The 144,179-nt window shown below is 35.7% G+C and overlaps 5 protein-coding genes and 1 long non-coding RNA gene across 11 annotated transcripts; 3 read left to right on the forward strand and 3 right to left on the reverse strand.

The window, feature by feature from the left end:
• Nucleotides 1-10,219: 10,219 nt before the first annotated feature.
• On the reverse strand, nucleotides 10,220-36,628 carry ATP6V1H (ATPase H+ transporting V1 subunit H). Its single transcript, XM_039351371.1, has 14 exons — nucleotides 36,479-36,628; nucleotides 33,972-34,094; nucleotides 32,190-32,292; nucleotides 26,901-26,990; nucleotides 25,655-25,768; nucleotides 25,459-25,563; nucleotides 24,455-24,496; nucleotides 22,376-22,473; nucleotides 21,587-21,779; nucleotides 20,431-20,609; nucleotides 19,011-19,136; nucleotides 15,240-15,341; nucleotides 14,767-14,880; nucleotides 10,220-10,551 (listed from the first exon to the last, which is right to left on the reverse strand). Exons 2-14 carry the CDS (start codon nucleotides 34,073-34,075, stop codon nucleotides 10,491-10,493), a joined length of 1,431 nt encoding a protein of 476 aa, XP_039207305.1. The 5' UTR covers nucleotides 34,076-34,094; nucleotides 36,479-36,628; the 3' UTR covers nucleotides 10,220-10,490.
• Nucleotides 36,629-48,290: 11,662 nt separating this feature from the next.
• Nucleotides 48,291-60,610, forward strand: RGS20 (regulator of G protein signaling 20). Its single transcript, XM_039351384.1, has 5 exons — nucleotides 48,291-48,317; nucleotides 51,831-51,979; nucleotides 56,935-57,012; nucleotides 57,647-57,881; nucleotides 59,465-60,610. Exons 2-5 carry the CDS (start codon nucleotides 51,834-51,836, stop codon nucleotides 59,651-59,653), a joined length of 648 nt encoding a protein of 215 aa, XP_039207318.1. The 5' UTR covers nucleotides 48,291-48,317; nucleotides 51,831-51,833; the 3' UTR covers nucleotides 59,654-60,610.
• Nucleotides 60,611-66,529: 5,919 nt separating this feature from the next.
• TCEA1 (transcription elongation factor A1) lies at nucleotides 66,530-88,701 on the reverse strand. 5 transcript variants are annotated; one of them, XM_039351379.1, is made up of 11 exons: nucleotides 88,173-88,412; nucleotides 86,739-86,817; nucleotides 82,471-82,533; nucleotides 79,939-80,044; nucleotides 78,370-78,457; nucleotides 77,424-77,572; nucleotides 76,249-76,305; nucleotides 75,545-75,699; nucleotides 74,072-74,218; nucleotides 72,607-72,678; nucleotides 66,530-67,391 (listed from the first exon to the last, which is right to left on the reverse strand). In XM_039351379.1, exons 2-11 carry the CDS (start codon nucleotides 86,787-86,789, stop codon nucleotides 67,383-67,385), a joined length of 897 nt encoding a protein of 298 aa, XP_039207313.1. In that variant the 5' UTR covers nucleotides 86,790-86,817; nucleotides 88,173-88,412; the 3' UTR covers nucleotides 66,530-67,382. The 5 variants fall into 5 exon arrangements, with proteins under 5 accessions (XP_039207313.1, XP_039207314.1, XP_039207309.1 ...); XM_039351380.1 differs by lacking the exon at nucleotides 88,173-88,412 and adding an exon at nucleotides 88,428-88,701 and having other exon boundaries at nucleotides 66,596-67,391; nucleotides 77,424-77,485; XM_039351375.1 differs by lacking the exon at nucleotides 88,173-88,412 and adding an exon at nucleotides 88,428-88,697 and having other exon boundaries at nucleotides 66,596-67,391.
• Nucleotides 88,702-91,675: 2,974 nt separating this feature from the next.
• LYPLA1 (lysophospholipase 1) lies at nucleotides 91,676-113,462 on the reverse strand. Of its 2 annotated transcripts, XM_039351382.1 has the most exons (9): nucleotides 113,081-113,462; nucleotides 107,968-107,999; nucleotides 105,280-105,345; nucleotides 102,283-102,330; nucleotides 99,571-99,641; nucleotides 97,495-97,568; nucleotides 96,381-96,482; nucleotides 95,620-95,796; nucleotides 91,676-95,075 (listed from the first exon to the last, which is right to left on the reverse strand). In XM_039351382.1, the coding sequence occupies exons 1-9, from the start codon at nucleotides 113,147-113,149 to the stop codon at nucleotides 95,022-95,024; spliced, it is 693 nt and encodes a 230-aa protein (XP_039207316.1). In that variant the 5' UTR covers nucleotides 113,150-113,462; the 3' UTR covers nucleotides 91,676-95,021. The 2 variants fall into 2 exon arrangements, with proteins under 2 accessions (XP_039207316.1, XP_039207317.1); XM_039351383.1 differs by lacking the exon at nucleotides 107,968-107,999 and having other exon boundaries at nucleotides 113,081-113,172.
• Nucleotides 109,900-112,916, forward strand: LOC120311656. The gene is made up of 2 exons (XR_005557689.1): nucleotides 109,900-111,808; nucleotides 112,774-112,916. It is a non-coding gene; the product is annotated as an uncharacterized LOC120311656 (long non-coding RNA).
• Nucleotides 113,463-114,677: 1,215 nt separating the features above from the next.
• Nucleotides 114,678-119,221, forward strand: MRPL15 (mitochondrial ribosomal protein L15). Its single transcript, XM_039351381.1, has 5 exons — nucleotides 114,678-114,880; nucleotides 115,388-115,536; nucleotides 116,637-116,802; nucleotides 117,805-117,928; nucleotides 118,264-119,221. Exons 1-5 carry the CDS (start codon nucleotides 114,764-114,766, stop codon nucleotides 118,599-118,601), a joined length of 894 nt encoding a protein of 297 aa, XP_039207315.1. The 5' UTR covers nucleotides 114,678-114,763; the 3' UTR covers nucleotides 118,602-119,221.
• Nucleotides 119,222-144,179: the final 24,958 nt, after the last annotated feature.

Consider the following 144,179-nt stretch of genomic DNA (forward strand, 5'->3'; position numbering starts at 1 on the left):
ACCATGTTCAATAACAAGTTCACATTAAGTGATTCATCACTATTTACAAACTGTGATGGTCATTCATGGAATGAACTAGACCATAATGTGGCTCATTGAGCTTTGGGTTTGCATGTTATCCTAATCTATGAAACATGTAAATCCAGTCTATGCAATTCATCGCTGCAGATGACCCAAAGAGGCCTAAGCTGCTTTTTAAATTATTTTAACCTAAATACATTAAGAAAATTATCCTGCATAGTACCAAGAGGAAACTAACTCTCTTACACATACTCAGGTTATTTGGAAAAGGAGATGAATCTTCTGTGTAGTTAGAACTAACGGAAACTTACCTTTTCAGATGTATAGCACCAATGGGGCAGGTTTCCATAGGAACTGCAGAAAGGAAAGGAAAGTTAATGGATATCCACATGCCACTCTGCACTTACGGTAATAAAACATTTTTAAAAAACCTTGGTAACCAGATACGCAATTCAGTCACTAGATACAAGAGAGCAAATTCAGGCAAGTTTTCTATTCTTGCAGTCAGTAGAACTCTTCTTGGAAGAAACAACCTGTTCTTTGCTTGTCCACAGTCTTGTACTATATTTTACCAATTACAGTACATTTTACTTGATTTATGAATATAAGAAGTTTCTAGCCTGCTATGGGGGAAAAAGATATTTCTGTGGCCACACTGTAGAAACAAGCTGAAAAAAATCTCAAACACCTGTTTTTTAAAAAAAGGAAAACAGAATACAAAAACAATTCAGTAATCTGTAATTACATTTAAAGTCAAATTTCTGTAAGGTAACAAATGAAAAAATATTTCATAAACTCGACAAGTGTTGCCACAAGCAACATAACGGTAAGGATGAAAGAGAAAATCCAAATTAATATTTTTAATTAATAATTACATCCTGCAAAAATATCTGTAATACCGCTAAATATCCACATCTCCCCATCCCAGGGCCTTAGGAAATACTCAAGAGGCCGACAAACATGCCAAAGTTTGAACATCTGGCTGGCTGTGCAATGAACCAATATAATATATTAATATTACATAATCCATTGATCCTGCATTAATAATAGACTTTTGAAATTAATGAAACAAATAAGCTAATCATAATTCTTAGAATTTTTTGTAATTCTAGATGTATCAGTGAAATAATGTTAAGGGGAACTGAACTCTTCTTTAATACATTATGATGGATTCCAGCTATCTGTTCTCACATAATCTTCCTTAGATCCCAGGAATAATATGAACCTTGGAGATATTGCGGGTTTGTTCTGGATCACCACAATAAAGCAACTAAAGCAAGTCACACGAGTGTTTTTGTTTCCCAGTGCATATAAAAATTATATTTGTACTATATTGTATCTATTAAGTGTAAAATATCATTTTGACTTAATTAAAAATAATTTGTTGCTAAAAATGCTAGTCAACTTCTGATTAATAATAATTAAGAAATTTGAAATATTGCAAGAATTATCAAATGGGACAAAGAGACACAAAGTGAGCAAATATTGGGGAAATGGTGCTGATAGACTTGCACAATGCAGGGTTGCCACAACTTTCCATTTGTAAAAAAAGAAAACACAATATCTGAGAAGCACAATAAAGTCAAAGGCAGTGAAATGAGATACTGTATGCCTTTACACACCTTTGTAGTGGCTTTAAAATCTGCCAATCTTCTGATTTCTGCACTTTCTAGTGAAGTAGCATACAGCATTTAATCAGAACTGCTTAGGCTAGGCAGAAATTAAATTCACATGACATTTCCTTCTAAGATCTGATTTATACTTAATGTGAGGTAAGGATAAAATGCTTACTAATCTAAATATTTCTTAGACCATCATGTTTTAAAGCTGTTGTCATATCTACCAACATTTTTGGATACACAATTCATGTACCAATGATCAGCAAATAAGGATTGCTAACAAACGTAGACAAAAGGCTTAAGTGTAAACTAATTAGATTTAAACATATCAGGATATATGTAAATGCTTTCCCTGTGATTACATAATGTATATAAATCAGATATGTCAAACTCGTGATGTCACGTGACATCGCGCAACGTATCAGGACCGTTTTGCCATTGCCAGCAATGGTTTGGGCGCGACTTCTGCATGACACATCAGCCTGCAGGCCGGCAGTTTGACACCCCTGATATAGATTATGAATAGTAGGGTGTGCAATATTTCATTTTTCATACCAAAATGGTATTACAGAGTGCATAATATTAGGAATACACAATCCCTTATCTGCTACTCAAGACCAGCAACTGATTATACAGAACACTGGAATGCATAGTTATGGACTGTTGGCCTAATTTCCAGCCTTAGATTACAATACTGTGGCATAAAGTGTCATTCAAACTCTACCCTGTTTTATTCCTGGTCTCTGACCTTTCAAAGGCTTTAGGCTGATTTCCTTTTAATAACACAGTTAACAGCAAATATATGTTCAATGCCCATAAGATTTCTCTCAAAGTTCATTCTGCTGTATGATTGTACTGGGAAAAGGGCAGAATAACATCACTTCCAATGTTTCCTTCATCCTTTCTTCATTTGTAGTGTCTTGTTGTTTCTGAACATTTGCTTTGCCTCCCTTGTAACATCTAAACCTGAGCTTCAGTTAGCAACCCCCAGAATTCTACCTGACAAAATCCAAGGCTGGGTTTCCCATATGATCAATTGTGGAAGTGAAAATTGTGGGTTTTTATGTTCTGTTCCTTAACAATGGAGTTTTCCCCAACACCAACACCATTTTTACCCCAAATTATAGGAAGGAAGACAACGCAAAAAAAATCATATTTATATTTCAGAATAAATTTTCAGATTATGAAGGAGTTAAGATTTGTTTTAAAATAAACTGGATATTTAAATATGAAATATATTAAGGCAATTAGTCCATACTATAACTTATAGCAAAGACTGACTTTTTTTTCCAAAAAGAACTCTAAAGTTTACCTTGCAGTATTTTTGGATCGAGAAAACTATTCATGGATCTACTATTGAATGCATAGGTCAATAGCATCAGAAAGATCATGATGTCTATTTATATATGTTTTCAGCCTTTTGCCCCTTCTATTAAGAATCAGTTATTTCATCTTTCGAAATCCTTTTGGTGGGAAAACAATATACTTCCCAGAAACTTCTTCTTGTTTCCAATCAATAGCAATAGCATTTAAACTTATATACTGTCCCATAGTGCTTTACAGCACTCTCTGGTGGTTTACAGAGTCAGTATATTGCCCCCAATAATCTGGATCCTCATTTTACTGACCTCAGAAGGATGGAAAGCTGAGTCAACCTTTATCCCTATCAGGACTGAATTCCAGACTGAGGGCAGAATTTGCCTGCAATACTGCATTCTAACACTGCACCACCAGAGCTCCACCAGATGCTCCGTTTGCTCTTCTTGAACATTGTACATGCAAAGAAGCACAACTGTTAAGTTAAAATAGAGTAGGTAATTATTTGTCTTTCACAGGTCAACTGATACAGTACAGGTTTCTTCTATTTTTGGTTCCCAATCATCCTAAAACTTTTCTATGTTCAGTGTATGCTATTCCAGCATAGTTTCAATTGAAATTAATGTGCAATATCACTTTTATATGTTTGTTTTTACAAAATAAAACATTTTCCTAACCCTTACAGGGAGAGATAAACCATGTTTCCAAGATCCAATGCTTTTGTGTTTGTCCTGAGTTGAATCGATTCAACCAAGCATGGTTTTAAAAAGACCCCATGACAGGTCCAATACTATGGTCAGCTAAGTGCTTGATCTTTCTTCTTCCTACACTAGCAGTAAGGAAGACTTTGGTTTATTGAGCCTTTCTTAGACCACAATCTGTGCATATCTGATTATTGTAATTCAGACAAGTAATAAAACATTGAAATAAAATGTTGCATGCTTTCAGGGCCAGGCTGATAGGGTAGTTGATGGGTATCACCAAATGTCATGGTGAGACAGACACTCATTTCCCTTAGAAGTCTTTGATGAACAAAATGTCATCATCATAATTAAAAAGAATTCATAGTTGGTGCCAATATAGATTGCCAATGTAGGCATTTTCAGAGGCCCTTGCATTAAACTTTTCTCAGCCTGGCACAACATTGTTTTGTTTTGTTTTAATCAACCACACAGCTGTGATTTTTATCTCCAGGAGGCTGAAGTTGAATTAGGCTGCTTTGTATTTGAACTTCATAGCTTTTGAAACTTCAGTGAACGTAATGTTAGGGAACAGAATAAGCTGTGAAAACTAGATTAATTGAAAATAAGAGTAGATCTGCATTTTTACCTTACTATTTGCAATAGAATTAATAGTAGCAATCTTTGAATCAAATCTTCCATCCAGAAAATACACAAAACATACAGAACACAAATTGACCTGCAGACTATGTATAATGATCAATGAGAATAATGCCACTGGCACAGCAGTAGCATCTGACAACATTTCTTTACAAAAATAGGGGAACAACCAGCAGTGTGTACAGATTTTTAAAAAGACTTTAGTACTGAAGATTGACAAAGTAAAATGGTTTACAATAATAGACTCCCACCCAAAAGGAAGCGACTCAATGCTATACTTGTTTTTGCACCACTGTGCCATGCCCCAAAGGAACAATGCAGTAGACGAAGCTTTTCTATTCCTGAAAAAAACTGTATTTACGTGGAAGCAATAGAATTTTTTGAAAAAGAAATAATGTGGAACTGTATCTACCTACATTATTGCTGCTTTACTCAGATTTAATTGTTGATTTCCGTCATGTTTTAACAATGTGCATCTTGCATAGTAATGTGTAATTTAAGTGCAGCTTGTCCTGATGAAAAACATATTGATCAGTGTTTTAAACAATATGTGCATTTTTTTTCACATCTGTCCCTATTTCATCATGCTTAAATGAATGCTAAAGACATTCCTGGCCTTCAAACTCAGCTTACTCTGCATAAAAACAAATGAGATTTAATACCCAACCTTATGTCCACTTACTCAGGTTTCTATGTAGTTTATATCCCCAAGTGTTAAATATCCAGACTGTTTACTTGAAGAAATGAAAGCCATAAAATGTGAACCTACTCCTCTGTTTTAGGAAACAAGTTGTACTAAAATTGGGAAGGTTAATTTCAGCTAAGTATTTCTTAAGAGACTTAGAGCCAGCTTGGATCCTGTTTCAATAATGAGCATGAAGAGATAAAATCTTTGAATGAAAAGCGTCAAAACATGTAAAATGTAAGTTAAGCTCTCATCTTATTTGCATGTAGGATACGTGCAAAAGAGAAAAGCAACCCCTGCTAATTGTAGTTGTATAGTACAGGTGTCAAACTCACCACTTCACGTGTTGTGATGTACTGCGACTTTTTTTTTGCATTGCCAGAGCTGGGTGGGAATTTGAGAAATTTAAGTGCCAAAAGAGATACCTGGAAGATACACTTAATGATTCATTTAATAACTGTGGCAAGAAAGAAAGGTCATAAAATGGGGGAAAATACTTAACAACTGTCTCAGTTAGCAACATAAATTTTGGGCTCAATTGTGGTCTTTAAGTCAAGGATTACCTGTATAAAATTTTCAAATTCAGCTAGTAACCTGAATATTCTCCATATGTTACTTATTTGAATATATTGAAACCAGTCAGGTGGACTGCATCATTGTAAATAAGGCTCAGAATAATTTAACTTCATTCAATTATTAAATGTTTAAGTCTAAATGAAGTATTATTTCTGCAGTGAGCAAATTTTTAGTGCTTTCTTCTTCATAAAAATAAAATTCAATAGTGAAATGAGGGGGATATGGGCTTATTATCTTGCTCACTTCGATATGGTGTATTATTTCCTATTATCTTTGTTTTTTGTTCTTTATAAATACTCTGTATTCATATGAAAAAAAATTAAGGCTACTATTCATGTTTTTCAGAGATGGTATATTCCAAAGCCATTCCAAGTTGTCAAAGGCTTTTTCTGCATTTTATAGTTCCTGAATGATATTGATTGCTCACTGAATTTGACTGGAACATTTCTCTTGCTGACTTAGTTGAAGCAGTTACAGCATTAAAGGAACCTGGTCAGCCAGAACTGTATATATATATTAAAAAAAAGTAAAGAGGAGTTTCAGCAAGTATTAACCCTTCAGAGCAGACCAGATCATTGGAAGACAAGAACTATATTGATATAGACTGCAATAACAAAATCTTACAAGTCTGATTGGGCTGTCTCTCTCATTCTTCTTATAACCTAGTGAATCAGGGAGGAACCTGCTTCCAAATAGCAACTTGCTTTCTAGAACATATTTTCCTAGAACGTATGAGTTGGGATGGCACAGTGGTTAGAATGCAGTATGGCAGGCCAATTCTTCTGACTGCCAGCAGTTCGATTCTCACCAACTCAGAGTTGACTCAGCTTTTCATCCTTCTGAGGTCGGTAAAATGAGGACCCAGATTGTTGGGGGCAATATGCTGACTATGTAAACTGCTTAGAGAGGGCTGTAAAGCACTGTGAAGTGGTATATAAATCTAAGTGCTAAGTGCTATTGCTAGAACTAATATCTCAGTTTGCTTTGCTTATATAATGGATCTTGCTTTTTTCCTTTCAAATCTCCCCAATTCTCTGCAGCAGGGGAGGACAATTGGGAAAACCTCTTCCTCTCATAGTTGAAGTTCATGAAAATGGAGGGAGATGCTTTTGTCATCTGCATGAGGGGGTGGGATTGCAGTTTGTTTTCCTCCTTTAAATTAGCAAGAACACCAATACTGACATGTCAGTGCAGGATAACTGCCCTCCTGAAAGAAGAAACAAACATACATGCCATTATAGTCCAAGACCAAATAGACATATACACAAGGACAATGACACTACAGCAATCAAAGATGAGCCTCCTCATATGATGATATTCAACTGAGGAAGGGCAGAGGTCAAATATGAATCGCACTGATGTTTATGATATGGCATGACTAAAGTTGAAAACATGATCAATTAGATCCGTTGCTCAGAAGATCAAAGACAAAAGGGAAGTTCAGGCTGCAGAGATATACCTGTATAAACCATTATTAAATGGAATGCCAGAACCATGAAAAAAGGCAACTAATATAATTAGAATGATAATGTCAACATTAAAATTGATCTTCTGGGAATCAGTAAACACAGAAATAACTTTTATTGGTTACTTTATACTGGAGAAGCATTGCATTTTTTATTTCCAATAACTTAAAATTAAGCAAATAAAATAGCTCAAAAGGCAAAAAGGGAGACTTCAAATATATATGGAAAAAATACACACACGTGCGCGCGCGCACACACACACACACACACACACACACAAGCAGAAATACTGGACTTCACATGACTAACATTTGAGAAAAATGGAGAAGTTCAACTGTTTCCAAAAAGCCATCTGTTTTTGCTTTTTTGAAAATGCAAAAGGTTTTCCTATATAGGCTACTACAAAATATGGATATCCCTTAAAAATATCAGTGTTCCTGATAACTTTCCTAGCAATAGAGCCTTCTCCAGATAACTAGGTTCTTGCATAATGTGCCCAAAGCAGGATAATTTAAGCCTGGTCATTTGTGCCTCAAGTGAGAACTGGGTTGATTTGTTTGATGATCCATTGACTGCAGAATTCGCAAGAGTCTTCTCCAACAACAAAATTCAAAAGCTTCAATACTCTTCCTAGCCTACCTTGCTTCCAAAGAGTATCACAGAGAATATTATGGCTTGCACAGTTCTGATCTTTGTAGGTCTAAGCATGTTATGATATTTAAATATAGTTTCCTTTATAAGTGCTCTTATCAAGTGCTAATCTGAGGGGTATTTCTTGACTGCTTGTTCCTTTACTGTTGGTTGATCCTAAAAGCCAGAAGCTATCTACCACTTTGATATCTTCATTGCCATGTCTAATGCTTATTGTTTTACATGTGGTTATTAGTCTTCTTTTTATATAATTTTGGTGCAGTTTTTACTGTGCTCCTTGATTTTTATTACTAGAGGGTACAGAACATTTGCATTCTACCAGAATACTATCCTCAGCATAGTGAATGTTACTGATGTTTCTTCCTTCCATTTTAAAACCATGGTCATCCAATCCACATTCTCCAAAAAAGGGGAGAGTATATACTTTTGTTGCACTCCTTTGCCAACCTGGAGTCTCTTTCATCATGTTCTGTCCATACCGTGGTTTCCTGGTCTGTAGATATATATATTTCTCACAAGGACAATGAAATATTCTGGGATTCCTATTTTTCTGAGCACTTTTCACAGCTTGACTTGATTGAAGCACTTTCTGAGCATTTCCACAGTTTAATATAACTATCAAAGGCCTTGCTATAATCAGTTAGACACATCCTGATTTCTGTTTAGTATTCTTTAGTATTCTCAATTATTCAGCATTCATCAGCAATAAGTAGTAGTTACTTGACAATTGGGTGAAATGATACCCAATCAAGTGACAAAAAGTCAAAAGCAACTGGATGACTGAACAATAGTAACAGCATTAAGTGCCACCAAGTTTTAGGGACTACATAAATAGACCTGCCTATCTGTCCCCAATCTAGCCTTTCAGGTCTCCCCACAGGGTACCTTTTGTCACTATAATCAAATCCATCTACTTTGCTGGTGGTCTTCAGATTACCCCGGTAGATTATCCATACACTTGTGTTGAAATTCTTATTGTACAAACTAACAAAAACCTAGTAATTACCCCAAAATAGCATATCTTATTTTTACAACATATTACTATGGCTGAAAGAATCAGTTAGAGGATATTCTCTAAGTTTCTGATACACTCCTAATATTAACATTTTATTTTGTAATAATTTTATGTTCTACACTTTACACATTTCTACACTTTAAAATTCTTACTTCAACATCACTTTTTGAAATTATTTATCAATGTTTAATGTGTACTTTTAAAAGATGGATAGATACTACTCTAGTGTACCATCATCTGTAAAGAAAAACATTTAACCTCTTCTAAGGTTTGTTAATCACTGTTCTTTAAGCTGAAAATATGTTATGAGAATCACATGAATCATTGAATCACTGGAAAAATGAATAAGCTGAGTAACTGCAGAAATTTAAACGTTTTTATTATTACTTATTTTCTAATATACCACATGCCAGAGATGTCACCCTGATATATTTTAATCACCTACATACCCTTTTCTTTATATTCTCTCAAGTTTCCAGGTATCAAAACTTTGGCTATCTATGCTAATTTTTCTGGCCTAATATATGCTATTAAAAATAAATATTTAGATTAATTCATTTTGTTTCTTCAGTTGAAGTGAGTTGATAGTCGATATTCAGGAAACTATGAATCACAATATATAGCTAATATATGAAAATCATTTTTATCTGGATTGATTATATATTTATATTATAATTATATAACATCAGTAACAATATGATCAAAGCAAGTCACAACAAGTAGGTAATTCCCAAAATACTAATTACAATTGGAGCTGATTAGTACTTTGATGGCGGTATCCTCAGGAAATGCTAGATTAGACCGAATTAGACTAGGAAATAAAAGAAAAATTGGGCAGTAACAGTAAACTATATCTACTGCTGCCATGAAAACTACGTGGGCCTATCCACTGAATCACAAGGAGTCAAGTCTCTTCACATATTTTTTAAAAAGCAACATCTGTCTAGACATTTATAGATATGTAACACCTATATAAAATTATAAATATAAACATGCAAGTCTCGTTAATGAGTTATTTTTGTTGAACATATTACACTTGTATCCGTGATCATGACCACTCTACTACTTAATAGTAAACATGGAGAGCTTTCCCTATAGGCACGGAAGGATGTTGGCAGCAGGACCTTTGTCCTAATCAATCATCAACTTAATCATGAAAAGGAGCCAGGCAGAAAGGAAGTGGCAATGGCAAGCAGGACAATTCCATTCATTGTGCTGAACGACAACTCTGTCAAGCTTTTCATCTCCTTTCCCTAAAATTGTATCTAAATCCATAAAAATTGGTGCCAAAGATTTTTTTTAATTCTTCTTTCCCCTGCCTATTTGTTTTGTTTTCCCATATTTTAAATTGTAAAATAAAAAGGAATGATTTTATTACAAATGGCACAAAAAGGAAGTGGTGTTAAATTTTGCCTGAAGAACCAGATAAAAATGCTTTCAATAAATAAATCAATAAGAGGAAAACTCAATCACTTTTCAAAGCAAACCTGATTTGCAGCCAATAAAGAACAATAAAAAGACAATTAAACAATATGGAATAATTATTCTTTATTTTTTAAAGACAATAAATACATAAAATAAAGACCTTAGACATTAGCTATCTGGAATATTCTGTTGTATTCTTGCTAGCAAATGAAATGATTTACAAGACAAGGTCTTCAGGCAACAAGATCGGAAGATTTATGGGCAGGAAAGCTCACGGTAGCAGACAGCTAAAGAGACTTCAACTATATTATTTTCTTCTGTCTACTTGAAGCTACTTGTAGCAATTATGGTTATCCCATCAAAGAAAATTGAGGCTCAGCTTCGTGCTGCAGCTGTTTGAGGCTGTTCTGACTGTAGCTGTTTTCCAAGATATTCCCTACAAAAAAGCAATAGAGAAAAGGGAAGAGAAAAAATTATGAAAAGACAATACTTAAATAGAGATTCAGAAAGGAATAAATAACAATAGCTAATGAAAAACAAGTATGCAATTTACTGTTTGAAGGCCAGCCAATCCTTTGGCAGGTCAGAGATTCTACTTTTGAGAACTTATTCAAATCTGAATTTTAAATAAGGAAGCCAAATATCAAACAGAATTCATGCTAGTTTATATTAGAAGAGCGTGGATAATAATAATAATAATAATAATAATAATAATAATAATAATAATAATAATAATAATAATAATAATAATAATAATATTATTATTATTAGTCCAACCCCTGCTCAGGCAGGAAACCCTGTACCATTTCGGACAAATGGCTGTCCAGTCCCTTCTTAAAAACTTCCAGTGTTGGAGCATTCACCACTTCTGGGGGCAGGTTGTTCCACTGGTTAATTGTTCTAACTGTCAGGAACTTAGTTCTAGGTTGCTTCTCTTCTCTTTCTATCCATTGCTTCTTGTCCTGCCTTCAGGCGCTTTGGAGAATAGCTTGACTCCCTCTTCTTTGTGGCAGCCCCTGAGATATTGGAACACTGCTATCATATCCCCCTTGCCCTTCTCTTCGTTAAACTAGACATAACCAATTCCAGCAGCCATTCCTTATATGCTTTAGCCTCCAGTCCCCTAGTCATCTTTGTTGCTCTTCTCTGTACTCTTTCTAGAGTCTCAACATCTTTTTTACATCGTGGTGACCAAAACTGGATGCAGTATTCCAAGTGTGGCCTTACCAAGGCATTGTAAAGTGGTATTAATACTTCACGTGATCTTGATTCTATCCCTCTGTTAATGCAGCCTAGCACTGTGTTGGCCTTTTTGGCAGTATAATAGCTTTAAATGTTATTGTACATCATACAATAGTTCTTGGAAAAGGTGGTGAAAAACAAGGCTATTGTTTAGTTATACAAAACCTTAAAAAAACCTCATGTGGCCTCACTTCAGAGATTACAATACATCAGCTTTGCTAGGAAAACTGGCAATTTCTCTAGAAAAAAATTAAGGCAATCTGATCCTCTTCTCATCTCTGCTACACTATTCCACAACATTTGTGCACCTAAAAGGTCCTATGCAGACAGGGATATATACATGGGAATCTCACTTCATTCAGTCCCCACAATCCCTTGATATAGGTTGGATTGAAAAAGAGAGACTGGATCAAAATTATCCAGTGAGTTGCCATGCCTAAATGTGAACCTCTGACTAGGTTTCACCAATCCTACTTCAATATGTTAAATATTGCACCACATTGGTTGGTATTAATCTCTTCAAATCTAGTAATCCCTAAAGACTATGTACTTAATATTTCACTGTTATGAAAGAAGTAGAATAGAAGTAAAAACACAGCACCTCTTTGTGCTGTCAATGTGCTTCTGAATTTAAAAGGGGGGCCTGGAACATGTCATCCATTTAAAGTGCTTGAATAAAGACATTTGCTACAAAACAAGCAGGGGACCGAACATTTGTGTATTCAAAGGAACTGAATTTTTACTCAGAACAATTTAATTGTGACTGAATTCTTAGACTCTGCAAAAAAAATTTTTTTCATCTGCACACATATGCCAGCCCTCTTATCTTGCATGATGCACAGAGAGGTTAAACTAAAAATAACAAAGACACTGAACATAATCTCCAAAGCAAAAGACCAGAAGAAAAAAACATTTATTACTGGGGAAAAAATAGCTAAGCCTTGTTAAATTAACTTGGAGAACACTACAAAGAACATTTTAGGTCTAATATTTTATACAGCTTCACATTATTATAAAGTTAATTTCAAACAACAAAACGAAAATTAGCTTTCTAGTTAACACAATGTAGAGTTCATAAACATTATATATTTAATGCCATCAGAATTTTATTTTACTTTTCAATAAAGGAATTATAAATATGTAACGCTGCCACTTCTGCTAAAGTAAGCCTCAGAAACCATGCACAGTAACTGATTCTAAAAAGCACTTGTTTGCATTTCTTCAAGGCCAAAAGCCTTGTGCAGTGCACGATTACAAATAACTTGTTAGCCCAATATCTCTAATGCAGTAATTTAATCCACTAACTTTATATTGGAAGTATCTTGCAGTTCTGAAAATTACTAGCCTTTGTCAAAGTCAGCTAAATATATGATATTTATATATGCCTTCCCCTCCAATATTCATATTATCATTCAAAAAGAAAATCATACAAAGTTGACTATATCTGTGTCTCGCAATGCAGGGCTATGCTATTTATGCCAACATGAAACAAAAATTTAGTTATTGAATTAAAGATAATTTGATGCACTACCACAGAATAGATGCAAGGCATAGTGGCACACAGTTATTGATGAGGTGCTTATCACAATGGTCCTCTTTGTATGGAATAATGTAGCCCTCAGTGAAAATCAGACTGATGCCAAAACAGTGAGAAAAATAATGTTCAAGAAGGCCTACTCAGTAATTGAAAATTTATGTTTTTGAATACTATTTAAAAAATAAATTAAAGGAGTGGTGGTGAGCTGGACTGGGAGGCTTTGCTCGTGGTCACTCATGCCATGGTCACCTCCCATATGGATTACTGCAATGTGCTCTACATGAGGCTGCCCTTTAAGATCAGTCAAGAATGTCAACTAGTCCAGAATGCAACAGCACACACCGTAATGCAGACCCCTAGGCTTGCCCATGTAACATCTTTGCTATGTGAGCCACACTGGCCTGCAGTTTCTTTCTTGGTGCATTCAACATGCTGGTTATCATCTTTAAAGCCTAGGAATAGGGCCAGGTTATCTGCAGGACCATCTTTTCTAAGAATGTCTACCTGCCTACCAGTCATGTAGGGTGGACACATATCTAGTCCCTGCCCCTAAATATTGCCTTCCAATGGGAGCTAGGAAGCATGCCTATTCCGTGACAGCCCCTGGGCTGTGGAACACTCTGCACCCTGAAATTTGGCCACCCTCCACCCTCCTAGCGTTTTGTAAAGCTTTGAAAACCTGGCTTTTCTCCCAAGTGTTGGTATTAGATTGGATAACTGCACACTAAGAGTTTGATTTAACATCAGATTTGTTTTTAATATTTTAATATGTTTAATTGTATAGTTTTAATATGGCTTTATGTGTTGTCTTAACTTTTGATTGATCTAACCAACCCCCCCCCCGAGTTGGTTAGAAGATGGGTGGCTAGATAAATGGTTTAAATAAATAAATAACCAATCTATACAATGCTACAAGAACTATTATGAGAAAAGTCTCATACCAAAGTTTCAGAGGAAGAACTACTATTTGTAACAGTTAGAGATGGTAAAATTAATCTTATAAGACTAGTTTTTTAACTTATAAAGAACCTTGCCCTAGTAATGAGATTCAGCTAATAATGCTACAATCTCAGTTCCATTGTATTCCTGACTTTGTGGACTTTTAAATGAATACTTTAACTTTTTTTTTCCTGACATTGAGCTAAATGTTCTATCACTGCTAATGCTGTATGCATTCTAAGTAGCCACTGAAAAATTGCAGGAAAAATAGAGCCCGAGTAAAGTAATATTGATTATGTTATGTCTGTGGCATAAGCAATAATGCTATTAAGTTCTAGGAGCTACCTGATAGGGTGTAGATTTTTTCTAATATACATCCTAAAAACTCCAGTTAATATGAATAAAGTGTACATATAGATTTGTATGTAAAACAAGTAGACAGGTTAGTTATTCGTAATTTCTGTAATTAATATATTTTACTATATGTATAGATGTATAAGAAGAATGTGTATTAAATTCTATTTATATTTTATCAGTCACATACAGATTTCAGGGACAACATATTAAGGAATAATAAAATCCTGCAAGAAATTTCAATAAAATCTACCAAAAATAAACGAAAAGCACAAACTGTCAATAATACATTCAGTTATATTTCATCAAACATCCATTGAGAACGCAACAAATACAAATAAGTGTACAAATAAGCCTTTGTCAAGTACTGAAATTTCAATAATAGCAAAAATGTATAGAAAAATAATAATAAAAAGCCATACCAATCCATTTCAACTATATTACTTTCATTTATTGGTGTGAATAACAAAAATAATTAGAATAGTGTTATTAATCACCAATATTTCATAAATACGATTTAATGAATGAAAAAAATAATTCATTTTGTCAATACACAAATAACAATTAGCCATCACATACCAATTATGAACCATCAACTTTTGCACAGCAAGTAAGGCATTGTAGCGAACCTGCTGGTCTTCATGATGCATATGATTCATCACAAGCTGTTTTCCACCAAGCTGTTCAATCACACTAAACAAAGAAAGTAAGTAAGAAAGAAAGAAAAAAGGGTGGTGGGGTGTGTAAGATGATATGGGCAGGTATATTTTTGATATTACTTCCTCTTCTGATTTCTCACAATTAGAAATTTCAAATTCTGAACTTGTACAGGAGTCACCTTGTTCCAGATTCTAAACAGAAGGTGAAACAGCTCAGCTCTAAATAATCAAAATACGCATAACTTTAGCATAAAAAATTTAAAAACTTAACACAATTAATAGGACAGTTGCAGGCATTTTATAGTTGCATGCAGCCATATAAAAACTTCCATTTAATATTGAAATAGCTATTATGAAAATTGGAAGAAAATGTAAGATGTAAATTTTGCCTACCGTTTTCCTCGAGGATAGTGTCGTACATATTCTCCCACATCATGAGCAGCTACAGCCAAAACCTGAGGATCGTCTGATACTTCCAAAAGTTTTGTCAAAATTCTACAATACAATTTTATGTATATAGTAAGATTAAATTTTTTACAAAATATTTGTAAAAATATTTATAATGTTTAGAATAAATATTTCTAAACATTCTAAATTTTTTACAAATATTTCAACTAAGTCCATATTAACTTACAACTCCATTAACCATATGATAAGAAAAAAAATCAACTTCCAGTTCCGCCTTGTAGCAATGCAGTCAAGGAACTGCGGGGCTCCTCACCCCACGGCTGGTTTCACCCTGCCAGGGGACCCTAAATAGGTCTGATATCACCCCGGAGAGGCGACAAAGAGGGGCACCCCAATGATCATGGAACAACGGCAGTCGATCCATTCGATCGTGGGAAGCCCTCTAACAGGAAAAGGCTAGCTGCACACCAGCATCTAGCCCAAGCTGCCAGCAGCCGAAGTCTAAGAGCACAAACCAGAACAACGGTAAACAGCGTGCTTGGAACTGGATGAGAGTATCGATCTTCTCTCTTCTATTTTGTAACTGATTCCTTGGAAAAGATCCCCAAAGCAAGAAATCCTCTGAAGATGAAGGGAGAGAATCACATCCCCACCCCTCCATAGATGGAAATGGCAAATTAACTTCCAAGGGAGAAAGAAATATACTGAAATGAAATGAATATTACTAAAGTCTGGATAAATCTGAAAATTAAGAAAACCATTAAGATTTTATATCCTAAAGAGTCCTGATGAAATTTAAAAAAAAGAAAAAAAGAAAAATAATTCTTTGTTTAAAAAAGTTGGAAAATAAATAACTACTGACATCTAGTGGAGAACTAGAGCATAGAATAATAGTATAATACTGACTCAGAAATTGGCAAGATACCCAGAAATAAAAGAATAATCTGTTCCCTTGAACTTTAATAACCCTCAGCTAAATAGAAAACTGCTGGGAACAAAGAAAGAAAACATATTGGGCCACCCATAAGCTTAAGAAGTGTCTGAAAAAAAAACTTTAACTGTTGTGTAAGCTCAAGAATTTTTTGCAGAGAAAGAAAATTTTTGACTCTTGGCTAATCTTCTAGGGGGGAATTTAGTAGAAGGCTTTAAAGTGGTGAAACATTTTACTGCAATTCTGGCTTGTTGATAATTCAAAGACCCCTGAACAGAAGAATTGTTATAAAACACTGCTTTCACTGATGCCTTGATAATTGGAAGCTATATATAAAGATAAGAACTGTATGAGATTTGGTTGTTTGGATTTTAAGATTGGCTGGTTTGATAAGGCTAAACACAGAGACTATGGTAGTGGTGAAAGACTATCTGGAGGGAGGAGACAAAATGGATATTGCATACCTATCTAAAAGTGACAGGAAACCACATCTAATATTCCCTTCTGAAAGACCTAGCCTGGAACATCAGATATCTGCAGGGACAATACTCCAAGATGAGACAAATACTTTCCAAGAGGAAATGTATGCAATGCTACAATAGATTCAAATGACAATGGTTTCAAACTATGATGAGATTAAAAACCACTGTGACGACATAAATGAGCACATCTTCAATTTAAAATCACAAATAAAAAACTCTCAGAAAAAGACGATAAAGAATAAACAAATAAACCAGATAACAGAACACAAACTAGAAGTGACTTAAACAGGAAAGCTACAAATGAAGAGAACTACAACTTAATACAAACAGAAAAAAATCTACAAAATTTTGCCACAACAATGAAAATGGAAAAGATATCTTATCTGTCAAGACTTCAAAACAAACTTGAGGATAAGAAAAAAGATTTAATAAAATGGATTATAGAGCTGCCAGAAGAATCATTAAAATCTAGGAGACAAAAAGCGTACATCATATACAACCTGTCTTTCTCATCCCAACAATATCTACCAAAATATAAGAATCCCCTGGCAAGTGGAATATACTAACTTGGAAAGCTACTTGTCAAAAGAAGGCTAGAGTTAGATTCAAGAGAACTGATTCTAATTACCAGATGGAGTACTACAGGATTAAACACTTGTTTGAATATGCTTAAAAGAATAGATAATTTTGGATATAAAGGAGCTACAGTAAGAGGGATAAGAGACATAAGTAGTATGTATTTTTTATAATATATAAAATGTAAAAATATTGGGATGATGTATGTGAATGAAAAGTTAGGATATTTAAAGGTAATTAACTCTGAGAGAAGTATGATTGAGAAGAATGATTTGAATACTGAGGGAAAACTAAGCTTTTGAAAACAGGACATATAGTGACTTAACAAGATGATTTTTACAAATATAATTGAAACATAAGCCGATCAGAAAAGATGTTATATGTGGAAGTTATAAGATATATAAGTTGTATAGTATTTTTATAACATATGGTATGAAAATATTGGGATGGTATAAGTAAATGAAAAGTTTGGATATTTAAAAGTAATCAATTTTGAGAAAATTATGACTGATAAGAATGGTCTGAATTTTTTTGAGGAAATCAAGTATAAATAAGAATTCTGAAAACAGGATGCATAGTAATTTAATAAGATGACTTTTACAACTACAATTGAAATATAAGTCAATCAGAAAAGATGTTATATATAGATGTCATTGTTACTTGTACAAATAAAAGATGTCTATATCCAACTATGTATGCATTGAAAATATTAAGAATTATATCTGTCTAATGCTGACAAAGGAGAATATTGTTGGAAGAAGGGAAGATCAAGGAAACAAACAATTAATATATTGATTATGGAATTATAGAAATTATTATTGTTTTTTAAATATATGAACCCAGACAACATGGTATTTACTAAGCACTAAGGATTGCCATTGTAAAAAAATCAATATATATATATATATATTTAAAAAAGAAAAGAATAAATTCTCTTATTAAAATATACCATGAAAATATGTTTTATTTTATTCTTTTGTTTACAAATAATGAGGCATATTCTTCAGTGAATTTCTCAACAAAGACATATCGGTATTCTTGAAAGTTGTCAACGTGACTCATACATAACTAAGCCTGTTGATTCAATATGCATCCAAATTAGGTTTCAAAGCCAGAAGTCCAAAATACAAATTAAAAAATCACTGACAGCTGTAGGAACATATCAGTTTGAATGAATAATACAAATATCTAAAATATTTCAGCTTCACTGAAGAAATGGAACCTACATATACTTGATGCTAATTTTTAATGTTATTTATTTTCATTTTCAGATTCCGTGAACCTTACACTAGCTTATTCTAGAATCTTCAACAGTCTCCATATCTTTCCGGGAAATAAGAGTTGCATATGTTTACATCTATATAAGTGTGCTTCTCTGGAGTTCATCCTTTCTACTTAGTAGAAATGAAGTACAAACATTTGTTCCACCTCATAACACAGAATGTATAAGTTAATATCTTTGTTGTAGCGTATACAACTGAAAACAAGAGAAATGTTATTTGCTCTTTCGCAATCACAAATACATGGTTTTAAAACTGAAGGCTTCCAATAGGAATGCCAGGATAATTCCCAAAACAATAGGGAGAAGGGCTGCAATCTAAAAAATCACCCTCTATATTTTGCTTAAAGAGGAAATGTTTCCCTGAAGTAAAATTTAAATTTCATCTTGCCTAGAGGTTTTAAATGCAATTTTCATTGTTCTGAGCAATACAGACATTTCAATTATTAAATAAAAAATGGGGAAAAGGAGGGAATCTGGGAACGTACTTCAACAGTTCATAATTCTTTTCATTTAATCTTACAGCATTCTCCCTCCAGAATTTCTCAGATTTGTGAACAGGACTCCATTCCAGTCTTCCCGACTTAAGCTCTGAACTATATTCATCAAAAGAACTGCAGAAAAATTGAAGATGAATTTAGGAACAAAAGATCCTTGAGAACAATACATGATATCCTGTTGCTTTTTCCACCTGACCTGAACAGCTGCATATTCCTAATCTTAACTTACCAGACTCAATGAAACATTTTTTCATGTTTACTGGGCAGTCTAGAAAATATTTTAAAAGTACTGGCTGTGAACTCCATTTATACTGAAAGTGTAAAATGGGTATGGGAATACTTACTCAAATGATTTATTCATCACCCACTATTGATTTATTTTGGTTTCATATGATATGATATTACAAAGATGATTACAATTTAAAATATATATATATATACTTTTAAATTATACAGCATAAATATTGAATATATTGTATCAGAAATTATGGAATCACCAAGCATGGGGGCCAGCAAAAACAAATTACTCTTCAATATTGCAAAGTCAGCACGATCCCAGATTGACAGTCTTGTATTCTCTTTCTGTTTATGAACTGGTTTGCTTATCAGTGTAATAGGCAGACCGTCTATTATTATTCCATGTGATTAAAATTTAATTATGTATTCCAAAATAAGCTAAATGATTTTTTACATCTACCATCCTTTCCCTTTTATGCTTTTCCTCTGTTTTTGAGTTGACTTCCTTTTTTATTTTTTTACCCTCTATTTTAAACTGATGAAAAAATATAGTCTGCTCTTTCTAACACCAAAGAAAAAATTGCTATCCTGTTAAAGCTGTTTCTCCTGCAGTTCCAGTGATTTTACAATTTCAATTTTAAACTGATGGTAATATTGCTTAGAACATTCTTTGTTCTAAGAAACTGTTTTCTCTTGGAATATTTTCCTATCCTTCAAAATATGGATTTATAAGCTCTATGAAATTCACTCATTATCCAGATATCTGAACCATGAAATCATCATTTAAATTTAAAAAGAGTTAACTATGTTAATAATATTGAATAGTCTTTATTAATTCTACATTATTTGGTGCTTTTGTTATAATGAGAGGTCTAATTGAAAGGCTACTTGTGGTAGCTATGACAAATGGTAACCACCAGATAGTTTTTAGAACTTTTTGAATTTTAAGTACAAACCATCTAAAGACACAATTTATTAGAAGAGGTTTTTCTAAGGGCTCTCAAAATGATTTCCTGCAAAGTTTTTAGGAACAGCATTTTTAGATTCAGTTTACTTAATGTCTAAATTTATATCTGATCATAATCAATGGTTTTGTGAGGAAAACAGTTTTAACTGAAATCTGACCAACACTCTTATTATGCCATTTTAAGATTCTAAATGCAAAATTTACCTGAGATCCTGGACACTCTCCCCAAGTTTATCCAAAAGAAATTTTATATCCTCACTTATATCTTCGTCATCATATTTCTGTTGCTCCAAATTTTCTAATTGCTTCAGTACTTTGCACTGGATCATGGCAAGAGCATATTCTTGACGGGTTTCTCTCTCAGTAGACTTTTCTAGAAAATTCTAGGGGAAAAAATATAAGGAATTTTTAAAATGTCATCTATCATAAATGAAAAATAGATTGTTTTGTGATTTGTGCCATATATTTTAATATTTATTAACACAACTAAGCTGTTCCCTCCAGTAAGCTTACAAGGACAATTTTACAGCTGTTTTTTTATTTAAATGATACCATTAACAACAGCCAAGGAAACAAATAAAAGGATCAACATACAAATCAACTCACTGCATACACAAAGGACCAAGCTTAAATTATCCTACTTCTGATACATTATGTGACGTATATTGTACATTCGTCTCTGAAAGAGACTCTAGTGCTGGGAAAAATAAAACGAAAGAGAAGAGAATGACCAGCAGCAAAGTAGTTGGATGCCATTACAATGGCAATGGATGAATCATTAGAAAATGTGAACAACCAACTTAGAAACAGATCATCGTGGAGAAAAATGTTTGTAAAGGATTGCAAAGATTTACCAACTTGACGGCACATAATCAATCAATCACCATTAACAACATTTGTTCAGACCTTCAGTTTCTCTAAAACAATTTAGAGAAAATGGTGTCCAATGGCTTTTTTCTATCAAAACTCTTATCAGCAGAACAGAAAAATGAAGACTCCTTTTCTTCTACAGTTACTGAAATCCCCCCAAATTCTACTCTGGAGTAATAAGCTTCCTTGCCTGTGAAAGTTGCATGAAGGGAAGGAGATTCTGAGTATGCAAGTATAGTGGATTTGGCTTCATAAGTTTAAAATCTGAAAATATTAAGGAAAAGTGGTTTGGCAGAAACAAAATTTACCATGCAGTTTAATGCTGCATCTCTCTCTTTTTTTTAATAGGCAATGTAAGTCTAATTCAAGGCTGTGGCACAGATAACCCCCCCCCCCCCAACTATCCTCCTAATCAAAATTGGGACACCTTGTCACCAAGTAAGTATTGCCAACAAATGTTTCATCTAGTCAATGTGCTTCATCCACTTACCCGAAATGCTGCCAAAATGATCCTGGTTACTTTCTCTTTTACAGACTCTTGAAGGATGTCAGATAAAACAGGAACAATGTTGTAACGCCGCAAGTGTTCACACATTTGAGGACTAAAGGCCAAAAGCCAGACAGAGAAAATCATCTGATACTGAAGCTGGAAACCACACTTGTTGCTCAATACTCCCATTATACTGGAGGAGAAAAAAAGACATACAGAAAATACAATTTCTATCTGATCAGTCTCCATTTTGCCTTTATTCCCAAAATCTTGAAAAGCTGGTCTCTCTCTTTTTTTTAATAATCTTGTGGAGCCTGATTTTTAGAATACTTTTAAACAGCAATGGCCATGGGAGGCATTTGTATTTTTTCTGGGAAATGAAGTTACATGTTTTCCTGAGAGCCACAACTATTATTAATTTCACTGCTGAATTGCACTTATGGAGTACCTTGATTGAACATTCAACATGAGTATATTTTCCTCTAACTTAAAAGTCCTGCAGCAACTCCTCAACATTCAATGCAATTTAATCCAAGTTTACTGTGAACAGAATAGCAATTTTAAATGAATTTAGATTTGTGTTTATCATCCGTTATGCCAGTGTTCCTGCCCATAATATAATAAGCAGTCCCCATTATTCTTTTAAGTACAATCTTCTGCTTATCAACAGAGAATGTCTCTTTAAAAAGACATTATAATGATATTCTGCTAAATCAGACATCTAAATATGCCCCAAGAAGATAGTCCACTAAAACAGCAGACACTGATATTTTTCTTACAAATACTTACCAGTTTACTCCATCTGATTCTACCCACGCAAAACGGTATTCATTGACTCTGAGCATCAACTGCAAACACCCAGCAACACATTGGACATATTGTGAACTCTACATGAAAGAAGAATATACTTCCCTAAAGATATGTACATAATATGATTTAAGTAAGAAGTTTTCAAATATTCATTGATCCTGAAAGTAGAATCTGGCCCAACACTAGAAATGCCTGTTGCTACTTTCAAGTTGGACGAAGCCCAATTTAAAAAACAAAACTAAATATTCACTCTAATTCACCAACTATATCAGGCTGTTCATTGGTTTATTAAGACTTTGGGTTACATGCACAATAACTTTCTCAATACTAGATTCTTAGGTAAGTTGCAGTATCTTTTTGGGCTAAGACCTTCTACAGTACCTATAGACAATGCATGTTAACAACATTGTCTTGTTTTTCTATAGAGTCTTATGATCTATCCAAATATATTTATAAAATTTATTTTTTAAAAAAAACCCTATTTATTTAATAAGGAGTGTAAGACTGATCTTTTCAAAACGATTAATAGAGTAACAACACTGAAAACACATTCTGTGCTGATTAATATATACATGTTTGAACTTAAAAAGCAAGAAGTACTCCAAGCCAGTAATGAATGTGGATTATTTCATTCTTTCATACTTTTATATAAAGAAAATAATAAACAAAAATCTGGTGCCACAAAGCACTTAAACCAAAATAGATTATGATTTCAGAAGAAACTCATCAGAACTAAGTGCATTAGGTCATTTCCAAGATTGAATTTAGTCAAATAAAAAAGTCCCAGATCTGTTCTGAAGTTGCACTTGCATGTTCTTGCATGCCTACTTCATAGCAGTGACTGATTTACAAAATGTTCAGCATGCAACCAAGCGATATTACTACACTGTTAACAAAGAATGTCTAATAAGTAGTCATGTAGTATACTTCATGTATACAGTAACTAACCCACACAGTTGAGATGGATGTATCTTAGCAGAATTTTTCTTAATTATTATTAATTCTTTTCCTACAATTAAGATTCCAAAATAGGAAAAGAAATTTACGTATATTTTTTTCTGAATATTTAAAATGAAGCTATAGTATCTAAAAACAGTCAATGTGTCTTACAATATTACACAAGCAAGTACTGTATTAAAAAAATCTAGTAAACTGATAAGCTCTTGTGCTTCTTCATCTATGCACACACAAAAACATAGTCAGCAAGTTATTGAAGAATCCATCAAAATTCCAGCTTCTATTCCTTTTAACTAATCATATTTAGGGTCAAAAAGTCTCCACAAGCTAGCTAATTACGTCAATCCCTTTATGAGGACTAAGAGAACATGTGATTTACAGAAGGATAAGCCTGAAGTTCTTTGGGGAACAGCAGAGCCAATGAAGTCTCCCTATTAATCAATTTTCCATTTGATTGTAAATGTCCCAACTGCTGCCTTTCCAGAGATGCCATGTTCAAGACTTGAAAGCTAAGCAGTGCTCTTTTGTTGGGTTGCTATGCTGACTATAGCTAGTTGCTCACTAATGGTTACTAATACTGTTCCTGCATTCTCTTATGACACACAAGCCACTACCAAAACAGCTTACCACAACCTGTCTTCTAGGTTAAGGATGCCAGCATTTCAACTGGGTCCCACTTCTCATTACAACATACCACCCTTCAATCATCCATACATCTTCCTCTTCAACAAAACTGACTGAAGAGCTAGGAATATTTAGACATGATTTCCTAAATATTTCAGTGCTGCATGCAGTGCTATTACATTGGATCCTTAGATTCTCTAAAGCTAACAGCCGAGTTTTGCAAATTCTGGCTGATAGGTTTCCATCAAGCATATTTTAGTAGACACTTCACTGAGAAGCCTTAGACTCTTGAATGAGTAAGATTTTAGAATAAAAAGAGAATTGAAAGAGAATTTAAAATAAGTATTATTTCAAGAGCTTCCTACTAAAAAATAATTTAGTATATCCTGCTGAAGCCAGACTAGCTTCCTATTGCTACCAAAAAGAACTAAGGTTAACCCAGATCCAGCCTATATTCTGGAAGAAATAGATACTTACATCAGTTCCAGGTTCATTAGCACTTCCAGTACCACGTAGTTTCTGGCATAAAACAAAAAAGATATACTCTCAGAATTATTTTTACTTAAAGGAAATTTACATAGATTTAAAAAACTACAGAAACATAAAAGAAAAAGTACGAAAAAAGAAAAAGGCAAAAGAAAAAATAAAAGTTAATAGAAAGGAAAGAAAAGTTTCTAAAGAAGCAATTCCAATGTTTACATCAATTACAAACACGTTATGTTCTGAAGACTCATAAAGAATAATTGGGTACAGTATGTCCTTTTTATTTCATTCTCATGTATAGACTTTTTAACCTGAAAATATTCACAAAAATACCCAGAATTCAGTCAAGTTCATGACATTTGGACTTCAGGAACATATTTAAATATTTCATACTAGAATCTTCTGCTTTGTTTAATAACAATAACAGTAGTAGTAGTAGTAGTAGTAGTAGTAGTAGTAGTAGTAGTAGTAGTAGAGTTGGAAGGGACCTTTGAGGTCTTCTAGTCCAACCCCCTGATCAGGTAGGAAACCCTACACCATTTCAGACAAATGGTTGTTCAGTCTCTTCTTAAAAACTTCCAGTGTTTCATTAATCAATAGAACAGAAGTCTACAGGTTTCTATAGAGCTTACTGTCATAGTAAAATATAATCATGACTTCTGTGTTGTAATGCACCCAGTAACTTTTCTTAGCATAAAAGCTGATAGGAAATTTTCTATTTGTGTGATGTACCTGATGGTACTCAAATACACAGATTAGTTTCATGCATTTTTCAGGAAAAGGCCAGCAACAAGGATATGTCCATACACCCCACATTGACCAACTTTATTGAAGCCCAGTGAATGTTTGTAGGCTCATCACTTTAAAAAGATGTCTCACTGAAAGCAACATAATTCCACCAATACAGATGCAGCACAGAATAGCAAAGTAATTTCTGTTAAGACTATTTTAACTGAAGTAATTTTATTTACAGATATTTTAAGTATGACTACATATACCTGTGAACTAAGCTGAGTTTTAATCCAATTGAAGTAATAATTTAAGTCACTGCCTTCCATCAGGTCCCGTCCCCAAGCTGCTAGTTTAGCAATAATTCTGGCAGCCTGAAAAACAATAGAGAAAACAGCATTTCAGTTCTTTCTAGAAGAATATACTACTTGGCAAATTTGGGATTTTTATTGATTGAAAGTTTACCATATGCACAGTGAAAAGATCCTGACGATTCAACATTGGCAGGAAATAAGACCATGCAGTGTTTTTGTCCCTCTTTGCATAGTCAAAGAAAATAGTAACCCGCTGGTGATTCTCCTGTTGAAAGAAACAGATTAAATGAACTATACTGATACCAGCTTGGAAGGATCATGACTGATACTTATACAGGATTTAATTCAAAATGGCTCCAGCAAGATAGGCAATGTATATAACACATACAGAGAATTACATTTTGATTAGTGCTATGATTAGGTGATAATAGTAAACTAGATCAAAGCTGATGATAATGCACCATTATCGACACATCTTGCAGTCCATTTGCCATTTGATTCCCTTGCTGTTGCAATGTATCCATTATCATAGCACTTAAAATGATCTTCAATGAGGCATATAAAAGTGCTAGATCGAAAAACAGCCCTTCCCCCAATTTAATGTTTTGATAAAATTACACACCATTAAAAATGCAAATAATTGTGATATTTAGCAAAGCCAAACTACAAAAAATATTCTAAGTTAAATTGCAAGATGCAAACTTCATTGGAATAATACCTAAGAATAAAAGGATCATTTATTAATTCAGATGCTATAAAAACAGTAGTAAACATTATTTGTTTTATAGGATTCAAGCCAAGAGAAGGAATTGATAAAGCAAAACAAGTTTAATATCTCTGGCCAGAAATGAAGTGGCTTATGAGAGTAAATAATATTTCCAGATTACCATGACTTTATATTATTCCTGAAAAGCAACTGGCAATAATTTCTTTTAACGTAAGTATGGCATCCCAGTTAGCAGTCTAATTCTGCATTTTCATCAATCCAGACCCAAATAATTCTGAAGCAGCTCTCACAGATATTAGCCAAAACTATCAACTGGATGAGATAGCAGGCCATAGTCCGTAACATCTGGAGGATACCAGGTTGACTACTCTTTATTGTATAGCATGATGAAAGTCCTGCTTATTGAGAAGCAGCTTAACAGTTAGATTCAACTTTCTTTGATACATTTTGCAAGTACATCAAATTGATGCATTATTTGTTTTCAAGATATAAATGTAATCATGCCACACTGTAAAAAATGGCTAAAGTATTTTCTAAAAGATCGTACTCACAGGAAGTATAATCTGCCCAGCATTACTGGAAAAGTGGATATCAAGTAAAAAGCCAGCTATACTGAAATAAGAAACCTGCATATCAATTAGTTAATCATAAAAATAGTTAATGAACGTACCTGTAGCATATCATCAACCATAGTTAAAATGTACTGTACTGTCTGTTCCTTGGAGATATGAGTCATCAGACTTATGAATGTTTTAGCACACTAAGAAAAAAATAATTGTTTAGATGTCGATTTGCTACAATGCTTTCATGAAGCACATTATTATTGCACAAACTCCATTCTTTCAGTTATCATTGAAACAACTGGATTTCATATGGAGGAGCAACAACAGCTTTATTCTTCTCTTCAATATATAAAAATAAACACGGCATATATTCTGTTACTTCTAATTCAGATTCATATAGACTAATATTTGCTGCGATTTATATGAGGAATAGCAAAGTAAATTATATATGTTAAACCACATTAACCAAATGGAAATATGCTGAAATGCCAACTTGATTTTCAAAAGTAACTTGGGAAAAAATAAACAAAATCATTTGTAACCAAATGCTCTGGAAGCTTGCCTCTTTTTCTTTCACTGTTCCAAAAGATTAGAACTGTAACAGCTGAACATTATGAGAAACAAGATTGCATTTACACACAATTATATTAACATGGATACTTCTTCAAACAGTTTCCTTAATGGATTTTACTGGCTGGTGGAGAATAAAATAACTTAAATAAATAGAACTATGAATATATACCCATACAAAGAAGTCTTCCTGACACCCTCTCACCCATGCTGCCCTCCACAAGCTTTCTTAGAATATTCATAAATATTTCACTAAAGTGGGGTAGAAAAGAAAATATCCCTCTAGATTCCTTTGCAAGAAATAATTGTGTATATAAGGGTTGCACAAATGTTACATTTCAGATTCTAAAAAGTTATTCTGATTTTATATAAAAAAAGTTTAACTATCGTGAAAAGTTTCAAACTCAAAAAAATGCTGCCTTGAGTTTGGGTCATTTTGAGTTTCTAGTATTTTCTATAAGGTCAGAACAGCTGTTCCTAACATATAATATTTTGCACTCAAAATATTTCAAACTGAAGTATTCTGCACACAACAATGGCATAGTTTTGTTGTTAATAATACACCAACACATATTGTTGGACTATGCTGTAGTTGGACTGGGGGCTGGACTAGAAGACCTCCAAGGATTCTTCCAATCCTGTGATGATTCTAGATATAACAAATAAAGTAACAATCTATTTACCCTAGCATGGCTATTAAAGAGTATAAAAGCAACATATAGCTTCAGCTTTACTATGCAATCTATAATAATATGACACAATCATCAGACTTTTGTTAACCATCTTATTATGGAGCTTGCTGGCATAATTGTAATGGGAAGTTCTAAAAGGACAAATTCATATATGCATGACTGCATATCACAAATTAAGCATCATATATCCCAGGTACAAGCAACCAGATTATGCTATACAATTTGGTTTTTAATGCCTACTAGCATGGTCAATGATAAGGGACTGTAGAATATACTATTGTCTGAGTAACAGAGAACACCAGATTGTAACAGAAAACAGATTGTTTTCCCATGATAACCAAATTTTTCATGAAAATTCAGTAATCTTGATGTAAACAATTTGTGCATCCACTATCGGTTACTAAGTGTCAAAATATGAATCAGTGACATACAGAGATATGTAATTAATCTTGTAGAACAGGGCTTTTCAACTGGTGGTACACGTACCACCAGTGGTACTTTGGCACCTAGCAGGTGGTACGTGACCTTCCAAGAGAAGTGGTAGCAGAGTGGAGAGGAATGAGCTGAAGCGGCGGCAGCGCCACAGAAGCCTGAGGGAGAGAAAGCTGGAGCTGCAGGGCTGTCGGGGCTCGGCAGAAGCACCAGGATCAGCGCCGGGCTCCAGCTGATCAGCGCTTCCAAAAGCTGGAGGTGCGCTGAAGAGAAAAGGAGGAGGAGGGGATGAGAGAGGAGAGAATATAAAAGGAGGTTTTGGGGTGTGGAAAGAGGAAGTAGCGAGCGCCCGGCATCCCTGTTGACCATCTCTGCTGACCACTCAGGAAGAAAAAAGGTAAGTGAAGCACTTCCCTTTCCCCCAGGATGCTAGCACTCACACCCCTGGGGGCCAGGCAGAGATGACGGGGGGGGCCTCGCTGGCTCCAGGGCTACCCAGTGGATCTAAGGCTGAGTAGAACAGCACTATGCCCACTCACTGACTGAGCCTCGCAGCCCACCAGGCTTCCCTTTCACTGGGACCACCCCTGCCTGCGTGGGAGAGCTATGGCTGGTGGCAGCATGGCTGGTGACAGCACTGGCATCTCTCCCCTTCCCATCATCCCTTCCTGAGCACAGATGAAGGAAAAAGAAGCAGGGGCGGAAGGAATGAAGGAAGGGACTGCCTTCTGAGCGCTTCTCAGGTTTATTTTTTTTTAGTTGCTAGAGACTCTGGGCAGGAGGCTTCCCATTTTGACCCCTCCCCCTGAAGGGCCTCTGCATGGCTGTCAGCTCACCTCTTTCAGACCCACACACGTGTTTGTGTGTGCATGTGTGTGCGCGTGCAGGGGTCTTACTCTTTGCAGCCCCACGCTGTGACATTGGGAAGGAAAAGAACGGGAGATATAAGAGAAGCTGTGATGGGAGCTTCTTGCAGCCTTCCACGGGGCTGGGGGCGGGAGCTGAGGGGGGCAGGGCACGATGTGATCAGTGGCATGTTGAGAAAAAGAAACAAGTATTTCAAAAAAACAGCTTTCATTAGTTTGCAGCCTGCCATCACAGAAGGTCTCTGTTACGGGAGCAAAACTGCAAGAGGTGAGACCCCCCCGCCCGCCCCCCACCCGTGCACACACAGACACATGTGCAGGTTTGGCATAGATGAGCTGAGAGCAATGCAAAGGCAATAACGGGGGAGGGGTCAAAATGTGAAGCCTCTACCCACTGCTGCCTGCCTGCTGCCACCTCTGCCCAGAACCTCTGGCAGCTTAAAAAAAAGCAGGGAGGGAGGGAGGGAGGGAGGGAGGGAGGAAGGGAGGGAGGGAGGAAGGAAGGAAGGAAGGAAGGAAGGAAGGAAGGGGGAGGGTTAGGAAAAAGGAGGGAGGGAAGAAGTAAGGAAAGAAAAAGGAGGAGGAAAGGAAGGAAGGAAGGAAGGAAAGGGGGAAGAAGGGAAGAAAAAGGGAGAAGGGTAGGAGGAAGAAAGGAAAGAAAAAGGAGGGAGGGAGGAAGAAAAAGGGGAAGGGGAGGGAGGGAGGGAGGGGCAATTCGGTTGGAAGTGCCCCAGTTCAAAGGAGAAAGCAATTTTGGGTTCTGTTTTGTCACAGACAGAACTTTGTTGGCAATCCAAGTTAACATTGGTATTCTTGAATGGTGAGCTCTTAGGAAAGTATCCCTTCCTTGTGTGTTGCTAACAGCCATTTCCAGTGGGGAAAACAGGACAAAGCAGAATGGGGAAAAATATTTTCCTTTGCTATATTTCCAGTCTGAATTAGACCAAGGCAGGGTCCCTACAAGAGAGCCCTTTTAAGGATTATATTTTAATAGAAAAGCAGCTAAGCTTTTGTTCCTAAATGCTAAATCTGTTCCACATAAAAAATGGAGGCGCTCTGATCAACTATCACAGCCACCATTTTGACAGTTTTGCTGTACTGTTGTCCGTGGACGCCCCCACTAAATGCAAGCACGGGATAAACTGAGCCTGGTTTTTCTCAATCTTTAAGTGGCCACAAACTACTAGCAAAAGTGGCATTTGATCACAAGGCAAGGAGGCATCAAGAAAGGGTTCCTCTTTTGCATTTGAGCATCCAAGAAGGGACAGGAAAGGAGAAAGGGAAAGAGGAAAGACAAAGAAAAAGAAGGAAAGAGGGGAAGAGAGAAAGGAAGGAAAAAGAAGGAAGGAGGGGAAGGAAGAAAAAAGAAAGGAGAATGAAGAGGGAAAGAAAAAAAAGGGAAGAAGGAAGGAAGGAAGGAAGGAAGGAAGGAAGGAAGGAAGGAAGGAAGGAAGGAAGGAAGGAAGGAAGGAAGGAAGGAAGGAAGGAAGGAAGATTATAATGAGAGGAAGGGAGGCTCTGAGGGAAGTCTTGCCTTAGCACTTGGCCACCAGCCACCCTGTTGCCCATTCGCCATCTCCTTGCCCCTTCCTCCTGGCCTAACCTGGTGGTCTCCCATCCTATTGCGAAGGATGCTTTGGTTACAAAGTCAGATCTCCTCACATGGAGAGGGAGTGGGCCTCCCTCTGACCCACACACTTTGCCCTCCTGCACCCACCATGAGCAGCCTGGCCAAGGAGAGTGAGCACAGAAGCAGCAGCAGCAGCCTCAAGGAGGAGGTAGTGCAGCCAGCGCCCTCTCGGGAAAGTGGGGCTGGACTGGGTTGAGGTGCAGGGTCCTGGTGCCCCAGGAGCTCAAGGGTGGGTTGGGCACTTGCCCTCTGCTGCCCAGGGCTCTGGGCAACCCACACCATCTGGGAGTCCCCCATGCAGCCCAAGAGGGACAGTAAGGCTCCTCTGATGGACCATGCCCTGGTGCCCACCCCAGTCCCGCTCCTCTCCACTGGAGACCCCTGGATCCTCCCCACAGCCCCACCCACCCCCACACACAAGCACCCCCCCGGCCATTGACTTTGTCAAAAGGTTGCAGAAGGGGATCACATGACCCTGGGACACTGTGACCATCAGAAATATGAATTAGTTGCCAAGCATTCAAATGTAAATCATGTGATCCTGGGGAATGCTGCAATGGTCGTAAGTGTGAAAAATGGTCATAAGTCACTTTTTTCAGTGCCATTGTAACTTTGAACAGTCACTAAGAGAACTGTTGTAAGTTGAGGACTGCCTATACTTTATTACTTTGTTCCTTTCTGGGGGTCATAAAGTTTTTGACACCTTGCTAGGCAACTGGTGGTACTCGAATATTGCCTTATCCTAAAAGTGGTACAATCGGTGAAAAGGTTGAAAAGCCCTGTTCTAGAAAGCCATATCAAATAACAAAATGTGAATACTGTTTCAGAATTCATTGTTAAAAATGGCAAATAATTAGTAAAAGAGTACTCAGATAAACATATTATACTGCTGAATAATTTTATTGTGGCAAAACACCACAGAAGCCAATAGGATTTATTTCTAATTTGAGAAGTTTGTAAAATAATATACTGTATTATAATAGGGATTAACTGCTATTCCCTGGAGAATATTTGTCAGGGGTACACACTATTTTTAAACTGTCATAATAACTTAAGTATGTCACATTAATAATAGTTTGAAAAAACTGTGACTACTGCATACAAGAGCAGATTACAAACCTTTCCAAAATTATAATAACAAATAAAAAAAAATAAAACCAAAACAATTCAGAACACTAATTATTTGCCCCACAGAAACGGTATTACTTGATTGCCTTCTGTTTGTATTAATTCTTGCTTTTCTTCTGGACTCCGTTTTTGTTCAAATCTTTGAATGAATTCACAGTCTTCTCCTGAAATCATTAGTCCTCTGCAAAAGAAAAAAAAGAATCTTTTTTTAGCATTTCTGATTTGTAGCCTTCATTTATTTCTGCCCCAGAATTCCCACAATTGCTTCTAAAATCACTTATATTCCCAAATATAAATATGAAATGATGAACTGGGTGGGCTATCTGGGTGACAAAATATTACCTCATAAAAGAAAGCTTTAGGTCTCACATTTAAAGCATTTACCACTCATTTTAGAAACTTAGTTTCAAGAATTGTTTAAAAGCTCCTTGGACAAGTGCGAGCATTTTTTTTCCTTTGTTTAAAAATTTACATGTGTCCTTTATGTAAGCCATGTCCTGGCTGTCTTCTGGAAATATATTATGCCCCTGCCTCCCCAAATTTGTTACAATATGTATGTTTTAAGTCAAAGTTAATTTAATGTTTCAAGTCAAATCAGCTTCTCTGTATTACTGTATAATAAACCTTTGTATAAGGTTTAAGTTTTATATTTCACATCTATTTTCTACAACAAACAATTCCAAATATATTTCTATTATGTTTTTATAACATTTTTCTTATGACATTTTCCATCAATAAACACATTGGTTAAAAAATAATAGATTTATTATTCCTAACACTTGGCAAACCCAGTTTAAGAAGAATAGAACTAATATTATTAATAAAGATCAAGCTAGGAACAGATTATCATGGAGAAAATCTATGTGATGGCTAAGCATCAACATCAACTTTGTGGCACATAATTAATCAATTAATAATGGCCAAATATATTAAAAGACAAAATGAACTGAATCGACATTGACAACTAGGCAAAAGCAAATTGAAATGATTTGAATTGGACACTTTTATCATAAGATCATATAATTTCTTACCTAAGACACAAAAAAACAAGAAGGAATAGCATTACTTTCATAGGCAGGAAGGATATGGCCAAGCCAATATTTTGGTACAAAGAAATAAACAGGTTGACACAATCAATGTCTTGGGCATGGGGGGAGGGGGCAGAATACAGAAGAGTATGAAAAACCTTGTCCATCTATTTATCCAAATAAACTTTAATTTTCAAGTGTCCTCAAGAAGAAAAACAAAGCTAACAATAGAAACTTGTTTTGCTATGAAGCAATAATTTATTAACATAAGTAGTGGGATGAGAAGGTATGAAAAAGGATATAATTAGCTATCCAAAAAATATTTGTCCCCATACTACATATCTTTCTGAATATATAATTGATTAAAATAAAGTCAATGGACAAATTGCTATTCTGAAAATCTGGTTTTAGCTAACATTTAACATGTTACTAGAAGCGTGGTTCACAATTATACTACTACACTGAAATATCTTATTACTAATAACTGACAAATCATTTTTCCCAATTTTCACTGACTCAAGATTTTTCCAGATCTTAACCAGTGCTCTAGTTTCCAATATACCTACTATAAAAAAGTGGTCCCCAACCTTTTGGGCATCAGGGACTGATTCTGTGGAGAGAGGTCTTTCCACGAACAAAAGGCGGGCATGGTTTCACATGCTGCCTGCATCCCACAGATGGGGCTTTGCTTGTTTGCGTGACCCAGTTTCTGGCATGCCATGGCCCAGTGCCAGTCCACAGACCAGGGGTTGGAGACCCCTGCTCTAAAATATGCAACTATTTTAGAAAAATTATACCATTTATAATCATTTGTACCCATTTCAAAACTTACTGTAGATACAACTGCCAATTTACTTTATTAGCCCGAACTTCAGCTGCTTTAGCAGCAATGATATTGGTTGGGACAGCAGCATCAACAGCACCCCGGATATCCATAATTACTGTAATTTAAATCCTATAAAGGAAATAAAGATAAATATGAGTTTACAATAAACCTGAACAATGCTTCAAACAATACATGAGCACTGAAATCAATTTACTTTCACTGATCTGAAAAGCTAAATTTCAATACCTTTGCAGAACTTCCAGTTTAAATGTGATCTAAGTTTATTAACTTCAGATCAACAATACCCCAATCAAGAAACTGCCAAAGAGCCAACAATAAACAGCCTAAGCAAACAATCTCTAAGACCACTCCCACCAACACTGACAGGCAAGCCACCAGTATATAAACAAATATAAAGCAAAAAGCACTCATTACTAGCTCTGATGATGTTACCTAGTTTGGGTAATGAAATGTGTGTGTGTGTGTGTGTGTGCGCACACGTATGTATGTGTGTGTGTGTGTGTGTGTGTGTGTGTGTGTGTGTGTGTATATATATATATATATATATATATATATATATATATATATATATATATATATATTTCATATATAAAGTATGAAAATTAAACAGTTCCTTGGCTGAAATCTATTTAATTTAATTATTCAACTTTTGAACTATTTTCAAAAGTTCTTATAAACATAAAAATGCTACACACCTCACAAAATGAATCATCCTGTGTTTATGCTGTATTACTAACTCACAGACCTGGATTGACAAAACTCCATATTATAATGTGTGTTATACAAAAATATTTTTGAGCATGCAAATGCTCATACCTTACCATTCAGTAAGAGGAGAACCAGACTTAATGTAGTGGCACCAATTTTCTAGACATTTTAATAAAACTATTTTTTTTCTTACAGAATCCCAGTTGGAGTTAAAGTATTAGTAAAAAAATGCACTCCTTCTGAAATAATTGATACATAATTAGCATGGCTTTTTTAAACTAAGTTTTTAATAACTGTAAATAGGGGGAGTATTGTTTTTAGATTTAAAATGTACTTTATTGTGGTTACTTTTTCTTGGTTAGATCTCTGTAAATTGCAAGTAACAATTTACTTGGGGGGGGGATATTGTGCACCCCATTATTACAGATTATTACACATCTGTTACCAAAATAAAATTCCTATTATTTATTAAACAGAGATCCCTTATGAAAGAAAAGAATCTCAATTCAGTTTCCACATCCAATTCCATGTGGAAAGCAGCTACTGGCTTTGGTTCTTCTTATTGTTTCATAATTTAAAATTTACATTTCAAACTAAAGTTCTACACATGCTTTTCCTAAATTAAGCGCAACTGATCACAGAACACAGCTTATTTTTGAAAACACATGGACAAATTGTATTTAATGTCCCAATATAATATCAGCTGTTTATGCTAACATAAAAAAGCAGAAGCACAGCTAAATATCCTTGCACCAATGACCTTCACCATTTAGTTTTCTCCTCAAATAGCTTCTGGCCTACTCTGAATTTCTGTTGCCAAAACAACTATTTAGCTTTTATTGCATCAAGTCATGACTGGGGCGGGATGTTGATCAGTACTAGCCAACTCTACTTGACCAAACCAGCTGAAACTGTATTACAGTGATTTAACCATATGCAAAAAACCATATTAATCCTTCCTTCCCTTCCTTTCCTTTCCTTCCTCTGCAAATACACATCTATTATTGGACAAAGCAGCTATTACTGCTTTTTTCCTTAAAGCATGCTAACAAAAGCAAGGTTTAATTCAGAGAAAGGCATCTGCAGGAATGATATGGCCTTATGATTTGTTCAGAAAAATCTAGCCAAGTTCAGCTATATCACCCTGCAAATAATCTGTGGCACTCTAAAGCTAATGTGGTAAGAAATCATTGCTACTTTTAACAAAACAATGGAAGGAGCAATAAGAATTCAGCAAACTCAGGGACATATTCAAAAAGCTAAAATATTTGGAACAAGAAGTTTCCTTCTCATAATCTGTATATGCAAGATTTATTACATCTAACCAGTTTATTTGCTTAAATCATCTGACCTATCTAACATATTTTTTCTATAGAGAGCCCGCTGTCTGAATATTATAGATCCAAGAAATCATGAAAAGCATATTAATAACAGGGTTTCTTCCTAAAAATAGGGAAAGGAAAAACACGTAGCAAAGAACCACCGCCTTGTGTGACCTTCCCTGTGAAGCCTAAAAGGGTCGGCGCTGAAGGCAAGACAATTGAATTGGGGAGTCTCTGCAGGGCCCACGGCTCCAAGATACTGCTGGCAACGGGCTCCTTGGGAGCGAGGCCGTTTACCTCTCCTTCCTCTACCGAGTTTCACGGCGACAGCAACGTCTTTCCAAGCGCGGCTGGGGAGAAAGACAGCAGAGGCGCCTTCTCGCCTTCCCGCTGCCCGCCAATTCCAAGTTTCCCCGACCTGCTGGGTTGACCTTTGAGGGGAGACAGAACTATGAAGCTCACCTCTCTTCGCAAGCCGGCAACGAAACCCCCGGACTCGATAGACGCGACGACGAGTGATTCGCAGTCAGCCACCGAGCGGAGAAAGGACAACCGACACTCACGGTCATATGACACAGTTCAGCTGACAGCCCCACTGAACGAGCTACGGATGCCGACAAGGTCTCCGAGAGCGGCCCAAGCTCCGCTAAAGCACTACATTAGGTGCTAGGCAGAGAGCCGTAACCCTTCCCTGTCTGGGGGCTGTGAACGCAACTTCTAGCATCCATCAGAATCATGGTATTCTCTCTCTCTCCCTCCCTCCCCCCTCTCATTTTTATTAAAGACTTTTTAAAGAAGGGGGGGGAAGAAAAATACAAAAGAAAGAAGATACAAAGAAGTAGTTTCCGATCTTCTTTATATATTATATTATAAATTCCCTTACTATATGCTTATAACATAACTGTCTTCTTTCTATAATCTATACTGTCTAATTATCAAAACATGTTTTCTGTCTCAAACAAGTCTATAATGGGTTTCCAATCAGCAGTAAACATCGATACGGTCTTTTCTCTTATTAATGAAGTCAACTTAGCTTTCTCAGCAAGTTCTATCCTCTTCACCAACCAGTCCTCCATTGTGGATAATGCTGAATCTTTCTAACTTTGTACATAAAATAATCTTGCTGCAGTTGTCATGTACAAAATTCCATAACTTTTTTTCCAGCTGTTTGTCCATCTTTTCCAAAGGAAAAACTGCTGTTCTCAGTTGCAGATGAATCTTTAAAACCTTCTGAATCAGTGTATAGCATTTGAATTCAAAATTTTCTAGCTTCTTTGCACATCCATCAAATATTATTTATAGCTTATTGGATGTGCAAAAACATGATAAAATATGATAAAAATATGATGTTCACATTTCCAACATAAATATAAAGCACCTTTATACATTCTTAGACAATTTCTCTGGGTGATGTACTGTATACCGTAAGAATTTTCTTTAAGATTATAACAAAGTAAATTTCAGTCATTTTAGCCAGATATTTTCTCATTGTTCCATCTGTATATTATAACCAAAAATTTAGCCCACTTTGTCATACATTCTTTCTCTTGTTATTCTGTTTCAAACTTCAATAAAAGTTTATACATTTTAATAACTATGTTCTAAATGTGCTTTTCAAAGGCGACTGGACTTTCTTTGTTTTTTCGTTGAAAACGTTTCACTTCTCATCCAATAAGCTTCTTCACTCCTGAGAATTTTTGTATGAGAAGTGAAACATTATCAAGGAAAATACAAAGTCCAGTGGCCTTTTGAAAAGCACCTTTGTGACAACCATGACTGGATGATTGAGAATCTCCATAGATATTAAAAACTATGTGTTCATCATTTGTACACACTTTTATTTTAAACTCAGTGTTACAATGTTCAAAACCAAGAAATATTTTTTTTTCTACTTTAAATCTTTCTAAAAAATGTAAACAGGAGAACCATTGACAACTATTCCCCTCTGCCACCAGTTCATCCTTTAATTTTATTTTACATTTCCCTTGACAGAATTCTAGTATTTCAGTAAAAATCATTTGTCCTTGCATCAAGATCTACAAAATGCTTCTTGTGCTGAGATCCATGTAGGTGTTCAGGGGCAAAACCTAGATTTCTATCTATTCCATATTCTCAATATGGCATTTCTAACATAATTTTCAAAATGCACATTAACCTTTACTTGATTATAACACAAATATCCATGCCATCCAAAACTGGGTTCATATTCTTCTAACTCTGAAGTTCTTCTGTTTTTCAGCAATACCCATTATTCTATCCAAACCAAACAGCAAGCTGCAAATTACAATTTCAAATCAGGTAAACCATCCTCCTCCTTCCCTTTCATTTTGAAAAAATATTTGCTTCCTCTATAGGTTCGTTTTTTCAATATGGGGATTAAGTAATTAACTAATCTAGCCAGTCAAAAATAGTTATCAGTGGTTCTCCTATTTGATCCCAATTGCAAGATTTTAGTTTAGGAAAGGAAAAGTATAAAGCGGCAATAAAGAAATGCGTATTCCAGTTGTCCTAGTTACCAGCCTCATTACTCTCTACCACAGTGGTTCTCAACCTGTGGGTCGGGACCCCATTTGGGGTCGAACGAGCATTTCATGGGGGTTGCCAAACAATGCAGTCTACCATTTTTTTCCCCTTTTCCTTAGCTGTGCTACTCCCTTTTATTCTATTGGCTTTCAAAAGCCAATAGGAATTGTCCAGGCTGTCTCTTCCCTGCTGAGCCCACCAAAAGTCCCATTCTGCAAACGGTGCTGCACCAGTTGAGTAGTCCTTGACTTACAACCGGTTGAGTAGTCCTCGACTTACGACCGGTTGGGGATCGCGGCATTAAAAAGGTTGAGAACCACTGCTCTACCAACTAACATTCTGGATGGTATTCACATATCATGAGCTCACATATGGCTAACCTATGGGTTACAAAATTCCAGATGACTGTTATGTGGTAGCAAAACAATACAGAAAATTCTTTGATGCTATTTAGAGATCGTCCATATTTTGTCAGCCCCAGTCTGATACCCCTAGCTATGGACATAACTACTGCATGGATGAACTTTATCAATTTATATCAATTTAAAATATACATTGATTCCTGCTAACAATATGGTTGGAGAATGATCCTCAAGGTTTTTCAGGCCACTGGAACAAACAGAGAGCAGCAGCTTTCCTTGGTGTGTAATATAGGATCAAGGTTGGAAAAATCCAGCTTTAGACTAAGAACTAACTAAGAATTCTGAGAATTCAGGGAGAATTCAGTTTCCAAGAGACACACACATTTCAATATCTGACATGAATACTTCCATCTGCTTAAAAAAGACTTGTCTTTTCAGTACAAACAGCAGGTACCAGGGCTATTACCTGTCAATTAAATTTGTGAACAGTGTTATTGTTAATTCAGGTCTATGAAGAGGTTCAGTTTTCTCATTCAAATGTATCCAGCTTGGTCTTTTCCAAAAGTACTGGGACAACAAGTCCCAACGTGGTTGACTGACATCATTGGCAATTCTGAGAATTAAAGTTCCAACTCATCTGGAAAAGGAAGGTGGGGAAAACTACCCAAACAAGCTCTCTTATAATAAGTGTGCTTAAATGCACTCATTCAGTTTCAAAAGCCGAGCTAACAAAGATTATACATGTGCAACATCAAATCTGAAAGTCTCCCAGCAATAATTGGATTATATAGCTGAATGAAACTAATGATCATTACTTTGTCACAAATGCAGTTATGAAAGAATTGCCAACAGATTGAAGTGGCCATATCATAAGCAGAATGTAATTAGCTATTATTTAAGCTCATATTTACCCCATTTTTGTTCTCAACTTTATGCTGAAAAATTTATGTATCTCTACAGTCTAAATAGAGTGATTGTGTGAAGCCAATTAATCTACTCTTGTTAAAAGGAAAGCCTCACAGGGAGAAGTATGCTTTCCTGCTATTAATTTAATTATAGCAAGCTACATTATATGTAAGATAGAAGTGTAACAAATAAAGAACTATTCAAGGCAAGCTTAACAACCTACTAGATCTACCTGTTACATGTAAATCAGGAGGGGTCCAAGGGCCACATACAAGCCCAGGTTTCCATTCTTCAATTCTTGAGATTCCCTCTGTCCAAAATTGCTGAAAACACATAATTTCCCTACACTGTGAAATGGAAAACAGATGACAGTATACCCTTAAAAAGGCATATTACTATTAAAAAACAAAAAAAAGAATATACTCAGCCATTGAAAAGACTGCCCTTTCTCACATACATGATATGACTCCATTCAAATAGATTTCTCAAATGGGATCACTTTTTCCACTAACATAATTTTAATTTTGATTAGCTAAAGGCTATTTGCTTAACCGATAAGCTATGTATAATTAATAAATACTATTGATCTTAGCCGGACTGTGGATTTTTCTGCCTGCAGCCTGAAAGTGCTTGAATGCTAGGCATAAACTGGATGAAAATGAAATTGGCTTAAAAAAAAATCACCTTCATAATTTCAATTCTTTCCACCACTTTGGTGGCAGTGATAAAGAATGATGTTTTATACAAACCATACTTACCCCAGCTCCTGATTTATACATTTTCCTGCTTCCCTATTCCTCCCATCTGGGTTGGGAAAGTTTTCCTTTCTATGGCCGAGTCTTTGAGAATAAAGTGGTTTTTATTGATAAAACTTTTGCAGAAGTTAGCTATTAATTTCTCCTTACATTTGACACAGTTTGGTATATCCACAGTGAATTTGCAAGAAGGAAGGGTGGATGGATAGACGGATGGATGGATGGAAGGAAGGAAGGAAGGAAGGTCTGTAAATAAGGTGACTGTTGCCTTCTTATTGGATTGGGGAACAGATAGAAAGCAGTGTTGTATATTCCTGCCCTTAGAAAACAGTAGCCTGCACTGAGGTCGGCTACAACTTGATTATGTAGATTAGTACTGTATTATCCTATATTTAATTATCTTGAGTGAACAACAACATTTGAAATACAGTCCAGATAGTCCTTCACTTACAACCACAACTGGGACAGAATTTCCATTGCTAAGCAAGGCAGTTATTAAGTGAATCATGCCTGATTTACAACCTTTTTGCCATGGTTGTTAAATGAATCATGCAGCCATTAAATGAATCTGGCTTTTCCCATTGACTTTGCTTGTCAGAAGCCAGCTGAGATGGTTGCACATGGCAAATTCAGAGATATAGTTGCATTCGGAATATATTCAGACCCCTTCACTTTTGTCAATTTTGTTATGCTACAGCCTGATTCTACAGTTGTTGAAATTCATTTTTTTCTCATTAATCTAAACTCAGTACCCCATAATGACAAAGTGAAAACAGAATTTTAGAAATGTCTAAATTTATTAAAAAGAAAAAAACTGAAATATGACATTGGCATAAGTATTCAGAGCCTTCACTCAGTACCTCGTTGAAGCACCTTGGCAGCAATTACAGCCTTACGTCTTTTGGGGTATGACACGACAAGCTTTGCACACCTGGCTTGGGGAATTTTCTGTCTTTCTTCCTTGCAAATCCTCACAACCTCAGTTCAACGTGCAGGAACGCATTAAACCATCCTTGAGCAGTAGCTGCCTAGCATCTTCTTAAAAATCCATAAAGTTGATTTGTTCCAGTATTGTACATAGTTTACTGTTAGAAAGTAACCATCAGCTACTTTCCAGTTTCTTCATATTTTAACTCAACTTATATTCATTAATTTTAGGCCATTGTGTGGCTCAGAAAAATAGTTTATGGCCATTTTCCCTAAGACAGCCCAGCCTAACCCATTGAGGTCTTCTGAAACCATCAAACTAATAGGGATTTTAATGCAATCATGATGTTCAAACCAGAGTTGCACATCACAACTCCCTAGCAGCTAATAAAGAGAGAAAGGCAATTCCATACTTTCTGAGAAAGCAGGACTGAACACATCAACCTATTTGCGAGACCGCCTACTACCTCATAGTTCCTTTCGTCCGGTTAGATCCCACAGGCTGGGCCTCCTTCAGGTCCCGTCAGCCAAGCAGTGCCATTTGGCGGGGCCGCGGAGGAGGGCTTTCTCTGTGATGGCGCCCACGTCTTGGAACCAGCTCCCCCTGGAGATTAGGACCACTCCCACCCTGTTGGTTTTCCGTAAGCTGCTTAAGACCTGGCTTTTCCGGCAGGCCTGGGGTTTATAAAATCTGACCCCTGGATGACTGTTATTATATTGTTTGTTTTGTCATGTTATATGCTGCTTTTATTGTTAGCCGCCCAGAGTCCTGTGGGAGTGGGGCGGCTTATAAATTTTAAAAATAAAATAAAATAAACCTCCCATAATTTCCTTGCAATTCAGTATTGTTTTCAAAATCTATGTTTGCATGTTTTTAAGAAAAATTACTGTGCAACTATTCAACACAAAATCATACTGGATAAACATAATCATAATGCAGAAAATATTTAAGATACAAATACTAATGAAAACTGAAGTTTTTCTTTTAGGTATTATGGACAAAATAATAGAAAGACAGTTTGGGGTACTATTTCTTTACATGGTGAGTGCTGCAAGGATTCTGCTTGGAATTCCAAGCATTGGAAAGGAAAAGAGATGAATTGAGTTGAAAAGTGGATTTTAAAATGGACTGAATTAGCAGAGATGGCAAAATTAACGGCCTTAGACAATGGACTAGACCATTTTATAAGGGACTGGAAACCATTTTCGGACTCTCTACGTGTTAAATACAATAACAGATGGCTAACAGAAGGATTTGAAGATTAATATAATGTTTGGGCTAACCTGATTTTTTGTTTTTTTATATATATACAGTAGTGGCCAAATTGTGTAAACCTTTTGGGGAAAGTGTACAATAGAAATGCCACCTTTGGTTAAGTTTCCACCAATTTTTCTTCTAATTTCTTTATGACTGTAGCCTTGTTCATTTAATAATACTATTTTACATCACTTTCTGGGCAACCAGTCAACTCTTTTCCCCATTACTTTAATTTTATTACGTTTTACAAGCTCACTAAATGAAAGAACACAAAAAAATCCCAGCTTGATAGCAATCACATAACACACTGACAAATGTCCTCCTCTCAGCTTCAATACATGACATCAATAACTGAATCCTACTGTGATCTGGCTGGCTCATTGCCAAAACAAGATGACACCTGATTGGCTCTCTAAACTCATGCTCATTGGCTACAATCAGATGAAGGAAAGCTACCTGACATCAACCTAAGCAAGTTGTGCTTCCTTTTTCTAGTTATTTGGCTATAACTTTTCATAGAATACAGCACAGATAATTGAACAAACTTTGTTGCATTACATTCTTGATTAAATTATCTTTCCATGGATATATAATTTTATGGTACTACTCCAAAAAAAGTGGTGTTATTAGTCATCAAACCTCAAAAATACACTTTTCCCAAAAGGTTTCCACAATTTTGGCCATTACTATATTATGATTAGATGTTGGGTCGATTTGATTTTTAGACCGAGACTTCCTCATTTGGAATATTACTTTATTTAATATAGTATTTTTGTTAAATAAGGATGGGAAAGTTTATAACTATTTGTACACTTGTGATGTAAGGGGGAAGAGGTTTTTTGGTTTACTTTTCAGCATCGAACCAGGATGGATTTTTTATTTTCATTGTTAGTGTTGGATGTTCATTTTTCTGTTTTATATTTTATTCTTATTGATAAAAGAAATAAATTAATTTTTTAAAAACCCAGGATTTCAATATTATATATTTTGTGATACACATTTTATTTTTTTTCTATTTTTTTCTTTTTTAGTTCTTTCTACTTGCATACTGAAGAAGAGTTAAAATATATTCTAGAGGAAAATGAGAATATTCTCACTTTTTTTTAAAATAAGTTGGGAGTATAAGGCCTGTTTGTTATCTCAGATGCTAATTTGCATTGCATATCAATTCTTCTCAGTTGTCCCATTCTAGGTTATTATTATTTGATGATAATTAATATATAAATGTTAAGAAAGCTAAAGTATCTTATGCAAAAAACAATTGGACAAGACCTTTTAAAACAAATATAGCTTTCAGCAAAAATAGTTTTTAACATTGAGCCTACAGTGGCACCTGCTGGACGATTTTAATTTAATAATAAAATGACAATAAAATTACATCATGAATCCTTGCATTTGGATTACCAATATTTACTAATATAGCTATATTTTATACCACAATAATCTGAATTCACATACCATACTAAGCAAAAGAAGACAATCCAAATTATAGCTCAATATAATGTGTGTGAAGCCTTCCTATATGATACACTGAATCAGAAGCCAACCAATCTTATTTTAGCATAGTATATTGTGTGAGCTCAGACTGTCTGCTAATTTGTTGTTCAGTGTTTTATACAAACCCAGAAAATTGATTGAATTAGGAAAACTGTGGGTAAATATGTCTGGAAAATGGGAATTATATTTTTAGGATGTTAAAGTATGAGTGGCAAACTTTCTATGGCAACATTTTTCCCAGATTCACCCCTGATTAAACTGTTTAAATCAATATGGAATTTCTCTTCTGACATTAATCTTTTCCAGATTAGTCTTTCCAAGTTATAATAAATTATGTTTACTAGCTCTCCAGCGTTTAGCATATTAGTTGGTGGTTGATGTAAGTTTGTAGCCTGCAAACCAAAGAACAGGAGAAGAGAAAGTTCAAAGCTCTCAAAATATGGTGCCCTTTGAACAAATATGTTTTTTAAGTTCAAGATACTGGCAGTGATGGTCTAATTCAGGTTGTCCTTGACTTACAACAGTTTGCTTAGTGAGAAAAAATATTTTTACTAAACAGCTGTCCAACATTGTTTAGCTAGCCCTTAACTAATAAAATGGATTAGTCAGTTTATTCTGTTGTATCTGCCCCAGATTCAAGTGGGCTATAAAAATAGAATATGAAACAAATAAACATAGGTACAATAAAAACAGGAAAATAGGTATGTTTTTTTTCAGTTTTTTTCACCTCCTTACTTCAAAATTTACTCTTCCTGAATTTATGATTAAATATTAAAATAGCTTTCCCATCCTTCAGTCAAGCATTAAACAATGACTCCCAGAATTCTCAGGCAATATTTGATTAATGTCTAAAGATTTTATGAATTATAGCCCAGTGAATCTAGAGTATAACTAGTCAGGAAAGGGTAACACATGTTGCCAGAAACAGCAAAAATGGCATCTCCATCTAGTTCCTGCTCCATCAAAAATAATTTGCTGCATAATCCAGCTACCTTCATCTAAGTAAAAGAGGATTCTCGAAGAGAAACAAGACATACAGTGTCTTCTATATGTTAATCCAGCACTTAGATCAAATGCTTCTGATTTGAATCCTGGATGCTTAGAGCAAACTTGCAAAGTATTATGTATTTTGTTTCTCTCTTTTTCTTTTCCTACATCCCTCCTTTCATGTTGTCATCCAAATCTCCGAATTCTCCACTCCCTGACATTTCTTTTTCCCAAAGTCCCTCTTTTCCTTTTCCTATCAGCCATTCCTTCCAGCTGTGCCTGCTGCCCTTTGTTGAAATAATTCAGGCTTTCAAACAAGTGTTCAGCTTAGGGTAGAAGTGTCATCTCTGACTCTTCTTGATAGCATATGAGCAGATCTCTTAGAAGAGTTGGCATGACATAATCACATCTCCTGGGAGCTCCTGAGATGCTCTAGATCAGTGGTTCTCAACCTGTGGGTCGGGACCCCATTTGGGGTCGAACGACCGTTTCACGGGGGTCGCCAAACAAGGCTGTCTGCCATTTTTCCCCCTTTTCTTTGGCCACGCCCCTTGCTCCCGGTGATGTATAAGTGATTGGGGGTCACCACAACATGGGGAACTGTATTATGGGGTTGCAGCATTAGAAAGGTTGAGAACCACTGCTCTAGATGTAAAGCAGTGGTACTAACTAGGCTAAACAAGGCTTTCTGCAAACAACCTAATCAAGTGAGTACTAATTCTACAAAGAAATTTCCCTAGAAGAAGTAGAGGCACCATTTTCCCATTTTATTTTCTTTTTGACAGAAATGGATATGGTGGCAGACAACCACATTAATTATCATCACTGACTTATTTTTTAAAAAATAGTTCATAACATATGTGTTGTTTTATTTCCTAATATGAGAAAAATCCTTCTTACATAAGCATAAGGCTGCAGTAATGGACATATGACGACCATCTTGAGGTTGTGACATGTGGAAGAAATCTCAGGCTTAGGTATCTCTGCTTACAGAGAACCTTGATGTGAGCCAGCTTTAGGCAAGGATATCAGCAAATCCTTGTAATGCAATTCATTCACTGACATAATTATAATAAACTGGTTGAATCACTGCATGTGAGGGACACTGGTGGTCATGTATTTTCATTTGATTCCATCCTTATCTATCTATAGACTGTGTGTCTAACTTTCTAATGCAGGCATATTGTTCAGAGCAGCTAAGAATTAAAACAAAATTAAAAAAATAAAGTTATTGAAAACAAACAAAATTGAAAAATACTCCAGTAAATATATATACTTATAAAAATTATTTTCAGAGTACAATGGAATAATTAATTATCCATGTAGTATAATAAAGAATGTGCCATGTGATCATAATTGACAATATCATTTGCAGGTCCAGTTTGCTGGGTTAAAACTGGGCAAAATCATTCCTGACTTTGGGTGTTGATGGAGATTATAAATCTAAAACTTACACTCTATTTCTGTATTCTAATTGCAGGCTGGAATATAATGTGAAAATAGGTGCAGCCCACTTTACATAGGAGATGCATGGAAGCAACAGAGTGAGAGGAGGGTTGTGTTGATCTCTGAAATGTGGACTGCTAGAAGGAATTAATGAGCTACCAAGTGAGATGAAATGCTAACTGGCTGGGCCTGAGCCTGATGCAACAGGGCTTTATTCATTTGAGTTTTAGGAGGGGCATTCTTCACATGCTTAGAGTTTCTATCATTCCTTTTGATGCCAAGCTATTATAAGAGAACAGCATTTAAAAAATAGTCCTGTTTCAACTAGAAATAGAGTTTTCTAACACTCTATTTCTGCTCTTAGGAAACTCTCATTTCAGCAATTTAGCAGGATTTGTGGTAGGGGAGAGAACTAGGAATGATTGGGAGCTTCCTTCGAATTCTGCAATCAAGTCAGCAGTCTGGCTAACATCTGCTAAATGTGAAGGCTCTCTGTTTTCCCGGTAACCAGGGGCTCCTGAATCCAGCTCCTGAGAAGCAGAAGGTTATTTCTGTATCTGGTTATTTCTGTATCTGATCAATTTCAGTGTCTGGGAGAAGAAGCTGCTCCACTGCCTTCTCCAGAGGTGGCTGTGTGAAACAGAACTTAGAAACGGAGAGGGCAGAAGTCATCAAGAAGCTCTACAGCCCAGCAAAATGCTTTTCCACACTTCCCCGCTAGGAAATCTAAAAAATTTCTATTGATCCGTCTCGACTGATCCAGTGGAAAAGCCAGTTTTGTCTTTCCCACAAACCCTTTAAAGTCTGAGGCGGTGCCATGCTTCCTTTCAGCGCTGAGGTTCAGGGAGGAAAGACATCCCCGGAACGACACAAATCGGTTCTTTAACTAGCTTCCCCGTTAGTTGCTAGAGGACGGCTGACCTCTATCAGACCTATCCAGCGCCGCCCGGATGTTTTGGACTACCAGTACCGTGGGCCAAGCCTTGCCTGAAAGCAAAAGGGTGGGTAGCTCAGGACACTGGGAGGGCATCGAGTTAGTGAAAGTTACTCTGTTTTTTTTTTTTCTTTCGACAAACACTCTTGTTTATTCCTCTATTAGTCTTCCCAGAGGGAGACCTAAGCAGGAAACGGCGTCGCTCCCTCTCCCGCCCCTCTCTTCAGGCTTGTTTTCCCTCTGTGTGTTGTTTATTGCTTCACATGTCAACTAAACGAGCTGGCATTTATACACGCACATGCCTGCAGGGTGTTTCCACCAGCCGAAGTGGTTCACGGGACCGGGGATGGAGGGTGAAGGTGGGGAAAAAAGAGAGGAATATCAATTCAGCCACCGCCGATTCATTTGAGCGACTTTTCGGGAACTGTCCGAGGTCCTGAAAGGACAGCAAGTGACGCTTCCTCCGTAAAGGGCGGTCTCTTTGGTTCTCAAAGCCTTCAGTTCGCCACATTTCTAGCCAGTCTTTTCGCTTTCGGGCAACAAAAATACGGGAAAGGACTCGAGAAGTTTGGTAACTGAAAAAAACGGGGGAGGGCTTTTGAGCGGGAAGAACTGGGGAATAAATCAATCGCAAGTGTGCAAGCGATAGTGCCAACAGAGCTGAGCAAGGCAAGTCCACCTGACTCCGGAGATCGAAGGGAAAGCTGTAAGTACTTCAATCACTACCATAGAACGGGTTGCGGAAAACTGTCGGAATGACATTCACCTCTTTGCTCTTGCCGTGCCCTTAGACGCTGGGGACACAACGGTTAAAGATGAGCCTGAGTTTTCCAGTTAGGAATACAAAGGTTTCCACTCCTAGATTCAGATGTCACAGATCCTTGATGAGACTCAGAAACAGAGGCATTGGACGCGAGAAGCCACGCGGGAAGAAAGAACAGCATATTCAGTCAGAAGGTCGCTCTCCTTGGAGGGCTTTGGAAAGTAGGGGCGGTAGTTTTGTCAGGTTGACGTTTGCGATTATTCTGGTTTTCCTAGGAAACCTGAAGGGGGCAAGGTGGGAGAGGAAAATTTTACAGCATTGCCAACTTCGACAGGACGTTAATCTGGAAAAAAAATGCCAGGAAAGGTCAGCATCAAAAAACTTCATGCGATTCATTCGGAACTGAGGAAGAACGAACATGGGTTGGAAAAGAATTGTACAGTACGAGCCAGGGGAAAAAATACCTGTATTTGTACATAAGAGATATCCGAAGAAGGTGGGTGGGTGAATGAGAAAGTGTTGCGTTTATTCTTGTCTTCCAGCCCCCCCCCCCCCAAAAAAAAAAACCCTTACTGGAATAGATTCGATCTAGCAAGGAAACGAACGGAAAGTAACACATGCCTTCAGTCAGCCAAATCTTTCGCAGTTTAACACGAGAGGGCGCAATTTCGAACTCGCGAGAAGAGCAGGCAGGCAGGACACTACATGTAATTCACAGTTAGCAAACTTTCTATTGCCAGCCTAAAAGTCTAAATAATTTTGAAACTAACTTCAACAAAGGATAATAAAATAGAACAATAAATATATTTTCAGGTAGATAGGATAAGCCCATCAACTACTCATGATTTGCCAAAATGAAAAGAGGTATCTGGCTGGTTGATCTCACAAATTCCCAAATTTAGGACCTACCCTCTTCTTGAACAAAATTAGCACATTTCCTCTGCATTTCTCAACTTTGCAAGCTGGCTAAGGATGATGGCTGTTATGGTCAAAAATATTTGGAAGGAGGGACTCTGTGGGATAGATAAGTGATCATAATGTCTGGATGAAATTACAGTTCAGAAAGATTCTTTTTAAATATCTCATTAAAAGGTTTTAGACTGTTTATAGTAACTGGATAGTTCTAATTTTCAGTGCTGGTGCTATTTTAATGTTCTGCAGAGCTTATTTGCTTAGGGAAGAAGGATTGTGTGTTTGAGAAAATTATTTTCTAAGCTCCTTTGAAGATGATCCTTTTGATCTCAAAAGGCAGAATAAAAGGACTCTCAGAAATACTTAAACCTAGACCAGTGTGTGCTTTAAAAAGTTAACATATGCTAGCATATAATACACAAACAAATTTGTTGCTAGATTAGCTATTGTATACACAACAACATGAAATTACAGCTTCCAATTCTTTAGCAGTTATTGGCCTTTGTACATATCAAGTTCTCCCCAAGAACCTACATTGTTGTAATGTAACAGTTTAATATATGTGTGGATTCAACCAAGATGGCAACTGACAGATGAAAATTTTGTTAATGCTCAGATTTTCTAAGTGCTGTCCAAGATTTTTTGGTATGGCACCCAGTGTATCAATAACCACTGGGAGCATAATGGCCAGTTTGTGTCATTGTTTTATTATTGGTTGGTTGCCCGGTCAGCCACATGTTTAGACTGTATTTAGTACATTTGTCTTCCTACTGGGACTTTCCCAAGGACCTGCGATAGCCAGACATTATTTTTAATAATATTAAAGTTATCGTTGCAGGATGTAAACTGTTCCAAGTAAAGTGATTGTGTCAATGCTGATGGTGTTTAAGTGGTGTTCCAGAGTTTTGGGAATTGTGCCCAAGGAGCCTATTACTGTTGGTACTGTCTTTGCTTTGTTTGCCACAGTAGTTCTATTTTCAAGTCTTTAAATATATATTTTCTCCAGTTCTTTCTCTTCTCTTCTGCTATCTCCAGGTATTGTAATGTCTACTATTCAGACTTCCTTTGTCTTTCTTATCAATAGTTAAGTATGGGGTGTTCTATGGCATATGTTTCTCTGTCTGAATACTAATGTCTCAAAGCACTTTAGCTTCCTCGTTTTCTATTGTTTGTCTATTTTGTAGTCCCACCAGTTTAATGCTTGCAGGCAAGAGGTATTTTTTGCAGCTGTTTCAATGAACCACAGTTGCTACTTTGCCATACTGTTATTTGTAATCAGTCTGTGGGATCTTCTTGCAGCACCACTATTTCTTCTCTTTGCAGAGATAATATTTACTGCCTGTTGCTGTCTTCTGGTTTTATATGCAATTTTTCTTGTGCAGCCAGAATTAGCACTTTTGACTCTTTCTTCAATTTCCCTGCTCTTAGTCATTGTCAGAGTTATCTGTTTTGCCTGCTAGTTTTTTTTTAATGTACTGAGCATGCAATCTATGTTTTCAGTCTTTGTATATGCAATGCGTAAGTAATTTTTGCTCCAATAGCTGCTGACCCTGGTTACTCAGTCAATAATCCTGAATCTGTAGCCCCCTTGTCATCAGATCTCTAGGACTCCAACATCTAGTTTGGTTCTTGTTAACCTGGGCATTGACTGATGCAATATAGGCTTCTGTAAAGTTACGTCTGATCATATTGTTTATGGGAGAGACACACTTGGTCTGGCTGCTCTAATGAGACCTATCCAGCATGGCACAGCTCTCATCTTTCTTCCAGCATGCAAGCCCCACAACCATATCAAAGTAATATCTCACTGGGGGTTATTACTATCATTAGTAAGCTATTATAGTTCATCGCACAGTCGGCCAGATATTTAGACTGGACTTGGCATTTTTATCCACCTATTGAGTTCTTCCCAAGGGCCTGAAATAGGCAGATCTTCTTGTTGATGGTATAAAGCAGGGGTGTCAAACTGCCAGCCCATGGGCCGGATGCGTCACAACAAAACCTCATCCAGAAAGTCTAAAACAGAAAAAGCAATAAATAACACAAAATCTTAAAGTATTCAATAGGTTTTGTATTTCTGGAATAAAATGTAGTATTTTATCCTCCCTTTTCTTTTGGAACCTGTCTTTCCTAAATAGGAATGCAAGATCAGTTTTGCTATAATTTGGGAACAAAAGTAAGCCGGAATAAAGCAGTATGTAATAATATATCATCTGTTTTATTATAGCTTTCATTTGTTATCCAAGCCAAAGAACTTTTGGAAATAATGATTAGGTTAATCTTCTTGTCAATCCTGAAAATATGCTTTTCAGATTCAACAAGCACTCTTTCTGCCTCATTCACAGGATTTTTACTGAACAACAAAGCAGCTGTCAGGGAAATGAGAAAGCCAGTGTGTTCCATTTGTTAAGACATAGATCTGTTTGCACTTCAAACAGCAAATAGAAAAACCATTGGTTGCTATTGCACATGGCAGCTATCAGCAACCCAGCATATACCTTTTTCTGGCATGTTTAGCTTATTTCCTAATATTCTGTTTTGCAGCCCATGGGATCAGAGCAGGTGGAAATGCGCAAAAGGCAGACCTCTGCATCTCAGGAGATACCAGGTTCCCTACTTGCCCAGTCTGGGGTAGAGACTCAAGGCTCCAATCCCTGTTGCTTCTGCTGGTGCTGCTGTTGCAGTTGTTCCTGGTATGTCTTTACAATATATTCAATCCACCCACAGAGAAGATGACAGCTAGTTACCATAGGAACATAGACATATGTCCCTTAGGTAATCAGATAAGCAGGAAAGGAAGATACCTAGACTAAGCAAGGCAACAGCTGTGTGGAGATGAAAACAAAATCATGTTGTTTGCAGAGTTGGACCAAGGTGCAGGATTGATTCTATTCATACATTATGTGTTTCCCATTTAATTTTCTAAACAGGATAACTTCATTCACAAATACATTTTAGATCTATAAAGTTGGAAGTGGTTTAAATGGCTAAATCAGGTATGTCAAACTTGCGACGTCACGTATTGTAACTTTTTCCCCATTGCCGGCAATGGGGTGGGCGCAGTGGGTGCTAAATGGGCCAATAATCTGATTCAGGGTTAAATTAGATTATTCATAAAATATGAATTGCACTGCTTAGTGCTCCACTTTGTTTTTACTTTATTTCCTTTAAGTACAATAGGCTATTGAATTCAGGAAGTGAATTATTTATTGGGATAAGTAGAAATGTATATGCAATGCTTGTAGGTAAAAAAAAATTAGTGCTATTGGAATTTTTCAAAACACAAGGGAATGGATTTTTTAAAAAGCTTGGAAAAAAGAAAATCTGCCCAGTACTCAGTCCAGATTCTGCCTACCTGCTCCTACAACATGGTACATAAAATCCAGACATGGAGCAGCATGAAATGCATTTCATAGATGGCCGTATGTAGCTGTTATATTGTGAATGATAGGTTCTTCAGTATAGAAGCATTTCAGAAGACCTTGAAACATTTGATACATAGTAGATAAAAATTGAGAACAATGTAATTTTAACCAGCACTCTTGAAAGAAAGAAAATTAGATTATTGTCTCTGCAAAAGTGCTGGTAGATGAAGAAAATAATTTCAACCTGAAATTAGTATTTTGAAGATAGTACTGTAAAACTATTTATACACAAAGGCACTCATACTTCTTCAACAAGCCAGAGTCAAAGCAATCTCTTTTCAGCAGAACAAATTTAAGATTTGGAGTTTGCTCTGTTGAGAACTGGCCTTATCTGGGCTTGAAAGCTAAGCAGTTTTCACTTGAATGAAAAATGTCAAGGGAATAAATGCTACAGCTAGACAGGGAAGTTGAGAAAATGCTCCCAAAATGACAGTGGCAAACCACTTCCTTATTCTTGCTAAAGAAATCAAATAGGCCATGTTGCTAGAGTCATTAGGAATCAAGCTTGATTTGCAGAAGACATGGAAGATTTATCCAACCTGGAAGACATCCAACAGGGAAGACCTATCCAACATGGAACACACTCCTTGTGTTTAAGTTATGTGAAGTACAAAATATCAGCCACACACTACAGCCAATTGGGATAACATAGAATCTTTAATCTAAAGTAGTGTGCTGATATCTTTAAGTTAACATATTTTTAGAATAATTGTCTTATTTCTTAGCCACCAGTCTATTTCATTCACATTTTCGTCAATAAATTGTAAGTCAGAACTTTTACTCATATCAACATTAAGAATAGCCCAGTCCATGTATTGCCCGCTAGCTGTTCTGGATTTCATTTTCAAAAATGACAGCCAACATTATATTTACAATAATACTTAGATTGCTCAATGGGCTTGAAAGTTGTTTTTATCACTAGTTCCATATTTGCAGGAAAACTTTAAATGATCACAGTTTATTCTCCCATAAATTTGAGACTGACAATCTGCTGAGTAGATATATGTGGTAATTTCAAGAAATTCAGAAGAGATCAGTTTGGACAGTTAATTATTTCTTTAACTTGAAAGGCATATATTTCAAATAAGTATATATATATACTTCAAAGTTCTTACAATAGTTTCAAACATTTATTTCTATTACAAGTATAAAGAAAAATACAAATCAATTTCTGCATAATAAAACTTTTCCTTTTTATTTCATATAAATAGTTATTATATTTTTACTATTTTTAAAATAGATATAGTTACAATGATGGAAATAATTGCTCAGTTAAGTATTAAAAATACTTGTTAAATCATCAAATAACTGTGATGCCAAAAAAAGTCCTAATACTTTTAGTGGCCTGGAATCTGACCAGAAATAGAATAATCTCAACATGGTTTATTTCTTTGGAATAACAATTTTGGGAACAAATACTGATGTGAAACAAGCTACAAATGAATGTTCTACTTATACTCCAAGTTTACAAAAAGCATTTCTTCCAATAATCTGAATTGAAAGAAAAAATGAATAATAATAAGAATAGTATCCTTAAGTATAGAATCGTCAATATTTGAAGCATAGAAAAACTGAGAAGAGACAACCAGTTAGACTTTTGTGAAATCATAACTTATGCTCTATTATTTCAACAATTTAGAATCAATACTTTTTAGATGAAATTATAAACTGTTTACAACTATAATAAATCTTCCATGAAGATATCTACATTAAAAGATCACATCCATTAGTCTGAGGCATGACAATTTTATTTATCTGGAGAAGGAATAATGTCTCCTCATAGTTTTGTCAGAGATTTTAGGCTTATTCTCAATCATTGTTAATCCAGATAATCTTGCTGTATAAATTCATTTGCATTTCACCTTTAAATATGGTAGCATATAAATAAATGGCTATGAAAAACTTACCTTGGCAATAAAGGTGGCAGGCAGTAACAAATTTTTCAATGTTATATTGATTGAGAAATGGAAGATGCATGGTATGTTTCAGCCAAGACATGAAAATCTACTTCAAGTCCACTTTCAGTTATGGAAGTTTACAGGGTGATTTGGGGCCAGTCACTAAGTTTATCCCAACCTATCCATTTTATGCTGTTCTTGCAGAAAAAATGTAAGAGGAAATGCTATCTATGCTGCTTTGAACTCTTGAATGGAAAGAGAAATATAAATCTGGCAAATAATAAATAAGTTCAAAGGCGGTATTTGAAAAAGCCAGTATAGATAACTGCACTCAAAACAAAAGCAAACAAGGGGGGGGGAGTAGTATCTAATGATGTTTATGTTCTCATTTATCATTCCAAAAGGCATTCACAGGGTAGGCAGAGAACCGAACATATGCCAATCACCACAATAACGCTTAATTTCCATCCAAAATCCTGGGGAAAATCTTCCATTAAATTATTTATTATTTATTACATTTATATTCTGCCCATCTTGTCACTGAAGGAACCTAACACATATTCTACAAATCTAGTCTGCTTTCTAGACATACCTATTAAGACAACCTCTCTGTCTCATTACTGCCTATCTAAATTCATCTGGGCCACCTCTTAAGGGTGTCTAGCTTTTTTTTTTTTAACTTAGCCAATTGCTCCAATGATTGCTCTGAAGTCTGTTATGTGCCCTGCTCTTCGTACTTTTTTATTTTCTATTTTTTTTCTCCATTAACAGCCCTTCCTTTTTGTGATCCTTGAAATTCTTGAGAAAATGTTTCTACATTTTTGATCCCATTAACTTTTATTTGTGGGATGGGTTCAAGAGTATCTCAGATGATATCCACCAGATTATTGACACTTGAAGTTTCATATTCAACTAAGGTTACCTTAAAGGAAAACAACCTTTATAACTATATAAATACCCATTAGATTCTCAGTTGCAACAGGACTAAAGTCTGAATGTCCTAATTAATGTTTTTAAAGAAAAAAAGAAAAGGGAATCTTTGACTGAGTGGATACATAGTGAAAGACATGTTCAGCACCATATGCTGTTTTCTTGACTTAGATCCATTACAACTTTGAAAAGCTAAAATATTTTAAGATCATTAAAGATAAAGGTTTCCCTGTTCAGTCATGCCCATCTCTAGGGTGCAGTGTTTATCTCCGCTTCTTGGCCAAGGGAGCTGGCGTTGTCTGAAGATATTTTCTGTGGTCATGATGCCAACATGGCTATACATCAAAGACTCATGAAACACTTGTTACCTTCCCGCCAAAGTGGTACCTATTTATCTACTCACATTTGCATGCTTTCAAAGTGTAAGGCAGACAGAACCTGGGCAGGAATAGGGGCTCACCATGTTGCAGTGCTCAGGTCTTGAACCTGAGTTATCAGCTGACAAGCTCAGCATCTTTAAGTGCTGAACCATTGTGCCCCTTATTAAGATCATTAGTTCCATCAAAATCAGATTTCCCCCTTTTTAAAGTAAAATAGTCCAATTAGAGATTTTTGACATTGCAACTCCTTTCATTCTGAACTTTGAAATAAAGGAGTCAGGGACTGGAACAAAAGTTTTGTAGAGACAAGGAAATTACAACATCTATAAAGACAATGTGTATTTACATGACCTAGTATTGCAAAATGGGAAGAAATAGAAAGCCAAGTCTGTAATTGGGTAACACTTACCACAGAGTCTATCCTATTGAACATTTATCTAATTCTAAATCAAATATCAAATTTCTTTCAAGGTAAGAAGGCAGAGCAGGTCTTTCCAATGCAATAGATTTCTTGTAGATTTATGAGCTCAAAATAGGAAGCATAGGAAGCAGTCTGATAAAATTACAGGAAAGGGATCTTCTTGACATAAGAACAAATAGCAGTGGGGGAAGTACACATAAATAACCCTGAGTGGCTGGACATCAAAGTGCTAATTTGCTTTCAGATAAATCTCCCAGTGTAACATTTTGCCATTCTTGTCCTCTTGCATTCTACAGATTTTCTAGAAGAAATCACATTTACTAAAATATTATTCTTTTCTCTTCTGTTCTATATTTTTAAAATAAAACACAGGCAAGTAATGTATTATATGAACCAATATTTTTCTAACAGATTAAAAATAAGATACCTTATCGTTCAACACATCACGTTTAGAAGAAATTATGTGGTACTTTAGTGCAATTCTTAAACTGGGGGACATAGACTGTAACTGTATTCAGGTATCAACCCTAGTGGTAAATTTAAAATATCAGCAAATTGTTTATTTCAGTTTTACCAAACTCTGTTTTATTACAGTCTTACTGTTAGGAATCAAGATGAAAGAGCAGCAGCACATGAAATTGGTTCAGAAATGATTCCATACTGTGAACAAAGGTAAGGATTAACTGCGCAATAAAACCTTTGTGTGGATTTAAAGCTCTAGTAATTCTCAGACAGCTGACTGGAAGTGATGGGAGTTGTAGTACTACATATTTGGATGAATCACATTGGATAAGGTTATTACCATCCTCATACCAGTTTAGCATATTTTAGTTACCAAGATATAGATCACTGCATACATTCACCTGCAAACTGAGTCTAGTTAAAATGTGGCTGTGAAAATATGAAAAATTAATGTAAAAATGTTTTTCTATTTTAACACTTTACTTTATGAAAACATTAAAAAAATAAGACTCTTTTACTTTAGTTCCTTATTCTGCAGCAACAGGATAGCATATAACAGAGAACATGGGAATACTGGTCATACTGAGTAAATATATATAGTACATAATAGTACTGGTCGGATAAGTAATAAACATACTATAATAACATAACAGATGGAAAAACTACTGACAGTGTATGTTAACAACATAATAAGATACCATTCACCACTTTTTTTTCATTTTTTAACTAAATTGCTTCAAATTTCAGATTTATCAATGCCTAAAAACCTCCCAAATTCCACATTTTCCTCCCATACAGTGGTAACTATATTTACTATTTTTTCATTCATTTATTTCATTTATAGCTCAACACATAGTTTGGAAGAAGCAAGTGCTTGGAGGCATTCCTTTGATAAACTGATGGCAACACCTTCAGGTCGAAATGCTTTCAGAGAATTCCTTCGGACAGAATACAGTGAAGAAAACATGCTTTTCTGGTTGGCCTGTGAGGACTTAAAACAGGAATCCAACAAGAGTGTAATTGAGGAAAAAGTCAGGCGAATATATGAAGATTATGTTTCTATTCTTTCTCCAAGAGAGGTTTGTAACATTTTGTAAAACCCTTGATTTTAAATAGTCAACCAAAGATGTACAATGTTCCAAGTTGATCCTGCTCAGATAGAGTATTTTAAAGATTAAGACTGTTACAAGATTGTTAAGATTTTTAAAGTTTGATAGTTTTAAAATTATTTTTTATAAGATTTAAACATTTATTTTGTGAGGTGATTTGGGGGGGGAGTTTTTCTTGGGCTAAAAACTGAAATACTAAAATGTTAAAATATATTTGTTCTGAGGGAGTTAAGGGTTATGTATGAATTTGTTTATTGTATAAATTTTGTTTTAAAAGTTATAGATTGTGTTTATTTTGTTTACAACAACCCTGTATTTTGCTCCGGGAAGCGGGGGGCGGATAGGGTGGGAGGGGATGAGTGGGATTAAGTAGGTTAGTTATATAGAAATATTAATGTATAAAATAGATAGAGTATTTTAGAGGGAGGTGCCGCTCGGGTAGTTCCCCTGAACTGTATCCGAAGAGGGATAAGAGGGGAGGATGGAAGGAAGTTGGATGGGAGGAAGGGGTGAGGGGAGAGATGAGAGGAGAGAGGGAGTAGGGAAGTAAGGAAGAAAGGTTGAGATGCAGTCGGAGGGGAGATAGACGAGCGACACCTAAGGTTCTATTTTAAAGGTATTTTTCTTTTATTTTTTTTTATATAATGTATGGAAAGTATGTATTGAAAATTTAAATAAATTTTTTTTCAATATATATATATATATATATATATATATATATATATATATATATATATATATATATATATATTTGTTCTAACTGAAAAGAATAAATTATCTTTATGCAAACAAACAAGAATAGGGATAAGTGCATAAGTAGGGGACAGTTATAAAATTTAAACTTTTCTTTCTAGAAGACTGACGTGGCTCAATTACATAGAATAAGATTTCAAAAGATTTATTTTTGCATTCTTTTCCCATTGCTAATGAAGTCCAGCTACATAGTAAATTGATACATACATAGATTTATTAAAATCTAACTTTGTTGCAGTTATACAATGCCTTAAAATACCTTTCAGGTATTGATAAATACTAGTTGTATAATATCCTAATAACCAATTATCACTTAAAATCATACAATAGATTTTTAACATACAATTCTTATCCTTCAATACAAAGTTTTAAAAACTTTAAAAATATAGTGTTTATATTTCATGAAGACAAGGGATTGCACTTGTGAAAGCTCTTTGAATGTATTATTTGATTTGTGATGGAAAATTGTTTTAATCCCTGATGGAGACTTAGATACCTTAATATGATGGATTCCAAAATATCCAGGTCTGTTTTAAATCCATCCTGGATATGCTTCAAATGCTAACCATTTGAAGAAAATCTTTTGTTTCTCTTTCTTCAAGGAAAACCAAAACTTATGGATTTTAAAATAAGATGAAAGTAGAACATTGCCAAATGTTTTAGTGGTAATAGAATGTGTTCCAGTTATAAAAATGTCTACACAATTTTCAGGAGCATTGTGATACTATCAAATTGTTTCCATTGTTAGCAACAGAATTGAGGATATTACTGAACATTTTAATACATTCATTTATTAACAGGTCAGTCTGGATTCCAGGGCAAGAGGAATTATTAACCGGAACATAATGGAACCATCAATACATACTTTTGATGAAGCACAATTCCAAGTTTATATGTTGATGCTCAGAGATTCCTATCCTCGGTTTGTGAACTCTGCTATTTACAAAGACTTAGTTGTGGCACATTTTCAAACACCTGCTGAATCGTAGAATTTAAATGAATTATTTTGCATCTAACTACCTACCTACACAAATAAAACTTTGGTCTATCATCCATTAATATGGGATTTAGAATCAACAAGCCGATTACGTAACAGTAATTCAGTAACAAGTGTATCTACAATATCCTACTGTTACTGCAATGGTAACAGTGTTCCAAAGTTTACAAATTCTAAAATTTCACATTATTTCCTGAATTTTAAGTAGTTCTGCCTAAATTATACATGCTGATGGAAGATATATAAGAAAAGTTAACAGCAGGAACATATACTGCAGTAAAATTCAGAAATGCATACAGCTTTTAAATAACAATTCTATGATCTATCTGGAGTACTTCACTATCCAGGTGTCCTGACAGTGAAAGACTGGAACACTCTTCCCAGTGTTTTTATTTTAAAAATTAATTATTATGTTTGATCCAAGTTTTCTCCTGCATCAGGGTATGGCAAAGAATAAAGGAACTACTTGATCAAACAGGTGGCAGTTCTTTCTATTCTGCTCATTGTATAATCCATACTACGTCACTGATAAGATCTTTCAAATATTAAAGCAACTCATATCAGAGCTGTTACAAAGTTGTAAGGAAAAATCTGATGTTGAACTTTGTCCTCCAGAGTCTTATCACTGATCTTGGACAACAAAATCCAAGAAATCTTATGGCTGTTGAGTTCTGTCAGTCAGGATCTCTGATTTTAGCCAAACCTACTTAAAACTTACCTAAAATAAAACATTTTAAGTTTAATTCGTATAACAATAATGCTTGCTTGCTGAAAGCTTACCAAAATTGGAATTTTTGAACAAGCCTAAAAGGATTTCTATGAATTCTGAAACTTTTTCTCAGTAAAACTTACTTGAAATGATTACTTTGCACTGTACTAAGCAAATATTTGCTTTGATATTGAAATATTCACATGATAATCCCAAAGGTGCTTTTTTCAAAAGGCAACTGAACTTTGTTTTTCCTTGAAGACGTTTCACTTCTCATCCAAGAAGCTTCAGAACTGAAGAAGCTTCTTAGATGAGAAGTGTAATGTCTTCAAGAAAAACAAAGTCCAGTTGCCTTTTGAAAAAAGCACCTTTGGGAAAACCATGACCTGCATGACTGAGAATCTCCATAGACATATTCACATAACAATTTATTCATGCTTATATGACAACTGGCATTGAGTTCTAGAACTGATTTCCTTCATTTTTCTCTCTACCAACAAAAAGTTCAGCTTAGACATTATTCTTAAGATTCAGAATAATCCACTCCTCTTTTAAGGAAAAACCAAATTTTATTTACAAACTTAATGACAGGAGTAGCATGACCATTTCTTCATGAATAGCAGCAGAGCATTTCAAAGCTAACAACAAAGCAAAGCAAAATGCACAAACAAAAAAAGGCACTGAAGAGAGATGTCACCCATGTTATCTTATTACTGAATTCACGATTTTTTGTTAATATTTCTAGAAAAGATATAGAAAACACATGAGAACTTGATAATCACTGCTCTAAATTAAGCATCCAATATGTATCTCAGCTATTTTATTATGTAAACAGCAATCATAGTTTTAAATATTCATAAACTGGGAAGCCACTTTAATCTAAGAATATCAATTTGTTAACTATAGAATTTGTTAAAATCTTGCTTTCCAATTGATTTTGGGGGAACTCTGAAAATTGTTCCACTGTTTAAATTAGAAAACAGTCTGGGCTTTTAAAGAATGTATACATTATGAAAACTAATAACTCTGAACATCTTTAATAAAGAATAGCTTTACATTTATTTAGTTCATAATTACTTCCTGCTATTAAGAGTTCATAGAATTGGTATTAATCTTGCTTTAAAAGTTGACCCAAATACCAGAATAGAACCATGTGATTTGTGCAGAAATGTATATTACTTTCACACCAATACCAGAATACATTTTCAGCTTTAAGTATTCACTCATTAGAATTCCTCATGTGCTGTTGGCCATAGAACTAGAATCGAATGGAACCTTACAGGCCAACCAGTACAACTCCCTACCCAGTACAGGCAGTTAGGGAAACTTCAATAGCCCATTTGAAGAGCCCCTAATGAAAGGTAGCCCAAGACTTACAACCATTCATTTAGTGACTGCTTGAAGTTACAATGGTACTGAAAAAAGTGACATATGAGTGTTTGTCACATGGCAGCATCCCCATGGTCACGTCATCAAAATTTGGACACTTGGCAACTGACTCATACTTATGATGGTTGCTGTGTCCCAGGGGCATGTGATTACTTTTGCAACCTTCTGACAAGCAAAGTCAATGGGGAAGCAGATTCACTTTTAAGCCATTTTACTAGCTTAACTGCAGTGATTCATTTAATAACTGTGGCAAGAAAGATTGTAAAATGGAGCAAAACTCACTTAACAACTGTCTTGCTTAGCAACAGAAATTTTGGGTTCAACTGCGATTGTAAGTCAAGGATTACCTATACTTTATGTAGCAGCCTGTACCGATTGACATTTCAGTCAGGACCTTTCTTGTGCTATCTAGCTGAACCTCATGCATACTTCATCCTTAATCACTGTATGCACTGCACATGTATCTTCACATACCCAAAGTAGAAACTATTTGTTTTAGCTATGAAAGAAAGTGGAGCTAAATTCTGGTGCAACAAAAGGATTATGTAAATTTCACTGAGTAAAGCAATATTCACTATTATACTTCGATTAAATCTACAAAGAAAGTTTTTAAAAATATTCTTAAAATAATTACTTGTAAGTCAAATATATGTAATGATTGAAAGGTATGTGTAGAAGAAAGTTCATCGAATCTTCCCCATCCCATTAATTTAAAAATACATGCAAATCTTCCTCAATAACTGGTCTTATTGGGTATGAAGTATGCTTTAGCAAATAGCAATAAATTAAATATTATTTTTTCCTTTTTTCAGAAATAGATTTAATTATGAATTTTCTGTGGATGCTTTTTATGCCTACATGAAGTAAAAAAAATCAGATTGTATTAAAAAAAAACAGATCCGTTAAAATAGAATAGAGTAGATTTACTTTTCTTCTTTTCCAGCCTATAATCAGTATTCCCATTTGGGGACTGCAAAACAAAAACATTTTTAGGCTTCTCTCCACTGGGACAAAATACTCAGATATACTAATTTACTTTTCTGTTCAATGCAGCAAGCTGAAGATGTGTTTTATTTTTCCATGTTAACCCATTTTTTTAAAAAAAGAAAACTTACAAGCCGTCACCACACAGTGCCAAGGGAGAAGATACAGAACAAAGCTGATATTTCACCTGTGACCATAAGTTCCATTACCTTAGTACGTAAATAAAATTAACTGTAACTGTATGACTCAAGAAAACATGTTCCACAGTATTGCTCTGAGTTGCATAGAAGAAAGTATCTCTTGATATAACTTTGGTTCTCATTCTCCCTCCCTACTACCATTTGAATGACTGATAAACTGCTACCAAATCCATATTAATGTCTAGTGACAACATGAATACATACTTTCCAGGCACTATTACATAAGTACAACAGGAGAATCAAATAAGTATATAGTTTTCCTCAAAATACATTGCAGTTTAAAGAGATAACATTTCACAAATATTAAATGAATACGAGGAAGTCCCTCTATTTAAAAGTTCAGAAAAATGTGTAAATTATCGATATATAAAATTATAATATTGTGATACTATAAATATGCATACTTAGAGGTAAGAGTCAGTATATTGCAGGGGTGTCAAACTACCGGCCCGTGGGCTAGACGCGTCACGACAAAACCACACCCACCCCATTGCCGGCAATGGGGAAAAAGCTCTGATATGTCGTGTGACATCACGTGACATCGCAAGTTTGATATGTCTGGTATAGTGGATCTTGTTCAGAGACAATCACACAAAAAACTGTAATTAATTGAAAGAATATTTTGACTACAACATTTATTTGTAACTAAATAAAACAAGAAATATAAAGGCAGTACTCTATGCCAGGCATGTCAAACTGCCGGCCCGCAGGCTAGATGCATCGCGCCAAAACCGTGCCTACCCCATTGCCAGCAATGGGGGAAAAATCCTGATATGTCGCGTGACATCAGGTGACATGCCTGCTCTATACTGTTATTGCAGATCTTTTTTTGCTAGGAAAGATTGAGTCAGTGTCACATTATTTCATCAGAAATCATCATCACAATATGGACTAGCAACAGACATGGATATGGAATTAAAGTTATATTACTGAACTCTTGAATGTAAAAGCTATCTGCAGCAGTCACCCTTAAAGGGTGAAAAAAGTAAATGAAATGGAAGGGCTAGGTCAGTAGGACCTTCTACTCAAGTCAGTTCTAGATTCTTCAAACTAAATCAAAAGGTATAACAAAAAGAGAAATCTATAATTTACATATAACAAAGACAGTAGTTCCAGAATTAAATACAGGATCTAAAGCTGTATTCACTATGTGGCAGTCCACCCATTTTGTTCAAAAAATGAATGTTCTAAATGAAAAGCAGAACAATTACAGTGCTGAGCATTTAAGCATATTCCTAGCATCTCCACTCAAAAGACTTTTTCAAAATAAAAATGAATCTCTAACGAACGTGAATCAGATTTCAGCCACCAACACAATCCAGTGTTAGGGAGGCATTCTCAACATCAAGTTCCTAGTTGAAAGGAATAACATTTTTCACTGCTGTTGTGAACTTAATATATATGGAATAACTATGTAAAAGTAAATTCATTTAATTAGTGTTAAAGTATTGACACATAGGCTATATAGGGATTTCCAGTTTGTCCTGAAATGAACTCAGGCTAAGTGAAATATTTCTGAGTGTCAACAAATTTAAGTTTACAAAACAAATCCCTTCCCCAAACCCTCCACCCTCCCATACCCTCCCCCATCTTCCCCAAACCTCCCATACCCTCCCTCAACCTTCCCAGAGCTGAGTACAGGCTTAATTGAAATTTTTCAAAGAAAATAAAAAGAAAAAAAAAACTTAAAACACATATAAATCCTAAACAAATCTAAATACCTTAAATTAAACAAATTATCTTCTCTAAAACAGAATAGTTACAAACATTAAACACACATTATAATATACTCTAAACATTTTCTAGTATTGTACTTATATTATTATCCATCATTCTATATAAAATCCCCAAAACACAAATTTAAACATTACTTTCTTTAAATATCTATACCTATAATATAAGATCTAATCTCCCTCTTTCTTTACTCTAGAACACAAAAATAAGCATATAAACATTCATTATACCATTAAGACTGGATACTCTTTTGAATAGTTAAACTAAATGCTTATATTTAAACTTCTTATCTAAAATTTTCATTCAATCTCCATGATCTTCTCTCCTATCAAAAAAAAACTTAAAAAACATATAAATCCTAAACAAATCTAAATACCTTTAATTAAACAAATTAGCTTCTCTTAAAAATAATAATAGTAGATCCCATAAACAAACTTAAAACATTAAAATTCCCTTATACCTGTTTAAATCTTTACCAATAACAAATTCCTCCACAGTAAACACATTCCTTCTCTATCCATAAACCTCTTGAAGGTAATTCCAAAAAGTTTGTAAATCTTAATTCTCCCGCAATCTCAATAGTCTTCTGAGTACTTAAACTAAGTACTTAAACTTAAACTTCTTATCTAAAATTTTCATTCGATCTCCATAATCTTCTCTCCAATAGCCAATTCCATCCACTATAAACACAATCCTTATCAGTCTCTCTTGTCCATAAACCTCGAAAGAAGTACTTTAAAATCTGCCCTTAAAGGTAACTCCAAAAAATTTGTAAGTCCTGGTTCTCCCACAAACTCAGGAACCAATACTTGTGAGGCTTCCTTAACCTCCTTCTTCTGTTGGTCTTTCTCTTTACGTTTATATGTTGCACAAGTTGTCCTCTGCTCTTTCATCTCGACTTGTTGAGGCCCCTCAAACTGAAATTTCCCATTTTTAATTAATATAGGCTCTTCACACTGCAATTCTGCCCTTAAAGGTTGCTCCAAAAAGTTTATAAATCCTACTTCTCCCGCAGATTCAGGAACCAATACTTGTGAGACTTCCTTGACCTTCTGTTGATCCTTTTCTTTACAATTATATGTTACACAGGTTATCTTCTGCTCCTCCATCTCTACTTGTTGAGGCCCCTCAAACTGAACTTTCCCAATTTTCATAAGTGTAAGCACTTCAGATTGCAATTCTGCCTTTTTATCTTCCAAAGCTTTAAACGTGGTAGATTTAAGTGTCCTTGACTCAGCATTTTGCAAGATTCAGATTTACCATCACAAAAAATGGAATCTATTGTAACAAAATCAATATATCACAGGGCTTGAGGGATGAAAACTATTATTATTCCAAGCTGGTATTTACTAAGAAATAGGACACCCATTAGCAACTTGCAATATTCTTTTTTCTGCCAGTATCAGTTAGAAATCAGTGCTTTTTAAAATCAATGCACTCCACAGAACATTAATGCTGCTTAATTGCAGCATGCTAAAGTTAGTGCTCTTTAGAGTCTGGAGACAATTATATGATGTAAGTATCTTTGTGCTTTGAAAAGAGAAGTTTGGTTGCTCAAAAAAACATTGTTAGGAAGAGCATACTGATTTTGTTGGGCTTCCAAGTCTTTGATATGTTGTTTAAATGTAGTAAATGCACACTTGTATCCCATTAAGAGCACTTTCCTCTTAATTTATATTAAAGCAGACATGTCAAAGTGCTGGCTCATGGGCTGGATGTGTCATGCCAAAACTGTGCCCACCCCATTGCCAGCAATGGGGGAAAAGTCCAGATATGTTGCGCGATGTCACGTGATGTCACGAGTTTGACTTGCTTGTATTAAATTTGTAATTTTTTTCAACAATATTTTTTATTTTTCAAAATTGCTTTTAGCAAATATTTTAAAGACAGAGTTTGAGAAACAATACACCACCAAAACTTGTAGAGAAAATTTACAGTTTTATTTCTGACCTCTGAGGTCTAGAACTCATTCTACACTATTTTTCAGTACAATGTATTTCTTACCAAACGTCTGTGTGATTGGTAAATTACATGTTTTTGGTCATGTTTGGAAAACAAAAGAGAGCAAACAAAACAGATCAAATCAATACATTAAAAGGTAGACTAGAATTCATTAATATAAAAATACTGCACATATTTTATGCTGTATAATAGTAGGGATATATCAATACAAATTTCAAAATTATCTGAAGTTTGATAATACAAAAAAAGATTTTTGTATGTTATGGAACAAGAAATATGATGAATTGCAAAAATGATTTACCGAGCCTACTACTCACATGAGATATGGATTATTTTGTTAGTATAATGAAAAACTAGTTGCTTTAACACACTGAAATGATGCAAATGGAGTATGACATTGTGAATTTTACAAAAAAAATTCAACCATGTATGTCAAAAACAAATAAGTACAATAAATTGTTTATAAAATTAAGGAAAAAAAAGAGTTACCCAAATTTCATTGATAAAAGTTTAATGTAGAGTTGCTTATAAAAATGGAAAAAATATTACACCATACAACTGAGCATCCTGGCTCTGACTATTAACTACAGGGATGGTCATGTCAAAAACAAAATCTAATTTCAGAGTTATCTGCTTAAAAGGAAGCAAACAAACAAAAACATCTCTGCAAGGAATTCGATGCTTTACCTAGTTCTTAAAACTAATTATAAAATTATTTTTAACTGGTCCAACAATTTCTTCTTCTAGCAGAACTGTAAAAAGAAAATAAATATTTATGAGATAGGCACATATAACTAGGTTCACACCATTTGTTTTCTATGAATGCAAAAACTGGATATTTTGCTTCTTGGACACATCCTGAGTATTCTATTTTAACATCAGGATTTATATCAAAATTCCCTTCAATTTTGAGCATTTAATTAAAAATCATAGAGGATATATTAAATCTACTTTTCAATTTTACAATTTCATATGAAGAATTCATCTATCTATCTATCTATCTATCTATCTATCTATCTATCTATCTATCTATCTATCTATCTCTATCTCTCTATCAATATAAGAAAAACGAACACCAGGATAAAAATAAACATGACCGTTTAATATAAACAAGGCTGTGAGTAAAAAAATTAGTTACTGAGCTTTCATCAGCCAAACTACTGACATCATCAGTTAGAATGCTAGCTGATTAGGGAGCTTGCCTATATACAGCTGCCTGTCTCTGCACCCGGCTTCTCGAGCGCGTCATCGGCCCATTAGCTATGTTACTCTGCAATGTGTTAAATTGATTCTCATCCGGCAGCCTGTTGGTGGATCTGATGATTGTATCTCCCTCTCCCTGATCCTGCAAAGAACAACTGTTCCCCAATGGTGAACAGTCTTCCAGTCTATAGAATTAATTGCAGGAATTGCCCCTGCAATTACGCTGGGGAAACAGCTAAAAGGCTCCGGACTAGGGCCCACGAACATGAACTGGCAATCAAAAAGCAGGAGCAGCGCTCGCATGTGTGGGCTCACATGACCAATTTGAATCATACATTCGATCTGGAAAATGCACAGACCATATCTTGTGAGACCACTTAGAGTGGCCGCCTTCTCAAAGAAGCCTGGCTTTCAGATGAAAATTCCATCAACCGGCACATAGACCTTCTACAAGCATACCAGACTCTCAGAAGATGGGAGAAACAACATGGTAATCCATGGAGTAGATGCCATCCCATACGGTGCAAAAGCAAGACCATGGCTCTACAAATGGGGAAGCTGCGATCCATAGGGAGGACAGCGAACTGGCAAAAGAGGAGGGGGGCCGGGTGACACCACAACGAGATAGCAACTGGCAGGACTGGAGTGACAGGGCTGCAGGTGAGGCGGCAAGAGCTGCTATGGGAGGAGATGACAAATGGCTTGGAAGGAGAGACAAAAAAGGAGGGGAGAGTATGAAGCAGGAACATCTGAATAGTTGTTCTTTGCAGGATCAGGGAGAGGGAGCTACAATCATCAGATCCACCAACAGGCTACCGGATGAGAATCAATTTAACACATTGCAGAGTAACATAGCTAATGGGCCGATGATGCGCTCGAGAAGCCGGGTGCAGAGACAGGCAGCTGTATATAGGCAAGCTCCCTAATCAGCTAGCATTCTAACTGATGACGTCAGTAGTTTGGCTGATGAAAGCTCAGTAACTAACTTTTTTATTCACAGCCTTGTTTATATTAAACGATCCTGTTTATTTTTATCCTGGTGTTTGTTTTTCTTATATTTTTATTGATATGGCCAGGATTCACATTTCTAATGATGTTAAGGATATAATATAATATAATATAATATAATATAATATAATATAATATAATATAATATAATATAATATAATATAATAATATAATATAAATATTAATATTAATATTAATATATATATATATAAATACATATATATGTTTTCTGAGGTTTTCGCGGGTGTTTGTATGTAGGTCTTTGGTTATTTGGGTTTTCTCCCACGTAAAATTGGAAGTGTCTTGGCGACGTTTCGACGAAGTCCCATTCGTCATCTTCAGGCTGGTGTCTTCAGCTTTGTGCTTCGAAGCTGAAGACATACACATACACACACACACACATACATACACACACACACACATACATATACATAAAATGGGAAATAAAATAAGGTGATCACCGACATCATCAGGGTATAAAATGCTGGATCCGGGAGTCCATTGCTGCTGCCTCTGCACTTTGACCTTGGATTAGGTCATTGGTCCACTCATTAGCATCGGCTGTGTAGTTCTTAAAGGGGCTGTTTCTAAAGTTGTCTTCTCCTCTCCAATTGCTGTTGTTTTCTTTGTGCATGTGTGGGTGCCTGGAGATGCGCTGGTCTTCCGCTCCCAGTTGTCTCTCCCCACCTCCTCATTCATCTTAGTTTGCCTCTGTATTGCTGCTCTATCTAGCTTGTGTGCTTCAAGCTCTGTTCTTCTATTTGCCAGCCCTGTTGCTTTCTTCGCCCATGTGTAAACTCCTGAGGTTTGGTCGTCTCGTTCCTGTTTCTTATTGCCCCGTCTCTCGCTAATGGGTGAGCTGTGTGTGTTAATGGGTTGCTAACCAGGCGTGTCTTTGGAATGGCTTCACTACTTGTTACCCTCATTGCCCCCTCGGTACATATATGAGAGCACAGGATATACCCATCCCATCTGTGCTCGCTATTACTCACCTGTTCTCCCATTGATCGGGGCCGTAATTCTATTGCGGAGTCATTCACGAGGCACACCTCCGATGCATTTCCCTCATTTTTAAGTTCTATTGCCCCTCCCCTGCATCTATAGTCATCAGCGGGGTGTCCAGGTGCTTTTGCCTCTCATTTGCTACCTTCCTTGTTGGCTGGTGCGCTCATCTGTCTGGCCAGGTGTCATCAACGGGGTATATCGGAGCTTTTCCCTTCTCCCTGGTATGTGTGTATGCCCCTCGGGAGAAGCCATCTGATGGTACCTGTTCGTTGTTCTCTTTCCCTCGTCCTGACTGGATTGAGTTGTTTGTGCTTTGGACGCCTGTGGGATATATTTCCCTTGTGTTTTTTCTCATCCTCCTTTTCTTCCATGGATCTGGACATCAGCTCCTGGGGGTGGGTTATCTGCTGGCGTTGTGTCATCCCTCCTCTCCTCTTTCATGTTTAAATGGGTTAGAGACGTTGTTTTACTTGTGGGGTGTATCCCCAGTTCATCACTCTCTCTCAGGGTTGTGATCGCTTCCCCTGTCATCTCCTCTTTCTGATCTTGTAGGGAGTGAGTTGGTCGCCTGTGTTTCCAATTAGCATCCCGTCCTTCCCATCCCCTTAGTATATGATATGCTGGAGGGAGCTCTGTGTGGCGATTGATGGAGTGTCTGTCTGATAGCCAGGCTTCTTTGAGGAGGCAGCCTCCCTGTGTGTTATCTTGGGTTATGGCCTTGACGTTGGTGAGGTCGAGTCCATGGCCGTAGTCGGCCATGTGGGTCCACACCTGTGAATATTGCTCTCTTCTCTTAACTGCGAGCTCATGCTCGTGGACCCTGGTCTTAAGTCTCTTGGAGGTTTCACCAACAAAATTGCAGGGGCAATCCTTGCAATTAATTTTATATATTACCGAGAAGACAACTTTAGAAACGGCCCTTTTAAGAACTACACAGCCGATGCTAATGAGCGGACCAATGACCGATCCAGGGTCAAAGCACAGAGCCACATAAAAATGGACTCCCGGATCCACATTTTATACCCTGACGATGTCAGTAGTGTGGCCGACGAAGCTTGGTTTTGTAGATTAAACATTTGTGTTTATGATTTTATCCTGGTGACCACCTTATTTTATTTCACATTATGTGTATACCCGGGATTCGTGTTTTTAATACTATTAAGGACATTTTATATACACACACACACACACACACACACACACACACACACACATATATATACACACACATACATACATACATACATACATACATATATGTTTGTGTGTGTGTGTATGTGTCCTTGATAGCTGCAAAAATGCGAATCCCGGGCATATTTGTTCAATAACACAGCCTTCGATTTCCGGGATAGGTATAAACCAGTTGTTATACATAGGACAGGGATAACAAAAAAGATAGGATTAGCCAAGAGGGGAAGGAGGGGGAAAGGGGTAAAAAAGAGAGGAGGTTGGACTCAAAGAGGAGCCGGCGGATAGTCCAACTGATCGTAGGCAGACAGGACAGAGAGACAGGACACGATCGTGCGCACGCACAGCCAGGTGTGAAAGGAAATTGGGGGAGATAAGGCTAACAAGGATGAGAGGGGCTGAGCCTAAGAGCAAGCCGATAGGTATCTCCACCGTTCGTGGGCAGACTGAGAAGAAGGATGAGGCACGATGGGGCGTGCGCACACCCGGGGGTGGAGGGAAATCGGAGAAAAAAAGACTGACAGGAACGGATGACGGAAGGCAGGAACAGAGTGTAGACCAACGAGCTAGAAAGGAAGGGAGCGCTGATGGCAAGCCTTTTGGAACACTGGATCTGAATGCGCAGCCTGGAATGAGCAGGAGGGAGCGGTTAGAGAGTACACCGGCAGCAATGGTGCTGGGAGGGAGGAGATTGACAAGTATGAGAGAGGGGAAAGGTGTGGAATTGGAGTGCAAAAAAGAGAAGACGGGACAACTAAGGCAATTATGGTTAGCCAAGAAGGATGGCCCTATCACATGGGCAATGAGTAAGCAGTTAGGCCAGCAAGGTGTATAAAAAAGAATCTCCCCATCCCCTAAGCTTTACTCTGAGGACGCTGGCAGGGGACCAGCGAAAGCTAAATTGTTTCTTTTAACATTGTAAATAGTTGTTTTTATTGTTTTAAAATATCTTTTTAGCAATAAACAACTGATTTATACCTCTCCCGGAGATCGAAGGCTGTGTTATTGAACAAATATGCTCAGGATTCACATTTTTTGCACCTATCAAGGACACACATACATACATACATACATACATACATACATACATACACACCACTTTGTTTATTTACTATAGTTTGTTTTATTGCTCTTATAGATTTATTAAAATAAACACTATATTACTGTCTACATTCAAACATGCTACCTTCTGAAATATTTTAAAATATTTTAAAAAAATGATCCCTCATAGAGCAAATGTAAACCAGCAAAAAGTTAAGTATACTTTTTCCAATAGAGATCTGCTAAAAGCTTCTGACAAAACAATCTGTATATAATAAGTTTTAGAAATCTTGCTATTTTAGTTTTCCTCTTTCTATTACTATTTATGCAACATTTGGCAATATCTAACCATATAATTATAATATTTGCATTCCAAATTATTTCTTTTAATATTAGGTTGCTTCATTTTCATTATTCTAATTAAATATGTACAGAACAATGAAACAAATGCTTCATAAAACAAAAGCTTTATCATTCAAAAAAAGCCAATACTGCACAAAATACAAAGCTAGTTATTTTTACCTTCCATCTGTTTCCACATTCATTGCACACAACAAAGGTTGTCATAGGTTCATCAGCACTTCTGGTCTGAACCTACCAAAGAAAAACCCCAAACAAACAGAAAATAGCAATGTTACTTGGCTATATTTATATAATGTTCTTATTTTGTTTACTACAATAGCACAATCTAATTTACTGATAAAAATAACTAAACCATCCAATAGCCCAAACTATTCTAGTCACAATATAACACCTAAGTTTGAATAAAAACATATATGATAAAATTAAGTTAAATGAAGAATGAAAACACCATAAAAATTAGTTGGCTGCAAGGTGGACATTGAAAATAAAAAACAATATGAATTAAGATACAATTAAAAGTCCATTTTAAAGCTTGGGAAAATACAAAGCTCTTCACCTAATGTCAAAATGATACTAATGTGGATATCAGGAAGCCTCACTGGAAGGGAATTCCATAACTGGGTGCCATCTCAGAAAAAAACTCTGTCCCTTGTAGAAACCCACCTTACCTCCTTTGGTGGGGGCAACTGGAGAAGGACCTTACTGGAAAATTTTAAGGTTTGATTAGGTACATACAGGAGGTGCTCCTTCAGGTAGCCTAATCCTAAATAGGTTAAGGGTTAGTATGATCAAAACCACCATTTTAAATTTATTCAGACATGAAAGCCCAGTTTGTTTAATCAAGATTAGTCTTTTTAGTAATGTATGCTAACACTAACTTTTAATTCAATTACAACTTTAGTGACTTCCAAAATATTGAGTTCATAATTTTCATATGAAATATTAAGTGAACTCACAATCCTCTTTAACAGCTAAGATTCTCTCTTGTATGCCTCTATGACATTTGCCATAATCTTTCCTCATGGCTTTAAGAAAGGACAATGACAGATGAATTTTTAATTCCAATGTTCTCTAGGCAGGATAGCCAGTGCTAAGAGAAGAGAGTTTAAAATCTGGCAACTCCAAGATTACATTTTGCCTATCATTATTCTCAAAAACACTTTTCCGTATAGACGTATGTGGAATTACACTAATGGTTAAGTATGAAAAGTATGGAGGAATGATTAAGCCAGCAGGGTGACTTTGGACCAGTCACTCTCACTCAGCTCAACCCAACTCATAGAGTTGCAGTGGGGAAAATAAGAGGAAAAAGGAGTATTAGATATGTTCAGTACCTTGAGTAACTTATAATATAATAAAGGAAGGATTAAAAAAAGAGATAGATGATAGACAGAGATAAAAGTTACTAACTCCAAAAGCAAATACTGTGATGGGTGTGTAGAAATGCCTAAATCACAAATCAGAGTATCTACAAAACACAGATTTTTGAACTGTTAAGGTAGCTGAATCTTTTTACTGCCTTGTTGGTTCCCTTATAATATGCTTTTAGCATATTATTTAATATTATTTAACATATTTCACAAAATTGCAAATGTTGAATGCTACTTGAGTACAAATGATATACCTGGGTGTAAGTACAGTTCTTCTTTTTACATTTACCACAGCTAAATAGATCAGTCTGTGTTCCTCCTGTTTTAGCCATCTGGTGCTCTCTTATAGCTTCTTTGGTAAGATTCTTCCTCATTTCTTTTAGTTCATCACTTGCCATCTCCTATAGTGAGCACAAAAAAAATCATATTAGTTTTACTCTTTTTGAGTATACACACATACACACTTTGTTTACTAAGCAGTAGGTTTGCCCTTTAATTTATGAAAACAAAAATATTACTAATATTTATGATGTATGCATTAGCCTTATTGACTAATTTTAGATTATTCTATATATTGGATTATCAGATTTATTTTAGAGACTTACAAAATGACCATTTATTTTACTGAAAATCCTGTTTGAGGATTAGAAATCAGTCTGGTACTTCAGCCTCTAAGTGCTATCAAAAGCTATAACCGAGTGCCTGCTGTCTGAAAACATAACAGAGGCCATGTATCTTAGGTATTGTACAATCATTTGTTATTATGTAGAACTTTTAAATGATTTATTCTCCATAGCCGCATTTGGGAAAAAATATATTTTTCAAATGGTTGAAGTGACCAGATTCAACATAAAGAAACTGAATATATATACACATAGTCTTCAGGTTACAAGGGCAATTGGGACAGAATTTCCATTACTAAGCAATGAAATCATAAAAAATTAATTTTAATATTCTTCTATTCTAACAATATTTAAGGTATGAGGCCTGTGACTACTTGAATTATACTGAGGATGCACAATTCAGGCAACCAAGTTAAGATTTAAGGTTTTTGATCCCTTTGCTGCCTTTTTTTGACTGTTTTCAACTATAGATATGGTAGCCTTACTTGGACCATCTGGGTTTTAAGCTATAGCGAAAAGTCAAGAAAATGGAGTAAAAGAAGGTAATGGCAAAGGATTCTGTATTATTGCCAAGAAAACTGTATTATCACATTCAAGAAGCTGAAGTATTTCTTTAAGACATTATATCCAGTTAGAGCAGTGATCTTTCTGGTACAATACTATCTATATCAACTGAAAGTAGGTCTTCAAGATTTCAAGTAGAAGCTGCCATATCAGGAGATGCCAGAAACTGAACCAAAGACTACATGCAAAGCATATGTTGTTTTACCCATTTCTGCTATTCTGTGAAGACTTGACAGCAATAAGTTATAGCCTTCTATATTGCTAAAACATGCAATATAGATTTTGATTCTTTTAAATTATATAGTATAATTTAACAATACATTCAGAATTTTTTTCCAAAACACAATAATACTGTATTTTAATTTTGAAATACAAAAAGCTATAGATTTTTTCTTAAACAAATCAAGTAGGCAGGAAGACTCTGGAACTATTTTCAACTGAGATATGTAAATGTTGCTTTAGTGAATCAACTAAATGTGGATTCATATTTGTATTTTAGATTAAGAAAATAAAAATTGTAATACGTTGAATGTTTATTACCTCTGCTGTCATTTTAGCAAATCTATCTGGAAGTATATTTCCACATAAAACATTTTTCCTTAAATTAGGATTTTTTGTATCTTTAAGATTTGCTATCCTGCTGCGCACTCTATTTTTATATTTCATGTCAGTATTTTTTAGCTCCTGAAATATAGGTGTTTATGAATTAAGGAAATAATGTGAAAAGGGCAGAATTGATTTATTTTACAAATACTTGACCACATTTTATAATTGCCTATTTTTAATTAGAGAATACAGTATTATATGTAGAATATTAATTAAATAGATAGTAGCCACAAACTATCAAGTTTGTCTTGCTTACATGAATTAAATATGCACAAAAGCAATATGCTATTTTAATGGTATGATATTTTAAAATATTTTAATAATCTCAGCTAACTCAAAGGCATGTATACACTTTGTCCTGTATTAACAAAATCCATTAATATACACAACATTCTAAAGATATTTTAACAAAAATATATCCTCTTTTTACCACACAATTTATTTAAAATGTTACCTGATCTAAAATACTTTTCTGTATTCAATATTTTATAAACATGTAAGTATATTAATGAACACAATACAGACTGATGTAAACAACTATAGGAGCCCACAGAAAATTAAAGAAGAAAATATTATAAAAGAGGTTAAGAATTAAACTACAGAATAAGGTAGAATGTTCATTATATAACAAAGGATATCTTCTTCAATCTGAGAACCTAGTTCTTCCTCATCAGCACCAATAGCAATATAATCATCTGAAAAATAAATTAGTTGGGAATCAGTTTTACATACATATATTCAGATGCAAATAAAATTGTGTTTAGTAAAATGTGCTCCTAAGTAAATTATACAATACTCTAACTGCAGTGGATTCTCTCCACATCTAGACAGTATCATAAAAACAAGACAGAAAAAAACCAAGTACAAAAATAACTAAAATAATCACTACTAGCTGGCTATCCAAACAACAATTCAAACATAAAACAGCACAAACTAGGGGAGTACCATCCACCCTACCCCAAGACCCGAGTAAATAGATTTTCAACGCCTTCTGGAACATCAGGGTGGGAAGCATATGGATGTCAGGGATGACCTCATTCCAGAAGGCAGGCACCCCTACAGAGCAAGTGAACTTCCTAGGTATTGAAAGAGGAAACCATTTCATTGATGTGACCCAAAGCACATCACTCTGCAACATTGTATCAGATGGATAGAAAGTGAAGAAGACAGGTAGCTTAGGCCCTATACCATGTATAGGGTTTTAAAGATAATAATGAATGTTCCATTTGGATCCTTAATTGGTCAAACTCTGTGCTATTTATTTCTAGAACTGAAAGAAAGTGAATTCTTTCAATTCTCTCTTTCATTCCCCCTTTGAATTAGAAATTATTAACTTTTTAACACTTTTCACAGTGAAGACATCCATATGATATTAACTGGTCCAAGACATTTCACTGGGTTACTTTTCCACTGTCATTTTTCACTTCATTTCTCCACTGCTTTTTTTGTGTAACTTGTAACTTTAGATCAGTAAAAGGCTTTCTAGAGTACTGACACAAGACATCTCCTTATGTAATATCAAATGTGTATCCAATCTACTTGTTGTAAATTCAAAATTGCAACAATTATTAGTTCAGAGCTAAGAGTAATAACTTAAGGCCATTCTCAAAAAGAAATTACATGACAGATTCACAGCAACTAAAAATAATGAGCACACATACTGCAATATATAGTGGATCCTCTAAAAAATGTTTTTCACCATGCACTTAATATCTTCTTATAGCAGGATTCTTAATAGCCTTGCATTTTGTATTAAATAAAAGTAGAAAGAAAATATGGGGTAGAATGAGAAGTATAGTAGTATAATTCTTACCCCCCGTTTTGAGAGCTGCTGCCAACATTTCTCTGCATTTCATCCGTACAGAATCAGATGTGCTTGGAGCCCGGGGAAAAGAAGAGATATATGTGTCGGATGAAATGTTAGAGTCCTCTTTCTTGCTGTTTGAATTGCTACTGGAACTGCTAAATAGGCAAACAGACAAATACTTTTTTTTTTGTTCTGTTTCATTACGAATCAGCAGTACCCATAAGGGATGGATCAAAAAAGATAAGTTGGACCCACAACACTGCTTTTACTGATCAAATGACCCTTTTAAATATCTAAATCTACTCTAGACACAAAATAATTTCATAAAAAATAGTAGTAACAAGTACTACTGCCTTTTATACAGTACTGTTAACTTGAAAATATTACTTCCTTGATTCCTACCGATCTTGTAAAAGTATCATGGAACATTAATTCATAATACTAACTGAAAGAAAATAACACACTGGATGGCTACTGGTGAATCAAATCTTATAAAACTATAACATTACTAGACAGCACTATGATTCACTGGTATAATATAGGCATCAATATTATTCCAAATCAAATCTTCCCATCAAAATTCCCTAACAATGAACAAATCCTATAGTATTAAATATATTTCCATTTATATAATGAAGTTCATAAATGCAGAAATAAATATTTCATCAATGCCAAGTATTAAAATAATACAAAAACAGTGATTATTTCTCACTTAAATATTCCAATCTAAACTGACAGGATTTCATCTAACCAAATGTTAAATGTACCTGTACATGGTATAAAACTATTTTGTAATCTTTTTTTCATATATTCTTTCATCATGTCCTTTAAAAATTACCCTTGAGTTTGTACACTATTTTTCCTACTATTTTTCTCATCCTAATGTTTACAATCTTAAAGAGTTAATGTTAGTTTTTTTCTACCATTTAAGCAAAAAGGTTATAAGAAATACCTTTCTTCCCTTGCTTCAGGACTATTTTGTGAAGATGATGCTGATTCTTTTTTCTTTTCTTCAGATTCTTTGTCATTTGATGGTCCATCTAAAATGCATATGTAATACATAAAAAGCAATAATAGTTCCATTGATGAAATAAGGGAATGCCAATCCAAGATAAATAAAAGTTTAGGGAGTCCCTGCCTGCAATGAATAAATTTAAGTAATTAATTAATTATATCTGATTAATTAATCAATTAGCTTTATAAGAACAGGCCAGATAAATCTTCGCTTCCTCTTCTTCCCCTTTCTGTTTTGCCCTTTATGTAGCCATTTCATTCTACTTAACTACTGTCTAGTTTTGTCTAATCTCAAAATGTCACTTAACACTATGCATAACTGAAACTTGCCAACAAACATCAAGAGGCACAATCAGCTTTTCTAATTCTTTATATAAAAATGAAAATAATTTTGTCATCACAAAGCACATTCAAAGGAAAGGAGAGCTCCATGCTGCTATTTTCTGAAACTATATCTATTCTTTTCCACAGATAGAAAAATTAGCATTTTTTTCTCATGGAGAGAAAGTGTAGCTAGAAAGGGGATACGTATGTCAGAAATAAATCTGTGAGTAAAAGTGTTACATTCCTCTCTCCCAATATAGCAACTCTGAAATAGCTCACTGAACTCCTCTCCCTATGGCACCCTTTAAATAGGGATGAAATTTTGGATTCATAGTAGTTTAAAATATGGGGCAAATAAGGTAGGGAATAAAACCAAGAAAAAACTAATCACAGGAAAACTCTTAAAGACAGAAATATGTATTATTAATTTAAGGAATCAAGAATCCAATGAAAAGATAGATGTTGGATTACAAAGGAAATAATTATTCCATGAACATTATGTTCCCCATATGTTATGGTATACAATTTACACCATTCCAGTTATAGGCTAGCTAAGATCCTTGTCATTCACATCAAGCTGGAAAATTATAGATTGCAAGATAGATTCATCAGCATTGTTTAATCCAAGATTCTTTTTTTAAGTTTAGTGAAAGGGTACTGTAGTAAGAATAGTTTCAAATAGGTTTCTATAGTTTACTGATCCATCTTCAAAATGCTGTGTTATTAATTAGATTGTTATCTTTCTTACGTATAGTTTCCTAAATATATTAGATTATATTTTAATACTTTGTTTATATTTTAAGTTTTCACTATAGCCTCACTGCATTATGTTTGAAGTAAATTTTTAAAAGAGCATACATTTTGAAATGCGCTTTTCCCCATGCTTCAACCATTCTCAACTGTCTAACACACATAATAAACTACTTGAGAATTTTCCAGGATACCCATCCTCCACACCCGCAAACATATTCCTCAGATCAACTAAGCAGTTAGTAGCATGTAGAATGACCAAGAAGGAATAACTCTTAAGTTATGCTATAGTTTCATTCATCACCACAGGCAAAAATCATAAGGAGAAACTGGATATTAAATTAAATACAAGATCAAGTAAAGGAGTTAATATTAAGATTAATTTGAAAATCATCTAGAAATGAGAAAATGAAAAAACTTAGTGCATCTGTACCTAATAATTTTTTCCATGATTTAATGAGGGATTTTGCTAGAGATGTAATTTCTTCATCTGTACTTTGTTTCCGGATTGCATTCACAGACATTCCAATTCTTGTAGACTGAAAATTAAACAGTTAAGATCATTAATAACAGGTATTTGCAAGATGAAATATATATGCCATTAAATCACCCCTCCTAAAAATACATTGAAATAGTTATTGGTTGTGGTAAATATAAGAAGTTTTTTAATCTCTTATCAAATAGTTATTTAAATTTCTAGCTGAGGTTATGGTGATAGATAAATGATATAAGATTTCTATATTTTCTTAAACATAAAGTATTAGCATAACAATGCAAGTTATTTCAAGCAGATTGATAAAACTTTAGGAACACTTTTATGATAAGAAAAATATTACATTTTACTTAATTAATTTATGGCTATGGTATGATAGAGGTTAACTTTCCCGATTTTTAGCTGTATAGTTGTGCATAAGTTTCCCTTTCAATTTCTTTGTGAAATAAAACTGAGATGGAGACTTGAGTCTGACTTACAGTAGTGGCCAAAATTGTGGAAACCTTTTGGGAAAAGTGTATTTTTGAGGTTTGATGGATAATAATACCACTTTTTTTTGGAGTAGTACCATAAAATTATATATCAATGGAAAGATAATTTAATCAAGCATGTAATGCAACATAGTTTGTTCAATTATCTGTACTGTATTCTATGAAAAGTTATAGCCAAATAACCAGAAAAAGGAAGCACAACTTGCTTAGGTTGATGTCAGGTAGCTTTCCTTCATCTGATTGTAGCCAATGAGCATGAGTGTTTTTAGAGAGCCAACCAGGTGTCATCTTGTTTTGGCAATGAGCCAATCAGATCACAGTAGGACTCAGTTATTGATGTCATGTATTGAAGCTGAGAGGAGGACATTTGTCAGTGTGTTACGCGATCACTATCAAGTTGGTTGGGTTTGTTTTTTTTTTCATTTAGTGAGCTTGTAAAACGTAATAAAATTAAAGTAATGGTGTAAAGAGTTGACTGGTTGCCCAGAAAACTATGTAAAATAGTATTATTAAGCGAACAAGGCTACAGTTATAAAGAAATTAGAAGAAAAATTGGTGGAAACTTAACCAAAGGTGGCATTTCTACTGTACACTTTTCCCAAAAGGTTTCCACAATTTTGGCCACTACTGTATTTCTTACACGCAGCAGAACCTGTTTATGTGATTTCTTTTTGTGTTTTTTTCTTTTTCTTCTTTTTATATATTTTCAAAATAAAGCATGCTGATCTACTACCCTCTATTGTACTAGAAAAACGTTTATAAGGAATTCTTACAATTGAACAGCCATTGTTCATAGTTAAAAAGTTAATACTCAATTGCCAATGTTTACACAAATTTGTTCTTTTTAAATTCTATCTTATCCATTCTACTTGTAATAAAAATAACAAATTAAAAATCCTTTTCTGTTAATTATGGGCATGTGTGTTCTGGAGCTAATGATTTTATGTACACACATCAGTTTAGAATACTGATTTCTCACATGTTTGCACAACATAACTATAACTATTTTTTATTTACATTATTAAACATGAATATTTATAAGACTAGTAAGAAAATAGATATCTTAAATGAATTTTATACTTTCACTCCCTTCAAAAAATCAGATTCCCTGATCACCTCATCTGCAATTTCAGTTTGCCGAGGTGACAAATCTCTTCAAAGTGATACGATGAGGTAACTACAGTAGCTTTCTCTTAAATATCTTATGAAAGATAGATTCACATCCTGATTTTATGAAAAATTAGATATCCTTTTTATATACATATTTTTATCACCTTTCTACATTTTGTGGAATAATATTTTTATTTTTTATACTTTTTAATATATATATTTTTAGTTACCCAGAGTCACTGAAAGTTAAGTAGCATATAAATGTATAAATAAATAAATGCTAGATATGAAGCTCAACCATATCTTAATACAGGATATACAGGTAATCCTCAACTTACAACAGTTCATTTAGTGATTGTTCAAAGTTACATCACTGAAAAAAATGACTTATGACCATTTTTCACAGTTATGAGTCATATTTAAGACGGTTGCAGTGTTCCCAGGTCATGCAATCACCTTGTGCGACCTTCTGACAAGCAAATGGGGAAGCAGATTCACTTTTAACATCTGTGTTACTAACTTAAGAACGGCAGTGTTTCACTTAATAACTTTTGCAAGAAATGTCATAAAATGAGGCAAAACTCACTTAACAAATGTCTCACTTAGCAACAGAAATTTCAGGCTCAATAGTGGTCGTAAGTCAAGGACTACTTGCATAAGCATCATAAATCTACTAGCAAGATGCAATAATCATAATCAAAAATATGTTTCCTTATCAATACATTTATAGCCTTTATGTTTGAATGAACATCTGACAAATCACTTTCTCTTTGTAAGGAATCCAAAATATCACACTGATGAATGTTAGCTTCTGCATCTCTGTGTTTATAGCATAAACAACTTCAGTATTTTCAGGGGGAAAAAAGCATACCTGTAAAAGTTCCAGAGTCATAGGCATATTCTTAAGTTCCTTGAGTAAATCAAGAGCCCCACCCTGTAAAACACATTAAATATTAAATATACCTATTGCTATGTACTTATTTCATTCATCTTCAAATCTATAATATAAATGTTAGTGAAAATGATACTAATAAACATTTGAAAAAGATTTATTCATGTTTGCTCCAAGAACAATGGACAACTCTTCTCATTAGATTTGTAAGATTTGAAAAATTTGCTTCTCTAGCAACATGTTAGACTTGACTATTAAAAGAAATATCCTGGTGGAAATTATGAAATAGAACTGATTTATGAATGATTTAATCGAGTATAACTACAATATATCAAAAGGACATATTTGCATCAACTTCATTCTTGCTACACAGAATTTTCCTTCTGTTGAAAGAATAAACTTCTTTTTGCTGAAAGAGTTTTAAAAAACTATCAGTTAATGTCAACTTTATATTTACATCACAACTATTGAACACTGAATCACCCCAGAACTATAAAAAAAAATCCATCCAAGAAAGGCATGGATTAGACAGTTCCCGTCAGATTTTAGCTTCACATCACATACATTTTATTACTGAAAGTAAGGAATTCTTGTGATAGGAAAGTATAAATAAAATGTCTTTAAAGCAACCCATCCTCAGGACCCATGAGAATTTAACCAGTTAGTAAGACTTCTCCACTTAGTACCCCAACAGATACAACTCACGTTTCCATATACAAAGAGCCCAAACTAAACTCCATGCTTCACCACTTGGAGGAATCTAGTTTGGTTTGGCAATTTAAAGTCTAAGTCTAGAAATTGGGTAACCGTTAGTTCTAGTCTTGTCTTAGGCATGAAGCCAGCTGGATGACTTTATCATTGAGACACTTTATCATCTCAGCCCTAGTAAACCTTCCAAAAAATATTGCCAAGAAAACTGCAAAGACTTGTCCATGGAATCACCAGGAGCCATGAATGACTTCATGAAATGAAATGTCTTTCCCAAACACACTAATCCTCAATGCTCTCTTGGAAAAAGTTAGGCATTCTGCTTTATTACATTATCTAGATTCTAGCCACTTGTTATGCTTACTAGGGCCACAGCCTTACTACATAAAATACAACACGTTTTGCCCATTATACTGAAGCTGCAAGTATAAGTATATATTCAGTTCCATAATCTCCCATCTTGGGGATAGGGGGAGGAGGTGTATTAGCACAGCATTCAGATAGATTTTTTTCCTTTTTCTCTTATTCTATCCAAGTTATCCAGGTTATCCAAGTTGAGAAATTGTCTATTTATTTGCTGTTTTTCTTTTCTACTCTCCCATACATAAAGCATTCATCTCATATACAATCCAGTGGTTAGCATTAGTAACCAAATTTTTCTATGATGCTTTTCCAAGAAATTATGTATATGCCCTGTATCTTTGCATACCATATGATAGAGTTTATCTATTATGTCTATCACATTTATAATTGTGTGCTATTTTTAATTGTTTTTATTCTGTTTACAAATAATATGTAAGTTGCTTGGTCAAAAATAACTGGTATAGCATACAAGCCTAGAAAAACAGGTAAAAATGTTATGCAGGAAGTGAAGAAGTTGCCCCTCCAAAGACCAGGTCATAAGGAATACCATATAGTCCATAAAATCACTAAAATTTTCACTAAAATCTAAGACACTACAACCATCATAAATATATGCCTGTTACCAAGCCTTCAAGTTTTGATAATGTGACTATGGGGTGCTGCAACAATCATAAAAGGGAAAAAAGATTATAAGTCACTTTTTTCAATACTGTTGTAACTTTGAGTGGTCACTAAACAAGTAGCTGTAAGTCAAGGACTACCTGTATATTACTAAACTGATTTTCTTTTCTTAAGCATTTCTGACAGCAAATCTCAATTAATTTCAAGATAACATTTCTAAGAAACTGAAGCCATCTACCTGAAATACAACTGTAAAACAGGCATTAAAATTCAAAAATACCTTCTAAACACTTTCTGAACAAAAATACTTCTGCACAATACAGAAAGTTCTTTCATTAATTTGCAAAAATTTAACCTATACAAAATATGTCTAAAAGGACAAAAATATTAACTTCCATTGTTATTGCAGCCCTCTTCCCTTATTAAATACAAAAGCTACCCACGTGTGGACAGTGTGATGGGAAGCATATAATTTAAATAAACAAATCAATATTTTTGACTGGTTTCAGTCATGACCTTGAAGTATTTAGTGGCTTGCCACAATAGACGTGTTTATCTCATATTTAAAGATATCCTCATTCACATATGTTTATAGTATTGATTACTTACTTGATTTTAATACATTGTTCTACAATATTTACAAAATAGATGTCACTACTGATTGCCAAGACATTGTTCTTTATCCTGGTGTTCTCAGAACTCTCAGTCAGCCTATGGCAACTCCCCACAGGAGCATATAATAAAAAACAGAACAGTTCTAAGACTGCAGTAGGGATATATGATCTGTAGATTATTGAGTTCATGGGCCTCCAAACTTTTATGATAGCTAAGTCCCTAAAATATTACAAATGCCCCTCCCCCAAAAAACAAACCTCTGCAGCAAAAGATAAATTTACATATCAAACAGAACCCTAACCAGGAATTTATATGACATTATTGCTTATGAGTCTTCAAATTTTGATCCTTAATGTTAAAAAAAAATGATGATAAAGTCTGGTGGTGTAATACAGGTAATCCTCGACTTACAATTGAGCCCAAAATTCCATTGCTAAGCAAGGTAGTTGTTAAGTAAGGTTTGCACATTTAACAATCTTTTTGCCACAGTTTTTAAGCAAATCACTGCAATTGTTAAGTGAATTATGTGTTCATTAAGCGAATCTGGCTTGCCCATTGACTTTGTTTATCTGAAGCCACGTGGGAAGGTTGCAAATGATGATCACAAGACCCTTGTGCAGTTGTCTTAAATACACACCAGTTGGCAAGCACCCAAATTTGGAACATATGCCCATGGTGATGCTATAATGGTCATAAGCATGAAAACCTGTCATAAATCCCATTTTTTAGTGCCACTGTAACTTTGGTCACTAAACAAATATTTGTAAATTGAGGACTATCTGTGTTCTAGAAGATTTCCAATCTTAGCAACTAAATAATATCACACAAGCATTAGCAACACAAGCTCATTATATGGTCTAGCAGCTCAAATGCTTTACTCATAAGGAGAAACTAAAATCAAGTTGTATACCTAAATGCTAGTCCAGAATGTGATAATCTTTTATGGGAAAATTCCAAATAACAGTTCTGTTCAGAATGAACTTATAATATGGCCTAAGTATACATGAAGCCATAGTTTACATTGTTAACTCTTCTCAGATAGACTGATCACATGCCCTATTTCTTAAGTTTCTACTAAACCTATTGGGGCACAGTAAATTTATCAACACTGAAAACAATCTTACATTAATCAGTCTCTTAGGTCACATCCATTATTCCACAGATACTCTATACTGGCAAGCAATGGTCTCCAGGATTATATGGAATTTTTTTCCAATTACATACAGAGCTGCCAAGGATCAAACCTATACGCTAGTATGTGCTTTATGACTGAGCTATAATTCAGGCTTAATGTATCAGGAATTTAGAACTGGAACTTTAAGCATACATTGTGGGGGAAAGGAAGATTCTACTGAAAAATTTCTAAAACCTGTGCCTGAATCCAATAGGAATTCTCCCTCCTTTTCTCTCTCATATTTTCATTTATATTATCATCATAAGGTATGCTAATTGGGAGCCAGGTTTCACTAAATTTGATGGGTCTTATCTTTCTTTATAATTCACAAGATTAAAAATCAGCTATAACTGAATATCTTTTTTTGGAAGTATAATTATGTTAATTTAGCATGGAAAATAACAGATAGGGAAACTAAGCACATAGAACTAACTGATGGTAATTTATGAACTTTGAAAATAATTCTATCATTTGTATTTTAAGGTTTGATGTAAAACTACTCAATGACACATGACAATAGTTCATTATTACTCTTTTTTAAAATACCGCTAAAATACTGTATGATTCTACACTACAAGTCTTAATCTATACACAGAGGTATTGCTGTCAATAATAGATAAAACACTTTTGTGCCTACTCAAAACCAATTTCTATTAAATTAAATATTTATCTCAGGTTTGTGAGTATAGAACTGCAGCATAATGCACATGGAAAAATATTTAGTACACTGATTCTATATCTAATAATAGGAAAAGCTACTGCTTACCTTTTCTTGTCTAATCTTACTCAACTGCTCTTGATTTTTGAATATCCACATGTGCAACTTTACCTCTGTCAACTTGAACCTATTCATTACACAATAAGGTAATTCATTACACTAAATATACTATAAAAGCATTAATAGTTACTAATATCACTATAATAAAAGCAAATATAACCTTAACAATGCCACCATATCATGGTTCAAGCAGCTTAAAAGACTCAAATGTAAATGGAAAAATATCTGACTGCACAAATCTGCATATTAAATCCATACTAACATAAAGAATATGAGAGATCTTTGGTCAAAAGTTCATTTTAATTAATAGCATAAACTTCTTACACTAAACATAGCGGCAAGGCTGGCTTTGCTCTAAAATTCATTGTATGTATGTGTGTATGTATTAAATAAAAAATATTTTACAAATAGTATTTCTTTGTGCAATATCTCCAATTTTATCTTTTCTGCAAGTAACTATATTGAAAATAAACTCAACATGCATAAGGTAGAGTTGTAATTATCTCCAGCTAATGTTTTTATAAAGTTTGTGATTTTCATGTAGCTTTGCATCTGAGTATTTTTATGGTTTTGGTAACGGAACCAAGAAGTTTTTTCTTGGTAGTCACAGAACACTTTTCCTATACAACGTAAATTACATATTTCTTAACAACACCAAAATCTGAATTCTTCAAATATACTTCTTCACTTCACAGTTGGAACTTGAGATTGCTCAGAGATGCAGGAAGCTTTAGCTTAGCAATATATAAAATCCAGAGGCTCCTCTCTCTGGAATAGGTAATGCTGTTTTAGATTAGTGTTTTAAACTTACAATTATTTAAGGTTATATCTTATAATAATATATAGTGTGGACAGCATTTTGAATCAAAACTTTTGTTTATTGTAAATAAACATTACAATAAAACATTTTCAGATTTCAATTCCACACACAGTAGCAATTCAGTGAAGTCTACTGCACCATTTAAATTTTAACATGTTTAGAAACAATCTCAATGGATGCTCAAATTTACAGCTGATAAAAGAACGCAGTATAGTGAATTACAACTGCAAAACGGAAGTCTGATATATTCTTATACGGTAAGTGTCTTCAAGACATTTTTGACTACAGATCCCATAACTCCATATAACCAGAAAAGTCACATCGTCTTCGGGAAAAGGAGAAGAGGGGCTGGCATCGCATTCTTAAAGAGAAAAGTAGCATAGGTCTTAAGGATAGAACAGCTTTCCAACAAAAATGAACCCCATAACATTAATCTGGTTTTAAAACTCAGCGAGCCTTCGATTCTCTTGGAAGCTCCAGTGGGATCCAATTTTCGATTTTCCGGAAGTGAAGAATTGGGCCTTTCTCCAGGGCAATAAATGCAGCCAGAGGACTCTTTCTCTGAATTTGAATGCGACATACGACTACGGCTCATTACAAACCAGAACTGGCCCAGACACGGAGATTAGGTCCCGTCACGCGAACTGCGCTTTCCACAGATGACAGCTGGAACATCACAAAAGAGGAACTGCGTGCGAACGAAGCCTGCCCTCCATTAGCCCCTTATTTATCCCCCCCTCTGGAAAAAGGCGGGCGCCCCGTTGATGTGCAGCGCCGCTGATTGGTCGGACAGAAGTTTAAGACGGGCGCGCGAGGGGGCTAACGGACATTTCTCCCTCCTTCCCGATTGACCTCACCGCGTTCTTCTTCTGCACCATCTTGTCCATCTTCTTAGCGATGCGGATGATTTCATCTTCAGTGCTCATGGCGGCTGCCGGGTCCGCGGCGGCGCCTCTCTAAGGGGCGACTGAGCAGAAGTGAGCTTCAACCTTCGATGCTGCTTCTACGCCACGAATGCCGAAGCTTTCAGCGCAAAGCAAAGATGGAGCCGCCAAATCAGTGTCGGGGTCGCTGTGAACATCAACCGGCCAGGAGCGACAGCTCGGCAGCCGTGGCGCCAGGCCTTGCTGATCAAGCCTCGGTAAAGAGAGCCAGGCAATGCTCCGGAAAACCGAAAACATCGATTAAGGGTAAAAATAGGAGGTGGAGCTTCGTCTCACTTCAGACTTCCGTCCGCTCAGCGGAAATGGAGGGTTGAGCTCTGCGTGGGGAGGGAGGGAAGAAGAGATGGTCGTTGGCCGAAAATGACGCAGAGGTAAAATCTTTGTTACTTTGTAACCTCAGGACCGGTGGCTGTGAGTTGTTCCGTCTAGGCCAAGCGTAGGCAACCTCGGCTCTTTTATGACCCATGGACTTCAACTCCCAGAGCTGACTCAGGAATTCTGGGAGTTGAAGTCCATGAGTCATAAAAGAGCCGAGGTTGCCTACCCCTGGTCTAGGCAAATGGAAAAAAGGAGAAGCAGTGGTTGCGATCTCGAGGAGGTAATATAACTCTAATATTATTTATGTAGGCTTGAAGTACCTCCAGGTTATTGGACTAGAAAACTCTCAGCATGCCCAAATAATGACTGGAGTTTGCAGTCCAATTTATTTGGAAGGCTATGGATTGGAAAGACTTGTCAAAGAGAAATGTATCTTCAAAGATCCAAGAATTTCCTGAACTTAAACTCTGTACAGTAGTTTGCAAATTTGCTCGTTTATATACTGCTTTTTTGTCCTTATTGAATTAAAGGTAGAAAAACTCTAAAAAAGTATTTTAGAACAACCATGGTTGCAATCTTCTTTGTAGGATATAAAACTGATTGATAACTGAATGAAAAGATGGATTTATATGTGTAGTAATTCTACTTTCCATTGTAAACTGTAATAAAATATTTTTCTGACAAAGCTTCTGCCTCTGAACTCATTTTATTATTCTTGTGAAATGTATGATACCAGAAAAAAACTACTGCAGAAGATTAAGGTTCACAAAGTATCTGTAGTTTTATTTTTGCAACAAGAACACATGCTACAAAATAAATGCATCTTTTACTTACAGTGAGGAGAAAAAAATATTTAATCCCCTGCTGATTTTGTACATTTGCTCACTGACAAAGAAATGACTAATCTATAATTTTAATGGTAGGTTTATTTTAACAGTAACAGAATAACAAAAAAATCCAGAAATACTCATTTCAAAAAAAATATAAATTGATTTGCATTTTAATGAGTGAAATAAGTATTTGACCCCTTCACAAAGCATGACTTAGTACTTGGTGGCAAAACCCTTGTTGCAATCACAGAGATCAAATGTTTCTTGTAGTTGGCTACCAGGTTTGCACACCTCAGGAGGGATTTTGTTTCACTCCTCTTTGCAGATCCTCTCCAAGTCATTAAGGTTTTGAGGCTGACGTTTGGCAGCTCAAACCTTCAGCTCCTTCCACAGATTTTCTGTGGGATTAAGGTCTGGCCTCTCTAGGCCCTTATGCTCATTCTGGAATTCCCATCCAAGACCCATTTTCAATGCCCTGACTGAAGGAAGGTCTTACCCAAGATTTGACAGTACACGGCCCCATCCATTGTCCCTTTGATGCGATGAAGTTGTCCTGTCCCCTTAGCAGAAAAACACCCCAAGCAAAATGTTTCTACCTCCAGCATTCGTCCTCCTAACATGGCGAGTTGAGTTGATGACAAAAAGCATCCCCCAGTTCTCTGAATCATTCAGATGTTCATTAGCGAACTTCAGATGGGCCTGTACATGTGCTTTCTTGAGCAGGGGGACCTTGCGGGTGCTATAGGATTTCAGTCCTTCACAGCAGTGTTATTGTTTTCTTGGTGACTATGGTCCCAGCTCCCTTGAGATCATTCACAAGATCCTCCTGTGTAGTTCTGGGCTGACCCCTCACTATTCTCATGATAATTGAAACTCCACAAGGTGAGATCTTGCATGAAGCTCCAGACTGAGGGAGATTGAGTTATTTTGTATTTCTTCCGTTTGCAAATAATCACACCAACTGTTGTCACCTTCTCATCAAGCTGCTTGGTGATAGTCTTGTAGCCCATTTGAGCCTTATGTAGGTCTACAATCTTGTCCCTGACATCCTTGGACAGCTCTTTGGTCTTGGCCAAAGAGAGTTTGGAATCTGATTAAGAGAGTGCTCCTAATCTCAGCTCATTACCTGTATAAAAGACACCTGGGAGCCAGGAATCTTGCTGATTGATAGGGGATCAAATACTTATTTCACTCATTAAAATGCAAATCAATTTATAACTATTTTGAAATGTGTTTTTCTGGATTTTTTTTTATTCTGTCACTGTTAAAATAAACTTACAATTAAAATTATAGACTGATCATTTCTTTGTCAGTGAGCAAATGTACAAAATCAGCAGGGGATCAAATACTTTTTTCCCTTACTGTATCATGGAATTAACTGATTTTTTTTTTGTATCTATACTTGCTTGTGCGTGTTTATAACTCAGTTTGAACTATGTGTTCAAATTTAAATATGATCATTTACAATGGTTACTTTGTTGATACACTAAGTCACACAACCAAGATTTGTAGCCAAATTTTAAAGAAACCCATCTTTTATTATTAGTTTATGGTTTGGTAATCTAGACAGCATGAAAATGTGCCAAACAAGTAATGATTTACGTAACAATCGATAAATGTATAGCATAAATGTAACTAATTGTAATATAATGCTCTCCCCAAGCCTTAGCATTTTGCATCAGCTGAATGGGATGATACTGACTCAACTTAAGTTTATTTTTATCCTGCTTAAAAGCAATCTAAGGCGGTGAACACATCTTTCTCATTGTATTTTCCCTGCAAAAACAACCCTGTGAGGTAGATTGGGATGAGAGAGTGTAACTGGTCCAAAGTCACCAGCTGGTTTCCAGGTTAAGATGGGACTTGAACTCATGGTCTCCCGCTTTCTAGTGCCTTAACCAGTAGACCACACTGGCTCTCTTTGGTTTATGATATCTATTAATATGCTACATATGTTGCTTAAGATCTTTTAGGTATCTGAAGGCATGCCTGTTATACATGAAACACAAACAATTGGAAAAACTATTTTATTGCAATGAGCCTGATCATTAAAGTATCTTAGTGAAAAGTATGAATCCAAATATTGATTCTCATGCTGCACTTAGTTTTTTTAAAATTGTAACTATACTGTTACTATATCTCTTAAATGAACAATTTATCATTTTTCTTATTTATAATGTAGAGATGCATATAAGGGATGCAACATTTGTTATACAAGATTTGTTTCATTCATTGATTGTTCAGAATTTATTCACAGTTAACAGATTACAATTTCCATCTCAGATGTTTCCAATAGATTTCTTTCCGTAAACATAGTATAAAATCAAAGTGTTATCTTAGCTATGAACCTCCTAAAATGTAAGATAAAGAAAAGCCAAATTGTTTATAAAATACTCCAACCTGAACATATGGCTTCATTTACATCCTATACATACTTTCTGGAAACAATATTTGACAATCAATAGCACCTATTTATTAAAAAAATGCATTTAGAATTTACTGAAGTGCAATACACTTCCTAAGGCAAACATTCAATTAACAGACCAGAAATTCATGTTAGAATAGAATACACCTTCAGCAATAGAGTACACCTTCACTGCAATGAACACTGTATTTCAAGATAAACTAAAAAGTAACCCTATCAGGATGAAAATCCTGATGAATCTATTAGATTTGCTTCAATTGTCACAGCATGATATAATACAATAAAGAGTGGCAATTTTATTTAAACATTCCAATTAAAAACAATTTAATATTTAACACTCTTAAAGTTTGATTGTTTAGCAAAGTATTGTACGTCAGATTCCAAAGTATACTGAACTTTATTTGGAGACTACTATATTCTGATGTCAGTAGTTCCATGTAAAGTTTTTTAAGTTAAAAAAATGAGATTAATCAAAGTTTTGGTTTGTTTTGCATTTCTGATGTTTAAGAGAAGAACTGAAGCAGTTATCATTGTATAATAAATATTTTAACATTACTTTCTGTTAAGTCAATTTTCTAAAATCTTACATGTTATCGCTTATAAAAAAACCTCTCTGAATACTGTCAAAATGCTTTTTTCTTGGAGCCAGCATCTGTGTAAGCAACTAGTCTCCAATAAAAACAAAACTGATAAAATCATACTGTTCCCATATTCAAGTCCTATGTACACAAACTCTTGCAGAGATTCCTATAATTAAAATAGCTCAGAGACGCTTTCAGTACAGAAACATTAACTTCTTTCATGGGCCAAATTCATTCATCAGAATCCACATTTTAAAATATTGTTTCAGGCTGCAATAGGGAACAAATTATGTTTCCTTGCTTTCCAAATTCCATCATATAACAAATAAATAAAGAGTAAGCCAAATGAAACCTCCATGATATTGGCAATACACACCAGAAAAAAATTTACAATTTGAACTTAGGTATTCCAAACACAGCTTTCTTGCCCAGTTCTGCTGATATATAGATTGCTCTCCGTTTAAAGGTCCAGCAAGGATCAAGAAACATGATGCCAGAACATAGACAAAAGTGTCAAAGGGCATAATTATCTGCTCCACCAATTAATAACTGCAATTACATTTTTAATTCTGTATTTAAGTGCTTATCAGTTGCAGATTTAATGAGGCTCCATGTCTCCTTAAATAAAATCATATTAATGAATAGAAGAAACTTTAGAAAGTGCCATTTCACCATCAATAACATAGTAGCAAGAATGATGCTGAAAAAAAATCAGCAAAATATTGGGATATGATGAATGGCCTGAAAGAGAAACAACATAACCAATTTTCTCCACACATACAATACTGACTACCAAACCTCTAGCTGCACTATTTCTAAAGGATTCTTACGCTTATGCTATAAAATTGAGGATTTGTTTTATTTCTATATGTATGCAAAGTACACATAGAAGTAATATGAATGTATAGATTTAGCTGTGTATATGTACAAAAGTTGGAACTTCTGCAGGAAGGTGCATTTATTTGAAATAAAATTTCAAGTCTTATTAAATATTTAGATGGAAATTTTTCATGACAAGGGTGAAGTTGTAGTACCTTGTTTCTGAATAACCTGATCCAGGGACGTTGAAAATGTTGCTTGCACAAACTGTTCCATGAATAGAACAGCTAGTTTGCAGTGCCCTACACCAAACTGAACCAGGCTTTGTTAATCGGTGGAGGAGGAAACAACAGAAAAAAGCCAAGGCTGAAGGGTTGCCTTGGTGATGGCATACTGGATATCAGTTGCAACTGAGGAGAAAGAGCAAAGTGCTGGAAAAATACTCTAGGGTGGGTGGAAGAGGCAGCAGTATGATATGCCATTCTGAGTATCAGCAGTAGTGGCTGAAGGCAGGCCATAGGAAGAGCAAGGAGATGGCAGCAAAGCATATATGTCTTGCTGAGGAGGAAATAATGTACACCAGTCTTATTCTAACTTTCTCCCAAAAGCTACTCTGGTATCCCTCCAGATTTTGTTTTTAACAACCAAACATTTCTGCTGAGCTGTAGTTAATTTAGAACAGTTTAACCAAATTTTCACACAGTGATCTTTTTCAGGTTTAAAATATACTGTAATACTGTATGCTTTGTATGCACCCCTTCTCTTGTCTCTTATGTCAATTGATTGTGCAATGCTTTAACCAACAACCTTGGTTTCTTTTTTGGAGCAGAACAAGTTAAGACAAATATATACAATACATTTTCTGATTTTGATTTTTTAAAAATTAGCTACTTAGAAGAGCTTTTGAAAGCTCAAATTTTGCAATATATTAAAAATTCTAATGATTTTTATTATATTCTATGTGACATCTATGTCTAAATTTATCTCAGTAAGGGACAGCTGAATGAGAAACATTTGTTATAGAGATAAATACTTTTTCAAAGATTCTAAGTAGCAGGGCACACACTTCAGTTACAATACTGTATTTCTCCAAGGTGTAGGGATAATTTAAAGACTTGAGTCTTATCTTGGACATGCAATAATATTGGTTAAATGTGAACGTTAAGAATACTCTTTCTACTACTGCATGCTTAGTTTTATATACTGCATATACAAGTGTCAATTTATCTAGTAATATAACAGGATTTGGAAAACAATTTTGTTCTGAATTATAAAAGGGCTCCATAACTTTAAATTTGGAATGATTTAGCAAGGAAGAGAATACCTAATTATATTCCTACATGCCTTTCCACTGCCATATATCTATGTTATGGCCAATGGGATTTAAAAGTATTGTTTCTCACAAAGTTATAGTTTCTAATCTTTGCAATACAGTTAACACTGTAGGCACAGAGATGCTTTAGAAATAGCTACATGAAAAAACAATCTAGTACACATGATGCTGGTGCATTTAACTGAAGGCTTCTCACATATTTCAGTCAATTGGAGGTAGGTGCTCATCAATAAATTGCTTCACATCCATCATTTCCTATTTATGAATGAAAAACAGTAATTTAGTTTAGATGGTTTATACCAATATTTTTTTCTACTACAGAAAAAATACATAACTGGACTTCTCACTATGTGCAAGGAACTTTTCATTCTGGTCTGCAATCAACACTATTACTTTACTAAAATCAGGTTTTTCATTCAGTGTCCTGATTTATATCATCAACTTGTCTGGACTAAAGTTATAATAACCATTATACTGAAACAAGTGCCCCTGAACTCATTGCCACCGAACTCAATTTCCAATGTCAGCTTCCCACAAGCAAATCAATGAGGAAGCCAAAAGAAAGTCAATGAGGAAATCAAAAGTTGTCCTCACTTAATGACCCACATGGTCCTCATTTAATGTAACAAGTGGGACTGCTGGTATAGTCACTACTCAGCTCCATGTTACATGATATCACAAGAGAGTTCCTGCTCCCAACTACTGTTGTAAGCCAAAGACTAACCGGTACCTCTTAAATTATTTTTTTTTATTTTTCCCTGATTAAAATAACTCATTCTTAATGTAAAACAACCATTACCTCAATACATGAGCTATGCATCATGCCTGAGTAAAGTTTGAAAGCTATGTTGCCAGGGTTTAGCATTTTCTTTAGTGTTTCAGAAGTCACACTTCCAAACATTAAAGGAACCAAAGGATCACGGTCACCATGGCACTGGAGAATAGAAATGTCTTTGTTGATGCAATTGATGGAACCCTAGAAAAAAATGTTACAAGAAGTCACATTATTTTGAGTAAGGCATATTACTCAGGCTGTTTACTTGTTATATGTTCATATTTTTATTTCAGCCTATCTCTAAGCAGATATATCATCATCCTTTTCATTTATATAATCACATAATATGGAATGCTATGCAGAGAGAGTATTTGGTTGGTATCATTTGCTAAATTTTGTGACCAAATAAGAATTCAAATTTCAGGCTCTTTAACCCAAAATTAACACTAAACTCTACATTTGCTATTTTTGAAATTTACTAGAATACAGGATTAGAATCTAGATGCTATCTTTGTTTTTCTCTGGCACACAGCGGAATTTGATAATTCCTTTAAAATTACTTCAGTATTATTTGTAAAGCACAATAAACAGCAATAACTATTATTAACAATTTATAAACTGTCCAAAATTGCTGGCAATCAGCATATAAATATGCTGATTAGTAAATTATTATAGTTCACTGCAGTCAGCCAGATGTTTAGGCTGGATTTGGCATTTTTATTAGGGTCTCATATTTGACAGTACAAATAAAAATTAACTCTCATTTTTATGAAACCAGTGACTACCTGTGGAAATGAAGTTCGCAGTGGAAGCCAACAGCTGAGTGCTATAACACCCCCTAACTTCTGTTGTGTTGTGAGGGCAGTGTATAAAGATAAAGCTCCTCCCTAATAAAAATCAAGGTAAAGTCCATTAGTAGAGTCGTAATCAAATATTGAACAACAAACATAATTTACTTTTAAAAATTGAAATTTCAATTATATTTATTTCATAATATTTAAGAAACTCATCAAGCATTTATAATGAAGTAGCATTAGTTGTTTGATTGTCACATCAACTAGTCTAAACATGTAGAAACACTTGCCAGAAGTACGTACATCTCTCTCTCTCTCTCTCTCTCTCTCTCTCTCTCTCTCTCTCTCTCTCTCTCTCTCTATGTTATGAACATGACTTCTGAACACAGATTGTAAAACAATGAACCTATGTATAAAGGAGAACTCTGTCTTTGTTTAATCCAATTCATAATGTGTTTTAGTATAATTTATTTTGTATGTCAGATAGATAGATATAAAATCTTATATTATCCCATATACATTTTCATGTTCATTTATTTAAGAAGCTAGCCCTTGAAATGTACATGGGATTAGGTTATTAATCTAACAGTACTATTTGTGTGCCAAAAATATCACAGACACATAGACAGAATTATTTTAATTCTACTAAACAACAAAGGTTTATCAAGTCAAAAGCATTTGCTATAAACTATGCAAAACGTATTTTGGACAGTACAAAATTACCAGTATGATGAAAACAATAATAATTTGTCATCTCTTTCCTTTCGACCCTATATATATATGTAGACTTAACTTCTATTTTAGCATTTGTATTGGTCTGAACATCATTATTCATTCTGCACTCTGAAGGAAAAAAAAAATTAAATAAGCATATCAAATCTACCAGTAAAACTGGATTGTCTTTATGCTGATACAAGCTAAATACTTACAATAAGCACAGACCTAAATAACCGTAACTGAAAAGATACTTGGGAGCTTTTTGCAGAATAAATATTTTGATTAATAATCCAGAATGATTAAAAGAACTATTTTAATTAGTTAGTTACAACAGATTTGCCACACTATTAGGGTTTCTATAGAATCGGAATTGTTAGATCAATATTACCTGAGAAAATCCGCCCAAAATTATTCTGTTTGAGGGTATTCCATTTCTTACTTCTTGTTCTATAAGTGTGTTCACTGAAAGAAAAGAACTGAATGTTAACTACGCTTATAAAATACCAGACCATCATAGAAAGATTGGAAGCAATAATTGCATAAAGGTTATATAGTTCCCCTCACTTTGAAGTTTTCACTTTAGGATGGATAGGTATTGACACATTAATCATTTTTATGTTTTACTATTCTATCTTCTCATTTAATTTTGGAACTATACAGATTCCATTGTTTTAGAATGAAGTTTAAAGAAAATAATTGATTATATTTATGCAATAGTCACTTAATATTATTAAATTACAATAAATTTCATTTTTAAGGAGCACATAATTCTTAAAAAATGTCAGTATAGTACAATATTTGTTCTATTATAACCTTAAAATACATTATTTTTTGTGTTTAAAAATAGGTGATACAAAAGGTGTGTGTGTATATATGACTATTGAGGCAACAGATGAATATATCAAGCATCAACTTGAAACAGAAGACTCTGGGATTAAAGCAATGATGAAAGAATCCAAGAAATACAAAATGATACAAAAATATTCATAGTTATTCTAAAGAAAATTATTAGTACATCAGTAGAACTGCTTTAGAATGATACTCTATGATACTGTAAACTGTTGATAACATTTACAGGTGACACAAATCATCATTAAGTCTATTAAAACCTCAAGGCTTTTAAATGCAATGCTACAAATTATGGCAATACTTGTTCTTAGTTATTTAATTATGGTAATAATTAAGAAAGGGCATGTTTAGACTCACTATATAATTCCAACATTTTATTTCAGCAATCAAATAAACCATATAGACTCTAATGAGCTGAATCTAATGGTCACACATCTGCCTCCACAAGCAATTCTTACATGTCCCCCCAAAAATGCACAAAAGTTTCTCCAGATCATTCAGGGGATCAAAAGAACAGAATGATAGGAAATCATGTTAAGTGACCAAATATTGTTTAGTAGTAATATAGTTCCTCAGCTGCAATAATTTACATAAGACTTGTTCAAATTGTGTTTAACAGAATACGAGGGTTGTGTAAGAACTTGTTGGGATTCTGTGAACCCCCACCACAATTTTCAGTCACAGAAGAAAAAGTAGGACTTGTCCACTGATATTCAGATATGAAATATCTCCCACCCCATAGTTTGTACCGACGACTACTCATGACTTTTTTCTGTATTTAAAAGGCAGGCAGTATGGGCCCTAAGGAATTCTTGGTGTCAGAACAAGTTTGTAATCTGATCTGACCAGGTGGAAAGTCTAGGCTGACTGGAAAAAGATGCTCTTCAACAGGAAGAAATGGAAAGTAATATTATATTTAGGAAGGAAAATATATGTCATATGAACAAGATTGAGGATTCATAACCTGAACAGGATTTGGGTATGGCCACTGACAAGCTCAATATGAGCCAATAGTTGAGACAGCTGCTAGAAGAGCTAAGGTAATTTTGTGTTGTTTTAGAAGCAGCACCATATCAAAGATGTATATTTTACTCATATAGCTAAAATATTTTATGTAGCCATCAGAAAGGGTTAGAGTTCTCCACCTTGGAGCATTTTAAGAAGTGGCTGGACAGCCATGTTTTAAGAACAGTATAATCTTCCTGATACTGTGAGCACTTGAGTAGATGATTATATTCCCTTCCAACTGCACAATTCTGAGTCTGTGTCATTTTGCTGCGATCTACTGATCATCTGGATTTCTTCAGGACAGATGATCTTCACGGATCATATTCTTGCTATTCAATGCTATTTTTTTAAATCATAAAATATCAGAAGCATTATCTTCATTTATAGTTTGTTAGCTGAAGTACTTATTTGTTTATTCATTTATATAGTTGCTTACTTAACATACAACTCAATAGTACTGTTTAGATATGAAGATTATTTGCATTATTCTATAATATCAATGGAACATATCTAACTTTATGAAGCACTCGTTTATAAGCAGGATGGAAATTGGTAAATTCCCAAGCAATTATAATTATCTACTTCATCAAATACAACACGAACATACCATTCTCTGATGCTTGCTTGATCCCAGCTTCATCTTCCTGTGAATCTGGAGCAAGTCCAAAAATATCGAACCTTTAATCAAACAATTATATTGTATTATATTATGCAAGTAACTTCACAACAGGAATTATTAGAATAAGCATAAATAAAGTTATTCAGGTTTAATCTTGTATCCAGCAAGCTTAATGAAGCTCAGTCTTCCATAAAATATATATCTATAACAGAAAACTAAGCCTTTAAAACTGAAATTTCAGGATTTCTAATTATACTTTTCATAGAATAAGGAACTCTGTTTTCTTCCAAACATCCCTATCAGGTAAAGCTGTTCTGGTGAAACATACCAAAACAATACTTGTTCAACAAGTTCATAATCATACATTTAGTTGAAAAGTCTGTAGAATTCATGAGAATTGGCAATACAAAAATTAGTCAACTGCAAGATAATTTTTTTCAGCTTTATATCAAACTCTTAACATTGTGAAATTGCAAAAGGGATCCAGCTAGGTACTACAAAGAAATTGTGTAAAATTCTTGGTTTCAAATTTGAGAGTGGTGAGTATACAGTATAGTGGAAACATCTTGTCGAGGTAATTAAGAGTGTCAGATGACCTCTATGCATTTTCAGCAGTATAGTCCCCATGGATTACTTTTACTATGGTACTAGTAGAATGAAGACCTACTTGCTCAACCTTGCAGGACGTTGCAGGATGGTTTTTGGATCTTTTGGCAAGTACAATATCAATACTTGTGTTCTAATCAGACTTCCTTGAAACACTACTGTAGGGCCTTCAATATTATTTAACACCAATAATATTCTTAAAAGTATTGCCTATGTATAGTAGTAGTAGTCTTCAAGCAAATGTGTCTTCAAGGAAATGTTAGGGAAGGAAAATATGTTATGGAGATGGCGCACCAAAGAATTAATATAGAAGTTGGGTCAACATGCAATCTTGCTTAATGCCTTTCTCAGTTTTAACAGTACTGATAAGAGGGCATGGAGTTATATCTTAGTCTGAGTGAAATGCCTTCATGTATCATACATATAAAATGAAGTAAATGCTGGTGAATTAAGGAGGCCTCCAATTTATTACACAATTTATATGGAATAAAACATTGCTTAAAATCAACAAAAGCAACATAGAGGAAGACATGAAAAATATTTTTCAATGAAATGCTGGAGTACAAGGTACTGATTAATGTGACTTGACTTCTTATAAAACCCTACAAGCAGATTTTCTTGATTCAACCAATTCCAGAATTTCCACTGTAGGTATCTTGCATACAGCTTGCTGGTGATGTTGAGATCAATAGCTGCATAATTACCAGGATATCATCTCTCTTTTTTATACTTAGGAACAAATACTGAAAGTCTCAAATCCTTGCAGACTCAACCCAGGTATCAGCCACATTAGAGGCCCAGAAAACAAGATTGCTTTTAATGGCCTGTAAAAGGATTTGGTCATGAGTATTCTTCATGTGTCCATTAGGGAATATCTAGCCAATGAAGGGCAAATTGGAGACTTTGAAGGAGAGCTGACTTCAAGAACTCATTTATAATTTGATTTAGTTGATGAGGGATCCACTTGACTCAACAAGAACTTGATATGATTCTTAACTGCATGGCCATTTATCATTCTGATAAGGAAATAACTCATATATAAAGACTCTTTGAATGTGATGAGTCCATCATAATCTGCTCATTTGTTTAAATGTATAAGGGAGAGCTGGCTGGTTGAAAGTTAGACGTATGTGTTGAGTAAGTAGTGAAAAATAATCAGATCTGGAGGTTAAGAGTTGAGGCAGGAAGGTCATGATTGTCTTGGAGCTACCCATCTATGGACATTAGCATGGATTTCTAGAAAGTTGCTTTTTCTGCAGGGCACATTAGTAATTGGCTGCATCAACTACTTCAAGTTGACTGATGGGACAGACTGCTAGAGAGTTAATGTGGCCAGGTTCTGCTGAAGTTTTAACCCTCTAAATACCTCGACAATGTGTAGATAAAAGGCTTGTTGGAAGCATGGCTGCAATGTTGTTCAGTCATTGTAATATAAAGATCTGCAATATAAAGATCTTTCTGCTCATAATAGGTAAACATCAAGGAAAGCCTAAGTGATGTAAATGGGATGGGGAAAAAGTGGGCACTTGTTTTATGGGTTACCTCCATTATCACTCTGCTCCAGAGGGTGGCTTGGATTGAATCTTTTGTGGGTCAGGGAGGCAGCCTGGCTTCTCTGTTATGATTTTGGGAGGGGGTAGAGGAGGGGAACCTAAAGCTGTAAATCCATTATTCGTGATTCATGCTGACTCTGTATTAGGGAGATAGGAGTTGATCCTCATCTATTTCCCTGCTTTATTGGGTTATGAAGCCCAGCATCATTACTGGAACTGGTATAAATTCTTTCCTTTCCTCTATGTGACATTTAAGCTGTAGGGACTGAACCAGAGGGGCAAGGTCAGTTACAAGCTGAGTGCTTGTTTGAGGAGCTACTATTAGTAGACATCTTGGCTCCTTGTACCCCAAGCCCATATATCTTATCAAATGTGCCATATGAAATTAGCATCTGTGGCTAATTAAGTCCCTTTCCATTTATTCTTCATTATTCTTATTTTTTTAGTATAAACAGTATAAGCCACAGGAATAAATAAGTGCAAGAATGTTTCAAAATTAAAAATAAACAATTGCGGGAGGGGAAATTAATCCCTCACTTACCAGGAAGGCATGGCCATATTCATGTTGAGAGAAACTGGCATGATGGGCCTTGAAATTGTGTAAAGAAAGATTCAACTTAAACGTCAGCAAGAATATTTCAAATATTCCCTTCTGCATTTTAGCAAATGTTAGACTATTTTTTAAAAAATCTGCAACCCTTAACTAATATAATCATATATAATCAGTAATATAATCACTAATTCCTGATAATATCATGATTTAAAAAGCTTTAACAACTTGAAAGAATTGTAGCTGATAGTATTAGTCACTACCACATAACTTGATATTTACGATGATAATTGCTAGGACTCATCTTTCACATATGCTTTGAATTTTTATTCTACTTGTATTGCATTTCTTCCAAGAGGTACAGCCCAGCAATAAAAAGATAACAAACTAAGTGTAGATCATGTCCTATTAGTCCTGTAATTTGTTTTTTATTTTTTTAAATCATAGAATTGCATTATACTGTTTCCTACCACATGTCTTTTCCTAATTTCTTATTACATTGTGATAATCTATATTAGTATCTATTCAAAGTTTAAAGTAGCTTAAGGATATTCCAGAGATGAAACAATTGTTTAAATTCAGGTACCTTGCAAAATTAATCATGAACTGACAAATGTTTAGAATACAATTGACATCCTTTTCTTTCAGAATTTAGGACAGATGCTTTTCTTTATATAATTTAGGTAATAGATTTAAAGGTCTAAATCTATCACAAGTCCAATTGTTTTTCTTTCCTTTTAATTTGAAGACCTGGAACTCTACTCAATTTCCTGTTTACAAAGAAACCAATACAAACACTAAAAGGATGAGTCCATAAAGCTTCCACTAACATTCTGTTGATTGAAATTATGGTAAAATAAAATTTCTGACATCCTGTATTGCTTTTCTTGCAATCTTTCATATTTGCCTATGATACTGTTATTTTTTATAATCCAGTCAATCAAGTGTCAGAATTCTTGAAGTTACTGAGCCATGCATGCATTGCCAATTATGTGGCATATTCCTTAGCTGTACACAAGCCAGCTCAAATAGGTTTTTGTAACCATTTGTTCTTTCAGATAATTATGAATTTTAGATGGTTTTGGGGAATTTGCTTTTCTGCAATTTCTTGCCCTTCACATAATATGGAATGGGACAATTCGCTGTGGAACAACTCACCATGGCCAACTTGCGGCATGACAACTCAATGCAAGATACATATAATTATTACTAATAATATTACTAATAATTAAGAGGAACGGGTCTAGAGTACAGTTATCTCACATTAAGTTGTCCCAAAGCGAGTTCACCGCAGTGAGCTGTCCCACAGCGAGTTGGCCATGGTGAGCTATCCTGGATGACCGGCTGGTAACAAGATGGCCACAAGTTGTCCTAGACCCCACATAATGTGTGATTACTTGGTATACAGGAATTTACAAGATCTATCTATCTATCTATCTATCTATCTATCTATCTATCTATCTATCTATCTATCTATCTATCTATCTATCTATCATTCCATTCTCATCAGTGTAAAGAGGATTAGTTTTTTTGTTTGTCCCAACTCATTGGCTAAGAATTAGCAATGGTACTTGGACATATACAGGTAGTTCCCGACTTACAACAGTTCACTTAGTGACCATTCACTGAAAAAGTGACTATTTATTTATTTATTTATGAGACTTATATACCGCTTTTAAGTGCAAGCACTCTCTAAGCGGTGTACACCAGTAAGCAATGTATATATATATTTACATTGCCCCCAACAATCTGGGTCCTCATTTTACCTACCCCGGAAGGATGGAAGGCTGAGTCAACCTTGAGCCGGTGAGATTTGAACCGCTGACCTGCTGAACAGTCAGCTAAAGTAGCCTGCAGTACTGCACTCTAACTGCTGCGCCACCTCGGCTCACTTATTTTTCTCACTTATGATGTTGCAGCATCCCCATGGCCATGTGATCAAAACTGAGACACTTGGTAACTGACTCATATTTATGCAGTCGCAGCGTCCCAGGATCATTTGATAACCTTTTGCAACTTTCTTACAAGCAAAGTCACTGGGGAAGCAGATTCACTTAACAATCACATTACTAACTGAACAACTGCAGTGATTCACTTAACTACTGTGGCAAGAAAGGTCATAAAATGGGGCAAAATTTACTTAAAATAAATGTTTCACTTAGCAACAGAAATTTTGGGGCTCAACTGTGGTCATAAGTCAAGGACTACCTGTACTGCTCCATAGTGCTTTACAGCACTCTCTGAGTGGTCTACAACGTCAACATATTGCCTTCAACAATCTGGGTCCTCATTTTACCAACCTAGGAAGGATGGAAGGCTGAATCAACCTTGAGCCAATCAGAATCAAATTCCTGGCGTGTGGGCAGAGTTAGCTGCAATACTGCATTCTGCACAGCTCTTAGTTAAATAGGCTGGAGCTTCTTCAAAATTGAGGAATAGGAATAAGCAAGCAGATCCAGGAAAAAAGAAACCATGGACTTTTGAAGCCAGTGTCTTAGAATGGAAGGGCTGCTTCGGGGGGGGGGGGGGGGCTCTTTCTGAAAGAGGCTGGGAACTTTTCTTCCACATCTGAAGACTCAAAAGGTTAGCACTCAGATGGGAGGAAAATGGCATGGTGGGCTGAAGAAAGGAATTGTGGGGGTCCAAACTTAGTTTTCCTAGCCCAGGGCAGGAACTTCCTTCTGTATACAGATGGAAGCTGCCTGTCCTCTCTTGGCAGGGAGCTCTTTCCCTCTGTCCTTTTAATGATTTGCAGTCACTTAGTGACTTGCAACTGGGAAAATTAGGGTAACAGTTGTTGAGAGAGTCAATCACTTGGTGGCCTCGCTTAACCACTGCCCTGACTTACAACCCTAATGGGCAGGCTCCATTATGGTCATAAGTCAAGGACTATCTGTAATTTCTTTCCCATAAATGAGTCACATAATTCTGTCAGATTTACTCTTGAGTACTTTAATGAAACAGCAAGCGGAAAATAGTAATACTTACGCATGCGGACAAATATACTTTACGTGTGGACTCCTAATACCAGCAAATGCTTCTGCCCAGCCATGCCTATAAGGATATAGAAAACAAATTCCCATTAAAAATATTCTCAGCTGTTCCTATATATTGTCTGCTCTTTAAAGAGCCACAGCATGCCATGGTTTTGTTCCACCTTTGCTTTAAACAGGTAGTGCCACCAACTGGGACTCAGGAAGCATGTCTTCTCTGTCACAGCATCTACCTTGTGGTGTGATGCCCACCCAGCTATCTGTTTCTCTTCCACCTAATGATGTTCCAAAGAACTTTAAAAATATGGCTGTTCTCTTAGGGTTTGGGGTTATAGAATATTGTCAGCATTCCATGGCATTTGGGTGTTATAAATTTTTAAAAATATTTTTTTCTTTTTCAAACTGTAAGCTGCCCAGAATCATTCTAAATTTGGGCAGTTCCTAAATTTAAAAAATTCAAGATATAACATTAGATTATTAGATATATGAATGGAGCTATGAGAGACTAAACATACTGAAATTATCCAGAGAAGGGGAATCTCAGAATACTGGGATTTTATTTGCAATACTCAATTTGTAATACTAAAAAATCTAGTATATAAATAATTCCATGGATGACACTGTGCATTCAAAATGACTACTTCAGGGTTTATGAGATTAGAACAAAACATTTAATGTTAAGTAATTTTTGACTTTGAGACTAATTTTTTTTCCTCCAGTATTCTCTGGTGTAGTCTGACATCTTGCATTTGGATTGGCTTTTTTCTCAGGCTTATTAGGACTTATTTCTGAATATATTGCATATGAAACTGAATGGCCAAGATCTTATAAAAGATTTATTTTTAAATAAAACTTCTACAAACAAGTTTTGTATGAAAAAATTCTATTCTTGTTTTGACTTAATCATGGCAATTTAAAGTCAAATAACAATCTGCACATACTGAATTTTATCAAAATAACTGAAAAGGACTATACATATAATTCAAATTCTTTCATTAACTGAATCTTTAAGACACATGCCCTAATATCTTCCAATACCCTGTTCTCCAATTAATACTGTTACCATGAAGTCAGTTTCAACTCTTACTGACCTCAGAGACATCTATCAAATGAAATGAACACAGGGGAACTACCAGAGGACTGGAAAAGAGCTGATGTAGTTCCCATCCTCAAAAAAGGAAAAAAAATGGATCCAGGAAATTACAGACCTATCAGCCTGACCTCAATACCTGGGAAGATCCTGGAAAAGATAATCAAACAACGAATCAACGAACACCTAGAGGCAAACAAAGTCATTACTAAAAGCCAACATGGGTTTGTCAAAAATAGATCATGCCAGACAAATCTTATTGCATTCTTTGACCAAGTGACAAAATTAGTGGATCAGAGGAATGCTGTGGACATAATTTACTTGGACTTCAGTAAGGCATTTGATAAAGTAGATCACAACCTACTACTTGACAAGATAGAAAAATGTGGGGTAGACAGAACCACCACCAGATGGATCCGTAGCTGGCTGACCGGCCGTACTCAGCGAGTGGTCCTCAATGGAACTGCATCTATATGGAGGGAAGTGTGTAGTGGGGTGCCCCAGGGCTCTGTTCTGGCCCAGTACTCTTCAACATCTTCATCAACGATTTGGATGAAGGGATAGATGGGGAACTCATCAAATTTGCAGATGACACCAAGCTGGCAGGAATAGCCAACACTCCAGAAGACAGGCTTCAGATACAGAAGGATCTGGACAGACTTGAACACTGGGCACTAACTAACAAAATGAAATTCAATGGTGAAAAAAGCAAGGTTCTACATTTAGGCAAGAAAAACCAAATGCACAAGTACAGCATAGGTGGCACCATGCTCAATAGTAGTAACTGTGAGAGGGACCTCGGAGTCCTAGTAGACAATCACCTAAATATGAGCCAGCAGTGTGCTGCAGCTGCCAAAAAGGCCAACACAGTGCTAGGCTGCATTAACAGAGGGATAGAATCAAGATCACGTGAAGTATTAATACCACTCTACAATGCCTTGGTAAGGCCACACTTGGAATACTGCATCCAGTTTTGGTCACCACGATGTAAAAAAGATGTTGAGACTCTAGAAAGAGTACAGAGAAGAGCAACAAAGATGATTAGGGGACTGGAGGCTAAAACATATAAGGAACGGTTGCTGAGAATTGGGTATGTCTAGTTTAACGAAGAGAAGGACAAGGGGGGACATGATAGCAGTATTCCAATATCTCAGGGGCTGCCATAAAGAAGAGGGAATTAAGCTATTTTCCAAAGCACCTGAAGGCAGGACAAGAAGCAACGGGTGGAAACTCATCAAGGAGAGAAGCAACCTAGAACTAAGGAGAAACTTCCTGACAGTGAGAACAATTAATCAGTGGAACAGCTTGCCTCCAGAAGCAGTAAATGCTCCAACACTGGAAGTTTTTAAGAAGAGACTGGACAGCCATTTGTCCGAAATAGCGTAGGGTTTCCTGCCCGAGCAGGGGGTTGGACTAGATGACCTCCAAGGTCCCTTCCAACTTTACTACTATTACTAGATTACTAGAAATGTAAACACTAACTTCAGCATAGCATAACAATTAGTGAACACTACATTTTTCTTTGCAAATTGCAAATAATAAAAGGTAGTTTCAAAGGTACAGATTGTTTATTTAAAATGCCATTTTACTTACCCAGTATCTCCTAATCCATGGAGAAATATGACCTAGGATTGAATAGTATATGAATAGCATTACTACATGCTGGAAAGTTAGCTCTTCAAAAAACATTCTGTTCTTATTTCCCATAAATCTAATTGCAATAGACACTGCTAAAGACAAAGTGTGCCCACTTAAATATAACAAATATATCAAAAGGGCATGATTTTGGTAGTATCAGCAAGTGCACTCATTTGACATACTACTTACAACTGCTGTATACCTATACGGTCTGTGTGGACAGAAAGAAAGAGACAGAAAGAGAAAAATGTATAAGATTTTCAGTGATTGAAAATCTGAATAATTTGTATTATATATCTTTGGCATTTAGTTAACCTAGCAATTTAAACCATTTTATACTGATAACTGTGCTTAGCATTATTACATTAATCTATTCAATATTCTTAATTTAGGTTTAGAACTTTTTTCTTTTTAATCCACTATAATCTATAATGATAGATCTTGTTCTGTCTTAAGTAGAAAATAAGTATTATTTATTCTTCTAGGGATGAAAATAAAATCTTCAAGAGTTATTGGCAGAAATAAACTATCTTTTTTGGACTGAACAAAATTGAAATTTATAATGTAAGGAAAATGTAAACATGCTCAGAAAATAGTTGCTCTCAGAAACTTCTCTGTGTACAAAACAGTGCCATAATTAGCAGAGCTAGTAACAAAATGCCAGTTTATAGAAGGTAAACTAGCCCAACCTATCTCCCTCCACTTTATTACAATTTAAATCCTACATCAACCTACCCGGTCCATGCATCTGATGAAGATCACAAAAGCATATGACTTTTAATATTTAGACAGAAGGGTTGCTATAAGACCCCTGTTATTTTAGTCTATTAAGACTCTCTGCTAACTCAGCAGTATTGCTGTGAAGACCATAGATGCTACTGACAATAAACTGATACTGTATTTCCCCAAAAGTAAGACCTACTCCAAAAATAAGCCCTAGCTTTATTTTTTGGGATAGGCCTAATATAAGCCTTACCCCCAAAATAAGCCCTAGTTTTGGACCGAAGCACACACCTAAAAATCAAGCTAGGATGGGGGTGGAGCTTACCATTGCAGCCAGGCCTCCCATGGATCGACACTTGCTTCGCTGGATCACTTCTTCTGCGGCTGAAGAAGGAGCTTCATTCTGCAGCTGAGAATTGAGCTCCGGCCTACATTTCGCAATCAGAGGCCTTAAAGGCCTCTGCAGTCAAGAAGCAAGCTTTGACTGTGAAATGCAAGTCATAGCTCCATCCTCAGCTACAGAATGAAACTGTTCCTTCGGCTGCAGAAGAAGTGGGCCGGCTGGGTGGGGCTGTTGGTGTCACTGCCGCAAGGTGAGTGGAAAAGCCACCGCCCCGAAAATAAGACCTGGTGCCTCTTTTGGAGGCAAAATAATAATAATAATAATAAGACTGGGTCTTATTTTTGGGGAAACACGGTACTAGACGCCAGTTATTTGCTTTGCAACATAGAATAGAGTGCAAGAGGCTTGTTAGATCAGGCATAAGCCCATTTAAACCAGTTTTTATGACCAACTGGATACATTTGAAAATCTCACAAGTCTGGATTCAATGATGACTATCCAGCAATTACGGTAGTTGTTTTCTTGCAAAAGTATTTAAGATTTACTTTATGAGGCAATACATCATCTCCATCTCAGTCAATACAGCCACCACACTGTCATACAGGTATTCCTTAACAGCCGACTATTTGTTCAGCAAAAGTTTGATGTTACAGCAGTACTGAATGAAGGGAATTACAACTGGTTGTTATGGCTCTTACAGTGTCCCGATGGTCACATGATCAAAATTTGAACCTTGGCAGCCAGTGTTCACTTACAAGCACAGGTGAGCTTCAATTGCCCCCCCCCACCTATCCTCCCCATGCCCTTCTGGCCCCTACACTTTGCAGCCCATCACCCTAATTGACCTTCAATATCTTCTTGCTCTCATTGCTGATTAAGCATGCCCGGTCTGGTCTTTCATGAATCAGTTCCTGGCTATACAAAACTTTCTTCCCCAAGTTGCACATGGCTGTTTTTTCACAAGATCTGGGGAAGATGGCCTTGTGTGGCCAGCAGCTGCTTCATGAAGGATCAGACCACACATACCTCAGCAGCAGCAGGAACAAAAAGGAACAGCTGGGGCAATGGAGTACAGGATAGTGATGATGACAGTGGCTGGGCTGGGGCAGCTTTAGCTTTGCATCACTCTGCTCGGCTGGCCTCAGCTTTGTGTTGCAAAAGGTTTCACACTGCAAAGGGCTTCTTGCTGTACTGCAGCTTAGGGGCTACTTGCTCTGCAATAAGAAACCCAAGATGCAGTATGGAAAGCAGCATCAGAGCTATGTGGTTCTAGGGCTCCTTGCTGTCTTGCAAGTCAGTGATAAATAGGGGAATTGAAAAGGAGGTGGCCCCTTACCTTACCAAGGCTTGGGATTGGGAGGGACCAAGCATGAAACAGTTTGGATTGGGTGAATACTTGCTTCACAACCTGCATTTCTCAGTTAACAATAGCAACAGGGGGGTGGAATTGCTATCCTTAGTGTGGTCATGTGACATGCTTTATGACATCACTTAGCAATGGAAATTCTGGTTCCTATATGCCAAGGACTACATGTAGTTCCGGGCGCACCATGCTGTGATAAAATCATGTTTTAAGATCTTGTGACAAGTCAGTATGGTTGAGGGCCAATCTGATCTCCAGGGAAATGATGTTCCATAGAGTGAGAATATGACAGAAAAGACTAGTCTAGCAAACAGACTAGGACCATGCCCTTCCTGTTGGATCTGATGGAATGGGAAGATAGGATTAGAGAGAGTTGGTTCCTCAAATAACCTGGTCCCATTCATAATCAGTGCTCTTTCAAAACCACCAAACTTAGCTACCCTAGTCCCAAGTGCTGGCCATAAAATCCATAGTTTATAATTTAGCTATATACTATGTCTCCTGCTGATCTTGAATCTCCCCATGTTTAGTTGCAGTATGTATCTTTGAGTTCTAGCAAGGTAAGATAGAGAAAAGGAGAGAGTGTCAAGAGTAAACGAGTTCTGAGTAGAAATATGCAAAAAATATTTCATGATATAATCATATAATATTTTATAACATAAATATAAGCAAATTTCAGAAGATTCTATAGAAACTTTCTAAATTAGATAAGAGCTCAGAAATAACTCATCTTGATTCTCATCTTGATATTGCCTGTCACCAATATCTCAGCACAACATATTCCACCAATCTGTCCATCCACAATATTTCCAACACTTTCTCTTACTTCCCTTACCTGACATCCTTCAGCTGCCAATGTTCAACCCCTACCGCACAGCATATCAGCGTGCTTACCCCATAATCTTTCCAGAACCTTCTGTTCTATCCCTCTCCTGCCTCTCAACCGCTACCAATATCCTTGACTTTTCCCACTCTTCCTTAAAACACATACTTAGAACACCTACATTTCAGTCCATATGGACAAGAAAACAACCCCGTTTTGTTCCATACTCCAACCAAACACATATTTTGATTTAAGCACAGATCGCAATGAGTTATTGGACTCATGAAAACTGTTCATACAGTGTTTTTTTATTAATGATGAAAGAAGGTAGATTGAGTATAAAATAGTGATCAGTTCAAAAGAAGTTCACTGAGGTGATTTAGTCATATAAAAAGAATTACAAAAAAATTATGTTGAAAGGATCTGGAAGACTAAGAAAGGTTCAGTTAGTTGGAATTGATGAAGTCTTCAAAACTCAGAATTGGTCCAGTTGTGATATCAAAGATACGAATGAAAAGTTACTCATAAGAAAATAGCACTCCAGGTAAGTATGTAGGTATGATTTTTATCCTTTTTCTTAAAATATTTTGAGTGGGTTGACATCTTCGCACCCATGACAACTCAAAGATTACTTTTCAGATCACTGGCAGATCAGATTCCATTAATACAGAGATGAAGTTCAGACTTTTTTCTGTCAATGTATATCATTTATACCTCTTTACACAGAACTTAATAGCTATACTGAAACTGGACCTATTCACAATTCCCTTTTGATTTTACAATCTTGAACAGTTTAGTATTATCAATAAATGTAAATAATCAAGTGCTCATTTAAAATTAAACTTTGGGTATCCAAGGATATCAAATTATCTAGCCTTTGTTTAAAATCATAATGATCCAATAATATTGCTAATAGAAAATAGGTAAGAAATATTGCATGCAACAGAATCCATTAAGGTTTTTTTCAGAACTTAGCACTTCAAATTATTTTTATCAATTACGTGCACAACGCCTTTAGGGCTACTTCTTTAGGATACTCTTGAATAGTAGCTGACATTAACACAATTCTCGCTAATTCACAATTCAGTTATTTTGATACAAGAATTCACACCAAGCCACTTTGGAAAGACACAATTAAAATGGTGAAAAAGTGGTTTTCAGCTAAAAATATAAATGTGTTGCCTTCCTTATACAGTATTTTTTCAACAATTTTATGTATCATACCTGACATTTTTAATGATTTGCTTTTCTAAAAATACTATCTACCCATAAAAAACTTTCAGTGGGATATTGTAAAACATTTTTTCCACATCATTTGAAGCTTCTTCATAAAGTATTAACAGTTGGAAGGAGGTCATCAAAGCAGCTGTCCTAATTAAATTTCTAAGCATGTTTGATGAGCTGGGAGGTCCTAGGAAATGAGAGCACAGTGGACATTGTCTAATTTTGAAAATGTATATATCAGATTATTACTCTTGCATTCCTGCTGTTGGACCAAAACTCCTCCAGATCGCAACGAACGGTCAAGACCATCAGAAAAGCTCAGGCGTTTTGGGAATATTATTCCCAGGAAATAAGAGGGCGCCGCACCGGAGGCCTTCAGCGCCAAGTCATCGCCAACTCGCCTGTTCGGTCAGAAAACCTCTGCATAGGTGAGTCTATGAGCGTTACTCAAAAGCAAGGCCCGCTGCAGGAAGCCTTGCTGAACCGGAACCGACCCTTCCTCTTGTTCCCCCTTTGCCCGGCCAGCTTCTATCCCAACGCGCCCTCTTGCTCCCTGAGATAAGAACCGCCTGGAGCTCCGTTACTCACTCACCGCGGCGGTAGCCTTCTTCGCGGCCGGGACAATGGCTGGGAGAGGAGCAGACATTGTGTTGCCGCACATACACTGGGCTATCCTCTCGCGTCGGCCAGTCAGACACTGACGGGGCGGGCGGGCGGGAGGTGGGGAAACGGGCGGGACAGGAACCCGATTGGAACTAGAGAGACGGAGGATACTCAGCAGGCCCGCCTCCCTTCCCAGTAAAGGGTTGGGAGGGGGGGTGCGCGGGTGCCCGATCCCTGCTGCTCAGTTGAGAGAGCGGAGGCGGCCGTTGAAACGGGGGCGGGAAAGAAAAAAGAACGCTCGAGCGCGGTCCTCGCTCCTGTTATGCTCCCGCGCGTGCGCTCTGCTGCGAATTCAAACCCCTGCGGACCCCGTTAAGACCGGCCAATAGCAAGGGATTCTGGGAGCTTCCAGTTCAGGTCACGTGGCTTCCTCTGGGATTTTGTTGGACTCCGCTATCTGGAACCACGAAGTGTTTCAGCAAACGAGTATTTTAATTGAGACCTTGCTTTATTTTAGCTGATTCAAAGATTGGCAACATGTGATTTTCCAATGATCTTCCGAATCATTCCCCACCATAGAATTACTATTCCTTTTGATAGTCGGACTTCATCAAGGGGGGGGAGTGTTGTCATATGTTATCCATCTTTAAAAAGCATGGTTTATTTTTTTAAAAAAGTACAAGGAGACAATCAAAATTTCTCTTCCTTCCTCCTGTTTGTCTCCAAGGAGACAGTCTCCTATTTTTCCCACAACACTATGAAGTGAGTTGAGCTGAGATTTAGATGGCTTCTTCGTGTTAATCTGCCCATTAAATAACTTTCGGGGAAGAAAAAAAACTTGGAGCAATTAACTCTGTAAGGAAATGCGACAGCTGTCCAAAAGAGAAGTGAAGAATGCCAATATTATTGCAGCTGTCCTGCCGAGTAGAACAAAAACAATATTTTAGCCTCAAGAGATTTTGCACGTACTATAAAACTGTTATGCATTATTTTTTAATATTTATATTGGAAATCTAGGTTTGTTTTAAACCCACATATAAGCATATGGAAAGATAGGTAGGTGTAGTCAGTCAGCGTGCACCAATTCTGACATGGAATCTTCGTTCTAATACGTAAACTGGTTAAACCAAGAGCTTTAAGTGATTATTGAAAATCAAAGTTTTTGAAAACTCAGTACTGTATGTTAGTTGACAACCTTTTCCAAGACAGATCTCCAATACAGCTCAATATAAAGTGCATGTTATCAAAAACAAGCCATGGAATCGATATGCATTCAGATGCACAAGTGTTTTAAGAGCATGAATAACTTTCACACAGCCCCTTGGCATCTTCGCTACCCCAGTCAGTACGTTATAGTTTTATCAAAATCAGACTAAAGGGATCCCACAGAAAAAAACAGAAAATTTCCCTTTCCTACGCTACAAAACTACCTAGCCCGTAACGCTGAGATTTCCCGACAACTGTTGTCTTTGCTGTAGCTTTCACGCGCATTGACTGCAACACCCAAAACTGCAGTAAAAAGCAAACTCTTAATCAAACCTTGAGGAGGGCTCCTCATTTTTCGTTCCTCTATGTCTCTCTACGCGCCTGCGCAAGAGGCCGCCAACGAGCTTGTCCTTTCAATGCAGCGCGGCGGTTCTTTCTGCTGCCCTTGCTTAATTGCGCGGAGGCGATGGCGGCTTCGCGGGTACCTGGCGGGGGGAACAGGACGAAAGCCTTGGAGTTGTTGCGCAGCCTGCCTAGGGTCAGCCTCGCCAACTTACGACCTAACCCTGATGCTGGGCAAAAGGTGAGTTGAATGCTTGCTGTGCTTCTCTCGCTCTCCGCTGGGCTGCTGCTGCTCCAATGTAGGCCGCTTTTGCCTTCTTCTCGCGGAAATTAAAGGAAGCTAGGCGTCCCTTGCCACATGAATCCCTGAGGATTCCCTTCCCTTCTCCCCTTCCGCTTAGCCCTTTCTGTAGTTTTTACATCTGCTCCGCATTCACTTGCCCTATATTAATGTCCTATATAGTAAGAAGGTTTTTCTTTAACTTGAATGTTTTCTCTAATCCTTTAAAAAAATATGCCGATTTGTTCCATTGCCAAGCAATGTAATATATATATATATATATAAACTTGTTTCAGTATCCAAACTGCTAGGGGAATGAGATATTTTAAAATGGTTTTTGTGCATTCATACTGGAATAGAGAATTGTAAAGAATGGGATAGCCTATGAAGACAAAATGATAAAAGAGGAGGCTGGAACTGAATTAAATTTGAATATGAAACTCATGTAAACATATTGCTCTTTTTAAGAAAAAACAACCAGGTCGCGGAAGATATAATCCTTCAAAGAGAACTGGCGGGCAAGCAAAATCTGGGTCACTCCCTCGATTAGGCTTTGAAGGTGGCCAAACACCATTTTATCTGGTTATTCCAAAATATGGCTACAATGAAGGACACCAGTAAGTTTATTCCATTATTATTATATGTACAAAAATGTGAAATAACATCTGCTGGTTCTTTAGCTGGTGTTTGCTTTCAAGTACATTGAATTGTCCTATAGGAGTAGTATTTCTGTGAATCCAGGGTGGCCTTATGTAATTGACAGAAGGAAATGTTGTCAAAGTACATATTTTCTAAATGGCATCCAATAATGATAATAATTTATTATCATCTTAGGCATAAAAGCTGGCTAGGTGATTTTGGACCAGTCATTGTCTCTCAACCCAACCCACTAACAGAGTTGTTATGGGAAAATAGGGGGTAGAAGTATTATTAGGTATGTTTGCTGCCTTGAATTATATCTATCGATCTATGTATTTATATAACAGGTAGGATAACATTTTTATCATAATCATAATCAGCTTTTTTCTTTAGTCTTTTAAGACATGAAATTAATCTATTCTTTTCCACTACAATTGGAATCCTTCCTCAGATCTCATTACAAATGATTTCTGAAACATCTGATAGTTGATTTCCACAATGAAAAACATAAATGAATCTTCTGAGTATTTTAATGTACGTTCATCTAAATTGTAGTGATTGGCTTAACATTTTAAATAGTGTCTCTATAATCACAAATGATAGAATTGTCCTGTAATTGTAATTACAATTGTAATTGTCCTGTAATTTTCATAATTTCATACCTAATAATACAGAAGACAGAATTAAACACATTTTAATTGCATTATTCAGATGTTATAACTGATATTATACTTGCTTTCCTTTATCTTGATATTTGCAATTTATAGCTAGGCTGCTAAAGAGAATTGTTTAAAAAAAGATTTTGTAAGAGAAATGTGTATGTGTACCTTTTTATTTCTGAATTGTTAATTGGCATGGGATCTGGCAGTGCACAATATTAAGCTGGTCTTTGTTTTGCAAAACATGTTTCCCACATAAAGACACATAGTCTTGAGTGAATCTATATGATTGCAGAAGAATATTTCATCTTTCGTTGAGGGTTGTTGTCCAAGAACAATGTGTTGATGTATTATACTATCAATATTTTTAAATTACTTGGATTTACTTTCTGAATGTTTATTTTCTTTTCATTTCACAGTCTCAGACGTCAATATCCACCCATCAGTCTCAAAAAGCTGCAATACCTTATTGACTTAGGCAGAATTGATCCCATGCAACCAATAGATCTTACCCAGCTGACAAATGCCAGAGGTGTAACATTACAGCCATTCAAAAGACATTATGGTATCCATCTTGTGGAGGAGGCAAGTGTATAACGTCTTTTTTTAAATAATTTAATTTTGAAAGTATACATTCTCCCTCCTTTGTCCCATATTAACAAATACATAATTTTAAACACTGCTAAAAGAAATATTGAAGTGTGGTAAAATGTGCTGCACTAATGTATTTATTGAACAATTTTGATAATATTCTCAAACCATTGATTTTTTTGTTTTTTGTTAATAATGATAAATGAAGTATTTTGTTTAGGAGCTTTATGCATCTGAATAGTTTTTAAAAGAATATTTAATAACATTTTAGAAACATATGCCCCCACAAAATGGCATATAATCAATCAGAAAGATAAGAAATTTTAAAAATGACCATATCCTTAAACTGATGGTACTACAATGTCAGTCTAAAGGCTATATTTGTCGGAACTCTGTTACTGTTAGGAAATACCTGTGAATTTATAATTTATAGGAATTATATGGATAGGAGACCAGGAAGGCAGAAAATGAAATACAATCATCCCAAAGGATGATCTGAGAATAAATAATCAAAAGAAAGTTAAGATTTCTCTTCTTGTGAGATGCCACTGTACAAGCATGAGAATATGACAAAGTACAGGTAGTCCTCACTTGACAATCACTCGTTCAGTGACTGAACTTAAAATGGCACTAAATGAGTGATATTTAAAAACTGTCCTTGAAGTTCCAGTTGTTATAGTAACCCTGTGGTTGCATGATTGCTCGACAGCCAGGCTTTATTTCCCACCATTTTCTTTTTTTTATCACAGTACGACTGAATGAGTGCTCCAGATGGCTTGTTTTCAAACTTAACCTGGTCTCAGTTATAATGCAGACCGCTATAATTTGTACCAAGTTCAATTTCCTGGCTGTCTTCAAAGACAGGATAGTATGAAATAAACTCCAATAATCCTGGAATAACAGGATTGATAACTTGTATTTTAGAATGGGCAGATGGGTGAAGGTTGTTTTAAAGTAATGTTGCGTAATCTAACTTCAGTTTATGTAAACTTACAGGGTGCTGATACTTTTGCAGCAAAAATAAACATTGAAGTACAGTGGGTATCTGAACTAGCCATAGCTGCTGTTGAAAAAAATGGTGGTGTAATTACTACAGCTTTTTATGATCCAAGGAGTTTGGGTAAGAATTTTCAATACATCTTCATGTCTTTGATCTTGCCAAATATTGTTTAAATACATCAATCTGTCATTGTTTAAAAATAAAAGCTTTACAAAATTTAAAAAAAAAATTATCTGTGACACTTTTCACCAGATTTAATCTAAATGTTAGTTTTCTAGTCTTTGCCCTACAGGTATCATTAGGGAAGAACAATGTGGTCGGGTTTATTTTAACAATACAATATACAAAATGGAAGCAAATGTATTTTTTATTTTGTGTTAATGCAATTATTCCAGAAGTTGGATTGTTAATGTGAAAATAATATTTTATCTCTCTATTCCATGTTTTACACATAGAGGTTCTTTGCAAACCAGTGCCATTTTTTCAGAGAGGCAAACCTATTCCAAGGCGAATGCTTCCACCTGAGGATCTTGTCCGTTACTATACAGATCCTGCAAACCGAGGCTACTTGGCCGATCCTTCAAAAATTGCTGAAGCAAGGATGGAACTTTCTAAAAAATATGGTTATATCTTACCAGATATTACCAAAGATGAACTCTTCGAAATGTTGAGTTCTCAGAAGGACCCTAGGCAGATTTTCTTTGGACTTGCTCCTGGTTGGATAGTAAATATGTCAGAAAAGAAGATTTTGAAACCAACAGATGAGAGGTTGCTAAAATATTACAGCTCCTGAATATTGAAATTGGATATATCAGTTAGTGTTTATATGTAATATATAGTATTGTTTTCTCTAAAAATGAATCAGTTGTAATAATACTAAAATAAAATATGAACATTTTTCTGCATTAGAGTTTATTTTCCTTATGTCAGATGCAATTTTTAGTATGATTAATTCTCAGTGTACAGACTTATTCTGTCCCATACTTTTAAATCACTTATTGCAGATTTCTGAGTCTTTTTCCTGCATTGTTTTCTTCTAGCGGTTCAGTAAATATGCTTTTCATACCCTTTTAGCTTGGAGATCCAGAGGAGTGGCAAAGCTTATGTAATAGTTATGCTGCTTTCTTGTTCGTTCTATGTAGTTTTATACCTCAGCTGCTGAATGTGTATGTTCTTTTTTATAGTTATGTCTTCTGATGATTTGTTTTACTCTTAGCCTTCCAGAGTCAATTTGAGATAGGTGGATATATAAATTGAATGACTGCCTGAATAAATATATGATCAGATAATGACATCTTAAAGTACTGCAATTATTTTAATATATATCTGGCATAATTTTAAAAGATTGTAATTATACACAGATATTCTATGCAAATATATGACTATTAGAGATTAAAACAGTGGAGTATCAGGTATTGGCATTCAATCGAGTTATGGATCCCTACTTTTTGTTCATTTCATATGTTTAAATGAGTAATGTCGGATGGCAATATTGGCTAGTGAAGAGTCTGATGTATAGATTTTATTACTTCCATTCCATATTGTATATGTTTCTTTTACTTTAGCTAAAAATGAAAACCAGTAACTAGAGCATAGTTAATATATTTCTTTTTATATTGTCCTGTATTCTGATATTAGATTGACAAGTTATACCTATTTTTGCAGGCACGATGGTTTAATTTGAGAGAGAACAAGGACAGGAAAATATGACTAGTTTTCTTTCATTGGATAGCACAACATTTCTTTTTAATAAGTTGATTAATAATTACATTCCAGAATTTAAGACATTCGACAGAGAAGCTAATTAACTGGCAGTTAGATCAGAAGTTACTCCTCCGATGAAGTTTAGGCAAAAGCCTCTCTGTGTGTAAAATATGCATACATATGTTATAAAGTACAGACATATTTCCACTCAATTCTATGTATGATGAGCAAGTTTCTGTATGGGTTTAAGAATACTGCTCACCACATTCTTAATATAAAATGTACATATTGTGGTGTTGTATTCTAAATAAACTTCAGGTGAAAGGGAAACTCTGATAAAATGATAATGGGGAAAGAATGAAAACAGGAAACAGATGGCTAGTGACATGCACTGATTGGATAGTACGTATTTGTCAAACACCTTGTAGTCACAAGACAGCTGTATCCTGATACCAATTTTGTAATGCTATCAATGTGTTAAAGAGCCAAAAGTGCCACGTTCCACAAAATCCGGTCATTTTATTTTAGAAAGGTAACTGAAAACTAGAAAGGAGCAAAGGTAGCAATACTATATTTAAGAAAAGAAAAACTGCTCTAATTGTTTTTAAAATCCTCCCTTCAAATATTTTATAGAATTTTATGATAGCAATATTTTATATATTAGTTTTAAATCACACTGCTGTAAAGAATTTCCTACATATTTGCCTATATGTTACCAGATATCTCACTGCCCTTTCCCCCATGTAATTTTTCATATGTTGACTTCTTTTAATATGAACCCACCAGCTTCTCAAATCAAAGAACTTGTCTAAAAGCCATATCTGTTTTTCACAGATTCAAGATGAATTGTTGTTTCAGCTTTCCTGTTTTGTTGTATATGTAGAAATCTAAAAGTACCATAACAGGAAAGGGACTCACTAAACTTGCTTCAGGATAAAGGACTTAGTTTTAGCCAATATATATTGAAGAAATGATTGCAATGTTGTGAAACATTGTTTCTTGAGGATAAGATTGGCTTTGGGCCAAAAAACCTAACTCAAAAGTGAAGATTGTTGAAGAAATATAAAAATATTTGTTTTCATTGAGTTAAGTTTTATTACATTGTTGTTATATATACAAACCTAAATGTTTGATCATTGGGCACAGTCAAAATGTTTAGGAGAGTCGATAAATCTAAAATATTACCAATGATGTATTGATTTCATTATCTTCCCAGCTATCTCGTACTCATTCCAAAATTGAAAAAGGTGAATGTAGAAAGGTGGCTTTGAAGTTTGTCTTTCAAAATAAAATGAAAATATAATTGCTATAATAATATAAACAGAATTTTTTTTGTCAGATCTCAGCTTTTTAATTCTGCTAATGGCTATTGACATTTATTTTGGAGGTGCTTTATAATAGTTTATAATCCCCAAACGTAGGCAAGTAAGTATTAAGGATGGCCATCACCCAGAATAAGGAATAGTGTTGCTTTTTGTTTATTCATCATTCCACTGAACAGATTCTAATAAATAAGAATAAACATATGAGGTATTTGTATTAGAAAAAATGTGTGATTAGAAGTCAATACTGACTCTCACTTTTGTCCTAAACTGTTGCAAATCTATTATCGAGCATTTCCCTTCATTTGCTTCTCATTTGCGTGCCTCAGATGTGTGCTCTGCATACAAGTATGGACTCTATGCATGTTTGTGTTAATGCAAATCACAGAAAAAAGAAACAACAAAAGAAGACTTAAGATGCATCTCTCTGTAACTTTATGTCCTTGCAAACCATCCTTGTTTTCACCACATTCACAAGCTGTTTCATACATAACTTTGCTCTTTAAATTTTCATCTTTTTAAGATTCTCATCAACCCAATTCAACACAACTTTTTTGACACAATTTTTACAAGTTAGGAGAAGCAATAATTATATATTTTCCCAACAAAAAATTACTAGAAATAGTTGGCAACTGTGTTGTGCCTATTGGCTACAGGTATTGAATAATGAGAGAGTGCCTACATCAAATCCAAAGGAGCCTCAACTATTATATTTCTGAATTACAAAGTTTGTTTTGTTGGTCTGGATTTGGGGTATAAAGATCCAAAGCACCTTCCTTTCCCTTTTCTTAGAGTTGTGCTGAAGGAAATGTCTTGGGCTGAAGTGCTAAGATCTTCTTACTTGGAGAGTCTAGGGGGTGTCATGAGGTGCAGCCCAAGACATAGCAGCTTTACAAACTTTGTAATTCAGAAATAGAATAGTTGAGTAATTGTGTACTATTGCCTATAAAGTGTGGGATTAATTGCATCTGCCCATGGACATCTCCCACAAGGGCCTGAGATAACTGTTTCAGACACAGGATACATTCATCAGCCTTTTGGACAGACTCTGATAAGAACACCTGCAGTAGCCTTGCATCTGGAAAGTGTCTGTTATTTGATACATTGTAACCACCCCTATATACGTCTTTTGATTATGCTGTGTGATGTAAAAACCTTAGTAACAATAAAAGAGGGTGCTGGAGTCAGCTCTGGGCTCTCATCCCGAGATACCTGTCTGCGTGTCTCATTCTCCATGGGAGACCACCACATCTGGTGACCCCGACGTGATCCACTGAAGGATACGTCCCTGCCGACCCTTTACTTATCGCCTGGAATAGGCTTGGTGCACCCGACGAAGTTGCTGGCAACTGACTCCTCTTCGTAAGTATGGGGGTGGAATGTCTCACGCTCAAAAGCAGCATGTGGAAGAGCTGAGGCTACTTGGCAGGAAAAAATATCTTACTGATCAGGAACAGAAATTAACCCGTCACCTTTCTAAATCTGAGGCTGTTAAATTGCTTGCTTACGTATGGGCTAACTGCTCATTTTATCCGGAGTCTGGATCTTTAAAAATAGATACATGGAGGAAAATTGGTACTATTCTCCACCAGTCTCCGAGAACCCCCCCAGAGATTTTATGCCTTTGGAAAATTGCCTATACTTTGATTCAAACCTATGCTGAATTGCCTCATCAGCCTTTATTAGATCCTCCACCGTATAAAAATCCGTCTGTTATGTTGGCCACTCCCTTACCCCCTGGAGATGGTTTTAACCCTTCTGTCCCTGCAAATTTTATGGATTCTGATAAACAGCAAACAACCTCTCCTGTTCCTGCCACGTTGCCTCCTCTCTCCGCTCTCTCTCTCTCTCCTGGAATCATGCGTGGTGCTTTTCAAAAGGCTTTAAACAATGGTGATTTAAGCGTTTCTGAACTATCCGAGACAGAGTTGTTCCCTGTTAATTACCAACAGACTGCTAAAGGGTTAATAGTGTGTTGGGAGGCACTTCCCCTGGCTATGATCAGAGAATTGAAAAAGGCTACAAAAGATTATGGCATAACCAGTCCCTATACTAGAGGACTAATACATTCAATTGCTAGTGCATATAGAATGTTGCCTCAAGATTGGAAAGATCTGTTCCGCATGCTTCTTAACGGAACACAATACATAGTCTTTGAATCTGAATATAAAAGAGAGGCACAAAAGAGAGCTAATCACCCAGGTTCACAATACACAGCAGAACAACTCTTTGGAGAAGGCAATTTTACTACCCTCAATGCTCAAGCTCAAACTTTTACTCCCTTTGCATTTCCTATCATTAATGCTTGTGTTCTTTCTGCCATGGCTTGTGTTGATGAGTCTGGCACCCCGATTCAATCTTTTTCTGCCATTCGCCAGACTGCAACTGAATCCTATGCAGACTTTGTAAATTGCCTGCAAGTTGCCATTGAGCGTCAAATTTCAAACAGAGATGCAGCAAATGAAATCCTCATAAAATTGGCTTATGAATATGCAAATGCAGACTGCCAGTCCATTCTTAAACCAATTGTTTCCACTCCCACGGCCACCTTAGCAGATTTTCTTAAAGCCTGTCGCATTGTGGGAACCAATGCTTTTCAAATGGACACTCTTGCAGCTGCAATCCAAAAGGGGAATCAACCCCAAGGCACTTGCTTCAATTGTACTCTTCAGATGTATTGTAACTTTCTCTTGCTGACTGGGCAGGATCTGTTTCCTGTCATATTCCCTCTGACCCTCGCTTCCAACTCCTTAATAATGTTTCAATTTCTCTGCATTCTCCCATTTCCTCCTCTCCCATTCCTAACGCTGTCACCCTGTATGTTGATGGTAGCAAGACTTATGGTTCATGTGTATGGAAGGAGAGTGAACAATGGCACACAAAAATTACTCCTCCTCAAACGTCTGCTCAGCGTGCTGAACTTGCTGCTACAATATTGGCCTTACAAACTTTTTCTTCTGAACCTTTTAATCTTATTTTAGATAGTCTTTATGTATATAAAGTTCTCACCTCTTTATCTGATTCATATGTGTCACCCTCATTGGATGACTCTCTCCTCAGTCTATTTCTCACACTCCAATCCCTTCTTCATTCCCGCTCTACTTGTTTTTTTTCCTGCTCATATTAGAAGTCACCAACCTTTCCCTGGTATTATCTCCGAAGGCAATGCCAAGGCGGATGCTGCCGCTTTGGCCGCCTCCACTCACCAGGACGTTTCTGTCCTTGTTTTATCTCCCATAACTCCATGGGACAGCCATTCATATTTTCATCAAAATAAGAAGGCTTTAATGAAACAATTTTCTTTAACAGCTACGGAGGCTGCGGCTATCATACAACAATGTTCCACCTGCAGCCTCCAAGCACACTCTGTTCCTCAAGGGGTCAACCCAAGAGGGACGCAGAGCTGTCAACTTTGGCAAATGGATGTTACGCAATATTTACCATTTGCCCCTTGGAAATATTTGCATGTTTCCATTGACACGTATTCAGGTTTTATTATGGCCACCCCTCAAAGGGGTGAGTCTGCTAAACATGTTATTAATCATTGTATTCGTATCTTTTCTATCCTGGGCAATCCAAAAGAAGACATGCATGCAAAAAAGAAAGGGGAAAATACCCCCGGCTTGCCTGGGATACAAAACACTCTTAATCTTGTACTTTTTACCTTAAACTTTTTGAATGTTTCTGGCACCCCTGGCTCAACTGCCGCAAGCAGGTATTTTTCTGCTTCTCCCACAGATTCTTCACGCCCCCAGGTATACTATCGACGTTTGCCTGATCCCACCTGGAAAGGGCCTGCCTCCCTCATTACTTGGGGTCGAGGCTATGCTGCAATAGACGACCATGGCGAGATCATTTGGACTCCAGCTCGTTGTGTTCGTCCTTATATGGCTCAACGTACACCACCTCCGCCAGGCATATGAGGATCAGGGACTGTGGGCTTTTAATGCTTTTGTACGGGATGCCAGGTGCACTGCTCTTACACTTAACGTCACGAACTGTTGGATCTGCATGCAAATTCCTGGTGACAGTCGTGGTTGTCTTATTTTCCATGCCATTCCATTCAATGAAACAGGATGGAAGCAGCTGTGGAGCATAACTACAGAGACATTGAATATGACATATGCTGTGGGTGCTCGTATAATGGAACCTGCCAGATTTTGTTTTTATAGCACAGGACTATTCCGTACTGCCATTTATTTGGGAACTTATAGTAATTGTCAACAAGTTATTATATGGAATTCAGCAAAGAAATGTAAATCCATCAAAAGCAACCTTACTAAGGTAAATGACACTTATCAAAGAAATCAATGGACAAACATCAGTACCTACATGGCTTGCCTTGACATGGAATCCATAATAACATTTGCTAATGAGTCTCACCAGGGTTATTATGAGTTACCCAATATGTGGCTACTATGTGGCCGTAGAGCCTATCGCCAGGTGCCTAAGGATTGGAAAGGCACCTGTACACTGGGCCTTTTGACTCCTGCTATATATGCCTTGCCTCATCTCCCTGATGGACGCCTGCGGAACAAACGTGATACTGGTTCCTCGGATCCACCCCTAACAGTGGGTGGTAGTTTAGAGACTCAAATCAGCAGAGGGATTCTGCCCAATCTAGGAGTTGCCATGAACTATAGAGACCTTCATTTGCTTAACAATTGGACTGTTCATATGTTTAATGAAACAATTAACAGCATTAAAATGATTAATCAAGAAATCGGGGAAATAAGGGAAGTAGTTTTGCAAAATCGGTATGCTTTAGATATTATTTTAGCAGCAAAAGGCGGTGTATGTGCCTTAATTCATTCTCATTGTTGTATGTATATACATGATTTTCAACCTAATATTTCTGCTACAGCTAGAAAAATGGAATCTTTGCTCCAAAATAATCCCTTACGCAGCGATGGATCAGGCACCGTGGATATTTGGGGTGCCCTTTGGTCCTGGCTACCGGATGGATCCTGGCTACGATCTTTGATTTCTATTATAGTAACCATTTTGATATTATTTGTATTGCTATGTTGTTGCATTCAATGTATTCCCTCCCTCCTGCAAATGTGCAAAAATGTTACGCCCTCCACTAGGAAGGATGCCTTAATCAGTGAATCAAGATCCCTTCTGGAACTGGAAGTGAGTAACATTAAAGAAAAAACAGAAAAGGAGGAGATGTGGGATTAATTGCATCTGCCCATGGACATCTCCCACAAGGGCCTGAGATAACTGTTTCAGACACAGGATACATTCATCAGCCTTTTGGACAGACTCTGATAAGAACACCTGCAGTAGCCTTGCATCTGGAAAGTGTCTGTTATTTGATATATTGTAACCACCCCTATATACGTCTTTTGATTATGCTGTGTGATGTAAAAACCTTAGTAACAATAAAAGAGGGTGCTGGAGTCAGCTCTGGGCTCTCATCCCGAGATACCTGTCTGCGTGTCTCATTCTCCATGGGAGACCACCACAATAAAGACCTTAATGAGAAATCCCCATATACAATAAATGATACAAACTACAGAAATAAAGTATTAGGAAAGAGGAAATATAGGGAAGACAGCGCAGAATCCCAAACAAAATCAACCTGGCTAAATTGTTATCTTAATTAAGGTACTGGGGATCAGTCCATATTCACTAAATTAACTGCCAATTTCTACCTTAAATTTATTTTGAATTTTGCTGCCTTTACCACTGCTTCATTTAAGAAGAGATTTTCCTTTAAGTTAAACAAGCTTTGAACTCTCAGAGGTGTTCACTTCTGATTTGGCTTACTTCTTCATTGTATAAGATGAAGCTTTTTATTTCATCTTGCTTCAAACTGCCCTAGAATATTTAGGGCACATTTGTCTTATGCAGTCTTTTTCCAGCAGCTGCCACCACTAGCCAGACAACACTGATATATTTAAGAGGGAACTTTGGACCACTAAGAAGCTTTTCAGACTTGGCTCCAACTTCTGCAAACACATATCCTCAAAAATGGTCAAATGGATCACAAAGACATAGAATATACACAGATTTCTCAAAGGTAGCTGAATGCCTAAGTGAGCCTCTTTTTTATTCATTTTGATTTTCAAAATCTACATTTGAGGCATGCAGAACAAGCAAGTCAATCTATTTTTTACATTGTTAACCATTCCGTTTTGCACCCAGGACATTTAGTCTCATGAACTATGGGACGTTTTGAGCCAAAAATCTATGCTCAGCAAGAGCAGGACCCCTTCATTTACACTAGGACGGATTATCTTCAGAAGGACCTATTTCATTATTACCACTTTCCTTCCAAAATAGACTATTGTGTTACTATGATCAGCTATAGTGGATTGTTTCCTTATGGAAAGGGGTTTATCAACTCTTACAATAGCTGGACATTCTGGAGCATTAAAAGTTTTGGTAGCAGTTGCTCTCTAAAATGGCTCATTTCGTTTCCTGTCATGGCTCTCGGCAAGTTTTCTAAAACCACAGCTTTCAAATTTGAATTTGAATTCTTAGCCAACACTAACAGTCCATGGCAGATTTTTGGAAAGCTACAGTATTTCAACTATTGGATGATAATCTCAAAGGTGCTTTTCAAAAGGCAATTGGACTTACTTTGTTTTTGCTTGAAGACATTTTGCTTCTCATCCAATAAGCTTCTTCAGTTCTGAATAAATGGAGAATGGAAAAGTTTATAGTCCTTGCAGTCATCTGGTTGTTAGCACTTTTTCTGAGAGCTCTTGAAGCTACTTGGAGGTTTATCTGAGCCCTCAGAGGCACCCGAATAGTGCAAATGAGTTGGGAAGTGAAACGTCTTCAAGCAAAAACAAAGTCCAGTTGCTTTCTGAAAAAGCATCTTTGACACAACTATGATCTCGATGATTGTGAATCTCCATATACATATTGGACGATAAGCTTCATCTATCATATTTTCATCTAATCATACGGGAGAATCTGGGAGGGCAAATGCCATCTTAGAACCATATCTTTGTTGCTATGTCAATGATGAGCACAACAACTTGGCCATAGGTTCCACCTGTGGCTGAATTTACCTAAATAATTCAGTTTGTCCCTCCTCTCATTTGTTACCATTTTAAACCATCTGTGGCTGTCTTGCCTTCTGCTGAATGGCTCCCAAGCAGTTCAGAGTCCCTTTATAAATATTCTCTTAATTGTCATTACCAGAAATGTAGTACAGTATAGTATCACTACAGTTGGTCTAATGTCTGTCTTTGTCTCCTAAGTTTCTCCCCATTGCACAACCTCTAACATGTTAGATTCCATTCCCTGAAACAACACAAATCAATTATGTGATTCTTCAACTTCAGTTTCCAGTAATCTGAAATTACGTGGACTCTTCTCAGCTGGTTCAAGAACAATCTCAACTGGCCTTTTTGCACTTCATCTCATCTGGTGAATGAGAGGAATTCAAGCAGAGGACAATCTGAATTCTCAGCACAAGAGGGTTTGACTCACTGGAAGCTCTATTCAGTCACTGACTGTTCCTGGGAAGATGACAGACAGAGGATATGTGTACACCATTTGTCCTCTGTTATTTCTATTTGCTTCATCCTTACGAATTCAAACTTTCTGGCTGGTTGCATAATAAGGTGCTGACAGGTATTCTGAAAACGAAAAAGCAAGAATTGAAACACTGAACTAACTTTCCCTTTGTCTCCTTCCTGCCCCACTCCCTCAGTCAGCTTCGTCTGATGGACATTCTGTTATTTGTATTTTACCTCTCTTTAGAAACTTAATAAAGTTGAATTTTTTTAAAAAAAAAAATCTGAAATGTTGGACATCCTGCTGCTCCAGCTGAAGAAGAAAGGGAGACCAAAGTGGGAAAACATTATTTTCCCCTGCTGAAGTTTGCTATTTTACTTTCAAGAGGAAGAATCTCTTCTCATCCCAAAACACATGGTAGCTGCAACACTGTGCCTAGGGAGGAAAAGGCTTCTATCCCAACCAGGTGGTTCTGAGCTTAAGCAAAGGCACAGTGTTTGGCCCACAGTTGTCTTAGCTAAATGAGGGCTTGATCTTAGACCAATCCTTATCCTTCATTTTCAGACATTCTGAAGCAGTATAGGAGACTTATAGATTGAAGTCATAACCCTATACATACTTCTTTTGGAATAATCCCCATGAAATAAGAAAAATTCAGGAGTATTGGATTATCATTCCTGTAAATCATCAGGATAATCATAAAGCCATGTACAGTGCATGTATGATTGATTCATATTTGTAAATTCTCTTATTACGGTTGCTAAAATTTATTTGCAATCTCCAAATTAATATTGACAGTGCTTTCATGGTCATTTTTGCAAAGCAGCAAAAAACTTTCATCGCCCAATACTGATGTTTCCAGTTGAGCTGCTAATTCAGTATTCCACAGGGACATTATAGAATGTACTTAACATGAATAGCAAGAATTGCTTACATTATTTTGAAAGTCCTATGTAAGATTTTAAAATAAACCATCAAAACAAAATAACTAGAAAATATGCATATTTTGGAATTGCCAACAGTTTCAAAATGCAAGCAAAGAGGAATACTTTCAGAACCACTAGCATTTACCAGTAGAAGGCGGAAGGCTTTTATAAAAAAAAGAAAATACCCATAATGAACACCAGGGGTAGGTATTACATTTCATTTAACTTAGAATAATGTTTTCCTAATCCCCAATACTGCTTCTAATATCTTATAAAAGGATGTTAAACCACCCAATAATTATTACATGTTAAATTACTACAGGTTAAAATACTAATCTTTCCTAACTTTGCTAATAAAACATGCAGATGTCTGATTTGTACTCTGAAAAGCAGCCTTTGCAATCTTCTGACCCTTAAATATATTGACACCATAAGTCCAAGAATTGCTGGACAGTTACAATGCCAGCTTGGAATTCCGAGAACTGGGGAAACTAGGAAGACTGCCTGACTCAAATCAACATGCCTCAGGCAGTGTAGCTTCAGCATAATTGAGATGTCCTCCAGAGTCATATTTGACTAAACAAATCTTCTGCTCACACAGGAAAGAATATTCAAGATACATTTTATTTTGATGGCTTTAGGTATTGTGACAAGGAGGGCAGGATATTCATTATTTCAAAAGAAGTATAGATAGGAAAAACAGCCTTGTTCGAACAGTAGTTAGCCAGACCTTGAGATAGATAGTACAGTAGCCTCCAACAAACATATAGCTGATTAGATTGAAGGTTGAATTACCATGTTCAATGGTGTCCTCAGAATGTGGTAAAAAAAAGTTAAGACAGTGACCGTAACAGTGTAATCAAAGCTATGCCCATTTTTATGTGCATTGCACATTGATGCATGTTAAAAAAAAACAGACAAAGCTTTAATCACACTGTTATAGCCCCAATATGATTTTGTTTTCCATACCTTTGGACATTTCTGATCATATCCATTGCACTCATGAGTTACAAATTGGCTTCCTGACATAAGTCAAGCTGTACAAATTGCTCTGTAATCTAAGAGATGGGCATGTTCAGTAAGAAAAGTCATATGATTGCCACTATTCCAGCAGCCAACTTATTTCTGGGCAGGACCTTATGTTCTGACATCGGTAACACTATGGTCATTGCTAGTAGCAGGCAAACAAGATTATCTGATAAAGTTTTCTTCTTATATCTTTAAAATATTAGATCTAGGACAGAGATTCCCAAACTTTTCAGTTCATGGTGCCCTTAGTATACAAAGATACAACATCACAAATGGATAGTGCAAACATTTAAAATATCTATGGCATACTTGTGAGTTTGTTGTGCCCTGGTGCAGTTAGGAATCATGGATTTAAGTTATTTCTCCATCCCTTGCATTTTTGGAGACAGATTAAAGGAGCTAAGCTGTTTTGCAGTCTCAGGCAGAATTTTATTTTCACTCATAACTTACTGTGTGCCAAAGCAGCACAGAGAGATCAAAATGCAAGGCAAGGAATACATCAAAACAACAACAAAAAACTCAGATATAAAAGCTAGTGTAATAAAATCTGATAATGAGGTTATCAGGCAAAGTCCATATCAGAAATCCATCAGAGATTTGTTACAAGAGGAAAAACATTCCTTGTATGGCACAACAACTATGTTATGCTCTTTCCAGGGAAATAATTTGACATTTCCATCTCCTTGTTGTTGCTAAGTCATGTCCAACTCTTTGCAACCCCGTGGACCATAACACATCAGGCCCTCCTGTCCTCCACTGTGTAACCATCTCATCCTCCGATGTCCCCTTCTGCTTTTGCCTTCAATCTTTCCCAACATCAGGGTCTTTTCCAATGACTCCTCTCTTTTCATTAGATGGCCAAAGTATTTAAACTCTAGTTTCAGTATATATCCTTCCAAAATCAGGGTTGACAATCCTTTAGGATTGACTGATTTGATCTCCTTGCAGTCCAAAGGACTCTCCAGAGTCTTCTCCAGCACCACAATTTGAAAGCATCTCCTAGGTAATGGCAAATCTATTTTATTTATTTTTTTGTTATTTTAAATAATTTTACTTTTCACAGTGCTTTGATTGCTTCTATTTTTTGCTTTGAAATCATTGATAAAATAATTCAGACAATTAAACATTATTTTTTGTATTACATTTATTTGTATCCCACTTTACTATATTTACAAAAAACTCAAGGTAATGAACTTATCCAACACACATTTCTTCTCCTATTTTCCCCACAACAACAACCCTGTGAATGTGATGAACTAAGAGAGTGTGACTGGTCCAAGGTCACCTACCTAGCTTTCATAGCTAAGGCAGGCAGACTTGAACTCAAGGTCTCCTGCTTCCTATCCTGGTGCCTTAACTATTAGACTACACTGGTTTAATCACACTTAACTACTAGACCAAACTGGCATTTTAATATATTTGCCCCCATATGAAGACTAAATAGAGTGAGGACAAAGTAATACCAATTGGACAGGTTTACTCAGTACTTCCACAACTGCCCTGGGATTTGTTCTTTGTGTTGTAACTCTTTAAGGTGGCAGGAAAACCAGTTTGGTGTAATACAGGTAGTCCTCAACTTACAACTACAACTGAGCTCAAAATTTCTGTTGCTAAGTGAGACATTTGTTAAGTGAATTTTACCCTATTTTGCAACTTTTCTTTCTACAGTTGTTAAGTGAATCACTACAGTTGTTAAGTTAGTAACATGATTGTTAAGTAAATCTGGCTTCCACATTGACTTTGCTTGACAGTAGGTCCCAAAAGGTGATCACATGACCCCAGGACACTGCAATTATCATAAGTACAAGTCAATTGCCAACTGTCTGAATTTTGATCATGTGACTATGGGGATGTTGCAACGGTTGTAAGTTTGAAAGTCATAAGTAACTTTTTTCAGTGCCCTTGTAACTTTGAACAGTCCCTAAGTGAAGTGCCGTAAGTTGAGAACTACCTTTAGTCAAGGCATCGGGTTAGAAACTGTAAGGAAACCGTGAGTTCTAGTCCTGCCATGGGCACCAAGCCAGCTGGTGACTTTGGGCCAGTCACTTTCTCTCAACCTTAGGAAGGAGACAATGACAAATTACTTCTGAAAAACCTTCCCAAAAAACCTGCAGAGAATTGTTCAGACAGTCTATGAAAATATGATCTAGCACCAAGCCAATCCATTTCTAATATCTTTTTTAATGGAAAATTTACTTAAAGTAATTCTTTTTCTGCAACTCTACTTGCCTTTCTTGAACAGGAACAGGCAGGAACAGCATACAGTGAATGGCACAACCAAGCATATGGGCCACTAGACCCTCCCAAGATGGGAGATTCCACAGAGGTTTGTGGAGAATAATAGTGCTTAGATCCCATGGAACTTCCATATCCAGACAGACAGGCAGGGAATGGCCAATCAACCAGACATTGTGGTAGCAAATAAAGACCAGTAGACAGTGGTGCCAAGTGACAGCAACTTCAGGAAGGAATATGAGAAGCTGAAGAAGTACCAGGGCCTGAAGGAGGAATTAAAGAGGATGGGGAAGTAAGGCCAAATTGGTTGCAGTGGTGCTAGATGTACTCAGGAATGTGATTTTTAAGCTGGCTCAAACAGATCTCAGGAACAGCATCAGAGCTCTCTTTCGAGCAGAGTACAGTTCTAGATACGGCTAAGATACTATGCAAAATCCTCAAACTCCCAGGCTTTTAGGGAAGAAATACCACCCATAAGGGTGAGAAGAGAATATATAAAAGTCAATCGTCTCAACCTTATGCACCTTGATTCGTCTTTAACAAGAACCCAGATTAATGTAAAGTTCTTGTTGCTTTATTAACAGCTTAGAGTTGCCAATTAAAGTGGCCTATAATTTTTTTTTGTTGTTGTTGTTGTTATTTTTCATTGTCTTCTTACTGTGACTCTAAGTGTGATTCCCAAATGCCTGTGATGATTAAGAATTGTTCTTGGAACTTCTTGTATGCTGAGTTTCCTTTGTAGTACAGGGTGGCACTTTTCTGTGTATTAGAATTGTGGGAAAATCAATGATTGTGTCATAGGGTAAAGTACAGTGATTTTGGCTTACTCATGTTCTTGGCTTCTCAGAACAGAGGATGGAGTGGAAGATGGGGTTATACTTTTTCTGACATCACCTCTTACATTGAAAAGATTATTGCTGGAGAAACATCCCATCTCTTCCTTTAGTGGGTCTTTGCTTGCTGGGAACTGTGTTCTGTTTCCCTGGGGTGGAGCTCAGCCCTGCCCCATTTCCTATTATAGAATTGTTTTACAAGTGAACTACTAGGCAGCTCATACTATAATTTCCTATTAATTTTCTGGCATAGATTCTATCCTTCCCTGTCCTAGGTCCAAGTGACTGTCTCCACAGTAATTATTCACTTTACACATGTTCACCAAATACTTGCATTGCACTTATTTCTAAGGCAGATGTCCATATTGATACTTTGAGACTTGGCCCCTCCTTCCATGCAGCATGTGCATGGATCATAGAACTGCATTTGTTCTGGATTGCACAAAGACATATAGAACAAGTAATATAGAACTAGTTGCTAAGTGAGATATTCTGTTTTGATTTTAAAAAAATGAGAGGAAGCACAACAAGAGCTAGTTTGCATTGGTTTTCCGTGTTGCTATTATTTAAAACTGTTGTGAGTCATAAGGTAGCCTGCTAATTTAAAAGAAAATCAAACTGATGTTGGAGATATTTCTCTTTCTCACACATAATATAACAGAGTTTTAATGTATTCCAACTTTATATGCATCTTTTTTGTTTAACTAAGCAAAGTTGTCTCTAAAGCACAAGTTGCTTGCTCTTTTCATTCTTTTATTTTTCTGTCAAGCTTGGTAGGAAATCCACACAGCAACAGTGAGAATGTTTATTGTAGCTGGGGAACTTTTGCCCTGTGAAGTCACCTCCTTCTAGTCATCAGTAGCTTTCTGATATTCTATCACAGGAAATTCCTGGTAGCCCACAAAAGCAATCCCCGGAGTGCAGCTGGTAATAAGAAAAGTATTACACTCCAGTCACAACTGCAAAGGCTATGTCATGTCCAAAGCGGGATGGTGCACCTGTGCCCTGCAAAATCTAAAACCATATCTTTTCTAAGACAATGTTAAAATGCACTATAGAAGGGACAAAGGTCAAGTAAGTCCTTATTGTGCTGGACTTCATTGAAAACAAAACAAAACAAACAAAAGTAGTAGAGGATGTGCTTTGTCTCCTACAAGGTATTATAGGAATATATTTAGGTTTTATGCCTTTGAAGAATATGGTAACTGAACTATATAACTGCTCTTTTTGAAGTAGCAAGGAAGTTATAAACCAAGCAGTAAGGTGGGCAAAAGTGAGTGAGGAATACATTGGTTTTATATCATAAAACCACAGAGATTGAAGGGGCCATTCAAATTATTGAACCATACTCAATGGTTACAAGAATCCAAAATAAAACTCCATAATAGATGGCTACCAATCTTAGCATGACTATATCCATTGAAGGAGAGTTTACCACCTTTCTTGATATCTCAGTTTGGTGTGGTGCTGCTAAATAAATTGGAGACCACGAGTTCTATTACTTCCTTGGGCTTGAAAGCTGGGTGGATGAGTGGGTTTAGGCCAATCTTTACAAGATTGCTGTTATAAGGAAAACTGAAGATACAAGCATTATTGTATGAGCAAAGTGCTTCCTTAAATTGTATAAAATAAAGATAGAATATAAATCTAATAATAAAAACAGAATAGGTAATTGATTCCACTACTGAATTGCTTATAATGTTAGGAAGTTTTTCCTAACATTCAAGCAGAACTTACACCTCTGGAACTAGAATCCATTTCTACTACCAATATGTTCATGAACAAATCTTGATGTTCTCTAGGATATAATACTTGAAGAGTATTATCAGATCCTTTCTTATTATTTTCTCAAGGCTAATATATTTCCCCAATATATTCACATTTTTCAATATCTTGATTGATTAGAGATTAAATTCTGTGCATTTGTATACCACTCTTCAGTATCAAACTCTGAAGAGACATCTCAGAAAAAGAGTTTTTTTATATTTACATAATTATTGCAAAAAGATGAGGAAAAGCTGATCTATAAAAAAGGTAAAACTGGGCATCCAGTTATGTTTCTCTCTTTCTCATATTTACTTTACCGCAGAAACTTCTGTCTAATCTAGCAAAATCATCATGTGCTGTGAAACATTATGATGCTCTAGGGTATTATATAGTTTTTGCCGCTGTAGTTTAATGCAGCTATTCATCTCAAGCAGTTTAGACAGTGAAGACTAGGGTTTTTTTTCCAAATCACAATACTATACAATTTACAGGATGCAAATATCCCCAGGCACCTTGTACAATGACTTTTAAAAACAAAACAAAACGCTTCCCACCTCCTCCAAAAGAACACACATTGTAAAAACTGTACAGTAAACAAAGATGAAAATATTCAGATTCTAATAAGCCACAATATTACAGAATTATGATTGTTTTTGAAGATAGCCTTTTCTAGAAGAGAAGTGAATGGAGATTTCAGGTATTTCAATGGAGGAACTAATTTTGCAATCTTACATTAAGCAATTTAATGGTGCAGCAGAATCTTACAATCTATAGGCTTCCAAAATTACTTACAGAGGGGAGGTGGAAGTTAGAAAAAATGACAAAAAGACCAGGTAGTACTGTGAGGATAAATAACACTGGCATTGACGCTTGCTTACATAGTACCTTTCTTACCTCTTTAAAAAAGATTTCTAGGTATATATAAATGTTCATTTTTAATTTCCTGTATAATCCTTTTCTACAACAGAATAATGCTTGGTATTACTAAACTAAACATGTTTAGTATCCATTTGATCAAAGCAAGGACTATGTTACCCCTATGTGATATTCTTTTTCAGACGACTTTATAAATGGCACTGTGTGATCAAAGTAATTACTTTTCTTAATCATAATTGATTTTATTTTTTGCTGTAATGCATCAGTAATGCAGCTGCAACTATTAAAGCACAGAAAATAATAGACAGAAGAAAAACATTAATTGCTTTTCTTCTAAGGACCACCTAAATATCAGCCTCCCCACCCTCAAATAAGCTTATTCAGAGCAGAATCTACAATTACTTACCTGAATCTCTGAAACAATCATAAATTCTGTGCTGTAAGTTTCAATTTCGGTAATAGCTAAAACTAAAAGCCGTAATCTTAATGTTTTATTGCATGGCTGTATACAGTATAGAGTTCTTTCTTTCCTTTCCTTTCTTTTTGTGTGTGTGTGAAAAATCTGCCAGCTACATTGTATAATGTATGTCAGATTTTGTGCGATTCTCATGGTTTAATCCCTTTATTTATTATTTATTAAATGTATGTGCTACCTGACTCACCATCACATGATTTTTGGTGGCTAACAACATAATAAAAACAGTATTAAAAAGATTGAAACAATAAAACAGTAAATATAACATTAAATTAAGAATTAGCAAAATTATCCATAGCATACAGTGGTGTGAAGGTGGGAGCTTCTATTTAGTCCAACAACCACTTTGTGGTGGGTATCAGATGCAGCTGGATTGTCACAATAGTCTCACTGTTCAGTCATTTTCCTGAATGGAGAGCATGAAGTTAGATAAAGGTGGGCAGATCGTGCTTACTTTGCCCATATAGTAACATCCAGTTCATCATCTGTGGCTTTTCTTGAGTTGCTGTACCAATTCTGCACTCACTACTTTGTTCATCCTATATGAACTATTTGATTAGATTGTGAATTTCCAACAAAGTTATACTCAGGTTTGATACAGCTCTTTTTAAGAACTCTAGTTGAGAAGGGAGGAGGTTACAGCATGTGGATTTATTGTCCTTTGTCTTTTACTCAGTTCTAAGCTCTCATATGGACAAGTAAAAACGTAAACAGAGCTAATATTTTTTTTTTGGGGGGGGGGGAGATATTTGTTTTGATTTATAAACATGGAATGGCAGATAGAATTAACAGAAGATTTCTCATTGATTATGTAGGAATGCATGAGCCACTGGGCCACTCTTTGAGCTTAATCCTGACAACTCACTCTTCTATTTATTTATTCAATTTGGGTGCTGCCTGACTTCAGCTCACTTACATATGCCCATATTATGCATGAAATTGTGGCTAGATGGAGAAACATATCCGCTAAGAATTTCTCAAATTCCCAAAAGTTCATTGGGTAGCATTCTTAGGACAGGAAAAGCCATGAACATTTGTGGCAATGGACAATTATTGGGGTGATGCTCATGTGTCATCAGAAATAAACAAAAGTATGCTTTCAGCCTATTGATCATCATGTGTTTATTAAGACAATTATGTGAGAAGAAATCAGGAATGTTCCACAGTCACATTTGCAACCATTTTATTTTAGCACTGCATCATGCTGAATAAAAAAGCAGCATTTGGTGGTTGGGCTAGAAGAGGGAGCTGGACTAGAAGACCTCCAAGGTCCCTTCCAGCTCTATTCTATTCTATTCTATTCTATTCTATTCTATTCTATTCTATTCTATTCTATTCTATTCTATTCTATTCTATTCCTTTTAAAAAGCTAGTTTGGAATTGATTGTTTAAATCTGATCCATATCTAGCCAGACTGTAAGTCTCACAAATTACTACTATTGGTCAGTGAAAAGATGAAGTTTGTTTTTAGCTTCATGATAGTGAATGCACGTTGTATGATAGATGGGGATAGGAGGGAGAGATGAAAACTGGGTATGTTATTAAAATCTCTTTAAGAAGCTCTGCCTGGTCCAATTCAGAAGCTAAATTGGTCTTTGATGAGCCTTAATCTTGTGGGGCTATGTTTGCAGCATAGCTGCAGCAAGAGAAAAAACAAATGTTGCATTAAATTTACTTTGGGTACCTCTGTCTTTTGCTCTCTCTTTCAGTCTCTGGCAGCATGTCAATTTCTATCTGTTGACTACAAAGCTCCTTCAGTTGAAAACAATTTGTGGAAATTAATAAACATCTTTATTGAGAAAGGTCACTGGCAAATCAGAACAATTAATCTCCAGTTTTCAAGGACATATTAAAGATCACCTCATGGAATTCACAAACCTGCCCATCAACAGTGATTTTGTTGATTGTTTCTGAATCTTTTGCCATTTTCATGGCATATGGAATTTGCATCCAGTTTTAGCAGTAAATTGGTAATCAGTTTCTGTTTGCTGACTGAACAGCTCTTTCAATTGAAACACCCAATTACTACCGGTAGTCAGCATGGGTACCACATTTCAATTTGCAAAAATTGAGATCAACACCAAACCAAGGACAACATTGGAGCAGTGGATATTTAAAGTCTTCACATAAGGACTTTTTATATTTTGACTGGGGAATGTAAATAAGTATTATGGGGAGAGATGGAAAGTATGAGGATAATGCAGAAGGCAACCAGTCATTGGGTAAAGTACTTTCACATTACTCAATGGGACAGCAGATGTTTTGGTTTCATTCCAGGGAATGAAAGTTACAAATGGATGATGCACGGCCTGAATTAGAAAGAGGACTGGTATATATTTTTTTCTTATCACATTTATAACATAACTGAGCTTTGGAAGCACTATGTAGAAAATAATCTGTGAGAAGTTGTAGGTGTAAGATATAGCAGAGACATGATGAGAGCTGGAGTGTATATATTCACAGAAAAATATGGGAAGCAAAGACATGGCAGCAGCCTCAGTGCATACAAACACATGTATGTATGTACTAAATGTATGCATGTATGTATGTTTAGGATAAGAAGATATTCAAGACTCAAGCATGAATATTGTGATTTGTTACCAGAGTTGTGTCTCATACTAGCTGCTTCACTTTTTGCAAGCTCATCTCAGCATCTCAAGAAAGTAACTCAGCCCTGTTACAATCCACACTGCTCTTATTAGGGTACAGTATTGCCTATCCTAATAATAATTAGCAAGCTTCTTTTCCCATGTTTTGGGCCCTCTTGTAACTTGAGTCTGGTGAGAATGCACTTCAATGATTATAATATACAGTAGCTACTTCTAAGTCAATAGGGATGGTATACCTACTGCTAAGACAAGAGCATAAAATAGAATTACTTGTATATTAAAAGCAGACAAATAGTATATTTGGATGGCAAAGGATCAAGCTTAATCATGAGATTTTTTCTTCAGAGAAAGAGTAGTGTGTATTGAGGGGAATGGCTCGAAAGGAAATTACTGTCTGACACCTTTGCCTATTTCAGCTTACCGGGTACAACTGTGAACAAAGAAATAGTTCTGCCTACATTAAAGACAAAGATTAAGTTCATTAAATTGAACAAGAGTAGGGAATGCACACAAGCAATTCTGAAACTTTTTATAGTAATGCCCTAGGCCCAAATCTTGTATAGTACTCTGTTGGGACCTTTCCCATACTATACTATACTTAAAGCTATACAAAGTATTTGTGAAACCTTCTCCAAATGTCTAGATGTATATCTTTTTGTGATGCTCACAGAGGAAGCAGGGTAACCAAAAGTGAAGGTGAGACCATGGTTGTTACCTGATCATTTGAACCTATTGGCTCAAATGCCACTTTTCCCCATAAGGAATGATTCCATTAGTTCTGAAGACCAATTTCTATCTTTGTAGCAACAAGTTATTGTGGGGAAACTTTATGCATTATGGCTTGTCACTTGAACAACTGCTTCTTTTGGAATATAGTCAAAATAAAAGAATCATTCGAGAAAGGAACCTAGATTAGAAATTCAAAATGAAATCAGCCATATGCACATATAACATATTTAAATTAGCATGAATCACTGTAGATGGGACCTGGGCGGATACTTAATTCTTTAGTCTTTCCAGCCTGGCAAAGAGCTTTTCTTATAACCAGACTTGGTTTAAACCCTCCTTGGTTTTTAATGGGAGATTTAACAAAGTCTTCATGTATACGAGAATTTGTCTATGCATCGGAATTGTTATTGAGACCATGACACATTTTACACTGCTCCTATCTCTTTCATTAGTGTCAGTAGGCAGTGGATATAAAAAATCAGGTTTTTGAGATGTAAACAAATCAGACCAAGATAAATCACTTCAGAATTTTTTCCGCCTTTAATATAACATATAAACTGTAAAATTTAATTGAAAAAAACAAACTGAAAACTTTTAGGGGGAAAAATAACAATAAAAAATGTACAACAATATAGTTGCATAAGTGTGCACACCCTTAAACTAATACTTATCGAAGCACCTTTTGATTTAATGATAGCATTTAGGATTTTTTGGGCAGGAACCTATTAGCATGGCACATCATGTCTTGGCAATCTTTGCCCATTCTTCCATGCAAAAACACTCCAAATCTGTCAGGTTGTGAATGCATCTCCTGTGCACAGCCCTCTTCGGGTCAATCCACAAGTTTTCAATTGGATTCAGGTCTGAACTCTGGCTGGGCCATTCCAAAACTTTGATCTTTGCTGAAGCCTTTCTTTTGTTAAGCGTGTTATAAAATATATTCTAAGTGTCACCTGTGTTATTCTACCTATTCTGGCCCCTTCTCCCAGTCTGAAAAATACAGTTTACTTGTGCTCTTTCATGTCTATGAATAAACAGATATTAGATCTATAGTTAGGATCAGAAACAGTATAGTTGTAATATCAAATGTTTCTTTTCAGTATTCTAAACAGCAGCAATGAGACAACTTTTAAAGGATACTCCATTCCACCCTCCATTCTCATTTTCTCCTCCTTTTTCTGCTAGCTGACAATAATTTTTGACAATGACAATCAACTGCGTTTTGGTTTGGTTGGGTTAGGTTGGGTTGGGTTGAGTTGGTTCTGACTGGAGCGAATGCTTCTTAATTCCCATTATTATAGTTATTTTGAAAACAATGGTATTCTCAAAGAAGCTATGTGTCATTAGCCCCATTTTGATTATATAGTCAGCTCCTGATCTTTTTTTAGATGTGCAAAATTTCTATATTTTATTATTGTTCCATGCTTCTGGAAATAAATACATCATTAATAATATCTAGAAATACAGTGCATAATTTTAAACACATATTCTGATCTCTGAGATAATAGAATAGAGATATATAGAATGACATACTGAAGTAACATTTTTTTGATGTAGGATGATATGATGATATGATTAGAGTTATTTATATTCTGATTTTAAGGATAAAAGCATTCCCAAAATAAACAATATAAGCAATCACAAATAAAAATATAATAATTATTTAACCACAACCACCCCTACACTCAGACATACACACTTTCACATTGGACAATTGGCCTGTGATAGAGATGGAAGAATTCAGATGAACAGGATTATCTGATGGTTATTGCCTACCTTCCCCCTCTTGAGGGAACTAGTTAGAAATGACAGTAAATGTTGTTGTCCTTACTGAAATTATAATTGTTGCAAAAAGAAAGAGTAAAGGTAAGAATTATTAGAAGTGTTGCATTATTTAAGATGAATGTGATTTCTTTAGAGGTCTACATATCGATGATTAACCAAAGGTTGTTAATAATAATAATAATAATAATAATAATAATAATAATAATAATAATAATAATAATGTTGGAAGGGACCTTGGAGGTCATCTAGTCCAACCCCCTGCTCAGGCAGGAAACCCTATACCATAGAAATACCATTATTTAGAATCTATAACAGGTATCTGATATCTGATTAAATCCGGCTAGAACATTAACATCCAATGATTATAATGTCTTTCTTAAACAACATTGCCTCTGTCTTAATTTATCAGATATAAAATGAATCCCTTTAAAATAATTTTCAATGATTAATTTCTTTCAGTGATGATTGTGCAGAGTACACTGTTAGGGATAAATGTTAAAATTAAAATATTAAGACTATTATACCATTAGGTTGAGATGTTTTTATGGGATTTTGTAAGTCCAATTTACTCTATGTTTATGTGGTTGTGTTTATAGTACCTATGTAAATCTTATTGCTCATTTAGAACCAGAATATTATGATGGCAATTGATTTATTACATTGTGTCATAATAGTACTCGTATACTATGTTGGCATCAATCCCAAGGGATACATTGTGTTAACCAAGCACCAGATTATTTGTTCATTAGTTTTACAAGGATATTTATATCTCATTTTCCATTATTTAAACAATACACAGAATAGCTCCCAGCATATGAAAATAATGAAGAAAAGGTCAGCATTTTAAAAAGTGGTATAAAAGTTGTCTGGAATACAAGATTGGTATCCAGAAATACAACCTGACAGGCAATCTTTTCTAATCATTTAACAGCCTTCAGATATGTTTGATTTAGATTGCCCAGATTTCCTACCAGCTTGGACAATTATAGAATTAGGAGTTCAACTTACCCGTGGGCAAAGTATTTGGAATTATCTGCTGTAAACATTTACCTACAACTATAGTTCTGTTGAATTCAACTAAACCTTCCTCTGTGTGAGTGTGTATGTGTGCATGTTTATGTGTATTATAATTTTTTGTCTTCTGCCCAGGGATCTTGTTGAAAGAACAAAATAGAAGATCTCAAAGTGATGGACGAATAAATAAGAATGCTCAGAATTTAGCTATAGCACACCAGCTCAGGAAGATTATCATAGGGGAAAAAACTGTTATTTCTTTTTTAAAAAAAGTAATATAGTGCCCAATCACAAAGACTATAGGTAGTTCACAATCATGACATCTATAGCATCAGCATCAAAACATCCCCCAGTCCCCGAATAATATCACATTGTCTCTTTAGCTGGAAAATAAATAACCATTTTCTGTTAAATTTATTTTACAATCCTTATAAAGCTCAGGGAATAAAAATAAACTCCCATTTGGTTAGTAAAAAAAAGCAAAGGATTCTAGTTAACCTTGGAGGAAGAGAGACAGAATGTCTCAGAAAGGGAAGTTCCAGCATTTTTAAAATGTGCAATTAATCTTCCCATGGCAGACTTTTTAAAGTATATTCTGAAGCTAAGATATGGCATTGATTCATTCAGAATCTAGGAGGCATTCTAGCAGCTACTCAGAGTCTATAAATTTAATTAATAAAAATATTCACTATTGAGGAGCTGTTGGGGCCTTCCATAATGGCCATCTTAAAAACCATAAGAGGACTTCAGCAGCAGTTTGTTCTCCAAGCTTGCTGTTTAGCTCCCAGACATTTCATTACCAAACTAGATAACATCTTCAGCAGGATTTTGGGTGAAGTGTGTTGTTCCATTTTCTTCTGTTTATATAAATCTTGCATGGTGTTGTGGTCAGTTGGTCACATGACTGGTTGTTCACATGCACAAAATTCAACTGGTGAAGGGGTGGTTGGCTCTGTCATTGATTGGTCGTTTGGGTGGTTTATACTAGGTTCATATGCTGGTTCTAACTCAATGTGTTTATTGATGGATCCATTTGTAGAGTGCCAGACTTTGATGAATTTGTGTGCATAGTCAGTTTTGGCACAGCCAACGACTTGGGTTTTGTTCCAGTTGAACTGGTGTTGTTTGTTGTCAATGTGGCAGGGACTTATAAGAGGACTTTTATTTTAGCAGTTTTAAGAGTTATGAATAGCCCCCAAATTTTTTGCAATAAAACAAATTTCTAGAAGAATAATCACTTATAATCATAATAGAAGCAGCAGCAATAACAAAATAATCAAAGAAGATCTATATCTAAATAAAATTTGCACATGGAAATAGATTGCTACAGATTTGGATATAGATACTATAAGATAAATAGAAACATAAGACGGCATCTCATGTAAGGAAGATTATGACCAGCTCTATTTCTGCCTACTTGATTTGTAATTAAATTCTAACTATTGTTGCTTTATTACCTTTAACCTGGAGTTGCTAAAAAGCTTTAAGCTAGCAAATAGTTCCTAATAGAGATCCTAAAATAGGATCATTGGCCATTGCAGCAGAGAGTGAATCATTCTAAATGTTAATATCTGTGTGTCCAATATTG

The sequence above is a fragment of the Crotalus tigris genome, unplaced genomic scaffold (genome assembly GCF_016545835.1).
Source record: "Crotalus tigris isolate CLP2741 ecotype Arizona unplaced genomic scaffold, ASM1654583v1 scf7180000018371.15429387391:27106975, whole genome shotgun sequence".
Taxonomy (NCBI): domain Eukaryota; kingdom Metazoa; phylum Chordata; class Lepidosauria; order Squamata; family Viperidae; genus Crotalus; species Crotalus tigris.

What these genes read in the sequence shown, in the direction of transcription:
- TCEA1 (XM_039351375.1), bottom strand. Translation starts at nt 88,483, where the DNA reads ATGAAATCATCCGCATCGCTAAGAAGATGGACAAGATGGTGCAGAAGA. An exon ending in TGGTGCAGAAGAAGAACGCG is followed by an intron (nt 86,818 to 88,427) that starts GTGAGGTCAATC and finishes TGTAATGAATAG; the next exon opens with GTTCAAGTTGACAGAGGTAA. An exon ending in ATCATGGAAAAAATTATTAG is followed by an intron (nt 78,458 to 79,938) that starts GTACAGATGCAC and finishes TATGCATTTTAG; the next exon opens with ATGGACCATCAAATGACAAA.
- LYPLA1 (XM_039351382.1), bottom strand. Translation starts at nt 113,149, where the DNA reads ATGTGCGGCAACACAATGTCTGCTCCTCTCCCAGCCATTGTCCCGGCC. An exon ending in CGAAGAAGGCTACCGCCGCG is followed by an intron (nt 108,000 to 113,080) that starts GTGAGTGAGTAA and finishes ATTCAATCCTAG; the next exon opens with GTCATATTTCTCCATGGATT. An exon ending in TTTTGGGCGGATTTTCTCAG is followed by an intron (nt 96,483 to 97,494) that starts GTAATATTGATC and finishes GATTTTTATTAG; the next exon opens with GGAGGAGCTTTATCTTTATA.
- MRPL15 (XM_039351381.1), top strand. Translation starts at nt 114,764, where the DNA reads ATGGCGGCTTCGCGGGTACCTGGCGGGGGGAACAGGACGAAAGCCTTG. An exon ending in ACCCTGATGCTGGGCAAAAG is followed by an intron (nt 114,881 to 115,387) that starts GTGAGTTGAATG and finishes GCTCTTTTTAAG; the next exon opens with AAAAAACAACCAGGTCGCGG. An exon ending in GTATCCATCTTGTGGAGGAG is followed by an intron (nt 116,803 to 117,804) that starts GCAAGTGTATAA and finishes GTAAACTTACAG; the next exon opens with GGTGCTGATACTTTTGCAGC.
- ATP6V1H (XM_039351371.1), bottom strand. Translation starts at nt 34,075, where the DNA reads ATGGATATCCGGGGTGCTGTTGATGCTGCTGTCCCAACCAATATCATT. An exon ending in AATTGGCAGTTGTATCTACA is followed by an intron (nt 32,293 to 33,971) that starts GTAAGTTTTGAA and finishes TTTCTTTTGCAG; the next exon opens with AGGACTAATGATTTCAGGAG. An exon ending in TACAAACAGAAGGCAATCAA is followed by an intron (nt 26,991 to 32,189) that starts GTAATACCGTTT and finishes TTTTTTTCTTAG; the next exon opens with TGTGCTAAAACATTCATAAG.
- RGS20 (XM_039351384.1), top strand. Translation starts at nt 51,834, where the DNA reads ATGGGATCAGAGCAGGTGGAAATGCGCAAAAGGCAGACCTCTGCATCT. An exon ending in TGCTGTTGCAGTTGTTCCTG is followed by an intron (nt 51,980 to 56,934) that starts GTATGTCTTTAC and finishes GTTTTATTACAG; the next exon opens with TCTTACTGTTAGGAATCAAG. An exon ending in ATTCCATACTGTGAACAAAG is followed by an intron (nt 57,013 to 57,646) that starts GTAAGGATTAAC and finishes TTTCATTTATAG; the next exon opens with CTCAACACATAGTTTGGAAG.